At 40.3% G+C, this 144,179-nt stretch overlaps 6 protein-coding genes across 11 annotated transcripts; 3 read left to right on the forward strand and 3 right to left on the reverse strand.

The window, feature by feature from the left end:
• Positions 1-14,056: 14,056 nt before the first annotated feature.
• lonrf4 (LON peptidase N-terminal domain and ring finger 4) lies at positions 14,057-25,183 on the reverse strand. The gene is made up of 12 exons (XM_068325528.1): positions 24,880-25,183; positions 23,713-23,831; positions 23,012-23,134; positions 20,437-20,610; positions 20,100-20,226; positions 19,921-19,996; positions 19,686-19,800; positions 19,160-19,281; positions 18,877-19,035; positions 18,146-18,308; positions 17,873-18,022; positions 14,057-17,525 (listed from the first exon to the last, which is right to left on the reverse strand). The coding sequence occupies exons 1-12, from the start codon at positions 25,175-25,177 to the stop codon at positions 17,376-17,378; spliced, it is 1,776 nt and encodes a 591-aa protein (XP_068181629.1). The 5' UTR covers positions 25,178-25,183; the 3' UTR covers positions 14,057-17,375.
• A 1,792-nt stretch (positions 25,184-26,975) lies between these two features.
• Positions 26,976-28,735, reverse strand: med7 (mediator complex subunit 7). 2 transcript variants are annotated; one of them, XM_068325529.1, is made up of 2 exons: positions 28,608-28,735; positions 26,976-27,751 (listed from the first exon to the last, which is right to left on the reverse strand). In XM_068325529.1, the coding sequence occupies exon 2, from the start codon at positions 27,740-27,742 to the stop codon at positions 26,984-26,986; it is 759 nt and encodes a 252-aa protein (XP_068181630.1). In that variant the 5' UTR covers positions 27,743-27,751; positions 28,608-28,735; the 3' UTR covers positions 26,976-26,983. The 2 variants fall into 2 exon arrangements, with proteins under 2 accessions (XP_068181630.1, XP_068181631.1); XM_068325530.1 differs by having other exon boundaries at positions 26,976-27,746; positions 28,608-28,729.
• A 3,146-nt stretch (positions 28,736-31,881) lies between these two features.
• itk (IL2 inducible T cell kinase) lies at positions 31,882-37,818 on the forward strand. 3 transcript variants are annotated; one of them, XM_068325458.1, is made up of 17 exons: positions 31,882-32,078; positions 32,223-32,327; positions 32,470-32,551; positions 32,697-32,822; positions 33,023-33,060; positions 33,634-33,785; positions 33,912-33,977; positions 34,061-34,115; positions 34,491-34,570; positions 34,727-34,869; positions 34,974-35,048; positions 35,268-35,436; positions 35,516-35,732; positions 35,820-35,884; positions 35,988-36,106; positions 36,725-36,882; positions 36,991-37,818. In XM_068325458.1, exons 1-17 carry the CDS (start codon positions 31,941-31,943, stop codon positions 37,069-37,071), a joined length of 1,869 nt encoding a protein of 622 aa, XP_068181559.1. In that variant the 5' UTR covers positions 31,882-31,940; the 3' UTR covers positions 37,072-37,818. The 3 variants fall into 3 exon arrangements, 2 of the variants coding, with proteins under 2 accessions (XP_068181559.1, XP_068181560.1); XM_068325459.1 differs by having other exon boundaries at positions 31,937-32,078; positions 32,510-32,551; XR_011037181.1 differs by lacking the exon at positions 36,991-37,818 and having other exon boundaries at positions 35,820-35,874; positions 36,725-36,861.
• A 4,447-nt stretch (positions 37,819-42,265) lies between these two features.
• cyfip2 (cytoplasmic FMR1 interacting protein 2) lies at positions 42,266-66,201 on the forward strand. Its single transcript, XM_068326103.1, has 30 exons — positions 42,266-42,421; positions 50,521-50,670; positions 50,771-50,860; positions 51,487-51,564; positions 52,156-52,257; positions 52,429-52,610; positions 52,693-52,789; positions 53,109-53,237; positions 53,353-53,457; positions 53,543-53,631; positions 53,714-53,951; positions 54,102-54,254; positions 54,679-54,818; positions 54,935-55,082; positions 55,896-56,049; positions 56,163-56,319; positions 56,396-56,492; positions 56,580-56,656; positions 56,734-56,842; positions 56,987-57,106; positions 57,194-57,393; positions 57,480-57,567; positions 57,674-57,817; positions 57,944-58,034; positions 59,678-59,808; positions 62,955-63,027; positions 63,140-63,234; positions 63,389-63,627; positions 63,734-63,881; positions 63,973-66,201. Exons 2-30 carry the CDS (start codon positions 50,554-50,556, stop codon positions 64,138-64,140), a joined length of 3,759 nt encoding a protein of 1,252 aa, XP_068182204.1. The 5' UTR covers positions 42,266-42,421; positions 50,521-50,553; the 3' UTR covers positions 64,141-66,201.
• An 817-nt stretch (positions 66,202-67,018) lies between these two features.
• On the forward strand, positions 67,019-74,512 carry hmmr (hyaluronan-mediated motility receptor (RHAMM)). Its single transcript, XM_068325548.1, has 20 exons — positions 67,019-67,142; positions 67,411-67,509; positions 67,601-67,686; positions 68,596-68,673; positions 68,815-69,003; positions 69,108-69,194; positions 69,310-69,421; positions 69,516-69,581; positions 69,925-69,998; positions 70,190-70,260; positions 70,356-70,723; positions 70,823-70,971; positions 71,053-71,267; positions 71,742-71,858; positions 71,975-72,169; positions 72,257-72,982; positions 73,074-73,146; positions 73,641-73,817; positions 73,900-74,062; positions 74,178-74,512. Exons 1-20 carry the CDS (start codon positions 67,097-67,099, stop codon positions 74,192-74,194), a joined length of 3,108 nt encoding a protein of 1,035 aa, XP_068181649.1. The 5' UTR covers positions 67,019-67,096; the 3' UTR covers positions 74,195-74,512.
• A 252-nt stretch (positions 74,513-74,764) lies between these two features.
• On the reverse strand, positions 74,765-101,197 carry insb (preproinsulin b). Of its 3 annotated transcripts, none has more exons than XM_068326070.1 (3): positions 101,099-101,197; positions 75,596-75,799; positions 74,765-74,981 (listed from the first exon to the last, which is right to left on the reverse strand). In XM_068326070.1, exons 2-3 carry the CDS (start codon positions 75,783-75,785, stop codon positions 74,836-74,838), a joined length of 336 nt encoding a protein of 111 aa, XP_068182171.1. In that variant the 5' UTR covers positions 75,786-75,799; positions 101,099-101,197; the 3' UTR covers positions 74,765-74,835. The 3 variants fall into 3 exon arrangements, with proteins under 3 accessions (XP_068182171.1, XP_068182169.1, XP_068182168.1); XM_068326068.1 differs by lacking the exon at positions 101,099-101,197 and adding an exon at positions 85,420-85,526; XM_068326067.1 differs by lacking the exon at positions 101,099-101,197 and adding an exon at positions 76,896-77,022.
• Positions 101,198-144,179: the final 42,982 nt, after the last annotated feature.

Here is a 144,179-nt window from a genome sequence, read left to right on the forward strand (position 1 = left end):
GAGAGAGTGTGGGGGTGAAATGTATGGTAGCAAACATCACTTCAGACAGAATGACAGATGAGGGGCTGAGGGAGCAGAAATACTTTCCACAATGATCAAAGTTAGAGAGCCTCCCTGCACAGCCTTGGTACACTCCCACCCGTTCGCCCTCGTGGAGAGGGTGAGAAAACAAGGAGCAGCAAACATGATTTATTTTAATGTCACTCAATAGATCCACATTCAATGTTTATTTCAAATTTATGAAGAGCAGCTATTTTTTTGACAACATGAGACAGTTTTGTTTCACCAGACACAGCTGTGACCGATTACATTTCAGAGTTCATAGCATATTTAATAGATCAATACTAAACAATTATAAATTAAATTTTGAATGACTTCAAATGCATAATTGTTGTAATGGTGCATTTACAGTACAATGTTTGTCAGAATTTTCATCTGACTCAAACTAATGTATACTCCTTCCAGATGTGTGAGCGTCTCTATGCACATATGAGTGCATGTGCAGGTTTATTTGCACCAGTGTTTGAAGCGTGCAGGTGTGCTTTCGGTAAGCACACAGTGTAAAGTAAACCCTGAGTAATGGATTCAGCCCCAGTAAGCGTAATCAGTGAACCCTGAGCTCAGCCTATTGAAGTTTAATAACATTCTGAATGTCAGAACACATGACAGCACAGAAATATAATCCCCTCTCCCTATAGAGAGAGGTTACAAACTAACTCTCCCTTCCTCGTTCGCTCACTTGTGAAGTGTATACACACACATCTACGCTGGTGAAACCTTTCAGATTAACTGCTGTGATTTAAACAGCAGTCAAAGAGCAGTAAATAAGGGAAAGTTCCAGTTGAAAAGACCTTACGTCCTCATCGTTTGCAGCATTTTGTCCCCTTATCAGGTTCTCTCTGCTCAATGATTGAAATAAAAGCCCCCAGGGGAATCTTTATGATTTGTTTTGTGTGAATGTTGCAATGCACCTGGCTTGTTTCAACTTTGTTTTGTGAAGTCAAAACCTGTTATGTATGTATTATCTAACATGAGACAGCTATATAATGTCTGTACATTAAGTGTGATCAGGGATGGAGGACGTGACTGTACACTGTAGCAGAAGCTCTCCGACACCTCTTGAACTTCCACTCCCTCACAAAGTAATTACAGAATATTATTCACATCATTTTTTCCCACACAAGCACTTCAGATGAAGTGGTTAGATGGGATTTGGTTTTTAAGGATTTCCACTCTCACTTTGGGATTTTTGGCATCAGCCATCGGGGAACCGAGGGAGTATAACTTCATTTTACATTCAGTCTCCAGCCCAGGTCGTATTTTAGGTGTTAAGCAGGTTTGTTCAGTGAAACGAAAAGGCAAAGTTTACTTTTGAACAAAGTGCCACAAATGATCAAATAGAACAGAACACCATAGGATGCACTATGAACACTCGGCTCACTTTCATCAACTGGCCAGAGAGACAATTCCAAATCAAGGCCTAGGATGGTCTGTATCTGCGGCATGTGAATTTTTAAAAAATATGTTTGTCTATCCACACTACACTCCAAAAAACTTTATGGAGGTCTTTTTGCCTTGAGCTCTGGTAAGCTATTTTCTCCCCTGTTGGATACATTTTTAATCCTCGAGGTTAACGTCTGCAGCCAATTATACAACGACATTGTTCTCAGTCTTTTTTCTATGCATATGCATTAAGAGAAGTAAATATATAATTAACCTTAATGTCACATTAGCATGTAACATTTATGGGTAACCTCAATAAGAAACACTGATCTTTGTTCACTCTGCTGATTTACATAATGTAGTCAAAGTCAGCGGATGATTGGCGACACTAAAAGGCAAGACAGGAACACTGAAATCATGATGACTAATGATGCTACTTGTGTCTGAATGCCTCACTATTATGAGTTTGCATTAAATTAGTACTTCCATGCTTTTTTAACCTCTCTCTTTGTCTCTGTAACCCCCACACAATCACTCCAACATCTTTGTCATTTTCTCATCAACTTCTTTGTCCTCTCCCTCTGTAATCTGTAAATCCACACATTGATCATAGGAAATGTCACATTCCGCTACAAGGAGCAAACCATCACACTGCACTGTCGATTGGCTGAATGGTGTCAGAGTGGCGGGATGAAGAGATGGAGTGATGGAGGGATAAGTGAGCAGAGGAGTGGGGAATGACAGGAGAGGCACTGTTCCATTGTGTGTTTTTAAAGACATGGCTTTTTTGATGATTATTCTAATCCCACCAAGGACCTCTCAGCCTGAACTGGGTGTCTTATCTCCCCTTTGCAGTCATTCTCTCATTAAACCACAATCACAGGCCACCAACTCTAATAAACCTTCAACTTCCACTTTGAAAGAAGGTTGGGGGAAGGTGGAAATTCAGATTACAGTAGGTCTGTCTGCCAGTGCTTCCGTGCGTGACATAGGGAACAGGAATGCTGTTTCTAATCATTTCCAGTGCAAAAAAGCCATTTAAAATTCATTGGATTTGGTGTTTTTTTAATTTAAATCTGTGTTAAAAAGGTCATACTTTATTATTAAAGGCAACGGGGATTACACATCGCCTGATGGGACCTACGCGGTCTGTTCCTTGATTGTTTTTGGTTGCCTTGGAGAAATGACTCTTCTGAAGTTACTGTTGTTGAAGCAAGTTGTCCAGAGTTTACATGAAGCCAAACACCAGCAGGCATTGACGATGCAGACTGCAATCCTTTCTGACTGCCGTATTCCACCCCCTTCTCTGTGATGCTCACACACAAACACACACTGCAGACAGGGTTTTAAAACCTCTTTAATCATGAGCTCAAGTGAATATATCAACCCCTGCAGCTTGACTTGAATTCTACCGTCGCGCAATAAAGTGGCCCAGATAGTTGCTCATCTAACAACTTCTACATTTTGGTTCACATTATATGTGAATGTACTAGGACTTGGTAATAAATTCTGCTTATATATTTGACATTGTGAATCTCGAAAAGATCTTCATTGACTGTCAATGCACTTTCCAATAAATATTTAGTTTGCTACCCTTGTAAATAAATAGAGTGCAGCTTAGCTAATTGCGTCTCCCTGGGCATCCAACAAATTAACCCAGAGCCCAAAAAAGTTTAACTTTTCAAACAAAATTCGAGTGAATAAACCTTGATTTAAACAGGTTGTGGATCAGTAGAACAACATTAAACCGTTATGGGTTAGGAAATACTGTTCTCGCAGTGATAAATTACAATAAAACATGAACTTATTGTCAGGTATCTTTTAAGTACAGATGCATTTAAGTACAAGGATGTGTCGCTCCTCAGTGCAGGTGGATGCCGTGCAAAACTGACATGACACACACCTCAAATAAACCCCTCGTCAGTACTCAAAGGCAATCACACCGCCCCCATATAGTGGTAGCAGTAAAAATAGTGTTATGGACTCTAGAGCAGCTTTGCTGTTTAAATGTGGCATTTATAATGCAGGGACGCAAAAATGGCTCTCTCTGACCAAGTAGTGCTCTGTAACTATTGCGTCATCTTTTTACTACTTGCACAGTCTACTTGAAATTACAATGGAGTTCCTCATTATGCAAATAATGTCACATTTGTCTCATTGACGGTGAACATGCCAATGATGTGTGCCTTGTTTGTGATTAATGCCAGAACACTGCCATACACCAATCACCTTTAAAACATGTTTCCTGCAGCTCTCACACTCCTTCCCTTCATCCTCTCCTCCTGCCCTTTTCCTCCTCGTCTTTGTGAAATCAACAAGTCCACTAATCACCATCCCCCAATTATATCTGACAGAAAACTGCAAATCAATAAATAGTGTCTGCTACCCTTTCAGAATGCTGATGATATGAGTATGAATCATTTTGAAATGCACCATTTATTATCTCCAGTAACTTTGTCCAGATATTTATCTCCTGTCCAGCTCCTCCAAACCTATAATTTAGCTACAGACCTAAGCCAAAGTCTGAGGTATGTCTAGGTGTAAACGCTCCAAATGGAACACTGAAATCTTGCAGTGCTATATTGCTTCTGCTGTTTTCTCCAAGTCATTTTACTTGTCCCTCAGGCCATAGCTCCAGCTTGCATGTCAGAGATCCAGCAATTTGTGCCTGGACACACCTTAGAGATGTAAGGAGAAGAATTTATGGAAATAATATGCATTAAAATATGAGAAAGGAGCCAAAGTCAGTGTAGGCAGCTGTCATTGGTAGTGATTCAGAGGTCTATGAGGCCTCTCACTTTGTTCCTAAATTATTCATGCAATCTGTCAATGCTGCTGTCTAGGCAGCCTCCTCTTTTAATGTGTTCAGTCACAACAGAAATCCTGTGTGCGATGTGCAGTGCTATAATCTGCAAATCCCTCATAAGAGACACATACCAAACTCACAAAACTCCACCACCTCCTCCTGTGTGTGAGTGCGTAACCCTTCTGTCACAGCTACATACACATACATACATGATGGAATACGCTCTCACTGATTGTAAAATCATTATGCCTCTTAGTTGTGTCATTTAAAGTCTTTTTGAGCATTTTCACATGTGGTTATATATGCAAAATAGAAATAAAAGTGCACAACTGCAGACACCACATAGATGGGCTCACAGGGAAAAAAAAAACAGACTACCCGCCTCCTCTTTCGCTCTCATCCCAGTGTGGGGTACCTTCGCTGCAGTTCTACATCTTTTTGTGGGGGACTATAAAAGACAGATACATTCCTTAGATGTTGAAAAATATACATTATTGAAGATCTCCCTGAAAGAGTTCCACACATCATGATAAAAATCTTAATATTAAAAAAAATGAAAGATAAACTTTCTTCACTGCAGACACCTGTGGGGACATCTAATGAAGTACATCCAGGCCTCTAACTTTGTGTCTTTCATTGATGGGTCTGTACACCTTAAAGACATATAAGACAATCAGTCAGAGTGATCCAAACCATTATCATCTGTCACACATTAAGGATGACCACAATTTTTTTTTTTAAATATACAGTAAGAGGCTTGAAAACTTTCCTGAAACTTTTGAATTTAATGGGATAGTTTTGGTGTCCCATTGGGGTATTTTTAGCATTTTAATCAAGTCCAATCAAGCCTCATTGCAAACCATAAGTGCCTATTTAAAGTTTCTCTCCTGGAATTGATTAAAACCTTCAAAACTCATTCATCAAAATCTCTGTTCATTAAAAATCCCATATTTTTCCTTGCCTTAAATGTAAGTGCACACCTTTACTGTTTAAGATCCATATGAACACGTTAAACTTGACTTTGATGAGGGGGCTCAACCAATAGCAATCAAACTAAAACTTTCTTTCGTTCTTTCTTTCTTTCTTTCTTGAGAAGAGGAAGGAGTGTGTGACGTCTTTGCATATCTATTCACTATAATTTTGGCTTTTTTATATATTTGTACACACTTTTGTATACCATAATTTAACTACTGTTATATGTTGGGAGTTTGCGAGAGGAATGGACTAGAGTGTGGCGCCTTTGCATGTTTGTTCATTCTGGGGGGGTTTTCTTTTTTGTATGTGTATTCACATTTATTGACAGTTACATCGCAGTTACGTTCGGGAGTTTGTGGTGCTTTTGTGGAGATTCAGAGAATATATGGCAGCCCCGAGATGGGCAGCTGTAGAGGAAAAAGCGGTGCTGGAACAGCTAACACGCCTACACGGTATCAGGCTGGTACCGGTTAAAGGTGATCATATCGAAAGCACCGCCGTACCTCAGCGATGAGGCTCTGGGGAGACATGGTCGGCTCCTGAGTCCTTTAAATACGTTCCCGGTCAGCAGTACCACTCAGGCATGTTAGGCCTTCCAGAGGCAAGATATGATGATCCCTAATAAGATCAATAATGAGCTGAACATCACGCTCATGTTTAAAATTGAATACTGTGATTACAAGGTTTATGCCACCAGTCAGAGCATGAAATTTTTACGCCACTGTCCAGAGGGAGAGGGTTAGCGCCGGCCGTCAGCTGCCGTGGGGCAGGCGGCTGCGACTGCGGGGCAGGCCGAGGCTGCTATGCAGCCGGCTGCTGAGGTTGTCGCGGTGCCGGTGGTTGCAGCTTCTTATGTGACTGTGGCAGCCTTCTGTGCTGCGGCCCAGGCTCCAAGGCTGCGGCCTTGTGGGTTTCCCACTCCATTCCCCGCTGGGTCGCCGACTGCTGACCCCGAGCCGCGGAATAACACACAGGATACAGGTGATAGCACAAAGGTTAAACAGCCGGTAGCCGCAGTCTCTGTGGTGGCTTCCAATGCTACTGTGCTCATTTCACAATCACAGCCTTGTGAGATTCCAACTCAATCCCCCGCTGAATCACCAGCCATCAATCACAATATGAATTGTAAAAATAAAACAATTCCTGCAAGACACCAAAAGTTCGAGGGCCAAAGTAGAAAATTTCTTTCCTGACCTCAACATGTTTCTTGATAGCATTATTTTAAAAATCCAGAAGGAATTGATCAACCACTTTTTACAGGCAAAGAGGTTTTTAGGTTGAAGAAACTAATGGCAAAAGTAAAGAGAGAGATTGTGGAGGACAATTACCGTATTGGCCCGAATATAAGACGGTGTTTTTTTGCATTGAAATAAGACTGAAAAAGTGGGGGTCGTCTTACATTCGGGGTCTAGACATTATAGCCATTCACAACGTTAGATGGCGCCAGATATCTTTAAAGCAAATGCTGAACTTAATTCCCCAGGCCAAAGGGAACCCCTGTCACGAAGAAGAAAAATAAAAATAGCGGTAGCACGAAGAAGAAAAATAAAAATAGCGGTAAGAAAGAAAAGAGAAGAAAATAAGAGAAGAGATAACAGAAAATGGAGAAACGTAGTGACAATCTGGAGAAAAGTGGGTCGGAGATCGGCCAGGTTAACCGGCAGCTGAGGAGAAGCTATGATGCAAACTTCAAGATGATGGTGATAAATGAGGCAGTCTTCAAATAATTGCAAAGCGGCTGTGAAATGTGGTGTCACAAAGTGTAATGTACGGACATGTACTGTAATTATTTTCTGTGTAAAAATTAAATTTGGTGTTCAAAAAGACCCTTTCAAACTTGAGTCTTGAAAAAGAGGGGGTCGTCTTATAATCAGGGTTGTCTTATATTGGGGCCAATACGGTAGTTGGTTGTTTTTTGGGGGGGTTTTGTCTGCTTTTTTTTAAGTACTTTGAATGTGAATAGAGCAGGGGACTTGGAGGCAAGAGCCTCTGTTTTTAGTTTTATAAATGCTAAAAAGTTAGATGTTTTCTTTGTTCAGGAAATACACAGTACTGTTGAAAATCCTAAAATTGTTTGTTTTGAATCTCTTTTGGATTTTGTGTCAACATGATTATCTTGTAATTTGGCTTTTATGAATAAATGTGATTTTTAAAATCAAATCTTTCTTTTGTTCTCTTAATTTCTTTCCCTCTTTCTGTCTTTCTGTCTTTCTTTCTTCTGTCTTTATGTTAAATCAAACTCTCCTTCCTAGCTGAACTATAAATGTGTTCACCTCCACAGCTTGGGCTTCTGCTGTTGCTACTCAGGCTTCACCTTATCTTCCAGGAACACGTTTGCTTTGCAACAAACTTAAATCCTAAACTCACCAGAGGTGAGTCCAGCTCTCCCATGAGGACACTATGATGACTTGCCGCTGGGAAAATGATGGCCACTAGGTGATGAGATGAAATAAAGAGATATCATGGCATTTGTTGGAATATTTGACAAGTATATGAACTGGTCCCTGAGTCTCTCTATCCTTTGTTGTTGTTGTTGTTGTTGCAGAACTCTTTCCAGCACTGACTTCTTCTGAGTCATCTCACATTCCTTCAGTTACCCATTTCTTTCATCATCTTTTTTTGGATCATTACCCTCAGCATTGTATTGGAACGAATAGACATCATCTTTCACACAGTCTTTCATTATTCAGATGGTAGCTCAATAGTTATTTCTCCCATATGTCTCCTAGCTTCCTGTCATCTGTTCATGTAAGCCAAATGCCTCTTGGCTTCTCAATAGAGAGCTTGGTCTGACTTGTTCTCTGCTATTTTGCACCACATGAATCAAAAGCTTTTGCCACTGCAGTTTCCAACTTTTGAAGACAGCAGCAGTAAATATATTTGACGGTGATTGGTTTATTTTAATTTAATATCTTCAGGTAGCAATCTTTATTTTATCATATTTTGGCTACTTGACGGCAGAGCATTAGAGCAAGCTGCCAACCAACGCACAGTTGATATGACTAATGTCAGTGGAACATCACCTTCATACACACCCAGCAGACACACAGTGGCATACAGCATTCATATGGGGGGTTGTTTTTCTCACCGGTAAAATTTTTAATTAATAAAAAATAAAATCTCCATATTCTTAAAATCAATCTATGTTTCACAGTACAGATGTTTACAGATATGTACAGTAAGGCCTCTCGTATTTGCGCTTCAAGATGCCCGGCTTCATTTAGTAGGTGGTCACGTGATAATGTGACCACCATCCATGTGTGCATTGCGTTCTGACACTCACGGAACACAGTGCGCCACAGTCTATCAGAGTGAGGGAAAAGGTAATATAGATAGAAGGTGGTTTAATATCAGTATGGGGAGGGTCCATAAATGTGTGACTTACCATAAATGATAGTTTGTCGCTATATCATGGAATTTGGTTTTTTGCAGGTGGTCCTAGAAAGCATTAACCGCGAAAAAAGATGGAATTACTGAATATCTTCTGATTTCATTAAATGTGTATCTAGGTGCATTTTCACAAATCTTATAGATACAGACAAGACATACTTGTAACTTTCTAACCATAGCCTCCCCCCACTGGCGTGATATTGGTTGTTGACTCATCACTGCCCTCTTACAGACGTATAAATATATAATGTGGGTATTACAATAATCATAACACCATTTGAACTGGAGAAATCTATTTTTGAATGTAATTAGAAAAGAAGCAGACAAGCTGCTTGGCTGCTGCTACAATGAGCAAATCACTAATTGTGTGTGTGTCAGATGTCGTCAAGCAGATTATACACAGTTACATTAGGACACGGTTATCTAACTCAATGAGAATGAACCAAATCAATTGCAATGGAAACATGCTGGTTCTGCAATGCTGAAAAATTAACCTCTTTCTCTGGCGGTGTCAGATGTTCTGTTTCAGTTTGTTCAAACTATTCACATATTCAAAGTTTTGAAAAGTTGTCTTCTTATTGAAAGACTGGTTTCACTTCCTGGCTCCTCAAAGATGTTCAAGAAACTGAAACCCACATTGGTTCCAGTGGGTGTTCCACAGATGTGTAATTGATTGTGTGAATGCTTACTGCTCCTCATGGGCAAGTATCAATTCCATGCTGCTGACAGCACTATGTGAATGTGTGTATCCTGCCTGTTTTGCAAAAATGAGTGGCTTTGAGTGGCTGGTGTCAGGGTTGAGACCAGAACTCTGTGGTCCTCAGATACCTGAACAGCATGTTTGTTTATTCAAAAAAACAGGACTAGAAGGTTTCTTGAACAGACCAAATGAAATGAATCATAAACTGCAGAGAGTTCATTCAATGGCATGATAACTTACTAAGAGAAAGTCCAATCATTGAAGATCAAAGAGTCTATAATGTATATAAAATGATTACTTGATGATGATATCTAAATACTGGTCAGACTAGAAGACTGGTCAGACTGCTTCATACCTATTAACATTTGTCTGTCACGTTGAACCAGCATGTCATTATTCTATCCCATATAAAGAATCCAAAAAGCGAATGTACACAGTGGTGGACTCCTGTCTGTTCAGTGGTCAAGACTGGCCCGTGTATCATAAAGACTAGTACCGTATTGGCTTGAATATAAGACGACCCTGATTATAAGACAACCCACAGTGCTGAACCTCTTTTTCAAGACTCAAGTTAGAAAAACAGACTTTTTGAACACCAAATGTAATTTTTATACAGAAAATAATTACAGTACATCTGAAACAAATGATTACAACAATATATTCAATATATTCGATCACATTGCAATTATTTGAAGACTGCCTCATTTATCACCATCATCTTGAAGTTTGCATCATAACTTCTCCTCAGCCGCCGGTTAACCTGGCTGATCTCCGACCCACTTTTCTCCAGATTGTCACTAAGTTTCTCCATTTTCTGTTATCTCTTCTCTTATTTTCTTCTCTTTTCTTTCTTACCGCTATTTTTATTTTTCTTCTTCATCACAGGGGTTCCCTTTGGCCTGGGGAATTAAGTTCAGCATTTGCTTTAATGATATCTGGCGCCATCTAGCATTGTGAATGGGTATAATGTCTAGACCCCGAATGTAAGACGACCCCCACTTTTCCAGTCTTATGGAAATAAAGGCTGCTGACTGTATGATGTTGGAACTAGATAAGTAAAATATAAAAAATGAAATCAAAGAACAAAACATAAAACTCACTTCTGTGAGTTGGAGTGAATGCTGCAGAGCCTGGGATTGCAATGACTAACCCACTCATGGCTCAGTGTGATTGCAGGGATAATGACATGGTGGGTAGACTGTAGACTTTGAGAGGATGACACTGTTGTCAGGTTGTGGGTTGATGAACAAACTAATGCTTCATTTCATCAGAGCTTATGCTTACCGCTGTGGGCGAGGCTAAATGTGGAGCTCATTTTGGAACTGATAACTTCTGTCTTTATGTAGACATTGAATCTAATTTAATCTGACCATGAACTTACTTTCGAACATCAATTGTTTGAACGTGTAGATAAAGAGTCACAAATTCACACATCAAACTTTATTATCCATTTTTGATGTGGTTGAAATCATCTGTGCAACTGTGAGGACAAGCCCACAGCCAGGTGTCTGTTTCAGCAGGTGGTAACTCTACGAGTCAGTAACGTGGCATCACGTCTCCTGCAGTGCCCCCCTCCTTACTTCCCGTTCTCCTGTCCTTCATCTCCCAGCAGGCAATTCTGCTTCATTTGTTTTTTAGATTTTTTTCCCTACAAAACATTAGTAGCACATTATAGGACACAGTGAAGCAGCTCCAGAGGTGCAGCAGTTCAGGGATTTCCTTGTGGATGTGCAAAGGGATAGGTAATCCATCTTTTTGACATGTCAAGCTGTCAGTCACTCAATGTGAAGGTCAACTTCTTTGGTGAGCCTCACAAATCCTAATTTTAAGGCTCGACTGATCATCTTTGAAAAGTGAAGTTTTCAGGCAAAAAAAAAGTTTTTGTAGTCTAAACCTGTGATGTTTTCCTTCCTTCCTTCTAGGACTTGATTTCTTGTTACTTTTTCTTACCTTAATCTTCCCTTTTTAAGCCTGTGTTTTGTTACATTAGTGAGTAGGGGGGTGGGGAGCATGAAACGAGATAATGGGAGTTTACATCTGATCACTTAACTCCTTTCATCAAAAAGGATTTTGAACAGGCACAGCGTGGCCAGCATAACAGAGCTGCTGGGGTCTGACATTGGTCCAACTGCTAGGTGACTAACGTATACTGCTATATGAAGTGGGAAATCTCGTAAGTCTGAGATGACTGGATGGAAGCGTATATAATTATTCTTCTTGAAACAAGTTTTCAGAGACTGGTACTCTTTTTGTTTTCACTCAGAATCTCATTCTGGTCAGATGAACTTATTGACTTGCAAGTAAATGTGGCACTGAGAGACCAATGTGGGGGGTTTTCCCACTGAAATTGGGAGAGACAATGATTTTGAATCAGCCTTATGAATGTGAGCTCTGGATTTTATTTAGATATAAAAACTGTTCTTCCATCATTAAGTTGTTGTTACACTCAGAAACACATTTTGTCATGTATAGCGACCTTTTCATGTGACATTACTAATCTTTTTTTATTTATCTTTATCGAAGAAACCGCTAGGACAGATCAAGCTGACAAAAAATAGATATATGATGTTAAAGATTTTAGAAGCATGTAACTGAAAAACTAACATTTTGAACTTTGTTCAACAAAAATGTGAAAAAAGTGGTTCTTTCAGTCGAAAAGCATGAGCACATATTTGTCGGTATCTATAATTTTCTAGAAAACCTCTGACTGGAGTATTTATGATTCGTTTTTAACAGACGGCAGTGGCCAATATGTTTACCTTGACTCAAAGAGGCACTGTCACACAAGTGTACTCATGGAGTTATCAACATATTCACACTTGAGAGGATTATACAAAGACGGAAACAATCAATATTTATCAGCTTCAGTCCCGTGGGAGAACGCACAGACACAAGCCCGCACACACACACACACACACACACACACACACACACACGTAACTCTCTCGCTCACATGTCAACTTGAGCCGTTTCCTGCTATCTTCTTCACCTGTTTGCACTGCTTTAACTGGAATCCTTGAATTAAGTCCCTGTGCCTTGTCTTTCATGCTGCACAGTAAAGAAAATGCTTTTTACCGCAGAATTATTTTTTTTCTGATTGATGATCCTGCATTTGAAGGCTGGGTTTGTTCCTCCTTTATGACAACAGTCCTGTATCTACCCTCTACTATATGTGTCTCTGCAGCCTTCATGCTCTTGTGTATTTCAGAGGGCAGGAAATTGTATTTTAGTTCAGTTTAACTTTCCATAATTATAGAGGATTTCAGGTTTGAAGCACAATAGAGGGTATTTATACAACAACAGTTCTTACCTAAATCAGTAACATTATGTTGCTGTTTAGCTTTATTACAGTTATCAGGACATTTTGGAGACCTAAAAACACAATGCTTTAGGTTAGATTAGGTTCTAGAGTGTAATTTGTTTTAAAATGCCACTAGAACACGTGGTGCTTTTCTATGGTTGATTTTGAAAAGTCACACTGCCAGTTACTGGCTTGGTATACACATTACACCATTTAAAGCTGTTTTTGCATCCTCGTGTGTAAGGATTGCTGACTTAGCCTCATCCTGTTAACAAGGAATGTTTTTTTATGTGCAAACCATTATGTAAACAGGGTTTTAGCACTTCTTACCTTGACTTCTGTAACTTTTTCAACTTTAATCCTAACTTAAAATTTAAAACTGGCTAAAATATCCTCTCTGTTGAAGATGTTCTTCATCTTCCTGTCCCTGTAAGGAAAACATGGTCCTCTTAACAGCAGAAATACAAGAAAACCACACTTACAAACATGCACAGACGCACACATACACACACACACAGCCACTTTGCGATAACTCCTACAAAACGCCTGTCATCCTTACTCAGTCATACACAAGCAGCGAGTCAGCACAAGCCGATGGATCAATTTAGTACAGAAAAGCTGTGGCATTCTTCAAATGTAATGGGCTTTGATGTCGACGCTGAGCTGCATTACAGAACCCAGTTGAAGCCAGTGAAACCTCTTTTCATCTCCCTGCTTTCTATGCAGAGGACGTTGGCAGGAAGCGTGGCGCTCTTCTGCTGCACTGTTTTTTCATCTTATGTAAAGAGGAATTGGCTCGTGGCTTGAATAACTACAGCCACACATCCTCTTTTACTTTTGTTAATATGGGTTCTATATATAATTATGACTTGCACCCAGCTTGGTTCTTCCTGCCAGCCAAAATCTCACTTTTGACCCACTTGGATTGTTCACATGCTCATTTCTAGCCTTTATAAAATTTAGAGTCACTCTTATGAGATGTCTTTTGTTAATACATCATGGTCCATCTGTGTAACTGTTTAATTTCTACAGCTCCAGACTGCACCCTGGTGGACATTTTGTTCATTGCCTGCGAATGAAGAACACTTTTTTCCTGATTGGAAAGGTTCCTTCATATTACAGTATATTAATACTAGCGGGAACCCGTAGAAATTCAACGATAAAACAACAATGTCTGGCAGTTTTGTTTTTTTTCTTTGCTGTCACCAGAAAAAAACAAAACAAAACCCAGTGTACTTTTACTTATTTTAATTTTGAAAGACAAATTATCTTTCATTCAGCTGTGATAGCGTGTGCCCCCCCCCCCCCCCCCAAAAAAGAAGATACTCTGTCTTACTTTAATTCGCAACAGATACCACCACTTTCTTTTTTATTTTTAATGTTACCTTATTCACCAAAAAGATGGTGCATTAAATTCAAATCACACAGACGCATCAGAAGATATCACGGAAATTTGTTTTGAAACACTTTATTCATAATAATAAATCGTTCTGGGGCAAGCAAATAACAAATAGTCAGATCAAGATGATTGGATGAATGAATACAAATTAGTCAACCATGAATTGCTTTAGTTTTTTGGGTGAATTTGTTTGTATTATTAACATAGTTATGAAGGCAGAGATTCCAGAGAATGCATGCAAGTTGTAATACGGCCAACTGAGCACAGACTGCCGAATCGGCCGACATTTCCAAAGAGATAGAACACATAGCAAGAACACACTACAGTGCAGCCTGTCACACACTTTGTTCAAGTGTAAGACTCATTCTTAGGGGAGATATCTGCCAAGAACAGGGTCATTTATTATGCTCCGAGTTCTCTGTGAGAGACAATATGTATTCAGTGCAAATTATTCACTCACATTCTGCAACTATGGCTATTAGACATTGGCAAAGTTATGAAGGAGTTCTCATTCCAATTGGATGAAAGCTCATTGCATTAGCAGCTCCGGTGCTGAACCTATTATAGATGATAGGTAACTTCACTTACAGGTGGATGTAAACTTGGGGTGTGCTACTATTTGTTTTACCATGTACATTGAAGGTTTGTCTGTTTACTGTGTTCGTACATTGTGTTTTTCAGAGTAACACTGCATGTTTAAGAAGTGAAAATATTGAGAAAGAAAAACACAGATACCGCAGTTGCCCACAATATATTTTGTGATGCAGAAACTTTATATTTTCTTACACATGTCAGACAGACAGTGAATTTCACCTCAGCAGCCATAAACCCTTTGTTTACCACTAAGTCTTATGAGGCAGTTTGGTCAAAAAAATAATGTATGAGAATCTCTGTATGAGAGTCCCTTTTTCTGCTAAATGGTAATGTCTGTTAGCAAGAAACTGACCTTTTGTATTGCATTCTATCTTTCAATGAAATCAGTGCAACCACTTTAGAAAGAGTGCTGTCATTACCCAAACGCAATCCCAGGTTGCTTCTAAGCAAAATTCACAACAGAAGTAGATTAAACCATTTTAAAATGGTAACAGCGGTGATTGCTCTAAATCTAAAGTAAAGGGTTAGTTCCTGTGTCAGAATTCAGTGCTTGTGTATCAGATGGTATTTAACCAGTTTTTTAGTGGGATGCACATGTGTACATATCTCATGAGCACCGACCTTGATCTTGAAGGAAAATATAATCAAATTTATTCTCAGGTTTTGTATTTACTTTGTATTTCACCTAATAATGATATAGCTAAATACATTGTGTAATGGGCGTCCACCGTTTAGCGGCGGACGACGGCTGTGTAATTTGTTTGGCTCTTTGTTGTAGGTGGAGACAGTGGAGACTGGTACGGGAGACTGATACTGGTGACTGGCACTGGAGAACCATATAAGGGAAAAACAACCAGCCAGAGAACGACACGATGTATATGTGTTAATGTATAGCGGCTCATCCTTTAGGTGGAGCCTGGAGACGGGCATAATAAATATCTGAGGTTCTCTGGAATGTGTTGTTCCTGCCCCTTGTCACGGTTCAGACAACACCAGATTTTATGTTAGGGACAGAGAACCCAGATCTGTTTAGAAATATTATATTAGGATAAAAATACATATTTGATAAATGAGACGGTTTGTTTCTTGTTCTTCCTTCCGGTTTTGAACACGCACAACTGCTATGGGTGGACTTCGGGATAAAAGTCCGTTTACCTAACAATCTGTATCTACAACTGTCAAACCAGAAAGGCTAAGGCTTAGTATTGTGCTAACTGTTTCTAGAGTGTCTGTCTCACTAATTCACACTATTTAACGTGATGTCGGTCATGAAGGGATGGTATCTCTCCACCTAACAAAAGCATGAGGGTTGAAGACTAATAAAGAGAAATACAGTGACTATTTAGCTTAATGTTTCAAACACAGAACATAGAAATATCTATGGCACATTCATCAATGTAGAAAAACTAAACATAAGATCTTTATCTTATGTTTCACACAATTATCTTTTCTGTAAAACTGCCGCTTCAACATTCCATGGAATGTAGCGCTAAATAAAAGAAAATCAATGTCAAAAATCTCACGACCCATCCTCTGTGCGGCGCAGGGCCATTAAGATTTCTCCTGGTGAGCTGACCTGGGCACACAAAGGCACCAAGGCAGGTGGTAGAAGGGCCAGACAGACGTAAACACGCAGTAGGAGCCAGTTGTATGTGGCTCTTAACATTCCCGAGCAACTCTACTTAACAGGTGATCTCTGCAAGAGATGTTAGACAATGACACCTGGGACTGATACTCCTAAGAGTGGACTTGCAAAATCAGCAAGTCCTTCCCCTTTGAGTAGCACTGTGAACACAGACTCACACTTGTCTGTATGTGCACCAGCTAACAGAGCTTGCTACTGATGAGACTGACTCTTAAATTACGGCTGCAACATGTGCATCTCCACATGAAATCACGCAATGTCACAGCATTATAATGCAAAGCAGGCACAAAGCTGTCTCCCTTTAACAACTCCTAGATGTCACCATTTCACAGAAGACTGTTTATAATGGATGATAACAAACTGTATTCAAAACCAGAAGCTTTTTTTGTTGTGTACAAATGGATCTTCCAGTGAAGCTATAAACAATTATTGCAATAATACCTCATATCAAAGAGGGATATTTCAAGATTGTTCACTAGTATAAAATGCACCAGTCAAAGGCGGCTAAGGCCAATAGATGTCACTGATAACCAAGCTTTACAGGTGGTGCTATTTACCTATATCCAATTTCTCATTTACTTGCAACGTAAGTCCTCTTATGTGCATAGTCCTACAAAAATCTCAACACTGCATGTGCCATTAGTTATACTCCAAATTCTGACAAATTAATGGACAATGTCTAATATGAAAAAAAAATTAAGATCATTGTACTGTGTCTGACCAAGAATGATGCCGTTACATTTCCCTCCTCTTAGCAATTGAAGAAACAATAGTGACACCTAGTGTCTGATTTCAGCACTGTTATTTAAAAATAATTACAAAATAAGAAGTAGTTTAATTTGGCTAATAATTTACCATTATAGATGAACCTACATAAGAAACATCTTTGGTAAACCATCATCTGAATCCTTGAAGTCCCAGAGAAAAAAAATATTTAAAAAAAAAAGGACAATAAGAAAGACGCAAACCATAACCCTAACTCTGGATGACTGTGTAGTGTCTAGTTATATCCACACCATCAACCTTCAGCTGTGATGTCTGACAGTCCTTCCATTATTCAACCTCTGTGGTGTGAAGCCCTTTTCACTCTCTCAGGTGTTTGCAGCCACAGTACTTGTATGTTTATCTCTGAGAGAAGTACTCCAGAACGAGACGGAGGTGTCCCAGGCGGTCTTTGAGCGAGGACAGGGACAGAACAGTTGTTTGATAGGCAGGATCCAGTTGGAGGACAGAAAGCAACCACCAGCACCAGGCTGGACCGTTGGACGAGGCCTAAAAGGCAAAAGAGGAGGAGTTTGTCTTGTATCCGAGGCATTACTGCTGCACAGTTTCTTAACACACTATGTATTTAATTTCTGCATTTTATTTATATAAGCCTCCATCCAGCTAGTGTTTACATTCCACTGTGTTAAATTGTGAATTAATGCTCTATTTGAATATTAAGTGTATTCATGATTTGGAGCAAGCATGTTAAAATCTATTAAGCTACAAAACGTGTGCGATGACTGTGAAAATGCACATATAAAAGCAAAACTAACTGAAAGAAGACAAAAGCAAACACCGCTGTTTTATAACTGCTATGGAGAGAATTACTAAACATGTCTTGCTTAGGCCCAGACCTGAATGTTTTCCTCTTTTTCTGGCATGGTGCCGTACTGTCTGTTGATTTGCTCACGGATGCGGCTGCCAAGGCGCTGGTACCAGTCCTGAGTCTGTTGATACACGCTGTCATGGAGATCCTGCAAAAGCTCCAACTCATTCCCCTCAACCTGAGGGAGAGGATGTGTTGATAAGAAACAAGAAAGATTGTCATTGTAATTATTACTGTGACCGTGACATTTTCTGTCTCTTTCGTTAGCATTTCTATAGTTTGGGATCTCCGTGAATCTGACCTTGAGGTCCTCCAGATACTCTATGTCAGCAGTGTGGTAGCCGTCTCTTTGACCTCTTTTAACCACCCTGAATCTGCTGCCGCCGACAGTGTCCACGTAGGACCGTCCATCAGGCAGCAGCTCCAGAGCCAGGATCTCCAAAATGCAGCCATAGTCGGCAAATCTGAGGCACACAAACAGAAATATGAGTCTGTCTTAATATAAAAGGTTTCATATTCACAAAGGAAGGTTGATGAAACACTTAGAAACAAGGGTACAACTTATATATGCTTAATATAACAATATTAACTATTATTTGTGCACACCAATGCAAATTTCAAAGCTATTTTTTGATAATGAGCTGTTCAACAATAATCATGTAGAAAAATTCAATGACATAACAAATATATAGAGGATTTGAGGACAAGCATCTGGTGTAGGATGAAAAAGCACAGCTTTTGTGGCAGATTGGTGACTATGATGCTAGGTCTCACCCACTCAGGGTCACATATGACTCATTTTAACTTTGTCCACTGTGCTGCATAATCATCATCAATCTCATCAGACTCCATGAAAGCTGCTGTGAGATTCACAGCCAGACAAATGTCAACCACGGTCTCTCCATAACCAGGCAGGTTATAACCAACTGTGTGAATGACCTGCACTGGCAATACCTTTATACCATTAGAACTTTAACATAAATTAAATGTCATTTTAAAATAGATGTGGAGTAAAACTGTCATTTTTTGTACCCTTTCCCATGCTCATAGCTGCACATTCCAAACTTCTTGGTGCCAGTCTCCATGCAGCGACGCATCATCAAACGATATCGAGGCTCAAAGATGTGCAGAGGGCAGGGCACGCCCGGATACGCGACCGTGCAAACAAATATAGGAATGTCCTGAGTAAGACTGTAAAGAAAAACAGAGAAGTTGGGGGAAAGAATGATTTAAATAAATTAGGGAGAGAAAGGTAAAAATAAGGTGTAAGTAGTTTACTACAATGACTCATGGCTCATGTTTGGTAAGCGCCTACTTGGACAGTTCGGCCATCTCGGCTTCATGGACCTGGCTCCTTTCGGCCAGCTGTGAGGGGAAGAGACGAGCCATAATGTGCTGAAGCACAACGGTGGGGTTGTACTTCCTGTTTTTAAAGTACTGTTGAGAAAAGAGTGAAAATTTAGGACGCTCCCAAACAAAAACACATCAATGACATTTAAAAAGGCATTAAATCCTCCATATTTTAAAAGAACGAAAGAAAAATAAACGTTCAAATTTTCACATCGGTGTAATAAAATGAACAACTAAATACATTTTAGTACTGTATTAGTATTTAACAACACAATCAGCCGACCAGACAGAGTTATTTATCTTAGAAACATTTCTCACAAAGGAAACATTGGCGTGAGGAAGCAGGAAGTTATCCTTTGGTAGCCGGTGATAAATCCTGATTAACAGGAAAACAAGCTGTCACACAATACAGCTGAGGATGGATGAAAATTGGGATCCAGTAACTACTCCTTTAGAATCAGACACATAAAAGGTTCTTGAGGTGGGTTTACCTCTTGCAGTGGTTGTTTGCAGAGTGGACAGCGGAGGTTGTGGTCCAGACTCCTCTCCATGCAGTTTTTACAGAAAGTGTGACCACATGGAGTCGTGACTGGCTCAAAAAACAACCTTCAAGGACAGCGAGACATAAAGAAAGCTTCAGTTAAAAAAAGACAAACTTTGAATGAAGGGGAGAACAGAATCCACCAACCATGCTGTATTGATTACAACGAGTACTCCAAGTCTGACCTGATGCAGAGAGGGCATTCAAAGTCCGACACAGTGAGGACATCAAGCGTTTTCTCCAGGCCATAGCTACTTTCACCTGAAAGAAAGAAAAAAGAGAAGGTCACCTTTTGAAGCATACGTTGAAATTATTACAGTTTCAAACCACCTTGTGGGTGTCATGGTAATGTGTGCTTACGTACCTCTGCCATGCCTATCTTCCTTCCTCATCATCATTTCCTCATCCTCTTCAGCAACAGGGAGGAAGGAAACAGCTTGGCAGAGACTGAGGCAGCACTCGGTGCCCGAGTCATGCTTCATCTTTGAGCCCTGCACACAGTTCTGTCAGTTAGGCTTCACAGTCTATCTGCATTTCAGGAACCCAAAAAAATATAGCATTCTAGAGAAAAGTAAACATTCTGTTCACACTGCTGATATACCTTACACTAAAGTGGATGGACTGGATGAGCAATATTCAAATTAGTCACAGAAAGACGACAATGTGACATTATAAATTAAAGACACAGTAACAATGTTTACCTGGTGTGTCTCTCTCCTCTCCTTCCCTTCTCCCTCCACTTCATGTGGATGTTGAGCGAGTCCCTGGGAGCCGCTGAGGCTGGTGATGGGGCAGGGCTGCTTCAGATACTCAGAAGCCACTTGTAAGATGCAGGAAACCTCATCCGGAACAACGATACCCTCTGACTCCAGGATCTATCGATCAAATGCAGGTCATGACACAAATGAAACTCGTGAAGACCTCAGAATAAAAGTTGGTTTACAACACTGTTATGGACTAAAATCTTGTAAGACAACAAAAACAACAAGTTTGACCCGAATAAAGGACATCTTAACTTTAAATAAAAAAATTAAGATTATTGCATATTACAATCACACACTTTCTGTTAGCACATGGAGTCAATGCTATTTATGGTTTTGGTTTTGGAATTCTAGGACATTACAAAATTGTAGTGCATGACTAATCAATAAAATACACCAAGAAGAGAAAATTTTAAATCCACAGTTTTATTGGTAAAGTGTGCTTTATAAATGAAATTCAAAAGAAAAAGGTCAAGAACATCAGCAAACCAATTAAGCCAGGTGCATTTCTCAAAAATGCAATACAAATACAGTTAAATAAAATAAATAAAATTCAGAAATAAAATAAGGCTGAGTCTCAAATAGGCACATAAGCAGACTCTCAATCAAAATGAATACTAAAGCTGACTCAATACAGCAATTCAAAATGAATAGTATAACATGTCTATAAATAAGGCAACATGAATAGCAAGATGCCAACAGGCATTTCCTTTAAAAGGATAAGCTAACGTTACAGGAACTGACAACAGACAACTCTATGTGTCGTTCCATTATATGAAAATTCTCTATTACAAAAGGTAGAAATCACTGCATTTTTTATTGATAGTCCCGTCTTTGTTCTTTTTATAAATAAACTTTCCGCCCTAAAGTCCGAGTGGGCTTGCCTCGCTCTCCTGTGTCGCGTCCATCTCTGTTGTCACTCACTCTGCTTTTGACTAGTGGCGCAGGTAGGAAGTGACGTCACTGCAGCCTACGGGTCCCTCAATGGGCCAAATTTAAAATGCTTGCGGATTTACTTGCCACTCATGATTAACTGCGTTCATTTTTACAGCGCGTTAATTTGCAGCGTAATTAATTAATCTAACTAACGTGTTAAACTGACAGCCCTATAGTTTATATATTATAGCACTCCAGTGAGAAGCAGAGCAGCAAAAAAGACAATCAACAAGAGAAAATCTGCACAAACAAATCACCAGATATCAAACACTCTACCAGAACACTCAGAGCAAAGCACGTCAGATCAAACCGAATGACAGTAGGAAGGGAAACGTCGACCCGTCAAACTGTAAAGCGAGAGCTAGCGGTAGCTACTGCCATGTTAAGAATGTGTGCTAACTGCCCATGGGCAGCAACAGTGACTGTCTTGTTGCAAAGTGACTTAGACTAACTTGTCTTGTAACATTTTCAGATGGCTGACTGTTTACTCTGGTTGGTCCAGCAGCTTTTATTGTCATACCACAGAAGTTCAACTTAGTGATTCTTTATTTTGGGCCTTCTGTGAAAACATTGTACCCAGATGTCAGAATGAAAAACGTGCCATCAGCTGCAGGTGGGCTCACTGTGGTGTTGTTACTGCAGCTTATGGACGTCATGAAGCGTCAGATGTGTCAAAACAATACAGGAGGGAGAGTCATTCACCTTGTGCTGCTCAAGGCCAAGTAGGTATTGTTGTCAGTGTGTGTGTGTGTGTGTGTGTGTGTGTGTGTGTGTGTGTGTGTGTGTGTGTGTGTGTGTGTGTGTGTGTGTGTGTGTGCGTGCGTGCGTGTGTGCATGCGTGTGTGATTCAGGTACAACTAGAGTGCAAGTTGATAACTTACTGATCTTTAAGTCAACATATACAAAGTAATTTAGGGAGGGAGTCAGCAGCTTAATATGATGCATTTTTACAGAAAGAAAAAAAACACATTCAGTTGTATGACCTGACATAAATTCTAATCCCCTCATTTTATAACTTATAAATGTGATCTGACTAGTAGTTAGTGACACTATACATGTACAAATACAGATCAGATACACTCTTGGCTGATGGATTATGCATCACATTGACAAGATAAATGTAAAATGACATGAACATGGAGGCAGTTCTACAGATTGACTGCAGGGGAAGCCAACTGAGTTCAGTGGACTGAGTATGTAAGTATGAAAAAAAAAATGTGTGTGTGTGTGTTTCATAATAATAAATAAATGATAAATAATATATTAATAATCAATTTCATTACTTTAATGCTTTTAATGATTATTATTAAATAATATTAAATCATTTCAAATGTGCAAATGAACAGTATTAATTAAATAAATTCTCTGCTTTCTATTTTGTAGCTGAATGACTCAGTTTATAACTCAACTGAGACAAAACACCTCATACTTCATGAATCCTTAATTTAAAACTACTTATACCTAAAGAAATGTTCTTGCTATATTGTTCATAAATAAGGAATTGAGAACTCCCCTGTTTGTTTGTATTTAAGCATTGTAATTATGTTTAATGCGTTTGTCTGGAAGTGATAAAACAAACCTTCTTGATCTGGTTCTTAGCAGGAACAAAGTCAGCCTGCAGATTTAGGCAATGGTGGAACTGGATGAGGGCTTCTGTCTGCTGACCCATTTCGAGGAGAACATTCCCTTTTCGAAAAAAGCCCTGGAACAGAAGGGAGGGATCAGTACATTACTGCCCCTGCATGTCTAACAAGTGTCACACAGAGAAAATTATAACACTGTATATCTTCTATATTTTAGATCACATTGTTTCTTCATAGCAAATTTACAAGATGTAAAAATGACACATCTAAAACTACAACGAATCAACATACAGTATCTGCTTATATAGAATGAACCGTTCTGCTGTTGCAGCGAGCTAGCACAAAGCGATTAAGTAACACTATGACATAAGTATCTATTTGCATAACTTGATGAGTCACATAACTTCAATAAAAGCATATCAGAACACCATGCAGTGAGTTACAGGGGTAAAATATAATATGGGAACTCTAAAAGCAGTTTTTATGTTGAGTAAATGTGTCATGACATGTAACAAAGATCAACATGGAATACACATTGTGCTAACTTCAGTGCAGAAGTTTAAAAGAAAAATGTCAAATTGAAGCTCGTAATTTTGACCTGTAGAGAGGATCTCAACAGCTTTGTTTTTACAGAAGGAGACACAAGAAAGTTTCCACGCAATATTGACAACCCCAATCAACAACGTACGCATCTCACCTCAAGCCAGTTTGGACGAAGGCAGCAGAGGTAGTTGAGGTCTGTCAGAGCCTCCGAGAAACACATAATTCCCCAGTTAGCTTCCACTTTGAGCAGCTTCAGGCTCAGATCATCTGGGACTAATGTTTCAACACAAAAAGAGAAGTGGGGTCATAAAAGTGGATCCATTTTCACACATTTCTGCATGCAAATATACCTGCTTACTTCCACGCTTCAACCCACTGATTTAGACTTGGATAAGCAAAATTATTCAAATTAATATATATAAACTACTACTTGACTGTGCCTCTGTGTTACGTAAAATACATGCTTTAATTTGGCAACTATTATTATGAGCATGTACAACAAGAATATTATTATCTAAAGTGGATGTTTCAGGCATTTTATTAACAGTGTACAAGCCTTTATTACAAAGTGCATGACAATGCCTGCATTAGGAAATAACAAATGAACCTCTAATAAAAACATGACAAAATGAAAGCGAGCATGCAAAACTCTGCCAGGAGATAAGACAAGCAGCAGAAGGGAAGCTGTGAGTGTGCAGCTTCAGTTAACTGTAGTGACAGAGGTGATAAACGTAGAAAATGTAATCATATGCTGATTTCCTTCAGTGCAAATATGACCATGAAACCTGAAAAACCTCCGTTTTACCTCTAAGTGCACAGTAATTTTGCAAGAAAATTATCTTATGTTTGTCATATAAAGTGTAACAAATTTCCACCAGGGTCTTTAAATTTTGCCTATCAGCAAAAAAAAACAGAAAAGGCCTCAGCACGTGGTTAGCGCGCTCCTTCAGACAGCTGTTGCTGTCCGGACATCTCTTTGGCTCGGTAGATCAGAATGCACGGACTTTTACCACTGCCTGGACGGGTGAAGACTGTCACACACACACACACACACACACACACACACACACAAATATGGTGCAGATATGGTGATCTGTGCTTCACACATCACGTCACTGTGGTGCGGAGAGTCAAAAGGACCATTACGCTCCAGCCTGAAGCGGAGCGGCGCGACCCCAAACGGGATCTCGTTGCGTAAGTGTAATCGCAGGTATCGGGGGGGGGGGGTTTGTTGTTTTTTTGTGTGCTGTCACCAAAAAACAAACAAACAAAACCTAATCCTTATCTATATCTGCAGCAGTGAAGCGACTTCGCCCCTTACCTAATTCTAGCCCCTCGTTCACGATGCGTAAAGCTTCTGTGAACTCCTTGGCTTTGAGCTTCTCCAGGACATGGCACTTCATCTGCGTCTCCTCGGGACAGCACTTTTCAGCCACACTAATGATCAAGACGTTGTTCTTCATGGCTTTCACCTCTCTTTGTTTTAGTCTCTCCTTGCATGACGGACATTTGGACGGGAGGTAGCCCCCGACGCATCTCCGGCAGAACGTGTGTCCGCAAGACATCGTCACCGGCTCGCACATCAGGAAGAGGCAGATCGGGCAGTCCAGCAGATCCATAGCGGTTCGGTTATGTCACCAGGAAAAAAAAAAAAAAAGGGTCTTACGGGAAGGACTGTGGATTTTCTCAACACAGTTTTCTCAATGCGGACGGAGAGGCTTTTCGGTGTAATAGTATCGCATTGACCATGTAAATGTCACACTGACAGCTTCCACTAGACTCCCACCTGCTCGAACGCGACCCGGTTCCGTCGTGCTGGTCTGCAATAATAATTTAGTTCTTACTAGTTTCTCTGTTGCATAAATTATACCCGGTGGCATTACCCATTTGTAAACCTAACTTAGTCTTTTGTTTGGCACACATACCGCCTCCCCTGTTGGTTACTAGAACCCCCCCCCCGCTCAAAGATTCCACGTCAATGTGACGCGATCGCCGCCGGTTCCGACAACAAAACCCTCCAACATAAACACGACAATCTTTTAACACATCTCTCTTCTCCTCCGAAGTGTCCGTGTCCGCTTCCGACTTGTTTCACGACGTCTTTTCAGTCACAGAGCCAGGTTACTGTGTAACACCATTACGTTACATAAATAAAGATCACGTGACAGCGCAGAACGAAATTCGATTGGATAAAACGGTGGCTTTTGACCCTGTTGTGAAACCAAGTTATTGAGTTTCATAACGTTGTTCTTGCGACGAGTTAATCTTTCCTTTCCATAAATTTGGGGGGGATTAGAAGATAAAATTGATAATATAATAAAGTAAGGAAAGAGTCGGGAATTTGCACTATGTTACGGGAAACTGAACGGAATCCAAGCTCCGGATTATGATGGAAGGATGGAGGATGAGAGGAGGAGCGTTGACACAGTTCATCCTCATTCTTGATCTACATATCCGAAAAACTCACGTTTTGTTATGTTGAGTCACCTGAGGTGGGGCAAACTGCATAATGCTTTTTTTCCCCCTGTTATGTATGCAAGAAAATGTGTTACACGGGTCAGTGCACATCTGAGGGTTGCTTCAAGACTTTATTCTGAGTAATAAATGACTGAACCCCACAGTTGGACTTAAAGTCATATTAATAAATAAAGGCAATTAAAGCTTTGCGTCCTACAAAGCATGTTCATAATAATTAAGTGTGACTGACATGTCTTCTCAAGTGAATATTACTTTGCAGTCATTGAGGCAGGTTTTCTTAATGAAACCTAACACTGAAACATTATTTACATTATCTTTAAACCACTGACATCCATGTGAAACAACCTGCTGTCATGTGTCAGTACTGTATTGACAAACTAAATATTTAGCTTTGTCTTGTAATAATGAAATTAGACAGGCTACTCGTAAGGACGTCCGTGATTGATAGTTAATATAATCAATGATATTGGAATCAGCAGTCAGATGAAATAAACGCAAGTTAGATTGTGTAGTATTCTCACCAAAGTTTGAGCCAGACGAGCTTCACAGTTAAAGACTGGAACTCTGTATGCATGACCCTTTTGTTAAGCCCTACGTGAGTATATGCAAGTCATAGCAACAGAATACTGTGAATATGAGAATGTATACAGATTCAAACACGTGCTTTTGTGTGATTTAATACTTGATAAGGTTGTATACACAATGTACAATGTGCTATTTAGAAAGAGACGTACTCCTAATGTAAAATGTTCTTTATTGTATTTTTTACAAAAACTGACCTGTGTGATATTTACATTCTTAACATTTTTACAGAACTGTGAACATCTAACTTTATAAATAAAACAACACCACACAGAATTTCAAGGACAACATCTTCATACTTTCTATAACACAAATAAACAAGTTCAGTTTAAATATACAAGAAACACAACTATTCAATACAAAACTTAGGCAATGTCATCAATAATACTGCACATGGCAGCATCTTTGTCCAATATTTTATCCCTCTTTAAAATGGAGGCATTCCTGTCCTGCTGACCTGCTGCCATGCAGCTGACGCTTGCTTCCTCTAGATCCATTGGTTCAGTTTTCAGCCTGGGGACTTGCCCAGAGGAACAACCACCACTAGCTACAGCTGACAAACTCCTCATCCCGTCACCATCCTGACCCTCCATCTGTGGCAAGTCGTCAGGTAAGGAAGCAAGGCACCCCTGGATCATCTCCACCACCCTCTCAAGATGTTTCTGGAACCTTTCAGCAGTCTCTAGCCTTTGTCTCTTCTGCACTTCCATCATCACCCTTAGTGTCTCCCTGGCTTGATGTGGTCTGTACTCATTTATTAGATGATGCAAATGGACAAAAAGAAGCTTTAAATCCTCCAGCTTCTCTTCACGTTTCAAACTGCCAGGGCTCTTGATAAGGATATCTAGCAGGTCCAGAAAATTCACAAGAATTGACATATTAAGCTTCTTGAGCTCCCGTTTGTGATCAAACTGCATTGGGTGGAGCCTCTCGATGCCTTGGCTCTCCAGAGGACGGATGATGAGGTCATCACACTGGAATTGGTTGCCAAACATCATGTAGCTATCTCTGATGGGTGGAGGGGGCTTAGGAGCCAGACCCTTGCGAACATTTTCATCCGTGTACTCCTTGATGTACTGCATCGGAGGAGGAGGCAGGGCACTGACCTGTTGTGGTTCACCCATGACCCTGACCTTGTGGAGACAAAATCTTCATCAGTTTTTTTTTTTAAATGGAATCTTACAAACACTGCATTTTTTTGTGGTTTTACTTAGTTGTGTTACTAAAGTGCTGAACCACAACATTTCAAAAAGATATAATCATACAGATAAAAGAGAAGGCAATGAGCGTCAATTACATACAAGTACGTAATTACATTTTACTGTTCATGTTGTGCTACACATTTGTATAACACAACATGAACAGTAAAATGTAATAATAACGAAAATTTATATAAGAAATAAAAGGACCACAGTGTGTAACAAGAAAATGTATGAATCTGATCGTACGTGTTAGCTTGGCTGTTGTTGCCGTCTCCTGTGCTCTCCAGCGTAAACGAAACGGTAGCTGATATTTGCTGTGGACTTAAGTTTTAAAGTCAGAATGCGTACCGCAATTTATGTACCGTCAACGCAGTGAAAGCGAGCAAAAGTTTGGCTTTTCGTCAAGACAAGTGCTAGAAAATCGATAAGCGTCCCTTGAGCATTTAGCTAACTTGTACCGACTGCGTATCGAATAATCCATCCCGAGATTTTTTCATGGGCTATCTAAATGTTTATTCGTGAATACATAACTATCCAAACGTGGCATGGTTATGATTAAAGTCGCCTTGTGTACAAGAAAATGGATGGATAACTCTTCCATCAACAACTTCCCCGTAAACGCCACGGAGCTAACCGTAGCTAGCTACGTGACTAATTCACTTTGCTATGGCTAGTTTTGGTTTAGCAAGTGTTCTTGCTAGCCCTTGCTAGCCAGTCAGTTTCATGCAGTCCTGAACCGAGTAACACAATACGGGATTAACAGACAAAATAATGATGAAACACAGACCTATGAAATGAGTCCTTGTCTGCTATAGGTAGACTTCAGTCTTACAATGTTTAAGAGGTAAATTACCCTGGCTTAATCAAACAATGGACAACACTTCAAGACCAACTCTGCTCTTCCCGGTCCACTAGCCTAACACTCTAATTCTATTGGCTGGAGGAGAGTCCTCGTGACATGTGATGATCATGCAGATTGGTTTATCTCGTCAACAGGAAATAAACGCTCATTTGTCTTCAAATTTGGAGTCGTGATGAAAGCAAGTCAGGCGCGTTCACTTGCTACAAAAAAATTAAGATTTTTTTTTCAGAGACGGAAATTGTCTTAACATACTGTTAAAACAAGGAGGCAGTCGTACATAACATATAAGGCCACAACAACAATTATAATACTGTTATTATTGTTAATACTACTACTACTACTACTACTACTACTACTACTACTACTACTACTAATAATAATAATAATAATAATAATAATAATTCATTCATTGTATCCGCCGTAGCAGGTCATGGGGAGCAGGAGCCTATCCCAGTGGGGGACACTCCGGGCACGACGCCAGTGCACCGTGGAGCCACATACAAATCCAATCCAATCCAATCTTTATTTGTTGAGCACCTTACCACAACCGCAGGCGACCAAAGTGCTGTACAGACGAATAAATAAAAAGAACAAACATTATAGATAAAAGACAAAGTGGCTCAAATATTACAAGTAAAATTAATTAATTGAAAACATCAATATGGATAAAAGCAAAAGCCGTATAATCAGAGCAATAGAAATAAGATAAAATAAAATAAATAAAATTTTAAAAAATCCAGTGTCTATCTAGATATTAAAATCCAAGGAGAAGAGGTAGGTTTTCACACGAGATTTAAAAACAGACAGAGAAGAGGCCTGTCTGATCTGCTGAGGCAGATGATTCCACAATTTAGGTGCCACAACAGCACAGGCACGGTCCCCTCTGAGCTTCCGTTTGGTTTTGGGCACATTCAGGAGCAGCTGATCAGCTGACCTGAGAGAGTGAGCAGGTACAGGGGTGTAGAAGGTCAGAGGGGTAAGGCGGGCCAAGAACATTCAGGGATTTAAAAGTAAATAAGAAGAATTTTAAAATGGATTCTAAAATGTACGGGCAGCCAGGGGAGTGAGGCTAAAATGGGGGTAATGTGCTCATGCTTACGGGTGCTGGTCAACAGACGTGCAGCAGCGTTTTGGACCATCTGGAGGCGGGAGAATGAGGAAGCACTGACCCACATAAAGGGAATTACAAAAGTTCAGCCTAGTGGTGACAAAGGCGTGGATGACTGTTTCAAAGTGTTGCCTGGAAAGAATCGGTTTTATGTTGGCCAGCTGCCTCAAATGATAAATCACTACTGCCCTGATCTGGCTGTCAAGCTTGAGACCTGAGTCCATTTTTACCCCAAGATTAGTGATGGCTGGCCTGACATGCTGGACTAAAGAACCCAGATCTGGAAGGGGTCTTCCAACGGTGCCACCAAAAAACATCACTTCGGTTTTCTTTTCATTAAAACTCAAAAAGTTCAGAGTCATCCAGGCCTTACTGTCATCAAGATACTTAACTAATGCAGCGATAGAGTATGCATTATTCTTTTTGAGCGGAACATAAATTTGGCTGTCATCCGCATAACAGTGGTAGTGAATCCCATGCTTCCTAAGTATGGAGCCAAGCGGGAGCAGATAGAGAGAGAAGAGAAGAGGGCCTAGAATTGAGCCCTGTGGGACCCCACACAAGAGAGGAGCACAGGAGGACACCGAGTCACCAAGGCTGACACAGAACGTTCAATTTACCAAGTACGACCTGAACCACTCCAGTGCAGTGCCCCTGATGCCCACCCACTGTTCCAAGTGAGAGATCAGGATTTCATGGTCCACTGTATCAAATGCAGCAAGTCTAAAAGCACTAAAATAACACAGTCACCAGTCAGTAGCTAAAAATATATCATTAAAAACCCTGAAAAGAGCTGATTCTGTGCTGTGCAGGGTTTTAAAACCGGATTGGAAAACCTCAAGAATATTGTAGTCTTTCAGAAAGTCTATTAATTTACTGTAGACTATCTTCTCAAGGATTTTTGAGAGACACCCCTGAATTCAAAATTTTACCCTGACCTACTTGGATAGGTCAAAGATCATAGCTAGTGCCTTGACCTACTGTCATTAATCAAAGCACTAGCTTTGATCTATGGTCTTACTCACACTGGCCTTCTCGTCTTTCTATCTATCCCGAGTTTACAAAAGTTGAAATTTGACCTTGACCTACTTTTCTCAAGGTTAAGCACATTATCTCATTTTCATTCCCTTGCCGCCCAAGTAATGTGCTTTTTGTTTTATCTGTCTATATCCAACGGTTACAAAGATATTTGGTGGACTCAAATTGGATCTACATCTGTCGGAGCTATAAACATCAGCAAACATTTAGAAACACAAACTATTTCTCTTTTATTTATCCATATTTTGGTATATTGTCTTCATTTATCTCATGACAAACTATTTCTTTGTTGTGAGTAAAGCAAATTGAAATGTAGACCTTCATCCAAAATTATTGAAGCAATTTTCCTGATGGTGGTGCTACAGCATCTGCCATTTATGTTTCCCTCTTAACCTCTCTAGCACCTTAAAAGTCTTATCATTTAAATCTAAGTCAATAGATTTTATGGTTAATCGGACGTTGTTTGAAACTTGTATCTTTGATCTGATCAAATGATCCCAGCAAAAAAGGAATGTCTCTCATGCAAGAATGGGACTGAACAAAAGACAGCTCAAACTATCTCAAGGCATGGTCATGTCGGTCTCATCTTTTAATCACGTTTATTAAGGAGAACTGCTGAAGTGGCAGGGCAACTTAATTTAATAGAAAAGCAAAGCACAAGATTAAACAAAAATGTTTTAATGTTGTGGCTGGAAGAAATGAGGAAATTCCTGAACCTTCAGTTTGGTTTCTGTTCTCAGATATTTAATTCTCATTATCTCTTTATTTATTGCTATTATCATTAGACTGCTCTTAGCTTGCCACTTTACAAAGTCTTTTCATTTAAGAAGCAAATTTATAAATCAAATAAAAAGAAAGAGCGGAACTGTTGCATACCATGGCAAGCAAGCGGATTAATGGGAGTGAGTGAGAGAGAGAGAGAGAGAGAGAGAGAGAGAGAGAGAGACAAAGACAAAGAGAGAGTGGGTGTGTTCTAACACACACAACTTTTTCCTTATCATACGGATGTGGTTGAACTAATTTAATCTACGGCTTTTTTGTGTTGCTGTCAGTTGCTCGGTCCTTTAGTGAGCGCAGCACTAGTGTGTCTTGTGCGGTTTTTATCTCCTACCATGGTTCCCAGGGTGATTTTGAAGGAAAACTTGATAAAAAAATCTCAACAAAAAAAAATAACTTCATCACCTAACTACAAGGAGAGATTTTTTGTATTGGACACTCACGAGCTGAAGTATTCAAAAATCCATCCACGGGTAAGTTGGCTTTTGGTAAAATAATACAATGGCTTTAAATGTTAAAACGAGAGGAAAAAATGAACGGTTGGTCTGTAAATTTAGCTTCCTGATAGTATTGTGGATCCTATCTGTGTAAATAAACGCAAAATGATGTCTTTTCAGAAACGCCCCATGGTGAAAGGCTGCATTCAGCTGGTCAGAATCAAATGTGTGGAGAATGTGTGTAGTGATGTTCCCATACCATGCAGCTATCAGTACCCTTTTCAGGTGAGCCTCACAAGCTATCAAAGAACAAACTCTTAAAAATATACAATGAGGAAATGTAATGTCACTATTTATGCAGCATAATGAAAGCAGTTTGACATAGATGAGGGAAAAAAATGGCATTATTTTCCAAATGTCTCTGCAGGTTTTTTATGACAACTATTACCTCTACATTTTTGCTCCAGACAATGATTGCCGTCAGAGATGGGTCAGGGCTCTGAAAGAGGGTGAGCAACTATAAGAACATCAGTTTTCAGACATTGGGAGCAGTGCAACAAATGATTGTTATTCCTTTTACTGAATATTAATGTAACTGAAATGCTTGAGCTTGATTTTATAAACTTAAAAACAAATTCATCATATGTCATATAGAGACAAAGAACAATGATTTGGTTGCAAAATACCACCCAAACTTCTGGATGGATGGGAAATGGAAGTGTTGCAAAAAAACAGAAAAACTGGCTGCAGGTTGTCATGTTTATGATCCAGCAGCCTTTGGTTTGTATTGTTTCCTCTCTTTATTTCATCATACAAATATTATAGTACTAAGACTTTAGTAACACCATGTTGGGACTAATCTTGTTCTTATTTTATAGGTGTTATATAACTTACAAATAACAGTATGAAACTGCTATTTTGTTTTTTGTTTTGTTTTTTGCCCTAAAAAAACAAACATTTTCTTCTTAATTGCTCTACAGATTCCAAAGAGCCCCTTTCCAAACTCCCACATCTCAAGGTAACACTTTCTAAGGGATACACGTCATGAAATATTACTGCTGTGTTAGAACTGTGTTAATCTGTTTAATTAGCTGTATGTTACCATTCAATACCTGTGTAATGTTTCCACACATGTCTTAATATGTATTTGTGTCTCTGCTTTTGACACGGAGGGTCCTTTGTAGCTTTGACATCGTCACTGCATAAAGCATATAAAATTGCTGGACATCCATGCTGATAATTTGATGCTTGATTTGAAAACATTTTTCAAAAGCATGTTTGCATTTCTTTCGTTTGCTCTGTTTGTGTGTGTGTGTGTGTGTGTGTGTGTGTGCGTGTGCGTGTGCGTGTGCGTGTGCGTGTGTGTGTTTCAAAAGAAATTTAAATGTGCTAAAAGGTCACTGCTTGTTTGATATCAGCATATCATTCTAAGTACATAGTAATTATATAGTTATTTATAATTTAGCATAAAATTTGTCGATGTGACACATACCGGTAGATCCACAAACTTTAACAGTATTTCTAAAATTTTTTTTTTTTTACAAAAAAAATATCAGAAAATGTTTTTATTATATTTTAATATATTTCTCAGACAACAGAACATGGTGATGGAGAGGTGACCCTCATCGCTCTGCAAAACTACAGTCCACTTGGAGACAATGACTTGCCTATTGAGAAAGACAAGGAATATATCCTGATAAACTGCTCCAATTGTAATTGGTGGATAGTGAAAAACAGCAGTGGGTAGGTCACACAAAATGTTTATCTCAGTCTAAATAACATTTTTTGAAAAAAACCCCAACATATTTTCCTACGGTAAGATGGATTATGATCTATTACAAATTATTATGTTTCCTTTCACTTCATCAGGGAAACAGGATTTGTACCCTGTACTTATGTGGCAAAAAAATTTGGCGATGACTTAAAGAGATTTGAGTGAGTTGTTTCACAGTCTGTTCTTCTTATTTCTTAATGCAGATATCTGAAAATGTATTTAAACTAATGTGTCCTTCTCATAGATGGTACAATGAAAACATAACCAGAGCAGAAGCAGAGGATATGTTAAAGGATGAGGTAAGGCTTTAAAGATGAAGCAATTCAAATTAAAGTTTCATTTTTTGTGTATCTAACTGGATTTGATTTTAAAAAAAAGAACCAAGCAATTTTTATGATGATGATTGTCAGGATGTTGCTCCTGCTATGCAGTGTACTTTGCAGAATTACTGTTAATGCACCTGCACACCGACAATTTAAAATAAAATAGGAGGTGAAATATCATAACCACAGTGTTTCCCCTAAGTTCAATTTCCTGCTGTGAAGTATTTGTGAAGTTTTTTGTGAAAAACAGTTATCTTTTTTAAATGACTATGATACTAGTAAATAAAATTATCAAGTATTACAAATTCATAGCTTATTTTTGAAGATTTCTTGTTGTTTCTGCTCATATAGGGAAGAGAAGGGGCTTTCATGGTGCGTGACTCAAGTCAAGCAGGAATTTATACAGTGTCGATCTTCACAAAGGCACTTGGGTAATGTTCTATTTTCCTTTCACATTTTCAAATATATTATTAACTTTATGTGTATTGAAATCATCTGATGGCGATGGAATGCTAAAAAAAATAACGCCCGATGTGTAAATGTGTAAATACAACAACACTGATTGGAATTGCCTCCTCTCTCTTTAGGCTTAATGGTGAGCAGGATCCCAAAGTGAAACATTATCACATCAAACAGACTGAAATGGGAGAGGCCACATTTTACCTGGCAGAGAAATACCTGTTCTGCACCATTCCACAGCTCATCCACTATCACCAACACAATGCTGCTGGTAAAAGCGTTGTTTTTCCGCATGCAACAGTGGTGACAAGAAAGCTATTTGACATCGAAGACTATTTTCGTAGACACTGAAACATGCAGATTTTTGTGTGGCAGGCCTGATAACACGTTTGAGGTGGCCCGTGTCTCAAGATGGAGCATGCTACCTGCACATCGATGATCGCCTTATAGGTTAGTAAAGTGAACTGTTGCAAAAATTAGTCACACTGTTGCACTTGAGTTACAAACAGTCACAATAAACTTGTTTTTGCTGACTCAACACTTCTCATATAAGAATTCTCATGCAGGTTTTTAGTAATCACGTAGAACTTACACACATGAAAGCTTTTCTGGTATGACCTTTGAGGTTGTTTCATCTACCTTTATCACCACATATTCACCACTTCACAGATCAGTGGGAAATCGACCCCAAGGAGATGACAGTGGGTCAGGAATTAGGCATCGGCCAGTTTGGTCGTGTATATGAAGGGATATGGAGGGACAAGAAAGTGGCAGTGAAGACAATAAGGGAAGAGAAAATGTCAGACGATGACTTTAAACAGGAGGCAAGAGTCATGATGTGAGTAGAATTTATATTGTATCTCGTATTTACCCCAAGACATCTGAGCTCATCCATTTGTCTGTGTTTTCTCTGACAGGAAAGTGTCTCACAGTAAGGTGGTCAAGCTCTACGGCGTTTGCACCCAATGCTATCCCATGTGTCTGGTATTTGAGTTCATGGATAACGGCAATCTGTCTGCCTACCTGCAAGCCAGAAAAGGACAGACATCACCGGACGTGATGCTGAGGATGTGTATGGATGCCAGCGAGGGGATGGCTTACCTGGAGAGCTCCAACTACCTCCACAGAGATCTGGTAAACATACGGATGTTACAGTTTATGTGACATTTTCATTTCCTGTACCGAGTAAGATTACTGAATCTGCACCTCTGTGCTCTGCAGGCTGCCAGGAACTGTCTCGTTTCTCACAAAAGTGAGGTGAAGATATCTGACTTTGGTATGACCAGGTAATGCTTTTCAGTCTGGGCATTCTGTAGTCTTTGTGTGGGACACATTTTAATACTGGTTAAACTGCTGTGTCTTTGTATGTGTCTACTCTACTCACTGCAGATTTGTGCTTGATGATCAGTACACAAGCTCCATAGGCTCCAAGTTCCCTGTCAAGTGGTCGGCTCCAGAGGTCATCAAATACAACCAGTTCAGCAGCAAGTCTGACGTCTGGTCATTTGGTGTGTTTTTGTGCCTGTGTTGTTTGCTGTTGTTTGCATGAGTGATGTAACATCCATTGCCTGACTTAGAGCTTGAATTTCACTTTGTGATTACATGAACAGTATTCTCAGGAAAGCCGTCTTGTTGAGGCTCAATGGGGGAAGAGCCCTAACTTTATAACTCTGTGTTCTGCGCTAGATAAAGCCGTATTCTGTGTTAAAAAAGACAAGTCATTTGGAAAAGATCACTGGATAAAAGAGTGAAAAAGGATAGATTAAAATAAATTAAGAACAGTTTATGAATTCATAACCATAACTGTTGGTATCTATTTTCTTGGTGTGACAGAAATTACTGGAATTACAGAAATTTTTATTGTCTAAAACCAAAACTGCAGAAAAATAGTGACTTGTCTTTTTTGTATTTGATAGAACTTAAAGGTAAATGGATCCATAAAATATGTCACAAAACAGACAAACCATTTAATATCTGAGGGATGAGATTTCATTATAATTTCTTGATGTAAATTCAAGTCCATGTGTAATTAAAATGGCTGGGTAGAGAAACATATTATTTTAAGAAACCAGAGACAAAGCGAACTTAATTTATCATCTCTCTCACATCTGTTCATTCTGGCTCAGGTGTTCTTATGTGGGAAGTGTACAACGAGGGCCGTCTTCCCTATGAGAAAAAATCTAATCTTGAAGTAATTGAAGCCTTGAATGCAGGCATGAGACTCCTGAAGCCACACTTGGCCCCGGATGAGGTCTACCTGCTCATGGAGTGGTGCTGGAAGGAGGTGGGTGTGGAAGATTAACATAAAAAGCTGAAACATAGACAAAAACACTTCAACAGAAAAAGAAAACCCTTGGTGATATTCTTTTTCTCTTTTAATCCTTGTACTTAGAAACCAAGTGAGCGTCCATCCTTTGCTGTCCTGCTGCATGAGCTGGCTGCTCTCTCACATCCGAGACGAGAGATGGCGTAGATAACATAAAGACAGCTATATAGAGCTACGTAATCAAACCCTGGTCTTTATGCAATTTATCTGTTTGCCTCTAGTCAGGCCCAAGTCCATTTAAGCAGCCTCTGCTGCAGGGTTATGATAGAGATCAACATATTCTTAACAGTCTATACGTTAATGCTGATGTGTTGTACATTGTACATGTCTCGGCTCATGGCCTTCACATGCTGGATATCAAGTATCATGGCTCTGATTCATTACAAACTGTGGATATCTCTCATTAGAGTTTAACACTCCCATGTGAATTTTACTGCTATATGTGCATGTTGCCTCAGTCTCCAATATATTTTTTATCTATAAGGCAACTATTACCAAATTGCCATTTTGAGTATTTTCCCCTTTCAACCCATAAATTTGGATCAACTCCTTTTTCAGGACTTTTAACCATTTCAGTGTTCCCAAAGGAATTTTGTTGTTTTGCACTTGCTCCTTAGAACAATTTGCAGATCTGATCTTGGACTTCAATGTTTGGTGGCCCTAACTGAGTCTTCAGTCCAGTCCATTGAATCCAGACAGTCAGTATGGATATGATTTCTGTGATTTTGTTACTGTACTTTGATTTGTGAGATATGTGAAACTGCTTGTGGCTGCTATTATTGGTCAGGTGTCCCTTGTAAAAGAGGTCTGTGATCTCACTGTGACATAAATAATCAATAAATAAAACATTTAACAAGTGAGACACATATGTTACTTATCCTATTGTAAATAAATAGCTACATGTGAAAACTATTTTCTGGCATTTTCTCTGTGTATTTGCAACATCACAATAATAATATATTTTATTGTTAGATAAAAACAAAAATATGATTTAAAAAATTTAAAAAGTTTGGATAAAAGTCATAGAAAGTGTTGAGGACACAATACTATGGTCACTAAGTCCAACACTGAAATTTGACAAAAATATTTTTATATTATATATTTTATATACTGTATATTTATACTTTGAGGCTCAGATTCAAGTCACCTGCTTCACCACTAACATAATGTTTCATAGCAAACACATAAAGACACTTTTCAAAGCACTGAAGCGACATTATCCAAACTGTATGCTCGCTGTTCCCCTCAGATTATACTCCTGATGATCACAGTTTTGTCAGAAAAGAGTAAATACAACACTTCTTGAAATTTGCTACAAAATGTGGAGTTTGAATAAATGTATATTAGCTATTTATGAAGGTTTATCACACATAGCAGGAACTGTGAACGTTGCAGAACAATGTTGTGACTGAATGTGTCAAATGTAGTGGGTGTGAGGATTCTCAACATGTCACTGAGCTGTACTCAGCTGAATACACACCTCTGCCAGTGACAAATGATCTGACTTGTCTGTTCAGTTTGCCCTGTCCTTCCACAACCTCCTCTGAAAAACATTTCAGTGTGCCTGACCTTGTATAATGATAAAAAAGCACAACCTGGATACCTGATCTGGATATGGACCAAAATCAATAGGGATGTTTCCTGATCTGTTCCTCATTCCTCCATGTACTTGAAAATTACAAATTATTTTTTGTTTTGTTAAAATCCATGTTAACAACACAATCAATATATTCACCCCTTTATCTAAATATGCACCAACATTTGAACCCCAAAGCTGATGGAACCCCTTCCATTAGTTTTACTGAAATGCGCTCACAGTCATTTGGAGAGGCAAAACTAATCTCATCAGCAGACGTAATGATCATTTTCTGCAGCTAACCTAGCTACCAGTAGTTCTGCACTTCACTGGTCAAAGATGGAACTTCAAGTCACACAACACACTCTGGCAAGCCTGCCTTACTGCCAGCCTGGATGTGTTGAACATAAATTGCACACTTGTACCAACACTGGATGTTACCATGTTAGCCTTAGGGCTGCAAGTCAGTCAGTATTCATTCATTCATTCATTCATTCATTCATTTATTCATTTATTCATTCATTCATTCATTCATTCATTCATTCATTCATTCATTCATTCATTCAGTCAGTCAGTCAGTCAGTCAGTCAGTCAGTCAGTCAGTCAGTCAGTCAGTCAGTCAGTCAGTCAGTTCCTTAAAGGGACAGTAAAGTTAAAATGAACAGGGTCTGTATTTGAAGTACATAAGTTAAAAAAAAGGCTTGGTAGCATTTTTATTTTTTTTATTTGCAACAGGGACTTAGAAAAATGAAATTTATCATAAGTTATGGCAGCGGAAGTGACGCAACCGTAGACAACGGGGTGAATCCATATCAATGCAGATAAATCAAGAGACAAGGTAAAGAGCTGGTATTTTCGTAATTATTTATCCGAATGTCACCAAAAATAATGTCGTCATCGGAAACTGAAGACGGGTTCCCAGCGAACTCACTTGGGGGTGTAATTATCCCGGATAATTATCACCCGGTGTACAAGGAGGATGAGAGTTTGGACATCTAGGGACTCATCCCAGGTGTCTTCATCTGAATCAGATTCTGACAGAGATATCCAACTAGTTATAATGTCCCATTTTGGTTTACAGTGTGTATGAAAAAGTTAATGGCGCTACAGATGCTAACGTGGTAGCTCATCAAAGGGGTTTTTTATATAATTTTAGCATTGATTCAAAGGACAGGACTAGATGGAGGCAATTGATTCGCTGTGGCGACCCCTGAAGGGAAAAGCCGAAAGGAAAAGAAGAAGAAGAGAATTGAGCTAACCGCCATTGATGGAACCCCTTCCATCAGTTTTACTGTTGGACTGTGTGGAGTTAATAACAACTCTAGTTTATATTAATATGTCTTGTATATATGAATGTATATGGATCAGGGCCTGACATGCTGTTTTTGTATGTTTTATTTCAGTGTCACAGATCTTCTCAGTAAATTGACCTGTCTATCACTTCTGATAATGTTTACTTTTCGCGAGTGCCATAATCGCGAAATCAACACCGTGTAACCGCGATCTGGAGCTAACAGCTGTTAGCATCAGACCCTACTACCTGGCGCGTGAATTTTCACACGTTATTGTCCTTGCCATCTACATCCCTCCTCGGGCGGACCCAGAGACGGCACGAGAGACCATCTGTGGGACCACCTCTTCCCTTACCCAGCACCCGGAGGTGCTCGTCATTATCACCGGTGACTTTAATCACGTCACCCTGGACTCATCTCTCCCCACAATGGTCCAGTGTGTAGACTGTCCCACACGGAAGAACAGAACCATCGATCTGTTCTGCACTAATGCTAAGGAGGCATACACCGCCACCCCCCTCCCTCCACTAGGTAAATCAGACCATAACCTAGTGTACCTACAGCCCACCTACATCCCGCTGGTGAAACGGCTGCCAGTAACAACACGACAGGTCAGGAGGTGGTCCTCGGAAGCAGAAGAAACGCTGAGGGACTGCTTCCAGACTGCTTCCAGACCACCAACTGGGATGTCATTGTGGGCTCACATGGGGAGGACATTGAGGGGGCTGCTCAGTGTTTTACAGATTACATAAACTTCTGTGTGGATACCGTGGCCCCTGTCAGGACAGTCAGGTGTTACCCCAACAACAAACCCTGGGTAACAAAGGAAGTCAAGGCTGTCCTGAACAGAAAAAAGCGGGCGTTCAGGAGCAAGAATGAAGAGGAGACGAAGAAGGCCCAGAAGGAAGTGAGACTCTGCCTGAGGGAGGCCAAGGAGGCGTACAGGAGGAAGCTGGAGAAGCAGCTGGGGCGCAACCAGGTGCGGGAGGTCTGGAATGGGATGAGAACCATCACCGGACACGGGAAAGTGCGCAGCACTGTGGAAGGGAACAGTGAACGAGCAAATGAACTAAACAGCTTTTTCAATTGGTTCAGCTCCCCCACCACTCCCGACTCCTCGTCCCAGGCCTCTCCCGGCCCTGCAGACTGCTCCACTGATGCTCCCTCCTCCTGTGCTTCCCCTCCTTCCACCCCTGCCACTTCTCCTTCTACCCCTGCCCCTGCCACTTCTCCCGAGCCCACTCCAAGAGCTGCGAAGCTCAACGGCCCCACCTCAACCATTGGACTTCCAACCTCGCCACGACTTCCTGCTCCTACCACGACTGAGACCGTCATCACTGTAGACCTGGTGACAACAATGGTGCGGAGGCTCCGTCCCTATAAGGCGGCTGGACCGGATAAGGTCTCCCCAAGACTCCTCCGAGCCTGTGCTTTGGAACTAGGGGACCCCCTGCAGCGATTGTTCAACCTCAGTCTGCTGCTGGGGAGGGTCCCGTCACTGTGGAAGACCTCCTGCATCGTCCCGGTACCCAAGAAAAGACACCCTACTGAGCTCAACGACCACCGACCGGTCGCTCTTACCTCCCACATAATGAAGACCCTAGAGCGACTTGTCCTGGAGCTCATGCGTCCACAGGGCCAGGGTGCAATGGACCCTCTCCAGTTCCCGTTCACCTTGCAGGTAACCATGATATTTATAGAGTTAATCGTGTCATGGATCACATTTTCTTACAGTGCCTTGCGAAAGTATTGGCCCCCCCCGAAAACTTGTTGATATTTTGCCGCATTTCAGGCTTCAAACTTAAAGATAACAAACTGAAAATATTTTTCAAGAATCAACAACATGTGAGACACAATCGTGAAGTGGAACCAAATTTATTCAACATTTTATAATGTGTTTACAAATAAAAAACTGAAAAGTAGGATGTGCAAATGTGAGACCAAATGACACGTTGGTGAAGTCTGTTTGTCATTGTTGTCATTTAGGTCAACATTGGATCATTCAGACATCATCAGTGAACTTCTGGAGTCGTTTAGCTGAGCTGAGAGAACAGGGGGGCCAATATTTTTGCACATCCTACTTTTCAGTTTTTTATTTGTCATGTCAAGATGAGATGGGGTCACCGTGAAATCTTACCACCAGGAGTTTGTGCTTCACTTTGTCCTGTACCATTAATACATCCTAGTTTTTGCTTCAATACATAAATAAAAATTAATATAAAAATAATTAAAACATAATAAATTGTCTGTGTGAGCGCCACTGATTAATCTTAATTATAAAGAATAATAATAAATATTATTTGAATGTATGACAATCAGGATGCTGTGACATAAACACGCCAGGAGCAGGTCAGAAGTGTCTGATCTTCATCACGTCGGGGTCTCCTCGTCATCATCACCAGCAGCAGCTCGGGGTGACTGTCCCTTTAAGAGAATGCACTTGCAGCCATTTTCTGCTCTTTGTGTGGGGTGGATTAGCACTGGGCTGATTCTGGGCGAAACTAGAGCATCAATCGGCACAGAAGACGGACGACCAAACGCATCGATCAGCAAACGCTGGACCGCCGTCGCAGACCGTGACACCGTCCGCCCGCCTCCGGTTGTCGCCGGATAGACATGCAATTGACAGGTAAGCGGAAGCATCGGCGGGATGGAGCCGCAGCGCTTCGGCTGGACGGGGATGGAGATGAGCGCTGGTGGGGGGGGGGAGAGAGAGATGGTGGCGGGGCGTTCCGCCGCTGCGCTCCGTGCGTCTGAACCGTAAAAACTGCGCTTTCTGTTGTTGATAGACGGGCGGATGGTTGTGCCACACGGACGGGATCCCCGTTAGCTTCCATTGGAATTGCTGCTCCCTCAGAGATGGGTGGGGTGAGATCAGTGATGGAGGGGGGTAGGACTGTGTAGCGGTACACATTGATGCAAGATGGATCGCGTAAAAGCCGCACGGTTTGTTTTTTTCCTTCCTGCACCGGATCTGCGTTTTCTTTTGCGCGTTGAAAGGAGAGGTCCACTGCGATGGGATGAAGGAACTTGGAGCTTCAGATGGCTCCATCTCACCTCCCTTTTCTGCCATATTTTGCCCCGTTCCCCACCCTCCCCCCGCAGCGTGGAGATGGAGCCACGGCTGTGCCAGTGGCCTGTCACTGATGAGACAGCTTCACCCACTTCCACTTCAAACGAATGTCCAAACCTTTGTTTGATTGAACCCAAACGCCCCATCAGACATAGGACCGTGTATTTATAACCATCAGCTGTTGTGGGTTTTTGCACACTCACGGAGTTTTGATGCTTCGCCAACCAGTTGTGATGTAATGACGAGACTAGGAGAGGTTGCTGTGAAAAAACAGTAAATCCAAAACCAAGAACTACCATAGGCAGCATCACCTGACTGCTTTGACATCCTAGATTTGGGTGGGCACTGATCAATATCCACCCTTAAAATCCTACAAAATGAGAGGAATCCTCATGACTTCAGGACTAGAGTCGTGTTAGATGGAATAACAAAATTGAGATTTTATTGGCTGCTTTCACTCTGATATCTCTACACTGTCTTACGCTTAAACATCTGTCCAGTGTACGGTCATTTGAAAATAAATGGCACTGTTTTGAAAATCAATAGGCGGTTAATGTTAAACCTACCTGAGATCCACTACTGTATTTCCAGCTTTCCAGATAGGAGCTTTAAGTCTGTCCTCCATTCTAAAAGAATGAATTGATAGTTGGACACCAGAGGCAGCCCCTTTCTTTTTAGTTTGACCCTCAAATTAACTCACCGATGGCAAAAACCTTAATCTGGAGATTATAATCACACTGGTATCATTATTAGTTTGATATGAATTCAAGAAGAACAATTTTTCATTAACAGGAGCTTTCTTCACATTATCCATCAATGAATTATAATATTCATTGAATTTGATACCAAACTGAGTCCAATGTGTTTCACGTCTGAGCTGGACTCACGCTTTTATTTTTATTTGTTATCTGGCAGCGGTGAATTTTCCAGATCAGCCAGAATATCAGCTCAATCGTGGATCTTATTGATTTTACAGGGATGTGGTCACATATTTCTTGTGGTCATTATCCATGAATTGACAAACAGAAATCTTGTACAAGTATTTGTCCGGATCCAGCCACTGGACAGAATCAGTTAAGAATCATTGAATAATCATTACCTCTCCTGAAAGTCCAAGTCAATATCTATAAATAATGTTATCCAGCTATCACATGAACAAATGAACAAACACTGCTCAGTAAAATAACGTATCTCTAGTAGGAAAGAGAAGACGCATAAATGACAGGAGGTATGAGTCGTCCGCTATTCAGGTGCTGTGATGATGGTTGTTTTGTCACATTTATGTAGTTTTGTTGCAGTTATAAACAATACCACACTAAGAATATGAACCTTGTTATCACCTGGACTACCTGTTATTTCTCTTCCTGCTTCTTCAGGGTAGTAAATTTAGAGACAGAAAGAGACCAAACAAATGTCTATAGATATAAATAACCAACTACAAAAGACACAGAAAAAAGGGAAGTAACTCCAAAGTAGTTTTGGAAAACTGTGGTGGACAAAACAACCCATCATAGTGGACAGTTTTGTCCACTGCAGCTGTATGAAGATGTTTGATTTCAAACACGTTGAAAAATGTTGGTGATTAGGTTTTTGTTTACCCCTCATGTGAGCCGGGTCTAAAAGGAGATGACATCATAGGGATCATGAGATGACAGCAGTTTGGCGCTGCCTGCCTCTGAAATGACAATCAGCTTCACGTACCGCGACGAACAGCCGTCACTCACATGATCAGGACTGAAGCTGCTGGAAGCATGTGACTGTCATCTGTGTGTGTGTTTGTCTGTTTGGTAGTGATTGTGTGGTAAACAATCATGTGTTGACACATGCCCCAATGAAGACCTTTTTCCACACTGCTGATTGGCTCTGATCTCATTGTAAAGATATATTACGGAGCTAGCCCCCGGCGGAGTGTTTCATACATGATGTGGCGCTGGAGTTGACACACTTTCTTTCACTCTCAGGCAAGACGTCTTTCTAGAAATGCTCAACAGCCCATGCTGGACATTAACGTCTCCTACAAGTGAATCAACTTATACGTTAATGCTGTTTTTTAAATGAACAGCTGACCTCCAAATGAAGCTCAGTCATCATTTATTCCCTTAATGCTGATGGGAAGTTGGGTTAAGTCCTCAAGCATTTCTGGTGCGTGATGTGAAACTATCATTGCAGCGTTCTCCCAAAGAGCTGAGAAAGCTCTTGTTTTGCAAAGTAACCCCAAAGACAACATCATAAAGAGATCTCAAAGTGATGTGAAAATTTTGATTACATTTGCTGATCTGCTTACACTCTTTCTATCTTTGTTTAGCCATTTTTTTAATTGTTCAAAAACAAGTCCTCATCTTCTTGAATTGCTCCTGAACCTTGAATTTTTTAATAAGTTTCTGTCCGAGTTTAAATTTCATTCCTTGTTTTTCTCATAACATTTCATGCACATCCCCAAAACTCTTCATTCCTCTTGGTTTGGTGTCTCTTCAGAGCTCTCGATGGATAGACGTTGCATCAGGGCAGCCTGTGGCTTGTTTATGGTGCATGATAGTCAACGTTTGTGTTTAATTTTCCAAAGTCCAATCACTTTATGAGCTTTGTAAAAAGAGTTGTCACATGTGGCCTCCAGCTAAGGTTACTGTTCCAAAGGGAATGAAGGGTCTCTTTGCTCAGTAAAGATTCATGCAGACACAACACACCAACTGTTGAGTGGAGTACAGGCTGGGAAAGCTTATTCAGCTAACCCACGCCTCAGTCCGTGTCTTTATTCCCCAGCACAGATGGGACTTTAGTAGCACTGAGCATGTTTATATGCCTGACCGAATCTCTTGACAAAAGTTACATGCTCTTTTTCTTGTTTAACGCTGAGGTTAAAGAATAACCCCCCCCACACCCAACAGAGAGCTGGGGTATCCAGGTTGTGAAGATGGCACCAGTTGCAAGTACAGAGGAAATGGTAACCTGTTTTAACATTAGCGTAGCAGCGCCGTAGTGGCATAGTGCCCTAGATTGTTGAAGAAACATGTTCCTGCAAAGGACTACAACCTCCAGCGTGTGAGGTGTGATATCTGGTAGACTGTAAGATAACAACGCCCATCGTCAGTCGTGATGAGATAGATCTGACATACAAACCCTCACTTGAGAGTAATCTTCCTCATTACCACCTGTGTTTATTGGAATGGGCTTTTCTGTGTCAGGACACTGCAGTGTCATTCACTTAAGTGTCATTCGGGAGGCGGATGACTCAGTTGTTGGCATTGAGTCTCACACCGTGCACTGTTCAAATTCAATCTGCACATGTTGACTATGACTGTTGACAGGTGACAGGAAACCCAAACCACTTGTGTTCTCACTCTGTTTGTTACTATTCCACGGTTAAAGTCCTACTCTAACTGGTTTATGTGCTGACTGGTAGCAGTGTGTAGGCTTATTACTGTGTTTGGAAGTAGGATGGGTTGACTTTTCTCGTCACTTTATGGTTGAATTCAAGGACAAAACAAAAACCTTGTCAGTCAAAAGTTGTTCAGTATTTTATTTTTACCAACCTTTACTAACATATTATTCCTTCTCTGAAGTGATGCGTCCTGTTGTTCAAAAGTTCCGCACTTTCAAAAGTATTCAGCGTTTCTCAGGCAAATAATCCCAATCCTAACACCTGGAAAAATATTCCAAAAACTTCTCATTTTCAGTTTTACAGCCAGAAACTCTGTCAAGATTTTAAAATGTTCACAAAGCGTTATTACTTCTCTGAATAATTTCACATATTCCACAGCTTTCATCATTTCAAACAATCAAATGTTATATTTCTAGAATTAGTTCTTTTTATTTTTCATTTTGTAGTTTGGCAGACATCAATGTAAGAGTGACGATGAGCTGGAAAAATATTCTAAAAGTTTTGTCGACGAATCGGTTTCAGTTCCATCTATTACATGGTACATAGGAACCTAGAATGATTTGTGCTTGCTCTACTCCTACTAGTCTGGGTCCAAACAGACTCAGCTTCAGAAGACCTGAAGCACTAGGAGTGCCAACAAAAATGTCCCATAAGGTGGCATTATCAGGGGAGAAAAGATGACCAGTGATAACTTTAAACTCTTTTGTGAAAACATTGCAAAATATCATGTTCAGTTTGCAATTTACAGTATTTACATCCATTCTTTCACAAATCTTTACTATTATTATTTTGATATGACTGGTTTTACTGAGGTCTCATTAATATCATTTGCCATAAGCCCTTTTTTAGCAGTAAAAAAGTTTCCTTTTGGTTCAGGATCTTTTCTCTCTCTCTGTTTGACCTCGGTTCCACTTGGCTCTTTCTTTGCTCTCCCTGGCTGAGAATATTAAGCTGATTAATCCCTCTCAGCCATGTCTGCAAGATCAGAGAGCATATTTCCTCGAGGCACATTATGTCTTGGTGGACACATGCATGCTCATTTGTCTGGATTGGTGAGGAAGAAGGCTTACTTACTTGGTTACTTCATTTTAATTGATTCATTTTAATTGATTCACATATAAGATGCATACTCGCTTGAAGCTTCTGTGAAAACCACAATGGCTTGTGGCTGCACTGCATATGCAAGATAGCACATTTTGTGCTTGTCGGATGGGATTCACTGCCAGATTGTTCTCCCCTCTCAGATTAATGACATTTCCAGGTCTAGACATTTCAAGAATTATATGCTTCAAGTGTGACTGCAGCCAAAAGAAAAGGTGGAACGGAAACATGCGGCGGCCTCTGCCCTTTACTTCCTCTGAGCTCTCGTCTGGTATTAGTGTGAAGAAACACCCAAAACTATAGATACACTCCAAATGGGGTTCCAAAGAGGAAATGGACTTGTCTAGTCATGCAAACAACAATATGGGCATATTTGACAAAAAAAAAAAATATTGTGACATTACATATTCGTTACTCGTGATAAACCCTCAGACTTACAGTTTTTGCTGTTTGCTATAGCTAAAAATTTTAACTATTGCCTTTAATTTATTATTTTACATATTAAGCGACCGTTTCTGAAATTGAATGGAAATTCAATAATTTTCCTTCAGTCAAAGATGTTCACAAGTTTTTTTTCAGTCTACCTTCCATTCGATCCATTTTGGACAGAATTCCGAACATCCTTCTTTAATTTTTACCATGTGTATGAATGTTCTGTGATGTGCTGGTGATCTGTTCGGGGTGTACCCTGCCTCTCGCTCGTAGCCAGCTGGGATAGGCTCCAGGAGAAGCGGCTGTAGACAAAACGATTATGGCCGTCTCATCTTCAAGATGGATGTACGAATGGATGGATGTTAGTTGATATTATCCTCTTTTCCAAGGGTAGGAGATCCCAGACCTCATTTTGATTTCTGATTTCTTTTGCATTCATACAGGATGATGGGTGGAACTGAGGTGCCCGTATTAAAATGGGTCATGGAAATGTTTGCGTTGATGAGTAGAGCTACAGGTAAATCCAGTGTAGAGGTCGCACATAAAGGAGACAAGAATTACTTATCTTTTGCTGGTAACCCGTCTGGAATCTCAGAATTGTTACAGCAGAAATGGTTCTAGGCTAGTGTTATCAGACAGCTCAAAACCAGTTCAGCCCAGAATTACTTCTAAAAATGAAACAGTGGTCCAGTAAGTTCCTCCACCCTCCTCCCCTGCTGAGCTTCAAACAGTTACAAATCTAGGATTACGAACATATGCATTTTGCAGGATTAAGGAAATCCTAGTTGACATTTAATAAGTCTTCCCTTCTAAATTCCTTTCTGTACATAAAAACAAACATTGTCAAAGGAGAACTAATTCAAGCCTTTTGGGGGTGAAATTAGTTTACCAATCAAGTAACTTGACAACTTGTAGATCTATTCAGCCTCTGATAACATTTCTTTTGATAGCTCGTTTACTGTATGTCTTTCCTTCTGGTGTATATTGGTCTGATACCATTGACGTCCTCACAGACATCTTTACTTCCTGTGTGGCAAAGTCTGAAGGCATGAAAAGCTGGACATTATCACGAATAGCAGTGATTTCATCGACTGACAGAAATACGAGGAACACTGTGAACACCAGCTTCAGCTGTGACTGTACATCCTGTTATTATACTTTAACTCTTTTGTGTCTGTTGTGACTGGAATATTTGTTCATTTTTTTCTTTTGGTTTGTCTTTGTTTTCCATTTAGACAGTGCCCATGTTCATTTTTTACCCATTCTCCACCTGTAAAGGGATTTTTATATTCCTGAAAGGCATTGTATCCTCAGGCCATGTCCACACATAGCCGGATCTTTTTGAAAACGCATCTTTTTGTCCCCGCATAGAAAAAAAATTCACGTCCACACGACAACGTGTTTGAAAAAATCTCTGTCTACACGTGGCCACATAGGTACGTTGATCAACACGTTTATAAGCAGAACAACTCCGAGAAAGCCAGCAAAGAGGACTGGGATTTGGAAATTCACTCCGTTCCTCCCGTAGGAGGACCTCCATCACAGAGTTCTCCCATCAGCAGACAGCGCGACCCGGTCTGACCCAGAATTGGCGTTGGCGTCTTTGGCGAGGAACGTGAATGAATGAATTATTTAATATATAATCATTATCACTCATAAAGAAAGAAACAGACAAACAAATAACGTGGAGCTGTTATACGTCAGAAAATAGCCAGTTTTAACTGTCCATTCTGTTTGTACATGCAGACACGGGTCACACACACTAACTTCACAGCAGTTTTCGTCACAGGGAGATGCACCCCGGATAGAAAAAGCTCCGGCTACAGCGTTCACACGACAACACATACCTGGCTTTTTAAAAAAACGTCACTTTGGCTGGCGTTGGAAAAAGTTCAGTTTTCGTCCCGGATATCTGCGTTGTCATGTGGACGGAATGTGTAACCGTAAGAAAAATGTTTTTCAAAAAGGTGTGGCTACGTGTGGACGGGGCCTCAGAGTGTACTCTTATACCAGTTGATCTGTAGAGGAATGTGACTGGATATGTGTTGATTGCTCATATTGAGCTTTTAGTTCCTTTTATTTCCCTTGTCGTTACCTGGGACATCAGAGCTATTTTTGAGGAAGAACAAATATCCATTTCTCCATCCAAACTCAATTTCAGTTTTCTCATGTTTTCATATCTCCATTCTTTAACTATGTTGTGTCCTTTGCGTTAGATTGCGAGTTTGACCCCGGCCTAACGTTGACAGCAGGAATATGTTTGTACACAGAAATTGATTGAAATTGAAACTACTGTAGTTGTATTTATACATTAGATAATTCTACACCTTAATTCTTTAATTCCACTGGTGTGTGTGTGTGTGTCTGCACATATATATAAGATTTTTATTGTTTTTTTTGTTTAACACATCCTTTTACAATGATTTATTTTTTGAATCAACCTGTAGTATAAGGTGGACAAAGACGAACCAGTTCAGTGTCAGCAACCAACATAAATAATTAACAAGGTGTTTTTGTTTCATATCATGAGTTGTCGCTGTGGGACATGATAATTAACTTACAATCCACAACCACAAAAAGCTTGAAGTCGAAGTAGTGTCGGTGAATTCTGAATTCTTATTGACTGCAGGCGATTCATTGTCTTTTTATAATATTGAACGTGCCACTAAACAGTTAGATGATAAGTTGGAGTTAAAAGAAAACATCTGCATCCTCATCTCATATCCCTCTTTGCTTTTGTCAGACTGGGGTGTTGTGTGAGTGACGCCTTGTTGCCATGACGACCCACGTGACCCTGGAGGATGCCCTGTCCAACGTGGACCTGCTGGAGGAGCTACCCCTCCCAGACCAGCAGCCATGCATCGAACCCCCACCCTCCTCCATCATGTACCAGGTACGAGCTCCCACCCACTGTCACCACCATCCTCCATCACCCACGGTTGCTGTCATTCCTTCAATGGACGCCTTTCTCTCCCTTCTCCCTCCTCCTGCAGGCCAACTTTGACACCAACTTTGAGGACAGGAATGCATTTGTGACCGGAATCGCCCGTTATATAGAGCAGGCGACGGTCCACTCCAGCATGGTGAGATCTGTGTTATACTTTTTAGTAACATGTGCCATCATGTTGACTGTTGCATCTGACTGGTTGAGTTGATTCTTTGTGTGTTTTTATAGATGTAGACCTGATCAGAATCATAAAGCTGACTGTGGGAAGCAGTCTTGTCTGATTGAAGACAAGAACTGTTAATCATTTGGCTCCTTTAGGATTTGGCTAAGTTTAGTTAGGATTTCTAAACACACACACACACACGCACACACACACACACACACACACACACACACACACACACACACACACACACACACATATACACTGGTGAATCAGGCAGGCAGTGCACCCCCGCTGGTGAATGAATGAAGCGTGTGATTCGACTGACAATGAGGGGAACTAGTGCTTAATTTAACCTTATTTAATCAGGAAGTCCCAATGAGGTTGAGACTGGTCTATTTGAGGACTGTACTGGCTAAGAAATCAGTCTCACTTACCTATGAATGGAAGAATTGTTTCCCCCTCCGGAGTATTAAACAAACACCATTCATGCTGGAATATATATAAGATTTCTATCAGTAATGTACACATGTAAAATCCAGCAGGTTAAGGGATCCACTCAGGGTTTCTGTTTTGAATGTCTTCATCCATCTGTGCAGAATGAGATGCTGGAGGAAGGACATGAGTATGCTGTAATGCTTTACACTTGGAGAAGCTGCTCCAGAGCCATTCCCCAGGTAAACACATCAACATAAGCACAAACACACACGCATACAGTACGATCATTTCGCTCTTCTTTATGGTACTGTAGTTTTCCTTTCCTTCACAATCGGCCCTTGATCATAAGAAATCTATTATTAATCCCATCTGAACTCCTGCTTGTCTGTTTGATGTGTAGATTCCCTCACAGAAAACATGTTTATGTCTCATTGCAAACATGATTCATTAGATTCTTCTTTTACCTAACCTAGCGTTAAACAGTGGATAATAAGCTGCCAGTGTTTTGACTCTTCTCCATACATTTACATTTCAGTAGCTATGATTGACATTTTTACATTTAATGTATTATAACGGTGACCCCCATTACTCCTTTGTAACGTATAGCGAGTCGTAATAACTGTTTAACAATCCTGCCTCAAACTGACTGTGTAAAAGGTAATGATGTGGAAAATATCGCCTCAACATGACTACAGTATTACCACAACTATCAGCTGTCAGGACTTCCTTATATACATGCATGATTTTAGGAAACCTCCACAGTGTGGTAAAATATGAACTACTGTAACAGTGGACCATGTTGTATGATGGCGCCATCCTGTGTTAATCAGGTGAAGTGCAATGAGCAACCAAACAGAGTAGAGATCTATGAGAAAACCGTGGAGGTCTTGGAGCCCGAAGTGACCAAGCTCATGAAATTCATGTACTTCCAGGTGAGAATACTAGTTTCTTTTCTCTGCAATGATCAAGGCAAAAGTATGAAGTATGCTAAGAAAGCCCTAAATTTGGGTTTCTGTAATGGCGCCGGGTTTCATGTCAGACTTGAGAAAAATACATATTTGATGATAAGCAATTCCTCAAAACCTCTTTCTTTGTCTTTACAGCGGAAAGCTATAGAACGTTTCTGTAGTGAGGTGAAGCGTTTGTGTCACGCCGAGAGGAGGAAGGATTTTGTGTCTGAGGCCTACCTGCTCACTCTGGGGAAATTCATCAACATGTTTGCGGTGCTGGATGAGCTGAAGAACATGAAGTGTAGTGTTAAGAACGATCACTCTGCCTACAAAAGGTAGCGAAGGACAAGTAAAGGGAAAGCAGTAGAATATTGTTTTTGGATATTTATTAAAATTCCTCCCCTCCTCTGCATCCAGGGCGGCTCAGTTCTTGAGGAAGATGGCAGACCCTCAGTCCATTCAGGAGTCCCAGAACCTCTCCATGTTTTTAGCCAACCACAACAGGATCACTCAGGTTGGTGCACAGACATTTATGGTATTATCGTATTACATTTATACACTTATGCACTTATTCATCTAAAGGTGATGACAGAGTAACAGAAAGAAATTAAATGATTTTGACCAAATTGAAAGCTTTATGGCCCAGAATCAGGTCCAAAACAAAATACCTTTTAATCTCTCCTTACAATAACTTTTCTGGATGTATAAAAGATGATGTTCCTGAGTTCCAGTTTTTTCATACATTAATTGTTGATATTTGTCAGTAGACAGCAGACATTACATGTGTTCATGAAGGGTAAAGGTGGCCTCTTGTCCCTTCTGTTTCTGTGTAGTGTCTCCACCAACAGCTGGAGGTGATTCCCGGCTATGAAGAACTTTTGGCCGACATTGTCAACATCTGTGTGGACTATTATGAGAACAAGATGTATCTGACACCCAGTGAGAAACACATGCTGCTGAAGGTACACATTTTGTCACATCATAATCTGCTGGTAAACTGTAACAGTCAGCAGCCTGGTTTTTAGCTGTCAAACTGTCTTTTGCCGATGTAAAACAAATGACTTCTCTGTGCATCAGGTGATGGGCTTCGGTCTGTACTTGATGGATGGGAACGTGAGTAACATTTACAAGCTAGATGCCAAAAAGAGGATCAACCTGAGCAAGATCGATAAATTCTTTAAAGTAAGGCTTTAAAGTAGTGGCTTTTCAGCTTCTCTTTCAACCAGTCATTTTGTCATGGCATGTGACGCATTCTTTGCTATTTCAGCTTCAAGTGGTGCCCCTGTTTGGAGACATGCAGATAGAGCTGTCGCGCTACATCGAAACAAGTGCTCACTATGAGGAAAACAAATCCAAGTAAGTGAACGGATCTTATGCTCTTTACAACCATCTGTTTCCGCTCATCCTCACCCTTCCACTTTCTCCTTTATGCGTTCAGGTGGACGTGCACCCAGAGCAGCATCTCACCGCAATACAACCTGTGTGAGCAGATGGTGCAGATCAGGGAGGACCACATCCGTTTCATATCGGAGCTGGCGCGCTACAGCAACAGTGAAGTGGTGACGGGCTCTGGCCTGGACAGCCAAAAGTCTGACGAAGAGTATAGAGAGCTGTTCGACCTCGCTCTGAGGGGTCTACAGCTGCTGTCCAAGTGGAGCACTCACGTCATGGAAGTTGTGAGTCAATGACGAGACTGGCTGTGATTGATAGGGCTTCAGACTGTGCTTCAGTCACTATGAGTTGTTTTATGTATGAAGAAGATTGTTGTTTTTTCCAGGGAGAATTTGTGCTTGTGATTTATTTCTAGCTCTCTTTGTTTCTATCAGTATTCGTGGAAGCTGGTCCATCCCACGGATAAGTTCTGTAATAAGGACTGTCCAGGCACAGCAGAGGAGTATGAACGGGCAACACGATACAATTACACCAGTGAGGAGAAGTTTGCCCTGGTGGAGGTGATCGCCATGATTAAAGGGCTACAGGTAAAACAGCGTTGACTCTCACAGGTTTTGAGTATCCGTTCTCTCAAGTGACAATAAAAAGATAGTTCAAAAGTGAAAACCGTATAAATGTGAGAAACTGTAAAGTGGGCAGTTTTGATTGTCTTCCAAATACTGGCAGAAACAGTATTATGTGATATATTATATTATTATTTTGAGTGTTTTAATGTTTTTAAGATCGTATTTCATGCAAAATACATTTTCTCATGGTTTCCCAACAAAAATGGCATTTTTCGCAGCTTAGGGAATTCAGAAAATTGTTAATGAGAGAATAATATAGGACATGAAAAATGTCTCATTGGCATCTGGAATGTTTTCTCATCTTAGTTACTGGAAGAATGTAAATAAAGAAGTGTATGAAGGTATTCAAAATGATGATCATGGTCCCGTATAATGATCTTTGTAGGTTCTGATGGGTCGAATGGAATCAGTGTTTAACCAAGCTATCAGGAATACCATATATGCAGCACTGCAGGACTTTGCCCAGATGACCCTTAGGGAGCCTCTGCGCCAGGCTGTACGGAAGAAGAAGAATGTCCTCATTAGGTACACACCCACAATGATGATCTGATCGAAAATTCTTTTAACTCATTCTTATGTCTCCTCTGCGTGGGAATCCAATATTCGTACAAGCTCTCCTATCCTGTTTTCTTCGTCTGTAGTGTTCTCCAGGCCATTCGAAAGACCGTATGTGACTGGGAGGGGGCGAGGGAACCTCCAAATGACCCCTGCCTGAGGGGGGAGAAGGACCCAAAAGGCGGCTTTGACATCAAAGTGCCCCGCAGAGCTGTGGGACCCTCCAGCACACAGGTAAGACGTGAAACTGAACAGGGCTGTTGTAAATGATGACTTGATTTGCTCACAGGGCAAATATGTAAGAGTGTATTGATGAAGTGGCCTGAAGTGCAAACACACAAATGACTTTTAAAGAAAATGAAAATGAAAAAGGAATTGTTTTTGGTCTATCTTCAATTGGTGATCCTTAACAAATGGTCAAGGCATTTCAAGAGACTGACAATGGAGAGCAAAGAACTCCGGTTTAATGTTGTTACCTCTTTTCACTTTGTTTGACTGATTCCATGGAGTACGGTGCTTGTAACTCCTTTGCAAAGGTAAGCAGGTCGAGGTTAATGAGGAAAGTTGGGGATTGTGATCGTGAATTTAGTGAAGATAATGCAGATCTGAGAGCCCTGGGAGAATACTTAGCCTTACAATGTGTGCAATGACAGAGGTTATGGTCTATCAGCACTAATGACATTCTTCTGGTAGCAGGAGCATCTGTGTCCTTGGATACATAGATCCATTTTTTTTAATGAGGGGTCTAATGATGGTCAGGAAAAACAGAAGGACCAGATTATAAGACAATAAGATGAACAAAACTGTAACACATTACACAGTTTGATGGCTGATGGATTGTTTCTCTGAATTCTCTGCACTTTAGCAAAGTACATTTTTATTTGGTAGAGATCTTTGAGTGACAATTACAAATCCATTTACTGTTCGTATTCTTCCCAAAACTCCTCCTGTGGTGGAAATTATAAATAAATGTGGATTCCATTTGCCTAAGGCTTGCTGTGAATAATTTCTCCTTGACATCTCTTTACCGTTGCCATCTCTCTGCAGCTGTACATGGTGCGCACCATGCTGGAGTCACTGATAGCAGACAAGAGCGGGTCTAAGAAGACTCTTCGCAGCAGTCTTGATGGACCTATAGTTGTGGCCATAGAAGATTTCCACAAACAATCCTTCTTCTTCACACACCTTCTCAACTTCAGTGGTGAATATATACTCTCAGGGCTACTTGGAACTAAACCAAAACTATTGTTTTATATTAAATTAATATAATTTTATATAATAATCATCCTCTGCTTTCTGCCTGTGTCCATGCAGAAGCCCTGCAGCAGTGCTGTGACCTTTCCCAGCTGTGGTTCAGAGAGTTCTTCCTGGAGCTGACCATGGGTCGCCGAATCCAGTTCCCCATTGAGATGTCCATGCCGTGGATCCTCACTGACCACATCCTGGAGACCAAGGAGCCCTCTATGATGGAGTAAGACAAACACTCAAATAGTGAACTTTCTTTGGTTATTGAGATTTTATTATAATTACCGTTGTGCTTCCTCCAGGTATGTGTTGTATCCTCTCGACCTGTATAATGACAGTGGTTATTACGCTCTCACCAAGTTCAAGAAACAGTTCCTTTATGACGAGATTGAAGCTGAGGTAAGATTTTTCTTTAAATCAGTCTAATTTAAAAATACAAAGTGTGCTACTACAGAAACAGCTCCTTGATGTTCTTCCTGTTTTTAGGTTAACCTCTGCTTCGACCAGTTTGTTTATAAGTTAGCAGACCAGATATTTGCCTACTATAAGGCAATGGCTGGGAGGTAGGAGCGACTTTATAAGCGTTATTTTCAGATATCACAAAATCTGTATACTAAATGACAATCCATGTGTTTCACAGTGTCCTTCTAGACAAGCGCTTCAGAGCAGAGTGTAAAAACTACGGTGTGATCATCCCCTACCCGCCGTCAAACCGTTACGAAACACTGCTGAAACAGAGACATGTACAGGTACTGGAAACATGACAACAGTCAGTGGAGTCATTATCTGTTCTATCTCTGATATTAGAGGACACAGATGTGTCCACCTTTTTGAATTAATGAAATGCCTGTTTGCATTTTTTTGCACTGTATTCTTGACTGTTGCTGATGCAGCTGCTGGGACGCTCCATTGATCTGAACCGCCTGATCACCCAGAGGATCTCTGCAGCGATGTACAAGTCTCTGGACCACGCCATCAGCCGTTTCGAGAGCGAAGACCTCACTTCCATAGTGGTAAGATTACACACCAGCGTCACACTCTCCAAATCTCAGCAGGACCTTCAATATCCTCGATAAACATTATCTTTATATCTGCGGCAGGAACTGGAATGGCTGCTGGAGATCAACAGACTAACACACCGGCTCCTGTCCAAGCACATGACTCTGGACAGCTTTGACGCCATGTTCCGCGAGGCCAATCACAATGTCTCCGCTCCCTATGGGCGAATCACCCTCCACGTCTTCTGGGAGCTCAACTTTGACTTCCTCCCCAACTACTGCTACAATGGATCCACCAACCGGTCTGTTTGTTGGTGAATCTTCATTAAAAATGGGCTTTCTATCATCAAATCTACTTGTGGTTTTAAACAAAAAAAAATCTCTTCAGCTTTGTGCGTACAGCAATCCCCTTCACACAGGAGCCTCAAAGAGACAAACCAGCAAATGTGCAGCCTTACTACCTTTATGGGTCCAAGGTACAGGAAAGATATCCCTCAAATCTTGTTGTAGCAGTGAGTGAAAGGGAAGTTTATCTTTGTCTTCAGATTAATACTGATTGATATTTTCTGTTTCTCTTCACAGCCTCTGAACATTGCCTACTCCCACATATACAGCTCCTATAGAAACTTTGTTGGCCCACCCCACTTCAAGACTATCTGTCGTCTCCTTGGTTACCAAGGCATTGCTGTCGTGATGGAGGAGCTGCTTAAAATTGTCAAAAGCTTGGTATTCTCTTCCTTTCCCAATGCATCCATTGCAACTTTCCTTTTCTTTCCATCGATGTGTTGCATCTCATGGTGTTATTTTGTTCCCTCTTTACTGCGTCCAACTGTTTGCCTTCCCTTTTTACAGCTACAGGGCACCATACTACAGTATGTAAAGACACTCATAGAAGTCATGCCCAAGATTTGCCGCCTACCACGTCATGAGTATGGCTCCCCAGGTGAGTGTATACTCCACGATGTTCCAAAGACTTCAATGGATGTAGGATTATATACAACTATTTTAGCTTTATTATGTACACTCAGGAACCGGATAAGCTAGAAAGACGAGAGAGGAGGCCGGTATAAGGCCATAAATCAAAGCTAGCGCTTTGATCAACCTATGTACTGGCTTTGATCTATGCACATAGCTTTGACCTACCCTAAAAGGTCAAAGCTATGCACTTGTCAGGTACTACTTTCAGGGTACCCTGAACTACCCTGGAAGTAGGTCAGGGTAAGTCGTGAGATGTTGCAGTCTCTGACTGCCTTGTTCCTACTTGTCTTTTAATTACATTTTTTAAATTTATTATTTTTTTATTTAATTTTAGTACCAGTGTAGATTGTCTTGCAGTTTTGATAGAAATCTTTTTTTACGAACAGATTGCCATGTGCATGTGTCCCTCAGGATGAATTTTAATCACTGGACACTCTTCTAGCTGGTCATTTAGCTCCTCCATTAAGGCACAGTTTTCTATATTAACATTTTGTATATGTTCAACAGTAAAAGCATGCCTGCCATCCACTGCCTTTTGTTTTGTGTAGCAAACATTAGTGTGCCAACATGAAATGCTCAGCGGTGCAAAAATGTGATAAAAGCATGCTATCTACTTATTATCAGCACTTACTGTGAGCATTCTTCTAATGTTAATGATAATTGACCTTTGAATCTTCCTTTATTTGACAACATACAGTACATCTCCATGCATCCCATGCACCTCTGTGTCCTAGTATTACCTCCTCCTTTTAAAGCGCAGTGATGTACATACTGTACTGCCTTTTTTTTAGAGCAGACATTGCTTGGAAACACTACTAGTGTAATATAACCTATTTGGCAGAGGCAAAATTATTGTTTAGAACAGCCATAAAACACATGCAGCTCTCAGCCTTAATGGGAAAGTATTTACAAGACACAGACCAGTACAGTAAAGAAAATCAAGAAGCCGGAGAGTTTGGGAGGGAGTGACTAAGTTAATTTTTGACACTTGTGAAAAAAAGATACAGTCAGGCAGGTCTATGAGAGGTGATAAAGAATAGATAGAATAGAATAATATAGTTATTTCATAAATTTTAAGACAGTTTTCCTCTGAAAATGAACAGAAATACTTAACTTAATCAGGCATCTTAACGTGTCTTTCTAAAGCAAGAGAGATGGTTTAAGAGTTTCTTCCTACTTACTTTGCATTTCTCCTGAATGGCCTCTGTGGCTTTTCACTTGAACTGTGTGAAGATTAGAGGCCTGTCAGATGGGATGTTCCTCTGAGAAGGGTTTAGTAAGCTGTAGATTACTGACGTTCTGTACCCGGAGTTCTGCAGATGGCTTACCTCCTTTGATCTTACTGTCAGCAGTCAAGGATCCTCATATGCACTTCTGTGTGGGCCTGATGGTGACCCTAATGTAGGTTAGGGCGGTTGGGCAAACCTGCTGACATCACCTTGGTTGCAGTTCATCAAAAATGTAGCTTCTTATCCAGCTGCTAGTTTGGTAGCAGCAATGAAAAGCTGGTCCATTAAACCATACAGTAGATTCTGCATGGTTTAATGGACCGCACAGGATCTAGCAATGTTTTCATGGCTCAATGTTTTTTTGCTTGTGCCGTCCCAGGTATTCTGGAATTCTTCCATCATCAGCTCAAGGATATCATAGAGTATGCTGAGCTGAAGACAGACGTCTTTCAGAGCTTAAGGGAGGTGGGAAATGCCATCCTCTTCTGCCTCCTCATCGAGCAAGCTCTGGTAAAATATTTCTTTTGCAAACATTCATTTCCAATTGATGCTGTTATTTTACTCTTCTAGCCTTTTCTCAGCTCTCTTTCTCTGGTTTTACACCTTATGTTTATCTTTTTGTCCTCTCTTATTCGACTGGTTCCCCAACCTTTCTACTGGCAACTCCCTCTGGGGTCTCTGAACACACTCAGTGCTTGGGGGGGCATTTTTTTTACATCCCGCTTCAAAGCGGTGATGTATTATAATTGTCAGTGTTCGTGTGTTCGTCCGTTCGTTCGACCTTGAGAAAACTAGGTCATGGTCAAATTTTAACTTTTGTACACTCAGGAACCAGATAAGATAGAAAGACGAGGGAGAATGCCAGTGTGAGTACGACCATAGATCAAAACTAGTGCTTTGATCCACCTATGAACTAGCTTTGATCTGTGGGCAAAGCTAGTGCATAGCTTTGATCTACCCTGAAAGGTCAAAGCTATGCACTTGTCAGGTACTACTTTCAGGGTACCCTGACCTACCCTTCGCAGGATGTTGCAGTCACTGACTGCCTTGGTTCTTGTTTGTTTTTGTAACTAATAACCTTGTTGCCTGACGGTTTCTCCCCAGCTTATGATGTTGATTATATCCTAAATCAAATATCACAGTCAGACGTTTTCAAGCCCCCGTTTTACCTGCCCTCAAGTATGTGTGATCTTTGATGTTTTATTTTCTGAAATCCAACTCTACTGTTTTTTCATTTCATGCTGGCAACTACCACAGGTGGTAAGGATTTAGGACTTTCATTGGTATCAAAATAACATAGGCCAAATGCTTTTTATTTGCTTGTCTCTCTTGTTAGTTTGCGCTGCTGTGTTTTTGTTTCTTCTTTTCGGCATGCACAGTTTCACCTCCAATTGGTCACAAAGGCAAAAAAAACAACAATTCTAGTGGTTTATTTTTGTCTCAATTTTATATTTGCATGAACAAGTTAACCAACAAAAAACCCCTTATGCCCTTTTCTTCCGTGGAAAAGGTTATAGTACCTTTCTGTTTGGGTGTTTCTATGATCTAGTAATTAACACTGCAACTCTTCATCTCTTTTCAATTTCTGGTTGTCTATGAAACCTGTCTATATAACACTCTTCAGCCATGACTCTATTGCACTTTGTGTTTGTAGGATGTGTGTGTGTGTATGCATGATTTTATTTGGACTGTCTTTATTATTTATGTAAGTCTGCATTACAGCAGATGTGACTTGCTTCTTATATCAGTGCATGACTCTTCTCATCCATTACTGTTCAATTACAAGATCATTTCAAGATGTTGCTGCTGTTTGTACATTTTTAAACAAGGCCTGTTATCTTTGTTGACAAACCATGTGTGCTGTCATTACATAGCTAAAATGCAAGCACAAGATAACAAACAAACAGATTATAATATGCTTTCAACCTTGACTTCTAACTGCTGAACCAGAATATATAGGAGTATTTATTTTATAAAAGAGGTAGATGAATCATAATTCTTTCAGAGATCATGAGGTCATGGCTCAATACAGAACTGTAATTATGACATAATAAAAATGGACCTATGCATTCATTTATTCAGTTCTTAATTTCTTTTTCTGCAAAAATTGAACATAATTTGACGGATTGAACAGCATATAGAGTCAAGGTCAGAGTTAACTATAACTTATGGTGCACTATATAAGATATGTATACCATTTTTAGTATTAATATTAATAAATTAGCTGAAATTGTCAAGGAAATACTGAGAAACAATTATGTTGATGCTATGGACTCCAGGCTAGCCCCAGCCTGTGCCATCTTTTTAGCATAATACACAAACACATAATAAACAAACTATATGTGACTGTCTCATTCTCTAATCGTAAGACTCTTCATTCAAAATGAACAAAAACTTACTGAAGCCCTCTTGGCCTCTCTCTTCTGTTAAGCTGCATTCACACCAGATCTTTTTTTTTTCCTTCTTTTTTTTGTCTTTTGTTTCTGCTGAGCAGTTGTTTTATTGTTCTTTGTAACAACACCTACAACAGCAGCAATTTCCAGTGTCATGACAACCAAACAAAATTGAGGGGCAACTGACTGGAGCTGGCTGAATGTCGCTCGAGTAGAGATTTTTTTCCTTTCAGGCCATGAACAAATCGACAGACTATTTGTAGCCTGAGAGATTTTTCACTCGATGACTCATCTGCAATGACTTTACATATAATCTAGTCACTACCAAAAAAACCCCCAAACATTTTACCACTGAGATCTAAAAAGATTCCCTTCCACACAAACTACTCCCTGCTTGAGCCTCAATGACTCATTCATATTTTCCAATAAAATGATCATCTCTGAAGATGTAGACCAGAGGAACTAATCAAATAATACAAACTTCCTTATTTAGTTAGTAAATGATTAATTATGTAGTAAAAGAATATGATTTTTTTTTATTTTAAACCAAAATAACATTAATTCATTCATTAATTAATTCATTCAACCGTCCTTGCACTAAAATACCTGTAGAGCATGTAGGACACTTGTCAACCTATCATTCTGGTTGGGGGACTTATTTTTTAACCTTTTTTTTTAGCAGGTGAAACGTTTAAGAACCAGTTCTCATTTATCAACATACCCTGAACAAGAAGCTCCTGTAGGAAATCCTACATGGCCTTCGATAGTCTTTAATGTGAATGTTCACCAGTCCTGATGGGATTCACAGAGACTCTCTATTCCCTTTTGTCTAACTGGCCAGTGTTGGCCTTGAGGGACCTGTGCTCAGTCTTGGTCCATTCCTGCTCTGGTTGTGTTGCCTGCAGTGTTCAACAACACCATTCTTGTCACAGTAGACTTGAGGCAGGTATCGATCCACTAACTGAGCTAACAGCAGAGGACAGAACAATCAAACATAAGTAAGAAAAGCAGAAAGAATAATAAGCAGCAGTATCCATGTCCTGGCCAGTTCTTACATATTGCACCTTGAAAAATACAGACGCTTTAGAAGAGTCTTTAGCTCTGTGTCAACCTAAATGAGCATGAGGGTAGGTGAAGATAAAACATTGTGTACCTAAATGTGGTATAAAGTCAATTTCACCTCATGGCCACCTGTATACTCTGTCAGTAGGTGGTGACTTTTTGCTTGAAGTGACCTTCTCTTTTGTTATGTTTGAATCTCAGTCCCAGGAGGAAGTGTGTGACCTACTTCATGCCGCGCCCTTCCAGAACATTCTGCCCAGAGTTTACATCAAAGGTATTCACAAATGGTTACAAACAGCAAATTACAGGCAGATGGGTAAAACAGAATCTAAATGTTTGCATCTACAGCTCCCTCTTTGAGCTCGTGTGTGTTTGTGTGTGTGCAGAGGGAGAGCGTCTGGAGGTCAGGATGAAGCGGCTAGAAGCCAAGTACGCCCCTCTGCATCTTGTGCCTCTAATCGAGAGGTTGGGAACCCCACAGGTGAGTTCAAAACTGTTTAGTCTTTAGGACAAGCACACAGACAACAACAAACAGCCTTTCTTTCGCCTGTATTTTCTATAAGGACAGATGAAAAACATATTTGTTAACATTTTAATATTATTAATGAGTAACTTCTTTCCTGTTCTCTTTCCAGCAAATTGCAATTGCTCGTGAGGGGGACCTGCTGACCAAAGAGCGTCTGTGCTGTGGCCTTTCCATGTTTGAGGTCATCTTGACACGCATCCGCAGTTTTCTGCACGATGGGGTGTGGCGTGGACCTCCGCCCACCAATGGTGTGATGCATGTTGATGAGTGTATGGAGTTCCACCGCCTGTGGAGTGCCATGCAGTTTGTTTACTGCATCCCTGTGGGCACACATGAGTTCACCGCAGAGTGAGTGGTGCCTGGCTGCTGTATTTCACTATTTCTACGTTTGTTTCCCCAAAATTATGCTTCAGTTTGATGGAAACAAATGTGTTAAATGTACCTTATCTTCCAGGCAGTGCTTTGGGGATGGGCTGAATTGGGCTGGCTGTGCCATCATCGTGCTGTTGGGACAGCAGCGGCGCTTTGACCTCTTTGATTTCTGCTACCACCTGCTCAAAGTCCAAAGGCAGGATGGCAAAGACGAAATCATTAAAAATGTGGTGGGTCTCCTTTATTAGTGTTTTACATGCATGCTTTTACACATTTTTTGACATAGTCTGATTTATTACTTTTACGTGTCTTTCTTGACAGCCATTGAAGAAGATGGCAGACCGTATTAGGAAGTACCAGATCCTCAACAATGAGATCTTTGCCATCCTCAACAAGTACATGAAGGCGGTGGAGACAGACAGTTCCACTGTGGAGCATGTTCGCTGTTTCCAGCCTCCTATACACCAATCCCTGGCCACCACCTGTTGAAATAGACCCACACACACGTAGTGCACACAGGCACTGAAACACACACATAGCTGTGATACTCATTTCTGCCTCTTCCTGGTCTCTTACAGATGTAGTTTACCAGGATGGCCCCTCACTGACTTCAAGAATTCAAAAACAAAACCTCTCAAACTATTATAAAATACATCTGTCTTTGAATTCTTGATGCTTTAACCCTGATAGAAGTGGACCAGGCTAGAGGTGGAAATGTATATTCACATTCTTTTTCATTTTAGTCTCTGTGTGGCTCTGACTCATGCATGCCGTCTTTTGTTTCCTCTGCTTCACATGTGTTTTTTGACCATTGACACAAATGCCACCGTTGCAGGTCCAAACTAGAACCAAGGCAGTCACGGATTGCAACATCCTGCGACACCCCTGAATTCAAAAATTTACGCTGATCTACTTTCATATGTCAGTGTAAATCAAAGTTATGGTCTTACAATGGCCTTCTCCCTGGTCTTTCTATCTTATCCGGTACCTGATTCTACAAAAATTGAAATTTGATCTTGACCTAGTTTTCTCAAAGTCAAGGTCATCATCTCATTTTCATCCCCTTTGCTGCCCGAGTAATGTGCTTTTTGTTTCATCTTTCTATCTGCAACGGTTGCGAAGATATTTGGTAAACTAACGGACGAACACACGGACGAATGGACGGACGAACACACACAAACACTGACAATTACAATAAATCCCCTTCGCGGGATGTAATAAGCCTTTAACAAGAGAGCCGAGATAAGACTAAATTCAAGAAGGTCGGGATAATATACTAAACATGAAAGCAAAAAATTAATTTTCTAAGTTACAAATAGATATTTTAACGGAAACATGGTGCTGCTACATGCTACAACTAGTACCAGTACTCACACAGGCCCCAGTACACCTGTGGTACGCCTATGCCTGTCTTCTGTTATGACTTTTCTTTTTGTGTGTGTAATATTTCAAACTCTTTACTCATTTGTGTAATAACATAGTTTGCCATCTTCATGATACAGTGTCTTTCATGATGCTTTTTAAGAATTACTTTTTCAATACCTGCTTGCTTTCAAGGGAATAAAGGTACACCACAATTTGGACTGTATTTTATTTATTAGTTCTGGTTTTCTTGCTTCATCCTAGCAGATTTTTATTTGGTACCAATTCCACTGTAAATTTCACTGTTGAACAAAGTGAAGTGTTGGGTGTTGTAGTTGTTATTGTTTCTAATTCTGAATATTTTAATTTACACATCCTTGATATATACTCGCCTCTCAGCTGGAAACCTCATTACTGTTTGTTTTTTCTCTGTCTGTTGGAAAGACTTTTATATTCTGTACATGAATACAGTGATATTTACATTTTGGGAAAAGAAGCATCTTCATCTGGGTAAATGTTTTTCTTTTTTAAGAGTAAAAAAAATAACAAAAGAAATCAGTAGAAAATACCTCTAGGTTCTGAAACGACAGTGCTGTACTACATTAACCTGTTTTGAGTGTGAATTGATGATGTTGGCCGGACATGAAATAGTCAGCACATAAAGGAAAAAAACAGAACTAATGTCATTTATAATTTATGAATAGTTTCTGAAATATAGTCAGTATTTACTACTGTTTGACTTTTGATTTATATTTAGCAGTGTTATCAAAATATGCAACATTTTCCCTATTTTTTTCATACGAAGGAACGCAAATCAATTACAAGTGATGCTTCCTTAAACAGCCCCATGATCCCTTTCTGCTCTGTTTTGAATGAAAAAATTCTTTTGTACTCCACTGTCTTTTTTATCATATTTATTCAACTCCAACTTAATGTTCATTTAAAGATTAATCTAGTAAAAATGAAGGTACCAATGTGTCATCTCAAAACCTTAGCATGGCAAGTGTAATTTATTGTCATCAATGGCTCCATTTGTGACATGAGGCTTCGTTTATGATATGGTTGTACAAGTGAAAATGTTTTGAAGTACAAAATAATTTAGAAAAGAATATAAAATGTACAACAATGGTCCTGCAAAGGATTTGAAATGATGTTGTATTTCCATGAAATAAAAAATGTTTAACTGAAGTTACATCATTCTGGTCTCTTACACCTTGGTAACAAAAGATTGAGTATCTTGTCCTTGTTTTTCTGTCCATAACTGTGACAACCGTGGAGTGTTATTTGTCCAACGCACTGGCCTGTGAAATATGCCAACATTATCCTGGTCATACTGCAAGCTGTGGCTTACTTGGTGATGCTATTGTCTCCCCCATCTTTATGCCATTTAAAGTTTTGGTTGATTTAACAAGAGAAACAGCTGGATTAAGTCACCATGGTTATTAAGAAAATGGCATCATCTGACTCCAGACTATTCACGTCTTTCGTGTGGCTCTGCTCTCGGAGTGTCCCCTGGCACTCGCCCGTAAATGATCTGGAACAGGCTCCAGTGATCCCTGTGACCCACAAAAGCAGAATAACTGGTCAAGAAGCCCACCCCCTGAGAACTAATACCAGGTTGGAGCTGCCCGACCCCTCAACCTCCCATTGTGTATGTCGCATGCCTACAGGCCCCCTCATGTGTGTTTGTGTTTGTTTCAGGGGCCTGTACACACATACATACATGCATGTCAAAAATAGATAAAGTACACTTCTTCTTCTTCATTTTTCAAATATAAAAATTCTGAGGCTGTAATTTTCTGTCAGTACTAATACTATATATATACCGGTAATTATAAGTACCAAAAGTTATGCACGTGTTTCAAAGATTAGCTAACTTGTGTCAAGAACGTGAATCTTTCAAGGTCTGCCGTAGAGGTGGGTGAGATGACGTCATCAAATGCCGTACGCCTATTGGCCACATGGCCGGAAACGTATGTCCGGGGTTATTTTCAAAATTCAGCGGGGAAGTGGTTGTTGTTGTGGGTGTCAGCTGCACTGCAGCCTTATCGATCACTTGCATATTCGGAATTGTGGATCAAAAATGTCTTTTTCAAGAGCTCCTTTGAAAAGGTTCAACGACACCATAGGTAAGAAACGTTTAAGAGCTAGCGGTAGTTGCTAATGGCACAGCACAATGCAAGATATTCGATCGTAAGTAACGTTAGCTAGTATGCTAGCTGACATAACTCAGTACAGGCAGTTTGCTAAGTCAATATTAACTTGAACCAGTCCGGTAGGCTGTTAGTAGAATAGCAGTCCTGTTACAGCCTGAGAATGTGGTTTCATTTCAATCGTATTTAAACTTTTGAGTGAGTAGCATAAGAAACGGGGTTAACGGTGTGCTATCCGCCGAAGGTTGTGCCCCTCCACCCGGAACCTACGACATTAAACCTGAGGACCTGAGGGGATCAGTTTCTTTTGACAAGTCTGACCGCTTCAAACATGTTAAAGCAGGTGAGTAAATAAGCACATGTTTAAAAAACAACAACAACTGAGTAATCTTAATCAATTTTGTGCCAATGGTATATTTCATCTCTGCATCCAGCTGCTCTACCACCACCACCACCACCATCGCCCTCCAGAAATGCCTTCGTGTCACCCGTCCGCAGGACTGTGTCTGTTGATGGTCTTGTAAGTTCTCCTTTCAGCATGCAGTATCTGGCTTCATCTGCTAGACCAGTGGTCATTAACCTGGGTTCGATCGAACCTTAGGGGTTCGGCGGAGACGGCGATCGAGACAAAACAGCTGACACGTCGTGTCGGGTGTTTTTGCCGAACATACACGAATCACTGTACGTTTGACACATCGTGTCAATTCGTGATGACACGCCCCCCTTAGCCATCACTGGCTGCAGGTGATCACGTGACGCTACATCGATTAGCCTACCTGTGCTAGATGGGATTTTGCGCATTTAGTAGTCGTTCTATGCCTGCCATGATTGTGCGTCATCTGATTGCTTTCTTAATATTTTGATTCATAGTAACTATGTTGAGCAAAAAAAGAAAGTGGTCGGACGGATATGTGTAACCTGAATTTATATGTACTGTATAACGGGAACGTGATGGGAGTCGGCGTTCTGCATGATTTGCAATGTCAAGTTGAGCAAATCTAGTCTCACACTGGCAAAAATAAAGGAACACTTCCTTAAGCTGCATGGGAAACAACAGAAACAGACTTTGCTGTGAAAATGACATCAGAGTAGCACTTGTCAAGGTGAAGCCACGCATATCTGAACTGGTCTCAATAACAGCAGAAGTCACACTGATTTGCAGGTAGGTCATTTCATGTAAGTTCATGCACTGTCTTGGTTTTGTTCTTTGAAAAAGGTGACATTAATTCAAAATTCATTGAATACACCAGTAAAACATATACTTATGTCTTGAATTTGAATTTTTTTTTTTTTTACTAAAGAAGGGTTTGGTGAGTGAGCATATGAAAGTGGCAGGGTTCAGTACCTCCAACAAGGTTCACAACCACTGTGCTAGACCTATGACTGCTCCTGATGTAAAATAATCTGTTTCTCTCATATGAAACCCCAGGTCGAAGGATCAAGTGTAAAGAAAGAGAAGGATGCCACTTCTATGTCAAGGAAGCAGCAAAAGCTCTTGGAGAAAGAGGTACACTTTTAACTGACACATTATTGATTTCATTGCTTTATCACAGAATGTTTTACTTGTCAGCATATCTGCAGACATTCATACTACCACTGTTCCTATCACTGCACATGTCAAATCCTTAATTAGTTTGTTTCCTTTCAGATAAGGTCCTTGGTTCAAGAACGAGGAGAGCAGGACCGCCGTTTGCTCGCTCTAGAAGAGGAGCTGAAGAAAGTGGAGAACAAGCTGCTGTCTGCTGTCAGGGAGAAGACTGGTCTTGCTGCCAGTGTTACAACTCTTGAAAGACAGAGGGCTGAGCTAAAAAAAGTCAATGAATTCCTGAAAAATAAGGTTTGCTTGTTTTGTTGATCATTCATAATAGGTAGTGATATATTTTGAAGTCATATCTTGATTACTAATTTTGAAAAGGGTGACTGAGTGTATGCTTGGTTTAGGTTTCTGCTGACACAACAAAAAAGAGAATAAATTCTCTCACAATGGAGTTGATGGAAGCCAGGAACACTTTGGATGCGAAAAAGAAGGTACTAATTGCAACCATATATTCAGAGCTTCTTCCTTGGTTTGATGATGGCCAAACATTTCATCAGAGTTTATGCGTGTGTGTGTGTGTGTATGTTTATTTTTGTGTACGTCCAGGAGTTGAGTGTCATGCAGGTTAATACTGATGGTCAACTGAAGGTTCTAGAAACTGACCTCCAAGCTGCCAGGTCTACTGTCACTGCTATGAAAAACAAGAACAAAGACTTGGGTGAGATTTAACTACAGCAGATAAACGTGTGTTCATGTAGATGAACAGAAACAAGAGGTGACTGGATGTGTTCTGGGATTTTAAAATTTTACAGAGGATTTTCATCAAGTCAGCAAAAGTCAGAATGAAGCCTTGGAGAATGAAAATGCCAGATTATATGGTAAGATCTGAGGATATTCTATTTTTTCCTTGATAAACAATTAGTATTTTTTTCCCCTGCAAGAATATGTCTCCCCTTTTCATGACAGTTTTCTCAGCCTGATAACAGAAGGTGAGGTGAGTGACTCTGGAAGAAGATACAGTAGTGGTATTGATAATCAATTTTTGGCCAGTAACTGTAACTGATCCAAAAATTAATCGATCAATCTTTGTTCAGAGTCACTCATTCCACATTTGAGATGCAAGTACATTGGCCTCAACATGCAAATGAATAAGCTAGATGACATCAAACAGGATTTGTACTCCTGCTTCCTTTTGTTATTGTCGATAAATGTGTGTTGCAGCTGTGATACAAGAGCTGAAAGAGGAGACCAGAGTTGTACAACATTACCTGGATACAGCCAATGACCAGATCCAGGTATTAATTAAATCCATAAAAGCAACTTTTACAAGAACAATTTTTCCTGTGAAAGAGAAGCTTAATCTGTTTGGGGTTCTGCAAAAATATGGAATTTGATATTGGTAATTTTCAGGACAGAATAAATATAGACAAATGACTTTTAGAATCATGGCAGTCTTAGTAGGAAGCATGTGTTCATGTTCTGGTAGGATCTTTGCCTGAAGCTCCAAGAAAAGACTAAGGAGAACGCTGTTGCTGGGTCACAGGCGGAGAAAGTAAAGTAAGAATATTAAAAAACCTAACTTTTTTGTTGAGCAAGTTTGATCTGAACTGCAAGTGGAAGCAGCAAGACATTCATTTGTCACTTTCCTACAGGCAACTCGAGGCCGAACTTGCACAGTGCACAGCTGATTTGGAAAGCACTCGGAATGTGCTCAGACAAAAAGATGAAGAGACTCAAACACTGCAGCAAGAGTTACAGGTGTCAAAGGATGCTTTAGTGAAGGTAGAAAGGAGGTTGGAAGACCAAGAACAGGAGCTTACATCTTCACAAAATTCCACAAGTTGCTTGGAGGAAAAAATTAATTTGGCCAACCAAGAAATTAAGGACTATCAGGTGACAGTTCGTCAGCAGGATGCAGAGCTGGCAAGACTAAGGGAAGTGCTCAGAAGGACGGAGAAGGAGCTTGATGAGAGAGTGGCACATCTTGAACAGCGATATCTGTTCTCAGAGGAAGAGAGAAGTATGGTAGTCATATTCCTGTAATTAAAATTTTAGATGGAAAAACTTTAGTTATGTGTAATATATTTATTATGTATACTGTATATTATTTTGGTTATAGGTAAGACTCAGGAGGAGGGGCTGAGGAGAGTGGAGGAACTGAAAACAGAGCTCGTCTCACTAAAAGAGACTAAAAGAGATGAGAGAAAGAGACAGATTCAGCTCGAGCAGGAAGTCAGTGCTCTAACTGAAGAACTTACAAAAGAAAAGGTGACACATTTTTTTTCTGTTGTGGCACATTTTTAGAGCGAGTGCATAGCGCAATAACCGGCTGTTTCCATTTCTCTACAGGCACTTGTGGACTCCTTGTCTGTTCTGGTGGAGCAGGAGAGGCAGGATTCAGAGGAGCGGTTTGGACAGCTAAAGGAGGAGATGGAAGAGGTGCTAGGAGAGCTCGCTCTCCTGGAGAATCAGGAGCAGAAAAGTCAGGAGGCCATCCGGAAGCTGCGGGGAGAGAATAATGAGCTGGAGGGACAGCTGAATGATACTAGGGCTCTGTTGCAGAGGTGAGCAAAGCACACCCATTCTAACAAGGAAGTGTAAGAATAAAGATCACAAAACTTGCAAAACAGCTATTTTTTTTGTCAGTCCTTGTTTGCTGCTAATTAGTCACAGGGGGACATAATGCAGAGAAAAATTATCACAGCTTGCATCTCTGTGACATGTCTGACATGTAAGTTTGCAAGTAACTTCATAACTCCTTTATAGTCTTAGGGGAAGATCTTTAAAAATGGAAGCAGGAAGAGTTGGGAGAGCCAAAGCGGCTGCATAACAAAATAATCTAGATTTGTTTTGTCATGAAATTTGAATAAATGAAGTAAAATGGCCATCACAATATCTGAATCCTGGATGGCTTTGTCAAATGTCTTTTTTTTAGTGCAACTTGCAGCCAAGAACTCAGACATGCAGTTCATGGTGATGCATGACACATTAAGCAGCAAACAGATGCAGTATTATAACGGTGTTATTGTGATTTGTAGCAAGAGCTGTGATGTGGCAGCTCTAAAAGAGGACCATTTCACAGCCTTGACAGAACTACAAGAGGCACAGATGCACTCAGTGAGCAAGATGGCAGATATTGTCACAGAGCTGGAAAGGTGAGTGAATAAAACTGATTGTTTATGGATATTATTTATGAAATGTTTTTTTGATTAATATAGATTTTCAAATTAGTTCAGAGAATAAGGTTCATGGAGAGCTTGTCTCATTTTAGTACTAAAGAGGCTCTAAAGCTAGCAGAGGAAGGACAAAAATCATTGGGACTGGAGGTAGAGAAAGTGACACAGAAAACGAAAGAAGAGAGGGACAAAATCCTCCAACAGAAAGAGGAGGAACTCAAGAGACTGAAGGAGGTTCTAGAGGAGCACCAGAAGGCACAGCTCACTGAGGCTAGGGAGGAGAATTCAAGGTATGCCTCAAATTGAATTTCAGTGTGCATGAAAGTAATTGTAACTTTTCAACACTTTTGATATTCTCATTTTCACTGGCTTGATAGACTGTTGCTGGAGGTGCAGACTCGCCTTACACAAAAAGAAAAGGAGATCGAAGGCATGGAGGTGAGCCATGCTGCCCTGATTAGTCAACTCCACCGTGAGGTACAGCTGCAGACAAAGGAGAAAGAAGATGCACTGAAACAACTAGAGGAGCAGAGAGGTCAAAGTGTAACTCTGCTACAAAATGAGAAGGAAGAAGCACAGGAACTGCTTAGACAGGTCAGCCAGGAAAAAGTGGAAATAATGGAACAGCTCAAACAAGAGCAAGAAGAGAAGGTTAAAATTCAGACAGCACTTCAAGAGGAAAGGGAAGCACTGGAGGTTGAAAGGAAGGACCACCAGCAAGCAAGGTCAAAGGTGCACACACTACAGATTGATCTTGACAGGGCAGACAAAGAATGCATGACTCTTCTGTCCGAAGTGAAACTCAAAGAGGAGTCCATAGTTGCCCTTGAAAATCAGCTTAACACGGCAGAGCAGGACAGAAATCAGCTTCGGTCTCGCCTGGATGAGGCTGAAAAAAGGAGTTTGAACTTCCAGACCCAATTAGGCCTTATTAAAGAGAACACCAAAGCCATGCAGCATGAGCTGGAGGAAAAACGGCAAGACAGAGGGGCTCTACAGGAGCAGGTAGAAATACTGACTCAAGAAAAGGTTACACTGCAGTGGGATATGGAGGAGCAGCGGCAGAAACTGGAAAGAGAAATAAAAGAAGCACAGGAGAAAATGTAAGAAATGATGGATTTTACCTGTTTGTGCAATAGAGAATTTTATTATTCAATTAATACATTTATCTCTTTATTTTTTTGTTCTCCTAAGTGCCCCAAGTGCAGAGATAGAACACTGGAGGAAACAGTATGAAGAGCTGTTTGCAAAAGTAAAGCCTTTCCAGGTCAGTCTTGGTTTATTTTATATCTTCCTCCGAACAAACCTTGTGTTCCTAGGACGAATGTAAATATGGTTGTGCTCTAGGTTAAAAGGCTAATATCTGGAAGTGGATAAGAGTATGAATGTCAAATTCAATGTATTAACTGGTTGAAAACTTTTAATGTCTGAGTTTGTTGACAACATATCGTAATGAGAGAGATGTTTGTGGATTCTGGGAGACGGGAATTTCAGAAGCCTGTTGGCTTCTACTCGTCAGCCCTTTTTTTCGGATGTTGTTGAAGTTGTGAAGGTGTGCAGTCTGTCATATTAACATGTCCGGAAAAATAAATAAATTAATAAATATCTTTACCGAATCCTCTTTCGCTAATGCTAACCTCACATAATGCTGCCTGTCATTGCTCTATTAACAGGTCTGGCTATATTAATCAAAAGAATTCATCAAAGTTTTTCTAAATAGTAATTCTGTTAAAACCGAACTAATATTCATGTTGTCCACAGGAACAACTCAATGCATTTGCAGCAGAGCGAAATGCACTACTTAATGAAAACGGAGCAAACCAAGAGGAGTTAAACAGGTTGTCTGATGCTTACGCCAGGCTACTGGGCCACCAGAACCAGAAGCAGAAGATCAAACATGTGATGAAGCTGAAGGATGAGAACATCTCCCTGAAACAGGTGATGGATGATTTATATCCAAACCCTACACCTACATTGTCACAAGCTCAAGTGCTGCACTTCTTATTTCGTCTCTGTGCAGGAGATTTCCAAGCTTCGGTCCCAGGTAAATAGGCAGAAGAGTGATTTGGAGCAGCTGAAGTCAAAACTCCCTGGTGCTTCTTGCCGCAGGTTTGATCCCAGCAAAGCTTTCCAACACAACAAGGAGAACAGACAAAAGGAAAAAACTGAACCTTTTAAAGATGGTGAGTGCTAACCTGACCTGTCAAAGCAACATTAAGAAACTGCATTCACAGTTTTATGGATTTCATGCTATTGTGGAAATATTTGAACGGATGCCTTCTTTCTATGTTTTGTCAGGAAATCATTACGTCTAATGGAGCTCTTCAACCAGACAAGCAGTGCCCACTAATTGGCTGCCAGGTTTCATTTCTCTGGATTAGTCCTTCTATCACATCTTTATTTTTTCAGATTTTTACATAGAAAGTGAGGAGTTACATAATGTGTTTTTGTTAGGGATCGTATTCTACATCTGTGTGTATGTATGTATGGGTTTGTGTAATGATAATTAGTGAAAAGATGCATGCAATCTAGGAGCAAAAGCATCAAAATATGAGATTGTTATTGTTTATTGTTTGCAATTCTTTTTATCTGTGTAACCAGCAACTATTTCTCTTACTCCTTTTGTAAATAAATAAATCGTCTGAATAAACTAAAATTTTACGTCTCTGTCACAGTCACTTTAGCTCGAAGCATCCCAGCCATGTCCATCGTCAGCCAGAAGAGAGCACTGTAGGACTGTAGGCATATGTTGAAGCGCCACAAAAACCTTTACCCCTTATGTTTGATCCACACCATATATCAGTGACAAAAAACACAAATTCATATCTTTGCAGAAAGGAGGAACTCTGGGTTATGGGTCATGAAGCTTTATTTCCTTTGTTTGGTAAGACATTGCAAGTATTGGGCCAGAAATGGACTTTTTACAAGCTATGAGTGGTGCTAGTTGTGGAGCGATTCAGTCGCAGTAGCCCTCCAGGTGGTAAATGCTGCACGGCTTATGGCAGCACTGCTCCACGATGCCTCTCTTGACCTTGGGCTTGTTGTGGCCGGATAGAGTCTTCCACAGCCTCTCCTCTTGTCTGGCTCTTTTAGACAGAAAACCTTTGGAGTGGACAAAGTTTCCACAGCCCTGTATTAAATACTGCTGCTGTGCAAAACTCCAGTTCGTCAAACTTCCATTTAGTCTGCTGACACTTTAATGGAGACTTAATGGCTAGGTAATCTGATCTCCACAATCCTTTAGTCTTGTTAGCCTCTGCTTCAACAGCAGATATGATGGAACTCCAGAGGCATGTCATTTCCGAAATGTCAAAATGTAGTTTTGTAACCAATAGATTGAGATGAATGGTCTGCATAATGCATTCTGAGAGAACAAAAAAATTATTTAAGAATTCGGGGATCTGTTTAAAACATCAGAAAACAGCATGGCCACACCACTGAAATGAGGTTGGAAACAGTCTTTGCACACTGACGATGGTTAGGACAAAGTTTCCCACATGTTGTCTCTCATCATTTTTTCCACAAGCCAGAAACATAAATTGGCATTCTCATTAGACTGAATCTGGACTTTAAACAGACGTAAAGCCAGCTTAACATCTTTGGGCCAAGTCATGCTGTTTCTCTGAACTCCCACCATCAATGACCAAATTAGAACTTATTTTACAGAACTCAAACAGATACAGTCAAGGCTCCTCCCAAAGTTAACGTGGCCTTACCGAGCACATGTTCCAGATCCCGTTTGTGAAGTCGGTTTGGGTTGTGGAAAAAACCCCGTTCTCCACATACAAAGTAGAGCATGTCCACCAGGTGGGAGCCACATAGGTGCTGAGAGGGGGTTGAGCAAACCCCTGGAGTGTAGAGGATCAGCAGCAACAGCGTGGACTCCACCCATGGTATCTTGGCCATCGGAGGGAGAAGGGCTGGATGGAACACAAAAAGAGTTATGGAGCTTTTCTAACTTTTATTTTGCTTGTTTTATAAAAGCAGAACCGAATCCACCCATCAATACTGCATAGTGGTTTTTATATTCGATCAGAGATTTGTTGATAGCAGCTGAACATTAAAATATTTGTTTGTTTAGATTAATTTTGATATAAAAGTTGCTTGAAAGTTGAGACTTGAAAAGATAGAGACAAGAATATCAGTACATAGCAATATCCCAAATATAATTAAGAGCTTTGACATGATAAGAAAATGGCACAGGTAATAATTACGCTTCGTTGAAAATCAAAGGCTGGGATGAGAAGCACTAGTGAAATAATGGCTTAAAATATGATTAGAAGATTCTGAGATTTTACCCCAATTCTGAATCAAAACTCCTGCTTTAATTAATGAAAAAACAAAAACAAAATTATTTGCACATTAAAAAAACTCACAACAGTTACATCACATCTACTGATAAGTTTGCTATTTCTAGACAGTTCCCACTGAAGAAAGTTGAAGGTATTTAGATTTACATTTTTATTCTATAATCTATTGTTATATTATCAAACTGCTGTGTGTTACAAGCTAGAATGACAGCTAGTGCCATAGTCATTGTACATAATGTCACCTCACCCCAGAGGCCTGTCCCCACCATTCTGTCCACTTTTAGCAGCTATAGCGCTTAGAGGGAATGTCTAAGATTACTGAAATGTTTTTAGTCAAATCCCATTTGTGATGGATATTCTCCTGGGTTGAAAGATCAGCTCAATTTTCAAGGTGAAAAGCATATTTAGCAGTCATTTAGAAACTATATAGACCTTTTGTGGACATCTTATAGTGTACTGCAGATTATTGGATTGAAAATGAATCATTTTAACAGTGTCTGTAACAATGCACCTGTGCCAGGCATTACAGCATTGACAGAGCTCTCTATCTGGCCCGCTGCTCGTCTATCCCTCTTGGCTGGATGCCAGGCTCCTTGGCAGAGTCGATAGGTTGAATTAAAGCTCCTGAACATGCTGCTTTCATCGCTGGTTATTATACACAGACATTTTAAAAGCTGAAAACCTGAGGGAATGCAGAGAAACATACCTGTGTTTGAGGCCTCAGTACCACAGAGCAGTTGGAAGTTACAGATGTAAAGGGCCTGGGCATTTAAGGCTAAACAGGTTCAGAGAACATCTCCACTTAGCAACCTTTACCTTTTGTAACTCCAAACCTCCACCCAGCCTCAGCAGGCTCAGTGGACAATGGTAAAGTCTTGAAATTAGCACCCTGACCTGTCGTTAGTACCCTGACCTGTAAGCATGTTGATCTGTACTTGTGGACACTAAGTCTTTAACTGAGGTGTGGACCAACAGTGGAGTTCAGGTGAAGTTCAGAAGGGCAGTCACCCGGAGAGACACTGAACTCAACCCTGATGTCCTGAATGGCTCAGTTCACTGGCCGACAGAAAAACACCATATGTCAAGTTGCGGTCACTGATCGTGGATTAAAGGACTTCCAGAGTCATTGGTGACCACTAGTGGTGAGTTAACGGTGGAGACGTGTGCACAAACGGCTGATGAAAGTACAGTAGCTTCCTTGCTTTAAAAAATCAGTTTTTAGAAATCAGAAAGCAATTCAATGAAATAAATTGATAAAATGCAGTCTAAAATCATTATTGCAATATAGTGTGTCTGCAAACCACATAACAACATGTTTTGACTTCTGATAAGATATTTTTTCTGGATGCCTTAATTCACTTGGTTAAATGTCTATTAGAAAATGTTGTCTTTGTTGGAAGTCATAATTATGTAGTTTTTCTAGTGAACAGACTTTACCCCTTAATGATTATTAAAACGGGTAAGTAATGGTGATGTAATCATGAGCAATTAATGAGGGATTACTTAATTTTATGATGCATCAGTTTTCTTGAGGGTGCAAAAAAGACAAAGTAAAAACTGAAAGTAAATGGGGTGTTACTTTTTGATTAATTTTTAATGATTATTATGTAGCATATTAAAAGTAAATACAATATGAATGTCTAAGCAATACCAGACAGGACCTTCCCAAAGCATTTTAAATGTTACGGATGAAAATATTCATTTCAACGGACCCTATGTTGGACTTCCGATCCGAAAGTTGCACAGTTTGCTCTGTTTTTTCTTTTCCTTTGATTCTTCATCCAAAGATTTTTTCAACTTTTTTTCCTTGAAGGATGGCAGGGGAAGCCAAACATGAAGATTATGATGGTTATTATAACAACCTTAATGATGCTATGAATGGTAAGTTGTTGTCTGATGTAAGTTGGTGATGCAACACATTGGCTAGGATGCAACAATTTGATTTACAAATATCTACATGCATTTGTGTTGTGATGCATTGAGGATTGACAGTTCAGATTATATGTATGTTTACATGCATATAATGAATGCCTCTTTTTCCTGCACAACGTACTTTGATGCATCAAAAGGTACTTTTGGTATATAACAAAGTTATAAAGCAGATATTAGAAGCTGACATGATTAAATATACTTTTAATAAGACAAAGAATATTACATATGGGTCGATGACATCAGTGGCTTGTGGGTGAACTAAAATGAACAGAAACAGATGCTCATTTCCTTTTTAGACAGATTTTAGTCAAATGAGCGTAAAGGGAGGGCAGGTCCTTCAAAACCTGCCCAATGAAAGGAGGTCTTTGGAGGAATGATAAAAGAGATAGCTGGAAAGAAAGCTATCTACCACCTTGGCACTGCAATTTGAGAAAGTGTTAAATGTAAAACCTAGAAAGGTCCAACTATGTCATGCTTTGAAATTCTTTCCTCTAGAGACTGGAGCAAAGCGGCTGGAGCTGCAAACAACAGCCACATCCTTCTCTCTCCGGTTGCACAGCAGCTTCAAACACACACATCAAATAGCGGAGGACTAGCAGACGGCCTAGACAAGCAGAGACAGACAGAAGTTGGGTGGAAAGTCGGCTGGGTCCCTGAAGTGGGAGTTGCGTAACTCGTTTCTCTTCTACAGTGTTTGACGAGATGAAAAGAAGGGGGGAGTTCAGCCTACTGAGATGTTGTTAATCTGCCCTGATCGTGAGCTTTTTTACCCGGATAATTATCCCCAACTTTCTCGAGAATAGAAACCAAAGAGACTAAGAACATCAAAATAAATAAATAAATAAAAGCTTGTTGACTCACATAGTAAACAGAAACAGCTTGTATCACGATGCTTTTATGTGGGAATTTGAAATCTAAGAAGACAGAAGTACTGAAGCAGATTTCCACAAGTCAACCTTCGGAGCTGGATATTGATACAAAAGGCTCTGTGAAGATTTATCTGTGCTTAGACTGAGCAAATCTTTGAATGTTGAATGATTCACATTCAAAATCACTGACACCTCAAAAGAAAGCACCAAATGAGTCAAAAGTTGAGAAATATTACTCTTTTTTTTTTTTTTTTAAAGATATTTGGCAAGGGCAAAGAGTTTGAATTTGGCAGGTCAAGCAGTCTTGTCATATGCAAACACTGTCTCATGCATGTGTGCGTATATACACAAAAGACAGACTGGACACGTCCGCCTGTTCCAGACGCTGCCCCCAGTGTGTGTCATGGCCTGCTGGCTCAGATCCATGACAGAACTCTGTGGAGGTCCAGAAAGTGTTGCTGTTTGTGTGTGTGTGTGTGTGTGTGTGTGTGTGTGTGTGTGTGTGTGTGTGTGTGTGTGTGTGTGTGTGTGTGAGAGAGAGAGAAAGAGACAGAGAGTTTGTGAGTCAGGGAGGTCTGCCCTGGTATCTGCACCCTCCTGTCTTGCCACTGACAGTTGCTAATACGCTACTAACCTCTGTCACGACCCACTTTGCTATGCTACTTCTGTCCAGACTCTCACAGATTGCACACACACATTAATAATGAATAACAGGAATCTTTTTTTTGATTCCAAATGACATGAAAAACTATACTCAGCACACACACAGAGACACACATATGTATTTTAGCAGATTAGAATTAAGAGCTAGCAGGTTGAGTTGAGGAATGGAACTTGGTAAGAGTATGGTTTGACAGCTGAGAAAATGACTACATGTTATGAATTTGACATGTCCCCAGGAGTGAGGTGAAACAGGACAGAATGATGGCCAGTTTGATTTTCAGGCCAGAAAATAGATTTCCATTTAAACCCTCATGCGACCAGCCTTTTCAAGCCAAGCTCAGCGTGAAACAAGAAAATGCAATTTAGAATGGGCATTTTTTTTGCAGTTTGTGTGAGGTCTCCTTTAGTTTGATGGATTGATTCAAAAACACCTTTGCTTCCTCTCTGAAGGTATTTTTTCACACCACATCTGAAGCAAGAGGGATATTGTGTCTCTTAGCGCTGTGACCCTTCCACCCCAGTAATATAACCCATCAGAGAGGTAGCATCACCTTAAAATGTGCTTGGTCCCATACACGTCTCATTTGATCGGGACTCAGGTGACATATTCTTTGCCTCTTTGATGTTGACAGCATTTAAAACCAGTTTTATGCTTGCTTCCATCCATCTTTTTTAAAGATAAAAAAACTGCAGTCACGCTAGCGGCACAGTGAATCTCTTCCTGGGCAAAGCTGAATTTTAACTAAATTCTCATATTAGAACGTTAGCATGCTTAAAATGATCCTTCTAGACTGTGGATACTTAGTAACAATAATGACTACCTGGTGAATCATTACGTGCGAACATTTGCTTATTAGCACCAACTGTGAAGTACAAATGCATGCTATTTTTCAAAAATTACCATGGCAACAAACTTGTATAGCATTCATGGCACAGGGTAGCCATGAATGAAGGCATATCTTATTATATTTGGTAAAATGTTACTGTTACTTCTTATTTTAATTGTTATTTTAAAATCTATTACAAACTACAAATTAAATCTTGACCATTTTGACACATTATAACAAAACCATCCATGCATCCTTTTTCAATACCCGCGTTTTCAGCCGTCGCTGGTCACTGAAGCCTATCCCAGATGACTGGAGGCGTGAGGCAGGGTACACTCTGGCTGCGATGCCAGCGCACCACGGAGACACTTGTAGATAGATAACCACTGACACGCACACTCAGACCTACTGGCAGTTTGAAACCGGCAAATTTGCCAGGTGCATGTTTTGGAGGTGGGAGGAAGCTGGAGAACCCGGAGATAACCCACGCAGACACGGGGAGAACAAACTGCACAGAGTGGGACTCGAACCGGGAAACATTGTGCTGTGTAGCGACAGCGCTACCTACTTCGCCAACGTGCTGCCCACAACAAATCCAATAGCAGAAAATGTGTATGTGTGTGCTTGTGTGTGTGTGTGTGTCAATGTTCTTCTGTCTACATGTTTTCACAAATCAATACTTCTGGTATCACACCCCACTTCCAACTCCACAAGTATCTCCCCATGTTCTTCAAGATAGCGTGGAGAAAGTAAACCTACAGCTAGACATAAGAATGGGATTAGCAACAGGAGCTTATTGGATGGAGAAAAGACGCAATATGGCGGTCTTAACACTTTTTATGGCGAATGTGTGTGGCAGGAACTGTCAAGAAAAAGGTCAGGATCAATCAATCCAATGTTCTCTGCTAACCTCCCTCAAATTACATATTGACTCGGCGCAACAGCTTCCAAACCAGTGGATGTCATGCTGACAACTTTAATGCAACCGTGGAGCTTTGCTCGACATGTATCTGTATACCACCACTGCATGTATCAAAGAGCCTGAGTTGTTATATCAAGGCTGAGCTGTTCATGTCATTCCCTTCTATGCTATCTTTTCCTCGAAAACCTCCTCTCATGCATTGTGCAGGTGTACATATAAGCGAGAGGTGCAGGTGGTTTGGGAACAGAATGCCAAAGATGCCTATGTTTGTCTACCTGACACCCTGGAGTTATCGGGAGCTGTAACTGTCAGCTATCTGCAGCAGCTGTCAGTGAAATAAATATAAGTAGTGTGCAGCGGCTAGGAAGGACTGTATGCATCTCTGTTGGCTCCCACTGGGTTCACATATGGCCTGTTTAATAGGAGGTGCTATAGCTTTGGTATGTTGATGAGACGCTTTTATGATGTGTGTGGATCCGTGAGGAATCGTGTGTCTTTGTTTGCTTGCCGATGTGTGTGTTTTAGCCTTTTGCTCAAGAAGAGGGGGGTGCTGCGTCAGATGTGTTGTCCTTTCATTCCAGAGTTCTCCTTTGAGGTACGAGAAACCCATGGAAACTTAACATTTCATTGTGGCTTGCTGCAGATAAAGATTGAATTATCTGTTTTCTCCTTAAATCCTCTTCAATTTTTTTTTAACAAGGATGAAAGATTGCGTCTGTGGCGCCTGAGGAGCTATGCACCCCACTGTTTGGTAATATCTGAAATTAATTCCTCCACCCTTCGCTGTTGCGCCTAAACAATTCAAGGGCATTGTTAGATCCTCAAATTGAGAATTTACTGAAAGGTCTTTGTACCACAGCCAGTGATAGATTTTGTTAAGCATAATTCCATTTATCATTACTGTGTCGTACTACAAACTGGTTTGTATTTCCCAAGCAGCCTAACACATTGGAGACTCAATCACAAAGGTTGTTCGCAAAGGTTGTTATCCATTTATGGAAGTTAATGTTTTTCCAAGTGTTAGAATGAGAGAAAGAAGGTGGATATTTGAAGGAAGAGGACCTCCTATATGGTCAAAGAGCCAGCCAGCAAAAGGCAGACTGGGAACATAATAAGGGAAAAATAGAACAGTTCATTATTTTGATTCCACACAATAATATCTGAATCTGACACTCAGCTTTTCATTTACACGTGTCACTTAAGATGTTCCAAAATCTATTTTACTCACTAACATATTCCTGAATTTACACATTCAAATCCCACAGATTAAAATAGATTTTGTTGTTTTTAACAGCTGCACAACATGAAATTTATATTGTTGTGGACAGGCCCATAAAGACACAAGTTTCTTCAACAGATCAGTGCATATATTTCTGTACTTGCCAATGATGAATCCAAGATGTTAGGCATTACAGGAAGCATCTCCCTTATATCTGTATCAGATCAGCCTTACTAAATTGACTAAATGTCCACATTCAACATACCAGCTAGTGGCAGTTATAACTGACCCTGACACTTCCCTTATCACTGCTTTTCTTTTGAGTTAAGTAAAAGCTATTGATTAAACCATGATGGAGTTCAAACAACTGAATCCCAAATTGCTTCAGAGAGATGCTGGTCAGTGCCTGATCTGGACCACAAATCGTTTCTACACATATTGACTAGTTGGGGATTACTTCGTTAAATTTCCAATCAGTCAGAATTTTGAACCAGATCAAATTTGTTGAATAAATTATTCAGTCAACTCAGAACTGGAGCTGGTAGAGGGTCTCGGTCCACTTCCACATGAGCTGCATTGTCATCTTTTATAGCATGAAAGCAAACAGACCAACTAAAGGATTGTTAAGAAAGAGTTGAAGATTTTTTAGCGATATTTCAATTTAGAGAGAAATCCGTCTGCCAGTCTGGAACTATTCAGGAGGTATTTCTTGTAATTGTATTTACATAGTCCTGACTAGATGTCCGTGGAGACTCTTAGTCATCTCATCCACGTCATTAAAGAATTCTTTGTTGAATAAAGTCAAGTGGACTTGAAAAAGAATGAAGCCTTTTCGCCTCTCACGCAAAGTGCTTGTTAAAGACAATAATGTCATAATAGTCGATGACAGAACAGAAGATAATTTACTAAATTTGCCCATTTTTTAAATGTAATAGGCCAATAATGTAATAACAGTTCAATAATGAAAAAAAGTCCTGAACCGATAACGTAATATTTTTTGGCTAGCAACGTAATAATTTATGTTTTTGGTTGGTTATTATGTTATTGGCCTGGTCAAAAAAACCCAAAAAAAACAACCCTAACCCTAACCCTTAGCCTAAGCCATCGTCTTGAAGACAGGATCGCCCAGCCATTGGGCGTTCAAATCCTGCTCCCGCCAGAACATCCCGGAGCGTGAGCTGTCGGTAGGAGGTGTCGGCTCACCTCCCAGCCACTGCCGAGGCGCCCTTGAGCAAGGCGCCATCCCCCCTACAAGATGCTCATTGGGGCGCGACCCTCGTGCGCGACCTGTAATTCCACCTCCGTTGTTCCACCTCCACTGTATGTCCTCTCTACTTACTAATTGCATGCCCACAGGCCCCTAGTGTGTGCTGTGTTCAGGGGCCTGTAACCTGTAACACATGTGTGTAATTAACACATATATATGTACATATGTGAGTGTGAGCATAAAAACAATTTCCCCAAGAGGGATAAATAAAGTATATATTATTATTATTAATAATAATAACCCTAAGCCTAACCCTATGCCTAAACCTAACCCCAATCATTAGCCAAACACTATTACTTTATCGGTTAAGGACTTATTACGTTGTTGTTTTGGGGTGTTAGGGTTATTATGTTATCAGCTGTCTTAACATAGTGGCTTCATCCAGGCTTCTTCTGGACCTCTACATTATTCAACATTCAGAACTCAAGAAGCCTCTTAGATGAGAGATGAAATAACTTCAAGCTTTTTCTACAAGTCCAGCTGACTTTATTTGACAGAGATAGTCTTTACTCTGACTGCACACCAGCAAGTGTATTCACTTTAAGAAAAACTGTTACAATGCTCATTTCCTATGAAGTGAGCATGTCAATTGATTAAAGAGAGGTTGACAGCAAACTCACAGTAATTTGCTGAATCGTTATTGCACTAGATGTCTCCTTGTAGTTCTTTGGTCTTTAGTTTTTCTCCATTTAGTCATTATTCATAATATGTGGTCAATTTGCAGTCTAATAATACCCATAATGCTCATAATTAGTTATTTCTTCATGAGGCTGTTGTGACACCAGAGAATATAAATATACACATCAAGAAGCATTTAAGTGCAGCATAAACGTCTGGGTAACATTTATCTGCTACAAAATGGAACCTAATGCTACAGTATGTTTAGCTACAAAGAAATGAATCATAATTAGCTAAATACACTACAGTTTATTAATTTAATCTTGGGGGCCATGTTGGGGCAGCACAACAAGCTAACACTGACATATAACTACTTAAAATAATTGGAATAGTGGTAGTAAGCAGCGGATTGCTTGGGAAGACATGAGCAACATTCACTGGATGTTGTGTTTGCGTACAGCTAATGAAGAAAAGAAAAAAAAAACTATGTTTTGTCTCTAAATGTGTCCGTCTGCAGGTTGATTAGTGCACAGTTGTTTTTCTTCTACTGACAACATCCCTGAGAAGAGCAATGACAGTGAAAAGAAGAGGAGTATCAAAGGATGTTAAAAAGCTTTGTGTCTCTGAAAGGAGTCGCAGAAATCAGGGATAATTATTTCTACATTTGTCACTACCAGTAACAATATGCACATATCATATAACTCACACATGATAATTAGAGCCATTGTTAATCCAAGAATAATCATTGCAGCAGCTCTTTATTTAAAGTACGCTACATTTATCATGATGGTGTTTGCTAAACTTTGAGACTGGTGGATTTAGCTTGTTTGGATTTGGTGCCGGAGATTCCTGTGGGTGGTGACCTTTATGGCTGACTACACTAATGAAGTGTGTTCAAACCAGAGAAAATTACCTGCTGCAGGAAGTGAGTTCCATTGCTCCACACGTAGAGAATAATGTCATGAGCAACTGGAGAATAATGCTTCCTGGAGGCTTTGTAGCCGTTGCAGGAGTCGACACATTCTGTTGCATGAGAAAAGGATAGAAGTGAGCGATACAGAGCGTAAATATTAGATCAGAAACCGTCACACTAACAATTGGCTGAAGGACAAAAAAGGGATTGAAATATGACTCAAACCATGTGGAGAGTTAAAGATTATAGCTCCAAGCATTAAAATGGGCGAAAAAGAGATTTAATAAAGCAAACAGTGTGGATGATTTAGTGCGGCCAACCTGACTTGTCACAGAGGCAATCCTTCTAATAGATCCGTTCTGATTTATCGCAAAGACTCTCCACAATAGAGACTCTAATGGGCTTTATTCATACTTTTATTTTATGAAACACGATGAAAGGGGTCATGATGGCCATTAAGTGGATTAATGGTATGTGTTGGGTAAAGAAGATGCTATAAAGTCTTAAAAGTTAATGCTGTCATCTGTGAACTCCTGTCCTGATGGAGTGGGAGGGGCCACGCGCAGCTAATAGACATAATTCAGTCAGGTAATTTGGGATCACTGAGACAAGATGGATATCACTTGGCAATGTTATGGGGTGTGTCGTGGTGTAGCGGCACATTAACACCGGTTATTTATGCTCCATAATGAAGACTATAATGAAAATTGGACACAACTATAAATATGAGCAAGGTAATGTGGAGGGATAATCATTGATGCAATTAAGGTGTCGTACACATGCAGTGTGGGCCAGGCCTCCCCTGACTCTCTCCTCTTCCCCTCACCAAGGCCATATTTCTTCCTGAAACATCACATTCAATCAGCCGGGGTAATGTCAGTATAAATCTCTTGCTCCTGCACAACGAGGATGGCATTTTAAATATGCTAATGTCAAAGCAATAAAGTTGTTGCTTAATCTATCTTTGAGCGTATTGACAACTGCTGTTGCATTGCTAGTAGTATTTCCCCATCTTAATTGGTGTGTGGGCATGTCTCAGTGGACGAGCTTCTCGCTGTGGGTTTATGTGGGAGAAATGAGAGAACAGAATGAGCGGTTCTGACTACACATATCGCCACTCTGTCAGAACTGTCACTTGGTGAGTGAGAGAGGGAGAAATGAGGGAGGGAGGCAGGGAAGGAGGCAGAGAAAGCCGGTAAGGAGATCCTGGACGGACAGAGATGGAGACAGATGAGAGTGGGAGTCCATGAACTGGAGTGACCCTGCGGACCAGATGCTGATAAACTGCCATCACTGAGTGCTCTGTCAGCTCGGTCTGTATCTGTCACTGTCACTCTACTGCATTCCTACATTTTCTCCTCCTCTAATTATTTATCTTCCTTCACCTCCTCTGCATCATCTTTATCCCACCTGTATGCATCCTCTCCCCTTTAATGGCACATGTACAGAATGATTCGTCAGTATCATTGGCCGCTTCACACATATCTTCTCCTGTAAAACAAATCTTCACGTCTCTTTTCCTCTGCTCAACCTCAAAGAGAGGATATTTGGTTGTTCCATACAGGACGACCACAGCCAGAGATGTCAGTTGCTTTGTGCTCACATAAATAAATCATTGTGGGGTGTTAACACCTGCTCTTTCTTTCAGTTGTAACATTTATTTCAGGCAGGGACAGAACTTCATAAATGTTCATTAATAGACTACATGTACAATCTTCATATTTAGAGTCTTAGTGCACTGCTTGTCATATAAATATGCTAAAAGCAGCATTCGCATTAGGTAGAGTTAACATCCAGATAGGGTTGTCCATCAAGTCCTTTATCCTAAACCATGGATATGCACCAGGGGATATTTTTTTTCTTCATTAATGGTGGATCTACACACAAGTTTCCAAATCATTTAAAAGATATTACATTTAAGATATTACAGTGCCCCAAAAAATGCAGTACAACCCTCCACAAACTCAAAGCTTACACTCTGTTTTTGCTTTTGAACTCCACAAAAGTGGAACTAATTTGCAGAAACCTGCAAAAGCAGGATGACTTGTAAAACAGGAAGCCAATGCCTCCAAACAGGCTATTAAGCACAAGCACTAGAGCCATGCTTTCACCTTGATCTCATCATCAGTCTGTACAGTTTGCTCTGTTCCACCTTCGATTGCACAGTATTTAAGTAAACCAGAGTTATTACCTTCTCTCTCCTTGTGCCACACGTCCTCCCCTCTCTCACCAGCCCTCAGGCTCTTAAATTTTCAGACAGACTCTGTCATCCTCTCCACACCTCCACTTGCCACTACTCTGTTTTTACCAGTTCCTCCCTTTCTTAATAAATTCACCTTTAAGCCTCAAACCCCAATGGGAAGCTTTTGACTTGCAGTGTTTCCTGTACTGTTAGTGATTTTGCAGTTTATATGAAATATGTAGGCATATTCATAATAGTTACATTCATTTAAAAAAAAAATTAAAATTCCCAAGACGCTTCATTTGTTTGCGCAGGAGCAGCTTGTCTTAAGGCGTGAGGCGGGGAATGCATTATTATGTTTTCATGCACGCTGTATTTAAACCAGGATGATGTTGATTAAATGGACCTTACTTATTTAAATACATTTTAATATTAAAAATGAATGATGGTGACGATGATGATGATGATGATGATGATGATGATGATGATGAGTAGAGTACATAAAACACTATTCTATTATTTTACTGTCTGAAGGTCACAACATAAATATTGTTTTTGAATTTGAATTCATCCATAAAAATCTGGGTTGCTGTAATTGTAAATCAAGGATCCTCAACAAGGCCAAGTACTTATTACTTCACAATACGTTGAATTAAATATCAGATGAACAAAGGAACTTTCATATTTCTTTGGGGAAAAGAACAGAATGGTAAACAACATGGTGTTGATTGTCTTATCTTATAGATTTTATTTGATCTATTCTTGAACACTCCTCAGGCTTACAACACACATCTCTCTAAGTTTTTATTATTTACCCATAGCAACATTGTTCACTCAAATACATGGATGAATGAATGAATGAATGAATGAATGAATGAATGAATGAATGAATGAATGAATGAATAAATAAACAAATAAATAAAGTGCTCCAAGCAGATTACAATCGTATCAAGGCTTTATTTCTTACTTAATTGGATCTGTAATGCAATATGCATCAAAGCCTTTTGTAACACCCATGGCCAAGGAAAAGTCTTTCTGCTTATAACATTACTTTTTAAAGTTATTCTGTTGCTTGTCGATGCTTTCCGTGATTTAGTGTGGAATACTAGTTTACAAATCATTTTGGAAAAAATGACACAGGGAATTTGAAAGCTAAGGGAGGTGTAGCTGTGAGGAGCCAGCTGATGTTCCCTGGCTGTGATCGTTTCTGCTCACCTGGTGAGACAAAACAGACCTGTCAGTCACACAAATTCACATTCACACTGATTTTCCCATACACGTATGGTTGGATCTTATCAAACACACACTAACTTTGGATGATCTTAATTCAGCCAGGTGGCGTTCTGAGCAGCGCACCCCTATGTATACACGGATGTATGCCAGACACTGAAAGACTCACCACAAAGCTTATATCAATTACTTATACAGTTTATGCATTCATACGCCCAAATTAAATTAATGTTTGGATTTTCACATGGGTTAGCTGCAGAATTCATTAGATCTCAGTCTTTATATGGTGCTGCTAAGTTTTATTCTGAAATATAAAATAACAGTCTGATATAACCTGCTGTACATTGATTTCAAAGAGTAAGATATCTGGTTCATGTTTAAATGTAAGGATTTAGCTCATATGTGATTGTTTACAATTTTTTTATAATAAAACTATTATGACTTGTTGAAACAAAACATGTTATTTGTTACATCCCGCGAAGGGGTGATGTATTGTATTTGTCAAGTAAAAAATGTGATGACCAACCAAAATAATTAAATCTATACCAGATCAAATATTTCTTGTTTTTACATTGGCATAGCAAAACCCTTTTGATTAATGGAAGTCAAACCATGCTGACATATTAGAGTTCCACTGCAAACCTGAAATCCCTTCGGTTGATCTGTCAAATAGCAACTGTCCTAGCTGTCACAGCCAGGCTGTAGCCACTTGCAGGCTCAGGGGAATTTGTTTTGTGACTGTCTGAGGAAGCTAAACTGATTGGAACTGTGAATTTGTGTCTCTCTCACAAATACAGCCACACAGATACTGAATTTTGTTTGGTGGAAAAGATAAAATGTTCCCCTTTTGCCTGTTCCCAATATTCTACTTTAGATTGTGTGACTGTGTGTTCTTTCTGTCTGTTAATGAAGCTTATGTGTCTATGTGTATGTACACAACATGACACCCGGATATCCGGACCAAACCTTTCCATTTTGGATCTGTCATATTCTGTTAAATTCATCTCACAATGTTTCCTTAATTTCCATCATTCCCAAGATGCCTCCAATGCCAATCTAAACAGTAATAACCAGCATCTCTGAAAATGACATTCGATTCATTACAGTCGACTGCATGGAGAACATATAGAATGAAATCACCTCAGGCCACATACACAAAAAGTATAGTTGATAGAACCAAAGCTAAAGCTTAATGTCTGACAAGCCTCCTGTCTTATTAATTTATTTTTCATCCTGCCTGCAAGGCCTACGACAAACGGTAGGTGTTGGGCACTTAGAGTTTCAGTGGATGATAGTGTCAGGTGCTGGGTTAACTGCACAATCCAACTCTTTACCCACTTCTGCTTTACAGTGTCCCAAGAGGCTAGCTTCTATCCCAGCTTAAACTGGGTGAGAGGCAAGGTCAGTTTTATATATATTGCTCCAAATCACATATCAAACATTTGCCTTTGAGGGATTTTAAATCTGTACAACATATGAGACCCTCTATCTTTAGACATGGCCCATTCTTTGAAGTAGGTCATGAGAATTAAGTACTATATACTTGGTGTGCAGAAGGTCTAGGGAATAGACAGTAGGTAACTATGAAAGATGTCTGATAAAGCTGCCTCACTCTTTGGGAATTCTACAAATAAAAGATGGTGTTCTGGTACTTGACCACCTTCTACTGATGAGCAGATACACACTATTCTAATGCAGGGGTCATAAAGTTGGTGTGACTAAGTATACTATATTACAAATACTTACAATTCCAGAATGGTGGGCAAGCACAAAATATATATTTTAGCCTACATTCATTTTCCTGCAGTCAGAAGACATAGGCTCAGTTCTACAATCTTGTGCTGAGTTGCACTCAACAGCACAACAAGAAAAAGAAGATAGTCTGCATGAATGATTCCCTCATCAACTTTTATCAGTGCACTCAGCCACCACAACTAAAATCCCACTATATGGTATGAAAGGGAGACCAAAAAGACATTCTTGTTACTTGGTTGCAGGTAATTATCTTTCAGGTGTCAACAAATCCCTCCAATGAAAAGGCTTGAAAAACACTACTTGGTCCATGTAAAGACATGCATACTGACAAACACACACACACACACACACACACACACACACACACACACACACACACACACACACACACACACACACACACACACACACACACACACACACACACACACACACACACACACACACACACACACACACACACAGAGCACTGAACATAGCACAACATGTAACAACAGTAACAAATCATAAACAATGATTTATCTTCTCCCTTACACGGTGGTTGACCAAATCCTCTCCATCCATCCATCCATCGATCCATCGATCCATCCTTCCATCCTTCCATCCATCCATCCATCCATCCATCCATCCATCCATCCATCCATCCATCCATCCATCCATCCATTTTCCTGTAGATAACTAGATTAACCATTCAGTTACAATTTCGATCATCTCGTCTACAGCTGCTTATCTACTGTACAGGTCACGGGTCTGCTAGAACCTATCACAGCTGGCTATGGGGAAAAAATGGGGTAGACCCCGGAGGCCAGGCCAGCTTGTTGAGGGGCCAGACTAAAGACATTTAAGGAGAGGTATTTGTGTTTGACACATAGAAGAATGTATCAACTTCATGATCAAATGGTGCAACTAGTGGTAGTTGCCCACAGGAATTGTGTAATTATATTTATTAAGAGTTTTGTTTGTGTTTTTACTGGATGGGAGTCTGATATTTACTCTTATTTTAGATTTGCTCTCAACTATTGGCTGTTTAGAAGTGCACAATGGCCATTTAGTCTGCCATTAAGTGGTGTGTAGGCAGCAAACAGTGGGCCAGTTGTTGAAAACAGATGTTGTCCATGGGTGGAAACAAGCTTGATCAGAGTAATGGCAGCAAATAAAAGCAAACTAGGGGTCATAAAGTCAAAACAATGAGCTGAAAGAGGGTAAAATGCGTTTTAAAAGGAGGCCATAATTCCTTTAGTACCAGCATTATGAATAGATTTGATTCATTTTTGAATGTAAATAAATATATTGCTATTTGGAATCATTAAAAACGACAGAAGAGTAGGATGATATTGTGAGTTTGTTTCTAAGACATAAACTAATAAAGCATAACCATGTGCTAATAAACATCCTTGATTAATTATCACTGCAACAGATGCTGCACATTTACTAATGATAGTGAGAGATGAACCTTTGCCAGGTCTGAAGATAATCCAAAAATATTTTTGCAATCTATTTTTGTGGTCTTATGATGACACACTGCTGCAAACATCAACAAACACTTTGAGGATTTGGAGGTAATAATATCATTATTATTGATAAAGACGCATGACATTTGCTGAAGTCGCCTCTAGCCTCATGAGCCATGCAAAGTACACATAGAGTTTCTGCTGATCTTTAATCAATTTATTCTGCAATAAGCTTCAAAAATAGGTGGTGGATGGTGCTGCATTAAAATTCTGTTTCATTTCACTTCACAAGAGGCTTTAATGTCTGATGTGTTTACCTTTGAAAGAGGACCTCTTTGAATCTATTTATTGGAAATTCCTGCTTGCTATCCCCAGAAATATCTGGGGGAATAGGAAGTGGAGTGATTCCACTGTTCTTTTTTTTGAACTACAGGCATTTTTGACATTTTTATCAACCTTTTAATCATTGTACAATTAGCTTGGTGGTTTTTAAATTTACCTAATTTAAAGAAAATTAATGCTTACAAATATATGATTTTGTCAGATGGCATGTCTCTTTAGGGTTTTCCAGCTGGAAACTATATTAATTACAATCACATTCTTATAGATATATTTGATTGGTGTGTTTTTGCTCTATTTGGTGCTAACTGTTCACAACACTACCCCCTGAACCACCACCCTCCCTTCCCAAAATCCCTCATACTATATTTGAATTGATACTTTTGGAGCTTCACACCAGTTAATAGAGGTCTAATAAGGAGTGGCTGCTTGTAAATTACTATGAACATAATTGGCTATAACAAACTATGCATATCTATTTCTGTGAATTACTTTTTTGAAAAGCAAAAGGAATAAATATTTGTACATATTATTCAAGAAATATTACCTCATTTGGTGTAATAACAATTCCCATGCTTTATGACTGTAATCAAACATGCAAACTCAACTTGTAGCAAAGGGAAGAATTGCTCCACAAATAATGAATCTAACTCTAGTTTGTTTCAGTTTGTTCTTACATTTAGAAAAAGCATACATTATAGACAAAAATGGATGATTTTGCTATTTTTTTCCTCATACAGCATAGCATGACACAATTAATATTAAAAAATATCATAAAATAAGATAATAAGTGTTGATGCAATCATGCAATGGTATGTGCTAACACGTACAGTAGGAACTTGCTTTGTAGTGCATCTAGAAGCAGACTAATGAGGACTCAGCAGATGCTCAGAATCTTTTTTGTGTATTTTTAATAGGAAAGAGCCTCGTTGTTAATTCCATGAGCAGATTGCAGTAAAGGTTGCTGGAGACTGACTTCAGCACTATCAACAACTGGATGTAATCCATGTATGTTGCATAGATCATACGCAAACCTTGAATGATATGCGAGCCAAATGTTCCATCTTTATTAAATATGTGAATTATAATTAACATTGCTGGCAAGTCCAGTATTAGTAACTCTGGCCATATGCTCATCTCCCTCAGCTTTACAACAGCTGAGTTGGTTACTGTGTCTTTTAACCAGAAAACACATTATGACAGCATTTGGCAAGCCCTGCTTTCTCATCTTAATGCTGTTGTTGGTGCCAAAACCTCTTACTTTTTGATGAATGGGAACAGACTGACAGTAGGTGGCAGTGTTGTTCTTCTGGATTTCTTGCATCAGCCTATGCCCAAAATTGATTAATTAGTTTATAGAATATTATATAGACTTAAGTGTATTGGTTCTTGTCTGCTTTGATTCTCCATCTGATCACAGATAAAGGGGTTACCAATGGGTAATTCAGTATGCAGTGGAATCAATATCTACTGTGCATAAAACAAAACACGCTAGTAGTAGCTCCTAATTTTAAACACACAGCTTCAGACTGTTGCATTTTAACACATTTAGGAATTTAATGGAAAAAACAACATCACTTGATCTATCTTTATCTTAATATAAAAAATGTCTCTTTTGCAACCAAGGCCATTCTACAGACATACTGTATAAAGGCTTCCTCACTGTGTATTGAGCCAGTGAATACTTTCATATGAAAAAACTTATTGTGCCTTCAGATTATTCACACATGAGGTGATGGAAAGCCTTTCAAGCTCTGCTAAATTGCCATTTGGTGTTAAGCATATTGTTAATTTCAATGAAAATTAATTTTCTTTCATTTCAATTTTGTAAGGTCAACTAACTTTGAATAGAATAATGAGAGTCCACCATTATCATTAAATGTGTCCTGATTGGGATTGGCCTTGAGTGAACAGTTTATAGGCTTGAAATAGAACAGGAAATTGTGGGTGCAAACCTTCAGGGAAAATGATAAGGAGAATTCCAGCGTTTTAATGATTCAATTGTATTTCCAGTAAAAGAAATTAATTACACACCTATACGTCGCTTGGAAATGGAAAAAGGAAGCTAAAGACTTAGCAATCAGTTAAGATACAAAGGCTCTTAATTTGTCATATTACCAGAATACTGAATGAAACATTAATTTGGAAGAACAATAAGAGTATGTGTTTGAAGGATACAGTTGAAGGTGAAGGCATATGCTCTTGATCAAAGCTCTTAAGATGATTTAAACAAAATACAAATTGAACACTTGAATATGTTTCTCCAAGAATAATGCATCAAAAAAACTATATTCTCAAACGCAGCTCTGCATGTGTCAGGAAGAATTTACTGCACACGTGTTCTGGAGGCATTCATAGATGGTTGATCAGATGTAAAAACAAAAGCGATGTTTAAATATATTTTAAAGGGTTTATGGTTTCTTTATCTTTGCATTGCATACTCTCTACCCTGATGTATCTTTGTTGTATAAATGTGAATCCTTCCCACGCTGTCATACCTACATAATATGAAGATGTCTGGATTCTGTTGGTATCATGGTCTGCTCAAATATTGCTGCAGCACTGTTTGTACTAGCAGGACGAGGCAACCTTATAAACCTAGCCTCTGACTTCCAGACGGCCTCTTTGAGCAAGTCACACCATGAAGTTCATCACTAATTTAACACTGTCCAAGTACCAAAAAATATCCCAAGAAAGAAAAGAAAGCCTCTGTTCAACATATTTAATACGCACCCTGTGTGGATCTTATCACACCCATTCTCTTTGAAAACTAAGAAAATGATAATTAATTTTTCATAGTGTGAATTAGAATCCTAATTTAAAAATGTGAGATCAAAAGAAACAATTTTAATAGCTGGCTAGTGGAAGTAATCCTTGGTGGCCAAGGACAAGAGGCTGTGTTGTTCAAGATATCCCCAGTGGCAGCTTCATAGCAGAATGTAAAGAGGGATTTACTGTTTGGCTGAATCACATTAATAAACCATGTCCTTATTTAAACCATAACAACATAGGAATGAGTCATGGTTACTTTTTCATTTTAATTTATTATTAGAACCAACTTCGTTTTTTTCCATAATAATTGAACACCCCCTTTACAAAAATACACAATGTAGCATTTCTAGACCGGTCCTTGCACACACAGCACAATCCCATAAGCTGTATATTACATGCTTAGTAAGTAGCTAAATAATCATGGCACCGATTCAGGATGATGAAACAGAAGCAACTGCATTTGTTGGAGATCACTTCTACAGGGTGTAGAAAGGTCAAAGAGGTTGTGAACCACCGAGGAATCCTAATCAAGTCTTGTTTTAAGTCTAATTAATTACAGCCCAGAAGGCAAGAGATCATACAGAGACCTACACGCTAGCACACACACACACGCACACTCACACAAACACACACACACACACACACACACACACACACACACACACACACACACACACACACACACACACGAAAGGACGTCTGTATCCTTGGGTTTTCTTACTTTGCTGTACACATATCAATCTTTGATGAATCCTCTCCAATGCGTTCCCTCGCATTCTATAACTTTTCACCCAGCCTAACACCCCAGTTAGAAATGTCCTCTTTCTAAAGTATCTTTAGGCGATCACCAGAGCGCACGCGTGCACACTCACTGCATCCAGCTGTTTTACAGGGAACAGAAACACAGCAGAAGTGTACACTGGAGAAAATCATAACTGCTTTATAGAACGTGAGCAATTCAGAAATCAATGTCAGCGTTTTTTAGTTTGATTTTAATTGGGCAAAATAGTCCAGAGAGAAAAATAAAATTTTATAAATTGTGAAGAACTGACAATAATTCTTTACTTCGCTTTTTCTTGTATTGGGTTAACTATGAAGAAAAATCAACTCCATCAAACGATGCAAACAATATAAAAAGAGTGAGCAACTCTAGCAGAAGCTTATTAAACGATAGCTTTATATTTTGGGAATTTCTTTTGTCTGCTCTCTTGCTGAGAGTTAGATGGAGCGATCAATACCGCATTCAGGCTAGACAGAGCAGCCAGTTATCTTAACTCAGCACTGGAGATGGGAAACATCAGGCTTGGCTCCATCCCAAGAAGTAGCTCACCAACACGTCTCTCAATTTTAAATTTGTGAATCATAAATTATGCCATTGCTATCTCTTTGTTGAGAGAATAATGATTTCATAATGTCTTCTCTAGCTGGCTTTATTTACACTGATGAAAAAAAAGAAGAAGTGTTGATTAGTAAATGTTGGCGGTACTAGTAGGTGGACTTTTCAGACAGAACTAGTCTAGCTGATTCCACGTGTAGTGTTTATGTGGTGGAATTTGTGCTGAATGCACATTCTTACTGGTATCAATCTTCTCAGCAAAATCAAATAATCATGCTTCAGTAAATATTGCTTCACTGCTCGGGGATTATTTGTCCATTGTTTACATTGTGTGTGTGTGTGTATGTGTCTATATATATATATATATATATATATATATATATATATATATATATATATATATATATATATATATATATATATACTGTATATATACTGTATATATACTGTATATATACTGTATATATATATATATCGCTGCAGACACGCGTGTTTATAAATAGTACATTTTCTAAATTTACTTTCAAATTTTCATCTCTTTATATTGTTTTCAAATCTCATAATTGTTGGATGAATAAATTCTATGCTATCTCATCTTCTAATATCATTCTCTCATTACTGGCTCATCTCCTTTCATCTCATTTCATCTTATCTTATAACACATCCTGTCTTATTTTGCACACCTAAGAAACACCCCTTATGTGATGCAACACCTTTTACAACTATGAATTAAATACTTCACAGCAGTATAAAATGATTAAACATACTGTACATTTTAACTGGATTTTCTTGTGTCTATTGTAATAGTGGGTCCAGGATTTTTGTGGCAGCAGCACCACGAAAGCCAGCATGTGGGAGCACTGATTAGCATAGGACAGACCAGCCACAGGCTTAGAGGGCAGCTCTGTCTCCAAACAGAGAACAGCAAGGGCAAACCAAAGCAGAAGATCATAAGGATGTATGTCTGTGAGTTTATGTGCATGTGAACTAGTTTGCATGCATGCATTATGATATTTAATGTAGAGCAATGTTGAGTAACTTTGTGGACGCAAATGCACATCCAGATCTTAATTTATTGTAAAATCAGGATCTGTGTCAGGCCTGAGCTTCAAATAAAACAAAAAAAAAAATTCAAGTGATTAATCATCGACTAACAAAAAAGGATGGCCATCATGAATATGTTAACCTTGAGGGTTTTTTATTTTATTTTGCTAATGTGCTGAGTAGGTGAAAAATACTGACTTAACTTCAATAATGCCAACTTCTCAGACTCATACTGATGCAGAGTACATATTTTCCTAATCGATTTGGGAGCAAATCCTCCTGTGAAGGCAAACAGGACTTTAGTATTCATGGGGGGGTGTGGGCCTCTTACTATGTTAATAACTCTGTCTTCAGATGGGCTCAGGCTGTAATGAGGATGTGCAAATTCAAATCACATTCTGCTACATATGTCAATGCTGTCAATATACAGCTCTAGTGTTACAGTTTTGTATCTATTTCTACCACAGACCGACTGCTTGACCCTTCCCACCCTGACAAGAAAGCAGTAAGGAAGTTATCTGTGCTCCTATCAGATTGTGACAAGATGATGACTGCCCTATGGCCTTGGCTTCATGGTTTACTGGAAAGCTGTTGGCAAGCAAATAGCATTAAAGAAAAAAAAATAGAGAAGAAAATGATGAGGTCTAAACACTGCTGCTATTTAATTCTAGTCAATATTTTGCAATGCAAGCAGAGGTCTGTTAAAATTACACTTTTCAAAAATCGATGCACAGTCTTTATTCTTTATGTCTGTGAGAGTTTTCTGTGTAGGGTCTTGAACTGTGTTTTTGTACCGATACTGGGGGGCTCTCTGCTTTAACTGTGTTTAATAAATGCTTAATAGGATGGTTACATGAGTCAATCTAATTTAGTGTTTCTCCTGCTCTCTGTGTTTTCATCCATAAGTGTTTATGTAAATCAGTGCAGGCTAGCAGGTCTCCCTTCAGTCTGATCCCCGTGGATTTAATCACATGAAATAAAGGAGTTTAAGAGGGGATTGTTTGCCGAAATTGGATTTTTGAAGTTCGTGTTGTTAGGTGAGCACCTGCATTTCCTTATATCTGGTGTTATACTAAGCTACAGTGTTTATTAGTGGAAATTTCCCAAGGTCTCTCTTTAAGCTTCCTAACCCCTCTTCTCGAAGTTCACTCTCAAATAGTTACTTTGAAGAATGAACTTGAGATCATTACAGCCAAAGTCCTTGATTAATTAAGCAGTTCAAAGAGAAAACACAGAGCAATAGTTTGCTTCTTTCTGGTCAACACTTGTTTGCTACTGTTTATTAAAAAGGTTCCTTTGGGTGAGGAGACCTTTTAAATGGGGTTAGGGCTTGTTGAAAGAAGCATTTTGTGGTGAATAATTGTATCGAGGCTTTGAGCAAATGTGTGTTTAACCGTTGGCGTGAAATAGAGCCTTGGGTGTGTTTACCTGCCAAGGTTCTCTCCTCCTCCTACCCTCCTCTCCTCCCTTTACCCATCCTCTGCTCTTCTCCTACTCTCTAATCAGTCTGATAAAGGATATCCACGGCAGTCCCCCAGCCATAGCTCTGCAGCAGCGGATTAAGCAGTCTGCTCGTACCCAGCTTGAAATGGCAGAGACAGACAGCATTACAGGTGGACATGGATACAAGCACCGGGCTGAGGATGTAAAGTACACACAGACATTCAGATGGGTGAATTCATTTCTTCTCATATACGATAAAATATGCACAACAGGAAAGCGTGCCGGACACGAGTGGTAACAAACTCCCAGACTCAGCTAACAAGCAGAAGTGAGTGGCTCTGACAAATTGGTATGTGCTGATGAATTGGTGTGTGTGGGTATGTGTGTGTGTGTGTGTGTGTGTGTGTGTGTGTGTGTGTGTGTGTGTGTGTGTATGTGTGTGTGTGTGCATGTGTGTGTGTGTGTGCACTTCAGTTAACAACAGTTGGAGTAATGAGCAGGTTGCCCCTAATGCAACCTCTGCAAGCTGAGTTACAGAGATGGATGCTGTCTCAGACAGCTACGAGAGGTGTGTGCGGTATGAATGTGTGTGCATGTGGGCATGTGTGTGTGTGTGTGCACACGATCAAATCTGTAAGTTTGCAAGACAGCCAGTAGCATGAAAAACTTTTCAAAATATTTGAATACATGACCAGAATCCTCGTGAGGTCATGATGAATGTCCTCTGACTTTTACTTAATCGCTGCAGCACCAGACTATTTGTGTGCCTATAAACACAGAGGAGAGGAGGCAGAAGAGCCGCTCGATGGCTTTTACTATCCAGGAGATGCTGTATAGAGACCTTTTGCTCATCTGCAAACGGCGCGTGAGATGCCAAGTCGGAAACATTAGTAGATGGTGTTGCTAATTTCAGACACACTTTTATTTACTCTGAGCGTGAAATTGCACCACTCAAGTTGTTTGCAGCACTAGAACACCGTTGATTTTGTAAACTCCTGGTAGCACTTGTAAGTCCTAAAATACACATGCCAACACTGTTGCCTTTGTGTCGAGCCTGTCTTGTTTTTACTTGCAATGGCTTTTACACGTTTTATGGAACAGGGCAGAGGAGAAAGCAGCACACTGCAAATTGTTTTGTATGCGCCAAGATGTTTCATCTCACATCCGGAAAAGTCAGATGGATCACATTTTGAAAAAAGTTGACTATAATTCACTTTTTAAAAAAAATCTGTCACAGTATTTCTCACGTGGACAATTTTCAACAACTTTCACAAGTTATTTTCTCCCAAACTTCAGTGTTTATTTCTTGTGTTTCAGTTACTGTTCATGCAGAATTTCTGCAGATGCATGTTCATTAAATTCCCTCTTTTGCAGGCCATGTGATTCTCCATCAAAAAAAAAAAAAAGAATACAGGTAAATTCTTTGTGTTATGTGTGATATGCTGTCTTTATTCTAATCAAAATGTAGTTTTTTTAGTTGAACAAATGCCACTACAAAGTCACCTTTCAGTTGAAGGTCTGCTTTTAAACTCACAGTTGATAGAGTTATTAAAACACAAGTCAGCAGTGCTTTTAATGCATATAGCTGTTTGTGTGGTGTGAAGCCGCTATTGCATCATGACACGAAAGGCTAAACACACTGACAGTGTTGGCACGTTAATGGTCGCATCACTCCTCCACTGCTGGGTTATTCCTGCTATAAAAAGATGCCATAGCTGTTAAAAGTCAGAGGTTGTCATATTTAGAAAGCTACCTTGAAACAAAGAACAAGATGATTATTTGGGATGAGGGAAACAAGCTGAGAGGGAAAGTTTCTGCTGTTGATTTTGGCAAAATTGGAAATGTATGATTACAGAGTCATGTGGAGAGGGCCTGAAGCTTTACACATCACACTGGGATCATGAGGCAATCCTTTTTCTCTGACTTCAACTACGTTTATACGCGCATATGATTTCCCTTTAATTAAGGTCCTGAACCTCATCAAGACACACGACATGGTGCCATTATCAGCACCTAGAGAGCCACATAGCACCCCAGTGGCTGATGGGATTAAGGAGCAAAGAGAATCACGGGATTTACAGGACACGATAGACGCGCCGGAGCATGCGAGGCAACCATTTTGTTTACCTTTGTCTTTTTCTTTTATTCCATTTCGTAGCTGTTGTGTTGCGACTCCCTGTTGGGGGTAGGCAGAGAGTGATATCTTGTTTGGCTCCTGACAGCACCACTCGGAGAGGAAAATGAAAAGAGATGGTGATAACACAGAGACTCACGCATTCACACACACCTCCTGCCGACCTGTCCACACCACGCTGTTCATAGGGCAATTTAGGCCTGGCAATTTAGGACCAAGTTAAAATAGAGGGAAAAGGCTAAAATAGTGAGACAAGGTGAAAGGGGGTGAGTGAAAGGGGTACCTAGGGAGTGATTGGTGGAATAGTGAGGGACAGGTGTAATTTTCAGACAAAGGCAGGGTAGTAATGTAATTTTCTTGATGTGTGTGAGTTGTGTGTGTGCATGCATGCAAATATCTGAGTGGTTCTTATTAGAGGACAATGCAGATGCTGCAGTAATACATAGATGGAGGATTCATCAACTGGGAGAAGCAAAACATAATTTTTACTCAGATATCTCTGGGAGATGGGAGTTTTTTGTTTTGCTTTTGATTTAATGGGTACTTTTGAAACAAAAGTAGAGTTTTCTTCTTGTGAGAAAGTCTTACTTTGACCACAAACACATTTGTCTTGAGATTATATTATGTGAGCTTTCACTTTAAAAACTGATGATTGAGTCACTAATATATTCTTTTTTTCTTCTTGCTTCTCATTTTAACAACCAGTGATAAAACAACATGTGCAGCAACTGTAATCTCTAGCAAATGAGCTTTAAAATTTGGAAGGACACAATTTATATTGCTATCAATGCAAATTGTGACTATTACTTTGCCTTCTCTGTTGGATTTGCCAAACTAATATTGTGCCGGGACGACATTGTTTGATGCATTATGCTCCTGGCTGTCTTGGTAGACAATTAGTGTGACAGATGAATAAAAGAATATGAGACCATTTTCTGCAGGAGATGGATCCCTCCTGCAGCATATATCCATTAATGGGGTGGGTGGGGGGGCTATTTTTATATCAAGGAAAAGACAAACATTAAAACTTTGGTAATTGAATGGATTAAGGGAAACTCTCAAAGTGAATCAAGGACATCGTGATCTTTTCAATTTTAACTTTAAATGCATTGACACCAGACTGAACTATATAGTCCATTTAGAAAGCATTTTTCTCCTGTCAGCAGAGACTGTCCAACATAAATGTTCATTTTAGTCACATTGAGCCAAGTTTAAACCCAGTATTTAATCTTCATTCTGAAGCAATAAATAGCATTTACTAAAAACTACAAAGCTAGCGACTTTATAAAATGCTGCATGGTTTCAGTACTTTTGATGGTTTAATTTGAAAGTATAATGTAAGTATATATTTCTCTCTGAATAGTTATTTATATTTCCCAGAAATGTATTCATTTGCAAGACAATAATGTGCATCTGCTAAGATATTCTTATTTTCATCACAAATCACATCCCTCTTCCTCTATAAACATGACTGCTGATGCTTAATGAATCTAAATAAAGTTGGTGAACATGACATTGTCAGTGCTCTATTGGTTTCCATGGAGATGGAAACTCAATCTGGAGGTTTGGGTAAGATGGTATTGTATTAGCATTGTAACCATAAATTGTCGCAGCACTCAGTCACACTGTTCACACTCTGACGTCATCTCTCTTTCATCGTACAGATGGGAGGCTGTCTGGTGTTGGAAAAAAGACAGATCTTGCTTATCATACCAACAGTGCCTCTGTTTGAAAACTTTTACTTGACTGTGACTGCATCATCATGTGAGTGAGTAGTTAATTCAGTAAACCCTGTAACTACAGGTTATGGCAACAGGCAGAATAATAATGAAAACCCTCATTACCTACCTCGAGAATTGGGTAGATTAAAATAAGATTCTGCAACCAATCAGGAACATGAACCACTTTTTAAAGGCGTAGTCATGACCACATGAAATTATCTGCGCAGTAGAGCAGATTTTATTTGAGCATTTACCTGAAGACAACATTTACTGGCTCCTCTTCTGACCTCGATGTCCTTGTGAATCTCAGCGGGACTGTTAGTATCTTGATGGAAGTCTACCTCCTAGTATAAAACACTCATCCTCTGCAACAACAACTTTATACCTACGGGAGTGGGATTTTATGACCTCATCAGCTGCATGATTTTACATTTTCCAGTTGGCAAAGTGACATATGCTGCAGGAAACAAACACTCGTCTTCAGGACACCCAAACCTCGTGAGCTGCATGCAGATGGTAATGGCCTAGAGTCAATCATGCTGTAATGTCCGTTCTAAACAATGTGACCTTTATTGTCCTGCTGAGACAAAAGAACTTTAAAAACACGATTTATTTTTTCTTGTGACAATGAGGACGTGAAGACAGAGAATAATCGAAGGTAGAATTTATTTTTGAGGGGATTTGTTTTGAGGATCACCTTGTTCTTAGGCTTAGGGAGATTTTTATGAATTAAAGGTAACTGCAATACGTACAGAGAAAAATAATCAATCAATCAATCAATCAATGAATCAGTCAATTTAGTGCTTATCATACAAACATGGTGTGACACAAAGTGGTTTATGTTATGAAACAACAAAATAAAGGTAGTCCAGAAACAATACAATTAAATAACAGTAAAATAAAAATAAAAGCACACTGGGTGATAAAAACAGACTGGAATGTGTAAATACATGGACTAACAAATGTATTAAATAATACCAGTAAATAATACAAACGATTTAATGCCATTCAAATCTGGACTAAAAGCTTGGTCTTGAGTTTGGTTGTAAAACATTCAGGCTCAGTCCCTCTCAGGTCCTCAGGAAAGCTCCTTGAACCGGCACCATAAAAATGAAAGCAGACCTCAACAATAATCTTTGTTTCTATTTCAGTAGGCCAGCAGAAGACCAGAGGGCTTTTAGGTCCACAGAATAATAATAAATATGTAATACATAGGATGCATAGGATCAGGCCATTCAGAGTCTTATAAACCAACAAAAGAATATTAAAATCAATTCTGAAGCAAACAGGTACTTGATGCAGAGGCTTTAAAACTGATGTAGTGTTTGTGCCCTATCTGGTGTCAGTGCATGAGCTACTGAATGTTATTCTTCATTGCCTTGATTTACATTAGCACTATACAGAATTTGACACACCTTTAATACAAATGAAAGCCAGAGGTAGATGGGAAAACCCAGCCTTACATGACTATGTTTGAAAAAACACTTTGCATCAAAATGATCCGGGACCATGGGGACATGCCCATGTAGAATATTCAGTGCTTCTGCATTAATCACATATGCATCATTAGATTTTGTCATCACCAAAGTCAAAATGATGACTCAACAACAGTTGTCTAAAGTGTTCATACTCATTTAGCTCTGTTTTTAATAGCTTCCAATAACTATGTCCATTTGCATGCATTTTGCACATCCGAGCTGGCAGAGGCTGACTAACAAGAGCTGCAGTTATACTGTATGTCTTCTTGCTGCAGAGCACCTCGATTCTTTTGGGGGCAGTTGAAATTCTGCAGAAGCCAAGTTTTCATTTTCATAGCTGCATTTACATGCTGTCCTGTCTGCCCCTTTGAGTTATATCAGGGGGCTTTATCACCCGAAATAAAGCAGAGATAAATGTTGCTGAGGAAAGTGTAAAACACAGGCCCCTCAGAATATGTGTTTTGTGTGTGTGTATGTGTGTGTGTGTATTATTTAATGCTCTATATCTTGAGGCCCTATGTGTGTGTAAACTATGAGCATTCTGCAGACTCTGCTTCTCACGTCGTTCTTGTAGATCTGCTGAGGATGCACTTTCAGCTGAGGGCTACAGGAGGTCACTGCCTGACTCACACACGCGCACACACACACACACACGCACGCACGCACGCACACACACACACACACACACACACACACACACACACACACAGGCGCGGCCATGCGTGCAAACACATGGACAGGCATCCAGTTTTGCAATGTTCCTGACATTTGACACGTTTGGGATACACGTATGGAATCAGCTGCCTTTCAAAGATGTTCATTTCATTGGTGACATTTACTTGGGATTGCTGGGAATCATTAGTTAAGGTCAGTTTTATAGCTTCCCTGTGAAGAGACCCTTCTACAGGGCTGTACAGTAAGACTGGATTTGTCGTGTAGGAGAGAAGACTGAGCAAATATTTCACCTTGGTTCTGTATGTGAAAAATTTCTAACTGAACCATGCTTTTGCTTAAATATAAAAGTAGTTTGTTGCTCTATTCCCTTCATTAAATCCCCAGATTCAACTCACTTACACCTCCATTGTCTTATTTAACAGCTTTTCCAGACTCCCGCTCCTTTATTGGGGAGCTTTTGATGAAACCTTGAGGTCTGTTTAGAAACTGACTCCCTCTGAAAACTCAACTCAAGAGTATCAGAGAGATATCAAGGTGCTGTGCTTCATATGGTAAATATTACACACAGTTGTGTATGTGTTGGGTGTGTGTCTATGTGTTTACATCTGAGAGGTAATGAGTATCAGTGGAGGGATTTGAAGAGACCAATGCATTTTTTCTCCAGACTTAGCTGGTTATATTTCTCATAGATGAAAAAAACCCAAAACATCAACAAAAACAACAAAAAAATCTTGATATTCCCAACTTCCCTTTCTTATGTTATACCAGCTTGATTTCTTGCATTTTTAACCTGGAACACCCACTGATTTGGGATTCAGATTACTATGGTCAATAGTAATATGGAATTCCATGGGCTTTAAAGCACACAAATGCAGAAAGATTCATTAGAAGGCAATCCATGCAACCTATTCATTAGAAGGTAACTTAAAATCAGTTGACAGAACAACACGGTAAAATTCTGATTGTGTACTCCTGATCAAAGTGATTTCTTTCTCTTCCTGTCTTTTTTCAGAGATCCACTTCTTCACTGACCCAAACTCTGAAGTGTTAAGCCGAGTACTGCTGAGGATCTCCCATTTTTTAATGACACGCTATGAAGCAACACTGAGGCATAATGCAATATCACAGCGTAATCCAATTTAATCATACCTGGGGGGTAATTGATGGGGTAGGCAGTGAAACAGTAACACAAGTCAGTGTGTTAGTAAACTGACATAAATAAAGAGGCCTGTAATGTTTTATAATGTAGCCTATTGGCTGAGATCTTTGGGAAGCAGCTTGCAGTCTGTGCAGAGGAGGGACATCGGCTGCCAGTTCTTAATGTTCTGCATGTCTCCTTTGCGTTCCTTCAGCTCAGGGGCAGCCGACTTTCCGTCAGAGTTTCCTTGACCAATCACTGCCCAGAATTTTTTTATAGCACACAATGCATTACTTTCAGCCAAGTTGTCTTTTTCTTCTTCTCCTTTCCGCTTTTTCCTTCAGGGGTCGCCACAGCGAATCAGTTGCCTCCTTCTAACCCTGTCTTCTGCATCCTCTCCTCTCAAACGAATTACCTTCATGTCCTCTTTCACTACATCCATAAACCTCCTCTTTGGTCTTCCTCTAGGCCTCCTGCCTGGCAGTTCAAAGCTCAGCATCCTTCTACCAATAAATTCACTATCCCTCCTCTGGACATGTCCAAACCATCTCAGTCTGGCCTCTCTGACTTTATCTCCAAAACCTCTAACATGTGCTGTCCCTCTGATGTACTCATTCCTGATCCTATCCATCCTGGCCACTCCTGAAGAGTACCTCAGCATCTTCATCTCTGCTACCTCCAGCTCTGTTTCCTGTCTTTTCCTCAGTGACACTGTCTCTAGACCAGGGATTCCCAAAGTGTGGTGCGCGCACCCCTTGTGGTGCGCGAGCTGCCGTAAGGGGGTGAGCGAGTGTAATGGCAGCTGAGCACCTTGAAATACATAAATAATAAATAAATAATTTAAACACTTTTTAATGGAGGATTAACAGTTTAAATATTTAAATTCATTCACATTTGTAATTTTCAATTAAAAAAAGTTTTGGGAAAATTTTAAATAAAAAAAAAAATCCCAAAATGCACTTGGCTTTCTCCTTGCTACGTGCTAGCTTGTTGTGATAGCAACAACAATAATATGCCGAAATGCATAACTGGTTGAAAACAGGCAGTCTGTCCGGTATTAAATCTGGGAGAAATGAAAGAGGACAGGATACATTGGCCACAACTGAGAGCTGTGCAGTCTACCAGGCTGAAGAAATCCAGCAGGAAAAAGAGAGTGATGATGACGAGACAGGGGAAACTTAAAATGAGGAGCACAGAACACAGAAAACTCACCCGGACACTTCATCGGGAGAAGGGGGTAAAGAACACAATAAGACTCGTACTCGAAAGAGAAAATATGATGTTGAACTTGGGCGTATGTTATTTTGATTCTTTGTGGCGGAGAAGCATATTTGTTTCCATCTAATAACTGTTAAAGTTTGTTAAATAGGCCTATTTGTTACATAGTAATAACTGCTGTTCATCACTCATCTGTAGTCGGCCCGCTCAACGACCATTTTGACTTAAAATATTATTATTGTCATTTTTATATTGTTACTATTATTCTCCCCACCGTTTCTGAAGTGAGAGATCATTAGGGCCATTATTACACAATCTACTCTGTGTTAACAGGATCCTTTATTATTAAACTTGATACCTATATGGCTATAAAGACTATGCCTTTTCTTTTTTTTTTCATGTTTTGGGCATTGGGGTGCGTCAGCTAAGTCGGGAGGTAGAAGTGGGTGCGTGAACTGAAAAGTTTGGGAACTGCTGCTCTAGACCAAACAACATCGCTGGTCTCACCACATTTTTGTACACCTTTCCTTTCATTCTAGCTGAAACTCTTCTACCACACATCACACCTGACACTTTTTTCCACCTGTTCCATCCTGGCTGTACACACTTCTTCACCTCTTTTCCACACTCTCCATTGCTATGAACTGTTGACCCTAAGTACTTAAAATCCTCCACCTTCTTGATCTCTTCTCCCTGTGACCTCACTCTTCCACTTGGGTCCCTCTCATTCACACACATGTACTCTGTCTTACTGCGGTTAACATTAATTCCTCTCCTTTCCAGGACAAACCTCCACCTCTCTAGCTTCTCCTCTGCTTGTTCCCTGCTCTCACTACAGATCACAATGTCATCTGCAAACATCATAGTCCATAGAGATTCCTTTCTAAACTCATCTGTCAGCCTGTCCATCACCATAGCGAACAGAGAAGGGGCTCAGAGCTGATCCCTGATGCAGTCCCACCTCCACCTTGAACTCCTCTGTCACACCTACAGCACACCTCACCACTGTCTTACAGTCCTCATACATGTCCTGCACCGCTCTCACATACTTTTCTGTCACTCCAGACTTCCTCATACAATACCACAGTTCCTCTCTGGGCACCCTGTCATAAGCTTTCTCCGGATATACAAAAACACAAAGCAGCTCCTTCTGGCCTTCTCTGTACATCTCTATCAACATCCTCAAAGCAAATACTGCAACTGTAGTACTCTTTTTTGGCATGAAATCATACTGCTGCTCACAAAGGCTCACTTCTGCCCTTAGTCCAGCTTCAACTACTGTACTCTTTCCCATAACTTCATTGTGTGGCTCATCAGCTTTGTTCCTCTGTAGTTGCCACAACTCTGCACATCTCCCTTGTTCTTAAAAATGGGCACCAGCACACTTCTCCTCCATTCCTCAGGCATCTTGTCACTATCTGAGATCCTGTTGAACAACCCAGTCAGAAACTCTACTGCTATCTCTCCTAGACACTTCCAAACCTCTACAGGTATATCATCAGGACCGACTGCCTTTCCACTCTTCATCCTCTTCAATGCCCTCCTCACTTCAACCTGACTAATCTTTGCTATTTCACAACAGTCACCTCTTCTAGTCTTTGTTCTCTTTCATTTGCCTCGTTCATCAACTCTTCAAAGTACTCTTTCCATCTTCCCATCACACTACTGGCACCTGTCAATAGACTTCCATCCATATCCTTAATCACCCTAACCTGCTGCACGTCCTTCCCATCTCGGTCTCTCTGTCTTGCCAGCCTGTATAGATCAGTCTCTTTCTCCTTACTGTCCAACCTAGCATACAAGTCATCATAAGCCCCTTGTTTGGCCTTTGCTACCTCTACTTTCACCTTACGCTGAATCTCCCTGTACTTCTGTCTACTCTCCTCAGTCATCTCAGTGTCCCACTACACTCCTGTACCTCCTCATTCCACTCAAGCCTCTTTATCTACTTTCCTTCCAGATGACACACCAAGTACTCTCCTACCTGTCTCCCTGATCACATTAGCTGTAGTTTTCCAGTCATCTGGAAGCACCTCCTGACCTCCCAGAGTCTGTCTTAACTCCTTCCTAAAAGTCATGCAAAACTCTTCCTCTGCTCTGCCTTGGCCCTCTTCATCTTCCCCACCAACAAAGTCATCCTACACACCACCATCCTACGCTGTTTGGCTACACTCTCGTCTACCACTACTTTGCATCACTGATCTTCAGATTACACGGGTAGACTACACCAGGTATAGTCTACCTGTGTGCTCCTACCTCCACTCTTATAGGTCACCCTATGTTCCTGCCTCTTCTGGAAGAAAGCATTCACTATAGCCATTTCCATCCTTTTTGCAAAGTCAACTACCATCTGTCCTTCTGCGTTCCTCTCCTGGTTACCAAACTTGCCCATCACCTCCTCATCACCTCAGTTTCCTGCACCAACATGTCCATTGAAGTCTGCACCAATGACAACTCTCTTACTTCTAGGTGTGCTCTGCATCACTTCATCAAAGTCCAACCAGAATTTCTCCTTCTCTTCCAGCTCACATCCTACTTGTGGAGCATACCCACTAATAACATTGAACATCACACCTTCTATTTCTAGCTTCAGACTCATCACTCTATGACACTCTTTTTACCTCCAGGACATTCCTAACAAACTCCTCCTTCAAGATAACTCCTACTCCATTTCTCTTCCCATCTACACCATGATAGAACAACTTGGACCCTGCTACTAAACTAACCTTGCTACCTTTCTACCTGGTCTCCTGGACACACAGTACGTCTACTTTCCTCCTCTGCATCATGTCAACCAACTCTCTACCTTTTCCTGTCATAGTTCCAACATTCAACGTCCCTACTCTCACTCCTATAATCTTGGCATTTCTCTTCTTCGTCTTCTTATGAACACACTTTCCTTCTCTCTTTCTTCGACCAACAGTAGTCCAATTTCCACCGGCACCCTGTAGGTGAATAGCATTAATGGGGGTTGTTGTTAACCTGGGCCTCGACCGATCTGGTATGGAAGTCATAGATTTGATTCGCATGTTTGATTTGGCAAAGTTTTACATCGGAAGCCCTTCCTGACACAACCGTCTGTATTTATCCGGGCTTGGGACCAGCACAATTCCCACGAATACGGTATGTATACAGATGACTGCCTTGATAATCAGCTGTTAGCTGGGAAGAACACAGAATTTTTCTACTGAATTAGAATCCTCAACTGTATCACGATTACCACTCACTTCATGGAAAAATATTGCCCTTGCTCAGTACTTTTGAGTCAGATTGAGGATGGCGCTCATTTGCTAGGCTGTGTAGGACCAAGGAGAATGTTTGCCAAGACACACCAGACATGACTGGAGTAGACCAGATGCCCTTGTTGTGTCGCTACTACATGTGCTTTGTTTAGGGAAGGAGGAACAGATGGCTATGCATTCTTGAAAACCTTTAGACACCAGGGGCATGATGAATAAATGACAGAGAAATGCATGTTTTTCATACCAGCAGTAATGCAAATTTGTTACAGTATTCTTCAATATGTGACAGATACTTTGAATGAAATACAGTAATAAAGCCATATGTTTGTCACGGTTAAAGCAGGACAAGGACAGGCAAAAAAACACACCAATAGCCAGGGGTGGTAGGATCTGACCCATGGCAGAGAGTAAGGTCATATTCTCTGGTTTCATATCAGCACATCCGGAGAAGCTGACACATGATGTGCTTTTTTTTTTTTCATAAGATTTGTTGTCAATTCATTTATTTTGTTCAAGCTGAAATAAACAACCTGCATCTACAAATTAGCTCCCTGTTGATTAGAAGATCCATGGTGACTTCAATATTTCATAGTGTGAAGTTGAAAAAATGGATTTTAAATAATCAGTCTTATTAGCATTCATTTCACATCATGACCAGTTGTTTTTACATCTTACAGTCACCAATTGCATGTTCGGTATCAGTACTATGTTCGCTTTATGGCCAGGGACCGAAGAGTCAAAATAGATTGCAGCTAAATCTGGTTCAAAACAATGTATCTATTTATCCTTCTTCTTCTGTACTGAGTGTTTGGTGTTGTTTCCTGTTTACTTCAGTGTGTTATTTGTTTGTGTTGTGTGGTTTTTGCCAGCCAGGCTTGGGCTGGTTTGTGGACCACTCAGACACCATCATGGCTTCTGGTGGCCTCACCTTACTATTGAGGACGCATGGCATTAAGGTGGATGTTGGATCTCTTTGCAGAAGAGGAGGCACTAGCAGTGGGGTAGATCATTGTGTAAAGCACTGTGTGGTCTGGTGTTTGGATGGAAAGGGCCATAGTGTTATCTGTAGTGAAGGTGGATCAGGTGAAATTGTTGGTGGAAAGGGCGATATCTGTAAATGGACTGTTCGAACAAGTCTTGCCTTTGTCGCAGCTGGCATCAAAGATAAGTCTGTTAAATGTGCCCCCCTTTCATTCCTTATTCCTGATAAAACAGCTGAAAAAGTTTATGTCACTGATTTAAAAAAGGTCCCCGCTGCTGAAGGAGCATTTTGTTAAAGCCTGTCTTAACCATGATGGCACAGATATGTGAGGCTAGACTAGTGAGACGGTGGTTACCAGCATGAAAGATATGGAGTAACAATATGATGCTAACATGGCACATTATAGTGCTATGAAGCAGGAAGACGCTGGGAAAATCCTGGCGAGGAATCCGAGCGTCAGGCGGAAGCGAGACAGAGGTGAGAAGTGAGAGGGAAAGTGAGACAGGTTACAATGGTGACAAGGTAGCTGAGGTTGTGTGCGGCACTTGCAGCTACTGATGCTGTAGCTGTTCTGTACTGCACTAGATGGTCAGCAGCCTGACATTAAAAAGTGCTAAAAAAATATGGGTGTACGACTTGGAAAAGAATTAATCATCTTCTCTCCTGAAGCTGATGTTTATGCCCAAGCATTGATCTTCTTTTATCAATTAAACCTCTTTAAAATTGATTTTTTTAATGAGCGCAATATCTGGTGAGGCTCAGCTGTTCACTGACACACTTCGTGTCTCACCCATGTATTTGCGGGAAATATGTAAATTCGTCAATTTTTACTAGGAAATCATCTACATTACTGTATTTGATTTAAAACATATAAAGCACTAACCAAAGAATTAAAATTGAAAAAGATTGTATTTAATTATTTTTCTAGTTTTTGCTCTTCATGATGCCTCCCCTGATCGCAGATCCCTGGTCAGATGTAAAGCTGGACGGAGAGCGGCAGATGACGGTGACAGTAAAGATTTTGTTTCTAGTTACAGTGAACTGTCTCACACTCGCATGTGACTCTGGGAAAATGTTTTTTTGCAGTACTACAATAAAGTGTAATTGCACATCCACTACAGTAGTTAGCAGTGGCGCTCTCATTGTCAGGTGTGCACAGAGAGTGCTGTATTAGCACTATGGTGTAGGGTTAGGCGATATGAAATGCAGTAAACAAACCCTCAAAAGACAACATGAAAATTTTTATCAGGGATGAAAAGAAAGGCGGAGCAAGACGAATATAATGAGACAAGAGCAAGTCACCCGAAAGCTAAGACGAGGAACTATGAAGAAACGTCTGTAGCGCTGGGCTTCACTGTGACTATAGTGTTAAGGTTTGTTTGAGTCTGGACCCCAAGGAGCAGAGACTGATAAAAGTCGAAAAATCAACAGTTTATTGCTCAGGCTGAAAACACAAGTGGGCAAAGGGAACAAAAAGAAACAGAGCAAAAACCATGACAAAAATCCACAAACTACAAAGACAGACAACCAGCAGAGAGACAACTGGGAGCACTAACATCACTGAAATAGGACGGAATTATCTGGCACCTTCTTAGGGAAAGGCCAGGCCTTTTGAGCAGAGGCTGATCAGCAGAGTGAGAACTGGTGTGCCTTGTGAGCTGCTAGGAGCCAGCCACACCCCCTGCCACAGCCTGACCTGTCTGGAGACAACAAGTTAAACACAAAAAAAGACCTGCTGAGCATAGAAGAACAGAACCTAGACATACAGTGGGAGACGAGGAGGGATGGAGCCAAATAAATTAAGGCGTCACTTAAAGATATTTCACCCAATCACACTGATAACCCGCTGGAGTTTTGTCAGCTAAAAACTTCCTTTTGCTTCACCAATGAAAGCTTTGAACATCAACCATTCAGATTCGATGTCCCCAGCCTCCTCAGGGATGCACGACAAGCTCTTTCGCAGGTGTCCAAAACACACGGTTGAAGGTCAGATGATACGATTACAAGATCAATAATTTAACTCCGACCCAGGGTGCTCTGGTACCAGGTACACTTATGAGCATCCTCGTGTTCAAACATGGTGTTAGTTATGAACAATCCGTGACTAGCACAGAAGTCCAACAACATAACGTCAGGGTTTATAATATAGCATCTCGGGTTTACATCAGGGATGCCATTCCTCCCAAACACGCCCTTCCCAGTGCCTCCATCATTGCTGACATTTGCAATGAAGTCCCCCAGAACAACAATGGAGTCCCCTACAGGACCCCATTTAGGGACACCAAGAAGGCCGAGTACTCCAAGTTGCTATTTGGTGCATAAGCACAAATAAAAGTCTTAGTTTTCCCTCCCACAGACTTAAGACATACAGAGGCGACCCTCTCATTCGCCGGAGTAAACTCCAACACAGCAGCGCTCAGCGGGGGGCTTGTGAGTATCCCCACCCCTCCCTGTGCCTCACTCCTGATGCTACTCCAGAATAAAAGTCCAACCCCTATCCAGGAGTGTGGATCCAGAACCGAGGCTTTAGGTGGAGGTAAGCCCCACCAGATCCAACTGGTAATGCTCCACCTCCAACACAAGCTCCGGCTCCTAATGTTAGTAAAATTATTCTTTGTTATAAATTGAGCTATATATCTTTTTTTTTCTTCTTTTTTGTCCAAGGTTTTAGCTAACATGCTAAGGGAAGCTATGGAGAAGGCTAATCACCATAGTCCACGGTAAACAATGTCTACCTCATTTGAATACATAATTTGAAATGTTTTGTGTAACGATTATTGGGTATAAATACTGTTCTCATTTTGCTAGATCAAGAAAAGGTTTTTGACTGTGTTGAGCATGGAGAGGTTTTGGTTCAGCACCAGTTTCATTGCTTCAGTAATAAGTACAGGCCGATATCACATTATTAATTTCTGGAAAGATCATCGAAAGAGTTGTGCTTCAGCAGATATATAAGCAGATAAATATTTCTGCAACAATACTTTTGTGGTTCAAACAATCTCCTAAACAAATTTCTTGTGTGGTTTTCGACAACACCACAGCACCACAGCCAGTTTTAGATTACATCCACCTGAAAATTAACACCTTTAAATCCAACGCTTTTGTATTGCTGAAATCTCAGTGCTGCATTTGACACAGTTAATCACATCATACTGCTTGACCTAACTGGAAAAGTGGGTAAGGCTTACTAACATTGTATCCAATTGGTTTAAATCTTACTTACAAGATAGGGACTATTTTCTCTCATTTGGTAACTACAGACCAGAGCAAACAAAGATTGCATTCCTGAGAGGTTCATTCTCAATCTATTTCATTCTTAAATATTGGCTCTTACTCAGACAATGATTAATCGCAACATCTGTTACCACACTTAAGTTGACGACATCCAACTTTGCAGATCAATGTCATCACAGGACTACAGTGCCTTACCTGCTCTCAGTAAGTGCATACATCAAATCCATGAGCGGATGTGTCAGTTTTCACCAGCTCAACGCAGACAAGATTAAGTGATTTTATTTTGCACCAAAAACGAAAAGTCAACGATCAACTTAACTCCATATCACTAAAAGTTACAAATCAAGCCCAAAATTTCAGTGAAAGAGGTTACTTATTCTGCCTATTACTACCTGAAGAACAGGTAGAAGACACAGAGAAATTTGCTTTTGTTTTCAGTGGGTTAGATTATTGTAATGTGTCTTTACAGGTTTAAACAAGAAATCAATCAAACAGTTGCAGCTGAGCCAGAACAATGCACCCAGAGTCCCAACTAACACCAGGAAACTGGATCATATTACTCCAGTCCTCAAATGACGACATTGGCTTCCTGTCAGACAAAGTTCAAAACCTTACCCTTGGTCTAGAAAGCACTGAATGGTCTCAGATCAAAATACAGTGCGCCCTCGTTACTCGCGGTTAATGCGTTCCAGGAACCACACGCCAGTAACGAATTCAGTGATATAGCGATGAACTATATAATATTATTTAGGGTAATTTAAATGTTTATGAACCCTCTCCATACTGATATTAAACAACCTTCTATCTGTATTACTTTTTACCACACTCTTATCGACTGTTTAAAGCAAGTTTGTGTCTCATGGAAGTGCGTTGCATTCCGAGACTCACGAAACGTAGTGCACTTCAAAGTGCCGTCAGCCAATAGAATGCACGTACGGTATCACGTGACTACCTGCCAAAAATATGAGGTAAAGTCACGAGTGTTGATGCGCGAATGCAGGAGGGCACACTGTGCATCCTGGACTTATTGGCCCTGTAAAAAACATTCAGAACCATGAGGTCATCAGTGACAGATTTATTGTGTGTCCCCAGAACCAGAACCAAAAATAGTGTCATTCAGCTGCAGTGGCAGGTTGTGCATTTTAACCGTAGGCCTTCAGTGACGTCATATTTATTCCTACCTAAAATACACATCGTAATATCAGTATAACATCAGTATAACACCAGGGTTTGAGAATCCACACATATACATTACATCACCCTTAATAAAGGCTATCAAGCAACACCTAATTTCTGGAGCATTTAAAATCAATTATTTTTTAGTATTTTTGACATTGAACTTTGTTACCAATGACTTTACTACTAAATATGACAAAAGAATACAATACAAATAAAATTTTTACACTCACCAAATCCATCCTTCTTACTTTCTTCAAAGAAACTTTCATGGCTCTGTCGAACAATCGTTGCGTTTCAGATCCATCAGCAAGTCTTTCTCTCTGGACATGGAGGCTAATGCTGAAAGCCACGTCTGTCCGGTCGTATTTCTGGCATACATTTTTAGACGCTTCAGTGCCGTGAATGAACGTTCAGCAGAAGCAATGGACACAGGGATGGTTACAGCCAAAGAGGCCAATGCGTTAATTGCCCCATACTCTCAATTAGATTTTTGATCGTAAGAAAATCAGGGAGATCAGTGGGACTCTTCCCTTCAGACAGTTCTGTTTTAAGTCGGGGAAAATCAAACAGCGGCGGCATGGTGGCGCAGTGGTTAGCGCTGTTGCCTCACAACACGTCGGGTCCGGGTTCGAATCCGCTCTGTGCGGAGTTTGCATGCTCTCCCTGTGTCTGCGTGGGTTCTCTCCGGGTTCTACGGCTTCCTCCCACCTCCATAAGCATGCGCTTCAGGTTAATTGGCCGGTCCCAAATTGCCCGTAGGAGTGAGTGTGTGTGTGTGTGCACGGTTGTCCATCTTTGTGTGTGGCTCCACGGTGCACTGGCGTCGTGCCCGGAGTGTCCCCCGCCTCACGCCCTATTCAAGCTGAGTTAGGCTCCAGCTCCCCTTGACCCGCTGCGGTGGATGAAGCAGCAGAAGAACAGTATTCACAGTATTCCTTGCCTCTACATTAAACTGGACTATGCTGCTTTTTTCCCTGTGAGTGTGAAAGTGCTGGGGGTCGAAGAGAGAGAGAAACATCAACATGTTATGGTCCTGAAATCGATTCCGTATCTGGGAATGAATGCTGTCGTGGAGTTTTTGGTAGTGTGCGCTCAGATCTTCTTGCGCTGCGCCCCAGTCACTGCACACAGCTGAAACACCTGAGATGTGCACCGTTTCCTCATACTGTATGTCATTGAATTTTCTCTTTGCTTGCTCAACAAAACTTGTTCACTCTTGTCAAGCAGAATTGTACATCCAATGTTTTTGGCTGTAGTATTGTAAAAAGCGCAATCTGCATGTTCAAAAATCCCATTGAATGTGTTGAGCAAAAAAACCAGCTCAAAATCCTCCAGACATGCTTTAAATCCCTCTGCAGAAAGTATAGTGTCCTCATACTCGTCATGACGTTCTAAAATATGACCAGATCTACCTCTTTTCCTCCTTCAGCCATCGTGGGTAGCGGCGAATGTCCTGGTTCAGGTTTGATGTGTTGCAGAATAACAAATGAAACCTAACCTAGCTGTTAGGTTTGAGGTAGCAAGTTAGGTTTACTCCACAAACCATTGGAGTTGTGTGTCCGAGCAGCAACGCTGTCCGCCACTGCCCTCCAATGACTCATTTGCACCAGCAGGTGTCAGCGTCATAGAAAGCTTCTAAAAGGGACCCGCATGAAGGGCCTGAGGTCTGCGAGCTGATTGGTCCAAGCGCTGTACACTGAACAGGCTGTGTCCATTCATTACATCAGGCAGAACCATCACTTTGGATTCTGAAGGTCTGGCAGATTTAATGCAACCTGACAACGTTAGGTAGCTGAGATATGATTGGATAAATAGTTTTATCCAACTTATTAAATGGAAAAACCTTTTTTATAAAAATAAATATTATCACAATTTTATTGAAAAATATTTATGAATAATTGTTTAACTGAGTATGTTTTAGGCCAGCAGAGTAGGCTTTGCTGGCCCTGACGGCCCGCCACTGTTCAGCTGTTATGCTCCTCACCTGTGGAAATTAACTTTTGCAGGTGAGATCTGTTGAGATTGTCATCTCCTTTCATCAGGCACGAAAACCATTTGTTTACTGTAAGCTTATGTAAGTTTAGGGCAGATGCTCAATCTACTACCTTGACTTTTAATGCACTTTCATTTTTAATCTGTGTATTATTTCTATGATTAATAGAGTTATAATAATTAATATTATTAATGTCTGATTTAAATGTCTACCATTAATTCTTCTTCATCTTCTTTTCCTTTCGGCTTTTCCCTTCAGGGGTTGCCACAGCGAATCAGTTGCCTCCATCTAAGCCTGTCTTCTGCATCCTCTTCTCTCACACCAACTACCTTCATGTCCTCTTTCACTACATCCACACACCCACTCTTTGGTCTTCCTCTAGGCCTCCTGCCTGGCAGTTCAAAACTCAGCATCCTTCTACCAATACATTTACTATCTCTCTTCTGGACCTGTACAAACCATCTCAGTCTGGCCTCTCTGACTTTATCTCCAAAACCTCTAACATGTGCCTCTGATGTACTCATTCCTGACCCTATCGTTCCTGGTCACTCCCAGAGAGAACCTCAGCATCTTCATCTCTGCTACCTCCAGCTCTGTCTCCTGTCTTTTCCTCAGTGACACTGTCTCTAGACCAAACAACATCGCTGGTCTCACCACAGTTTTGTACACCTTCCCTTTCATTTTAGCTGAAACTCTTCTATCACACATCACACCTGACACTTCTCTCCACCCGTTCCATCCTGCCACGCTTCTTCACCTCTTTTCCATATTCTCCATTGCTCTGGACTGTTGACCCTAAGTACTTAAAATCCTCCTACTTCTTGATCTCTTCTCCCTGTAACCGCACTCTTCCACTTGGGTCCCTCTCATTCACACACATGTACTCTGTCTTACTGCGGCTAACCTTCATTCCTCTCCTTTCCAGGACAAACCTCCACCTCTCTAGCTTCTCCTCCATCTGTTCCCTGCTCTCACTGCAGATCACAATGTCATCTGCAAACATCATAGTCCATGGAGATTCCTGTGCTTACCTCGTCTGTCAGCCTGTCCATCACCATAGCGAACAAGAAGGGGCTCAGAGCTGATCCCTGATGCAGTCCCACCTCCACCTTGAACTCCTCTGTCACACCTTCAGCACACCTCACCACTGTCTTACAGTCCTCATACATGTCCTGCACTGCTCTAACATACTTCTCTGCCACTCCAGACGTCCCCATACAATACCACAGTTCCTCTCTGGGTACCCTTTCTCCAGATCTACAAAAACACAATGCAGCTCCTTCTGGCCTTCTCTGTACTTCTCTATCAACATACTCAAAACAAATACTGCATCTGTAGTACTCTTTTTTGGCATGAAATCATACTGCTGCTCACAAATGCTCACTTCTGCCCTTAGTCCAGGTTCAACTACTCTTTCCCATAACTTCATCGTATGGCTCATCAGCTTTATTCCTCTGTAGTTGCCACAACTCTGCACATCTCCCTTGTTCTTAAAAATGGGCACCAGCACACTTCTCCTCCATTCCTCAGGCAATTTCTCGATATCTAAGATCCTGTTGAACAACCCAGTCAGAAACTCTACTGCCACCTCTCCTAGACACTTCCAAACCTCTACAGGTATATCATCAGGACCGACCGTCTTTCCACTCTTCATCCTCTTCAGTGCCCTCCTCACTTCATCCTGACTAATCTTTACTACTTCCTGGTCCACAACAGTCACCTCTTCTAGTCTTGGTTCTCTCTCATCTTCCTCGTTCATCAACTCTTCAAAGCACTCTTTCCATCTTCCCATCACACTACTACAAATAAACTTACTGGTGTCCTAAGTGTAACAGTTTTTTTGTGTTTTTTGAGTATAAGAGACTTGCCTTGTTCTTCACTGTTTTAATGAATGTTTAAATTTGTTCAGTGATACTTTTAATTTAAAAAAAAAAGTATTTGGAGCAGATTACAAGAAAACACTTAAGAAAAAACGGCAGTTTTTAAACTTTATGTGTGATCAAGTTAAGCTAGCTAGTTATGTAATCATAAATAATAAACTGGGAAAAAAACAGATCATTTTGATTTTATTTGTGATTATGATTTCCTGTTGAGATAGGAGAAATTACATTTGTGAATGTGATTTGTGTTTGTGAAAATATACTTTATGACATCTTCTCTATTCAGCCGTAAGAGCTCATGTAAACTGACTTTGTTTAGTCCGACAGGAAAGATCTCTTCCTGCTATCGGCATAGATTTCTGTGCATGTTGGATTGGGTATGAAATTGTCTTTAATTGCACACACACAGAGATGCATCGTATTATCTATTGGGGCACCACATAGTGTATATCAGTGTTTACCTTATTATAAATTTAAACACAAAATGAGTCTATTGAGATGTGTGGAAAGCTGCCTCTTGGGCGGAGATGAAATATTAGTAGGGGCTCAGGGGGTGATGGAGAGGATGATTAAGAAATTTAAAGGATTTCTCAGCATGCACCTGTCTGAGTCCTTCCTGTGGTGAGCTGAATTTAACAATATTCAAAATAGTATATTTAAATGATTTGATAATTATATGGTTAGACACCTAATTAAGGTAACAAATCTTGAATACTAATGTCAGAAGCCCTACAGCTTATTTCACTTTATATTTAGTCATAACTAAACAGTATTACCTGAAAGATTTTAAATGAGAACCACTAATTTACTTTTATCCATCAAATTTATGACAGTAAGTAGTTCTGTTATATTGCTGAAACTTAGCAAGCATATGGATACACAAAACCATCTAATAAATGTGTGAAGTATACACACACTCGCTCACATTTTACTTAGAATTGCACTGGTTTGTTTGATATAACCAATATACTGTAATTCAGTCAGTCATCTTCAGATTACCACCGCTGTATCCGCCGCAGCGGGTCACGGGGAGTCGGAGCCTATCTCGGCAGCATAGGGCGTGAGGCGGGGGACACTCCGGGCACGATGCCAGTGCACCGCGGAGCCACACACAAAGAAATAAAACCATGCACACACACACTCATTCCTACGGGCAATTTGGAACGGCCAATCAACCTGTAGCGCATGCTTTTGGAGGTGGGAGGAAGCCGGAGAACCTGGAGAGACACGGCGGCAGTGTTAACCACTGTGCCACCGTGCCGTCCAATATAATTCATTATTCTAAAAATAGACTGACACCAATATGGAAGCACAGGTTTGAAAATAAGAAGACTTGAAGACAAACTGATGGGACTTATTAGGTCTTGTTTATTAGGTTAGGTTAGGTTAGGTTAGTTTGAGTTATTGAGTTATTATTTTGCATTCCTTAGTTTGTTTTTATATACTATTTATGCATATTTTCATTTCAGGCACAGATTAGGAATAAAAAAAACCCCAAACTCAAAACATTTTCTACACTCTTATTCTCTGCAGGGTTAGGCTCATCAGTTTACTATGTGACTGGCATTTAAATAGACAACCATTCAAATTCATGGCTATAAGGAATGTAGTCACTAATTCACCAACAGTACAGGCAGGTAATCCTCAACATACAAACACAATTGGTTTTTGATGATCCCACTCTTCGATACTGTAGCATGTAACTTACCTTTCGAGTGAAGGAGGAGGAGGAGGGGGAGTTACCATCAGAGATGGCTACCACTATTGTCACTAGCCTTTGCTTTATCAATCAATCGAACGATCGATCGATCAATCAATCAAGTTGTATTTATATAGTGCTTAATCATGGCAACAGACATGTCAAAGTGCTTTAACAGACAGTAAAACCCAAATGAAGCATTAGTAAGCATTAGCGACAGTGGTGGGAAAAACTCCCTTAGAACCCAGACTCCTTTGAGTGGCCGTTTGTAAGTTGAATGTTCATGTGTTGAGGACTACATGTTTATTGCATATTTATGGATTATGGAGGGAGGTCAGAAAACCTGCATGGAACCACAAGCACATGGGAAACATGTTACTTGATCAGGAGGCAACAATGCCCAAGTCCTGTTCAAATAGCTTCTTGTTGTCTTTTTTTGGTCCATATGTTATGTTGTGTTTGCACAATTTATGTACTTCAGTTAGACAGAAAATACAATCTATTATAGCACAGACAGTGAAATACACTATCTGCATCACAAACACATGGATATACCATGGACAGAAACCACAGATGTTACCTTTGGAAAGAGTGGACACTTTCTCAGAATGATCCGAATGATATGAAACAAATGAAAGGTTAATGTGAGGACACTGATAAACAAAAAAGATTTATTGTTCTTAGCGGTTTATAACCCTTTATTATGGAAATATCCCTAATTGTGGTTTGTTCAGGGTAATTCTCATATTTTATTCACAATTATGCAATATTGTATTTGACAGGAAGGCCAAAAAAGATATCCAGAGAATTGAAGTGTCTGCATAGAATTTTCAAGTTTGTTAAACTTGTCACAGTGTAAAATGTAGGTTTCCTCGCTGAGCATCAGTGCTGCCCTGATTAATTGTCTGCATTCCTCATGTACAGACAGACAGAGAGAAAGAGAGAGAGGGGGGGGGGAGAGAGAGAGAGAGAGAGAGAGAGAGAGAGAGAGAGAGAGAGAGAGGGTGGTAGATAAAGTGAACGGGACAGGAATTAATTCTTAAACATTGATTTCACACTGGGAAACTTAAGATCAAGATCAGTTGTTTGCAGAACTTTGATTAGCAATCACTGTACTAATAGGAGTATTGCTATCATGGTCCTTCACTTCTCTCTTTTTTCCCTCTCTCCCCTTTCCCACCTTTCCCCAGTCTCTAGTCCTATTCACATAGCATTTTTAACCCTGGCCCGATCCATTACTTCTAGCTAGTTGTTCTCTGTGAACTCAAGGAAAGTGTCTTTAACTCCGTTTTATGTACCGGTAGCATTGGCCGTTAGTTACATCATGGCCAGTGGCCACTGACTGGTCAATGCTCATGGAATATTCTGCACAAATCAAAAGCCATGTCCCCGATGTGACTTTTTTATAATTGCTGTACTGTGGATGTGTAGGCCTTCCTGATGAGACAACTGTAGAAGACTTCACCACCTCAGTTTCATGTGGTGTCTGTTTATCCTGAGGAGGTACTATCCCACAATGAAAAGTAACTGGCAGAAAAGTACCTGATGCCATGCTGAGTTCATCTATGTAAATCCAGTAGGACACAGTGGAAACAAGTAATTTGTTCCACTTCTGTGACAGATACAGAGGCAGTTACTGCTGAAACGTGGTGGGGGAAGGTTGGGGCAGTAACATTTTTGACATTATTTTGTGTGTGTCTGAACTGAACTACCCATACACAAGCCAATAGCAACTGGCAGCTAACTACCAAGAAGAAAAATTGTAAATGTCATGTGACATTTGGGGGTTCTTTATTATCCAGGAAGGACAGCAGAACAGGACCCACCCAACAACCACCTTCTTGACATTGCTGGTTATGAATAAACTGAGTTTTAAACTCTTAATTCTTAATATCTTTTTTTGCTGCCGTGTAATTTTATTCTGTCTTTTTGCTTCTCAGAATTTTAATCTGATTCATTAAGTATTTCTCAACTTCCCAGGTTATATTATCTCTTTGCCCTTTAGCTTGCTGACCCCAGCTGCACTCTTACTGCTCCCCACTCTCTCCCTTTCTCTAGCTCTCTATATATACAGTATACTGTGTATACTGTACGTGTGTGTGTGTTTCATTTAAGGGCCAAAAGCTCATGTTTTACAACAAACAACCATGAAAAAATTGGTGGAACTGCAACGATGGCCTTTTCCCCTCTCAGTCCCTGCCCTCCCCACCACTTCCTCCATCCCACACCCCCTGGGGAATTTGTGAAGATAAGGATTGAACATCTCCGGATGCCACTTTGCATAAATGTTTAATAGCAGGGAAAACATTAGCAGTCATTAAAGCAGTAATTTAGGCCTAGACGGCATCAACAGGCAAGCTACTTCCACACTGGAATAACACCATTGAAACACAGTAATTAGCTTTGCTTTGATTGGACGGGATACTGGGCGTAGAGAATGTGTTTGCATGTCTGTGTGTGTTCATTTGCATGTGTATAAACACACATGCAAACGTGCGTGCACATAGTAAAGGAGGATGCACTTTTTTGTGTTTGCCTTCCTTGTAAATAGCTCACGCCTGCACGCTAGTCACAATTGATCGTCTATTCCCAGCGTGGGTGCTCTCGAGATTGATTGCATTTGAACGTGTGGACACACAACCAGTATGTGCATAAGTTGTTGAATGACATTTATCATTGTTTAGGAAAGTGTTTAACATTGGCCTGAGGAGGTCAAACATTGCCTCGGACTTCCCCAAGGAAGCTGATGTTGTCCTATGCCATCATCCATGTCCTGTGAGCCTCTCCCTCCCTTTAATTCCCCCTAAATGCAAGACTCTAACCTTTCTATCTTCCTGGGACCTCTGGGACAGTAGCCTGCATTCTTTTTCATTAAAGTGCTATGATAGCAATATGGCTGTGAGGGGGGATGATATGTTTTGCTTTTTCCACTGGCATCAAAAATCGTTAGGAGAGCAAAGAGGTCAGTCAGGCTCGTAGCCGGCTTTTAATGGGTCCTTAAAGCTAAACCCCAGGGATGGGTAGACACATACACACAAACACACAAAATACGGGGAGTATGGAACCAAGCTAAGCATTGTTCTCATTCCTACTCACTTTATTTCATACTTTTATTGTCATTCTCTCTCTTTCTCTATCCAAATAGCTGCAGTCTTTGATGTATTGCAAAGGACTCCTGCTGGAGCATCATCCCTATTCTACGAATCTAACTGATCTTTGGCTCTAGGTGAACCATGTTGGTGTCTTTCTTTATTCCACCCAGTCTTTTTCTTGTCATTCTTCAGAATGTCTCGGTCCCATTCAAAGACTATTTTAATCATGTTTCTGCCAGAATTTATTATTTATGTGTCAACATGGTAAACTCACAACCTTTGACCTTTCCAGAGGGAGCACTTTTTATTTGTAGCGGCACCCTGCTGCATCTTTTCAATATGCTGATAGAAATTCTATGCAGTTTAATTAAGCGTATTGAGTTTGCATCAGCAGTGGGGTGTTATATGACCAGCTGGATGTGCACACACACTCACATAAACATGCGCACAAGCTCACAAACACACTCCCGTGCGTGCACACTCCTATCCATCCCAGCTGACAGCTTGTTAATTGCCAGGGGGTTAACTGGAAGTGGTGGTGTAATTGCATCAGAGTTTTAATTTACCCTGGCCTCTTATTTATTTACCTAGCCGTAGATTTTAAAGCAGCATTAATCGTCTCAGTGTCAAGACGAAGCAGGGATAGACAGGTTTGATGTCAGTCCAGACTCAGTCCAGCCAAACCTGTAAATTGTTCAGTTTGAATTTGGAGAAAGAAATTGCATATACCATGCCAAACCATAATACACTGCTGCATATTTTCAAAGTAGAATATTTAAACTCACTGAAAGAGAAGATAATAATTGAGTCAGTGCAATGTTCTTTAAGGCTCCAGGGTATTTTCCTCTTGAACTGCTGCAGGCTTTATAATCTATGGAAGTATTAAATGAGCCTCTGCAATGCTGTGTTATTATCAATGTTTTGTGCAGCTGGATTATTCTAAAAAATGGTGTATATCTTTTATTATGAAGCCTTGACGCTTAAATGTGTGGCATTTTATGACTACATTGACTATTTTCCTCAACAAAGGGTATTTTTTAACTTCTGACCTTAGGGAAACAGAAAAGCAGGGAGGCCTTGATAAATGCATTTGACAGACAAGGTGCTGAATAGCATTGCTGCAGACGAGGCTTCGGTTAAAAACTTTGAAACAGGGAGAGCAGCTATGAAACAATATTTTGTAGTCTTGTTGATCAGAAAAAATGCCACATTAATTACAAATTTACTAAATAGTTTTTGTGCTTGGATTTCTTTTGTCACACTACAAAAAATATGAAGACATTTTTAGCTCCTATATTGCATGAGATGAAGTAAAAGATACAATCCTTCCACTCCTAATGTTTATTCCCCTAAAAACATATTCACACATTTGTGTAAATATGGTTTTGTGAGCATTTGCCCTTGACTGAGTTCATCTGTTGACCTGACAAATGAAGCTTAACAAGATATCGATTTAACGCTCACATTTGTGTTTGGATTTTCAATATAAAGGGTCACTTTAAAATGCAGTTTTATTGCACAACACAATCCCACAAAAGTACAGTATTATTAACACTTTCCAGCAGAGATTCCCATGAATGGAATATTTGTTTCTGTAACATAAACTAGCTTTATTGTTATTTCCATGAATTTTGGCAAAATCAAATCCTCTTCACAACCACAAGCTACGTATTTTATTCCCATCCCAGGTTTCCATTATAAGCCTCTCTGCTTGTGAGATCATTTGGGATCAGTCACGGAGACAGCTGAGGCAACAGCTGGAAAAACCCCCCAAAAAATCAGCTCAAACTATCGGGAAACATCTCAAGGAAGCTCCCCATCCATACCCGGTTTGTTGAGGGCATTTTGAACACACAGAGGTACCAAGAAAAGAACTGTCGGCTCATTGTTGCTCCGTGTGTCCACTGGTATCACCTCATGTTGCAGCATGATAATACATAGTCCCATGTTGCAAGGATTCCAGAATTCTTGGAAGCTGGAAACAGCTCAGTTCATACAAAGCTCCTTCCATTAGGAGCAGTGCCAGGCACACCTGTGGAATTACAAAGCTGTTTAATCAGCTCTGTTATGAGGGTGTCACTGTGTTGAAGAGTGGTGGGAATGCAACCTCCTTTACAATTTACAACATCTATGTCATTGTGTTGTGTGGTGAAACTGCCCATTTTAGAGTGATGTTGTGACAATCCCAACACACACCTGTGTGATGACCATGTTCTTCAGTCAGCATCTTGACATGCTGTACCTATCAGGTGTACAGATTTTGAAGCGAATGCAATTTTTGAATGAATAGACCAAGCAAAAAAAAAAAGGCATTACCTCTATGTTTTTGCTGAGAATATGTTAAAAGGTTCCTTTATATTTGTCTGAGTTGTGCAGAGCTTCTGGTGTTGGATGTGCATCAGAATCACATAGAAGAGGAATGCTAGGAAATAGGATAAATTCCCAGAAACAGTCCAAATCTGCAACTTGAAGCCTTAAGCCTTTTTCTATCCTAGCTACTACCATAAACCTAAACTCTCTCTCTCTCTCTCTCTCTCTCTCTCTCTCTCTCTCTCTCTCTCTCTCTCTCTCTCTCTCTCTCTCTCTCTCTCTCTCTCTCTCTCTCTCTCTCTCTCTCTCTCTCTCTCTCTCTCTCTCTCTCTCTCTCTCTCTCTCTCTCTCTCTCTCTCTCTCTCTCTCTCTCTCGCTCTCTCTGAGCCCATCTATCCATCTCCCTGACATGATTGTTCCTATCCTGTTACTTTATGTTCTAATCCATCAGCTATGAGTAAAACAGCAATTACACCCAGCCATTGATGCAGCCAGCAGACAGAGCTAGAGTTATGGCATAGTGCATTACTACAAATTGCTATTAAAGTTCCCTTTTTTCCTTGAGAGCATGGGGAGCAAGTGGAGAGTAATGGACACTTATAATAAGGCACATCATTAAGATACATTTAGTCATCTCATGGTTTTAATTGCATCCTGCAAATTTTCAATGCATGCAAGAGTATCCTGCCGAGTTTGAGGTTTCCTTTTCCTCCCCCTGCCCACTTTGCCTCAGAGCCCTCATGTTGTCTTACCGACTGCTGCTACTGCCTGCTTTTCTCACCGCCTTGTATTTTTTCTTATCAAACCCCATAATTTCTGTTAAAGTTATTTTCAGTCGACCAAAAGCAGCTTGGATGCATCACTGCCAATTTACAAGCAGCCGTTTTTGATTTCATCAGGGCTAATGCACACTAAAAGGTGGAGCTGCAACGTGAAATATGGCTTTGCCTCTTGATTTATCAGAGTGATACATGAAACTCTGTAAGAACAGTCCCGAATTCAATTACTTAATGAGCAACAGAGTAACCTAGCAGCATCATACTTGGACGGGAAAAGACAGCATACGGTAAAAATAAGAGGAGAGTGATAGCCTAGATGGTGAGAGAGGTGAAGTGATGAGCAGTGTCCTGTAAACCAGTGCTCCAGGAGATGGATGGTGTGTGTGCGTGGGTGGAGATGTCCTCGATGTAGTGCTCATTGTGTATGAGGTGGTACTCAGCAGGACAAACTGCGTTACTGGGCAGATGAGTGAACGTGAACAATGATGTTCACCAGTGCAGTAATTACCGGCTGCTTAGCCTGAACGGCACGGATTTGGATGCTTTCACCCATGTATTTCTGTATGATTACATGACTGTTCACAAACTTGCATTATGACATGCATCAAGTGCACACAGGAAAGTTACTGAAGCATGCTGATGATTCTGTTCCAAACCTTACTGATACATTGGTGCATTCCCTTATGCACTGTGTTTGATCTTTCTTGCTATTCTATATATTGTTCTACTTCTTAATATGTATCAGTTCTTTGTGAATTCCTTGAAGAACTGTTAATTTGATGCTGTTGTGTACACACACACACACACACACACACACACACACACACACACACACACACACACACACACACACACACACACACACACACACACACACAGACACATTTCCTATCATTCCATTAACTCTGCCTCTTTTCACAAGGCATTCTGGGATTTCTTACCTCTATCCTCTACCTCTCTCTTTTGAGTCAGCATATGAAAACACCTCCTTTGGAGAGCTGCCTGAAGTGCTAGATGACCACGACCCCACAATCCTCTAAAGAATTGGAACACACTACCCTACACAGGAATGTGCAAAACAGAGGGTTAGTTACAAGTGCTATGGCTCAGTGGGAGAACTAGGATTGGGACTTAATGAATTGAAAGTCACACTCCTTACACCCCTAGGGCCCACATAATATTATCAACGTAGAAAGAAAACTGCACAGTACTCTGACATTAAGAGTTTGGCTCTTGAAGGTTGTGTGTAATGTGCTGAGTTCAGTTTCAGGAGTGTTGATGCCATTTCCAATTTAAATTCTAATTTAATTTAATTTGCAAGCGGTGTTGATCAGAACTTAGCACCCCATTGTGTGTAAGGGTAGTGAGAGTGGTGCTCTGAATTTTCACAGCAATGAGACCGCATTAATGAGTAAATTATTATTTCCCGCAGAGCATATTGTTCCGATGAAGACATGCAAGAAATTTGTATTTATTTGATGAGCTGTGTTTTATCCTGGCCTCGCATAATTTTGTTATTAAATCTTGGAATTGAAGTACAAATGCAGAAACTCATTTAGCAGGGGGTTGCTTGATATGGGTGGGCATTTCTATAAATATTTGACACCCCGTTTCAAGGAGTTACGCATCACTTCTATGTCAACTATGTGTGAAAAGCCTGAAAATAATCAAGAGTTCTGCGGCAATATGTCAAGTGAAGAATTGTTGTTTGTTTCGCGAGCTTCCAGTTGCCTGCGCTGCAACTGAAATTGAATGTTAGTCAATAGATATATTAAACCGGTACTCTTAAAAACCATGCAGAGTTTGTGGCAGATTGGAAAACGTGCTACCAAGTTGAAAATGAAAAATGTACATTTTGTGCAGTTAACACTCAAAAGCTCACTTAAATTTAAAGTAAGATCTTGTTTGCGTGCCAATTGAAATAAAATGGAAGGAATTACTTCATATTGTCAAACACACAGATTAAAATCACTCTACTTTGCCTTCCTTATTAATACAATGACCTTTTCAACTTCTAGTAAGTTACTGTTTTGTTTTATGGCCCATAACTTTACTATTGTAATTTCCTCACACTACTCTCATCAGTTTCACCAACAGCTGTTTTTGAAGAAAAGGCGGTAATAAATCCAGTGAGCTCGCTCTGCGCAGCAGAACACAGACAACATTAGTGACTAGCTGGTGAAAATTGTGGAGCATTTAGTAGCTACAGAGATGGGGCAGGGCACATGACGTCAAAAGTCTGCCATTGCAGTGGTTCCTCCTGCTTTGCAGTCAATGCGTTCCAGGAACCACATTGAGGAACCGATTGAGGAATCTGTGATCGCGATCTATTTATCGTATTATTTAAGGCAATTTAAACGTTTATCTTCCCTCCCCATTCTGATATTAAACCACCTTCTATACTGTCTGGCCAAAAAAATGTCGCCGTCAAAAAAGTCACACCCTCTCATATTTTGTTGGAGTGCATTTAGCTTTGATTACAGCATGCATTAACTGGGATATTGTTTTGATGAGTTATTTCTATCCAGAGATGCAATATTTTTTTCATATTTCTCATCAAGATCTTGCATTTATTATGATGGGGTCTGACCACTATGTAAAGCCATCTCCAGCACTCATTGAGATTCGTCTTTCAAAGAATTTCAACAAGTTTAAGGTCTGGACTCTGTGGTGGCCAATCCATGTATGAAAATGATGTCTCATGCTCCCTGAACCCCTCCCTCACAATTTTAGCCCAATGAATCCTGACATTGTCATCTTGGAATATGCCTGTGCCTTTGGAGAAGAAATAATCTATTGATGGAATAACCTGTTCATTCAGTATATTCAGGTAATCAGCTGATCTCATTCTTTGAACACACACTGTTGTTGAACCTAGTCCTGACCTGAACGGGCATATTCCAAGATGAAAATGTCAGGATTCATTGGGTTAATGTAAGAGACTAACGGAACAGAGCGTACTTCCGGATGCCGTCAGCCGATAGAATGCACGTATGGTATCATGTGACTGCCTACTAAAAATCCGCGATGAGGTGGAGTCACAGTTATCTATGCACGAATGCGCGAGGAGACACTGTATTTTGAAAAAGTCATGTCAGTGTCTCACACACACACGCACACACACACACACACACACACACACACACACACACACACACACACACACACACACACACACACACACACACACACACACAGTAAATTTTTAAAAAAGTACTACTGGTAGTGCTGATGTAACACTGGTATTTAAGTCGGCTCATCTGCTCTTCAGCATTTCCACACCAGCATTTTTGTGTGTGGTTAGGATGAGACGACAAAAGCAATTAGGTTATTTTTCAATTTTTGAATGACTAAATACTGTATAACATGTATGATTCTCTTGATACTTTAAGGGCCACCAAACTGTAACAGTCCAACTCATGCAGAACAACATCATCATGAGATCCTGACAAACTGCAAAATCCACCTTTTCATCAACAACATTCCATCCATAAAGTGTAGAACTATAGTGAAATTGTAAAACAAGTTTTCATTTCTATTGTTTACCCTGCAGTGATGGTTACTTTATATTTCTGTTCTTTTCATTTTCTCTCTGGAATCTCATCTTCCTGTCAGCACATTTGCATAGTGTTGGAGTTATTGGTGCAGATTGGAACGCCAGGGGTTTGTGACTGGTTTATTCCTTTGGCATGTAAACAGTATTTATAAAGTATTTCTTAGCTGTGCTGTAAATTGAAAATAGCAACAGCACATAATGAAAAGGGGTCATTAAAGGTTCGGCTTGAGCTTTGAGGCTGGTGAACAATGAAATGCACACCAATAAATCTGCTGTCTTTTATGAATGATAATTTTTTTTAGGTAGTTACCACAGCACTAACTATTCTCTAGTGATTATTTGGATTTTAAAATGCATACAGAGTTTATGCTTGAACTACTACTTCCAGTTGGTAATTAGTAACCTTTCATTAGTGCACCAGTTCAGGTCAGGTTGGTGTGGCTTGACTGGGTTCAATAATGTGAAATATCATGTTTATATCAACTTTAAAACCCAAGTTAAGTGATTTAAAAGCTATTTTTACAAATAGGTTGACATTCTGGCAGAGTCTGAGGATAAATGCAGGTTTTTGGAAGAAAACCCAAGTATCCAAGTAACAACCCAAGTAACTATAGATACATATTGGGCCATGACTCTGGACAAAGAGGTTTTTTAAAAATATTATACTGTTTATGTATTGTTTTTCTTACTACATAAAAGAATAACCAATATCAACCAGCACTATGTAGTGTAGTGAAGAAGTAAGCATTGCACCTACACTAGAAATGTGAGGCTGTGAATGTTTTGCAGGTCACCAGTTTGCTTTACTACACACACTGCACCTGTTGTCCTTCAGTCCAGACAGCAGCCACTTCATGAAGATCAGCAACACAAATTACCCACAGGAACCTACTGCAGCGCTTGAAATAGCAATCCATTTCCCTGCTATTTAAGCTGATGTAAACACTGCCATGCAAAGTTTATGCTAATGACTGAGATGGGGAGGAGGGAGAGGCAGAGATGGTCCTTAAATAATGTCTTTTTATTACCACTGGTTAAGTGATAAGTGTTGATGCTGCCCAATAAATTTGTCCTTGCTTCGAAAATTTCATTCTGTTGCATAACAAAAGACCTCAGGGACCTTTTGTCTGGAACATCTAACAGACAGTAAGGATCACTTGATTCATGTGGGATCATCTGTTGATGATGATGTCCAATGTGCATCCAAGAAGAGGATTCTTTTTGTTTTTATCTCTCATCATTGACAAGAAATGCTGCTGCAATGTCACATTAATAACAAGGTCGCATTCATGGCTCGATCTTTGAAAGTGTGTTTGGTGCAGCAATTCAAATAAAACTTTTAATCTATGCTACTTCTGGCTCTGGTGAAAGAAGGGAAAACACAATTGAATTCAGGCCTTGTTTCTCTCCTAGGACTTTTTTGGAAATGAGAAAATTAAATCGGCTGTCAGGATGTTTGTGATTAGGCTTAAATGGGGATGAAACAATGTGCAACTCTGAGCCTGCAAAAGGAATGACCTGTATACAAGCTAGGCTGCAGAGCACAACCACAGCTTCCTTTGATCCTCCCCCGCCTCCTTCCTTGTATCTTCTCATTCTCAGGGGGGGTATGTATCCTCTTCTCAAAGGCCACTGCGTTACTCATTTGACATGTGCTATTTTCAGGAGGAAGAAAAGTTCCAAGTATATTCCTCCTTCTGATTCCTGTTTCTTTTCATCTCCACTCTCTCATCCCCTGTGGGCTATGCAGTGTTGGTGGACTTGTTGCAGATATCCCATACTCTCTTGTCAACACAACAGACCTGACTTATATCTTCCAGGAGCATCACAGAAAACTCACTGGAAAATACCTCAAGGCAGTGTGCCTCTGTAGACGCTGAGCTGTTGAGAGCTGCTTGGGCAAAGTGGTGTGTTGGATAAAAGTGACTGTACCACCTGCGTTTAAGGCAAACGCAGCAGTGTGCAACCATTCACTCCTGGCGGTATTCTTATTACCTTCGCCAACAAGACCTGTAGGAGGTTATGAATGTGTTGGTCTGTTTTTCTACAAGACACTCTTTGTAGAGTGTCTTGTATGCAAGATTTTTTCTAGAAAAATAACAATAGGTCAATCACAATTGTGATATGGAGGCCTAGACGTATAAGACAGAGAGGTAATGACATGGCGCTACCACCAAAATGCAGATGTGACAATGTGGATTAGTATCATATGATAAGATAAGATGAGCCTTTATTGTCCCACAGTGGGGAAATTTGTGTGATCATGGCAGCGGGGGGGGGGTGTCATACACAGATACTTAAATAATATACATACATATTAACATAATCAACATATGAGATATAAAATATGCATATTCACATGTATTAAACATATTAACATATATCATATTATCAGAAAATTTACAGATTATATTTACACTGCAAAAAACTATCCATTACAAACTACAGAACTGCGGGTTACATTGGTCATCCAGATTTTGAGTGTTGTGTTCTCTGACTGGTCCGCTGGGAGGACTTGGAGGACATAATTTGATATAAACTGTCATGTATATATGAAAAATCCAAATTTGACATTGATGATAAAATCTAAACTTCTGATGATAAACTCGTGGTTCCACATGCCAGGAGTAGATTTGCAGAGTGTATTAATGTGGGCAAGTTATGTAATTTGGCGTGAAGCAGTTATGAGTAAAGAGATATTATTGAGGTAACATAATGTTTGCTATGCTATGGTTGAACCGACAGAACTACAAACTGGACATAAATATTCATCAAACACTGTGTTGTTGTTTTTTTGTCAAACTTTCCAAATTTAGGTTGGTTCTTCTGGTTTCACTGGCTTTCCTGTGTTTTTTATTTAATTTGTCAGAAATCTATCCAAGGCCCTATTGCCTTGAAACAAACACACAAGACTAGGGATATACTTTACTTACCAAAAGGTGGGTCATGAATGAGAAAACATTGAATGGAGGGACGGTGCATATGCGAGGCAGAGGTTTGCGTATCTGAGCCTTATAGCAGAGTGACTTGTAACCCAGTTTGCTGCTCTGATCTTGAAAAGGTCATCGATGACATCAGGGCTTGGCTGCTTTGGGCTTTATGTGTATTGTTACTGATTGAAGCACAACTGGTAAAAACTCAATCTCCCCTCTATTTCCTTCAAGCAAATGTGTGTGCACACACACATACATACACACACGCGCACACACACACACACACACACACACACACACGCTCGCACGCACGCACACACACACACACACACACACACACACACACACACACACACACACACACACACACACACACACTCACGCAGCACACAGATAGAGATGCAGATGTCTGCACAGGTAAGCCTTCCATATTTAGTGTATCTGTAAAGGTCAGTCCCATATTCACTCTCTTTACTGCTCATTGGTGGGAATGTGAAATAAAACATTTCATGGGATATGTGTTTGTGATTGTGTGTGTGTGTGTGTGTGTGTGTGTGTGTGTGTGTGTGTGTGTGTGTGTGTGTGTGTGTGTGTGTGTGTGTGTGTGTGTGTGTGTGTGTAAATTTGTGTGTGTTTTACGTTACATCTGTGTTTCTGTCCTTGCCATTCGAAATGGTGGAAGCTAAAAAAGGAAGAGTGTTGCATGACTTTTAGGAAGGAGTTAAGACAGGCTCTGGGTGGTCAGGAGGTGCTTCCAGATGACTGGACAACTACAGCTAATGTGATCAGCGAGACAGGTAAGAGAGTACTTGGTGTGTCATCTGGAAGGAAAGTAGATAAGGAGACTCGGTGTTGGAATGAGGAGGTACAGGAGTGTATACAGAGAAAGAGGTTAGCTAAGAGGAAGTGGGACACTGAGATGACTGAGGAAAGTAAACAGGAGTACAGGGAGATTCTGCATAAGGTGAAAGTAGAGGTAGCAAAGGCCAAACAAGGGGCTTATGTTGACTTGTATGCTAGGTTGGACAGTAAGGAGGGAATGACTGATCTATACAGGTTGGTAAGACAGAGAGACAGAGATGGGAAGGATGTGCAGCAGATTAGGGTGATTAAGGATAGGGATGGAAGTCTATTGACAGGTGCCAGTAGTGTGATGGGAAGATGGAAAGAGTACTTTGAAGAGTTGATGAACGTGGAAAATGAGAGAGAACAAAGACTAGAACAGGTGAGTGTTATGGACCAGGATGTAGCAAAGATTAGTCAGGATGAAGTGAGGAGGGCACTGAAGAGGATGAAGAGTGGAAAGGCACTCGGTCCTGATGATATACCTGTAGAGGTTTGGAAGTGTCTAGGAGAGATGACAGTAGAGTTCCTGACTGGGTTGTTCAACAGGATCTTAGATAGTGAGAAGATGCCTGAGGAATGGAGGAGAAGTGTGCTGGTGCCCATTTTTAAGAACAAGGGAGATGTGCAGAGTTGTGGCAACTACAGAGGAATAAAGCTGATGAGCCACACAATGAAGTTATGGGAAAGAGTAGTGGAAGATAGACTAAGGGCAGAAGTGAACATTTGTGAGCAGCAGTATGGTTTCATGCCAAAAAAAGAGTACTACAGATGCAGTATTTGCTTTGAGGATGTTGATAGAGAAGTACAGAGAAGGCCAGAGGGAACTGCATTGTGTTTTTGTAGATCTGGAGAAAGCTTATGACAGGGTGCCCAGAGAGGAACTGTGGTATTGTATGAGGAAGTCTGGAGTGGCAGAGAAGTATGTTAGAGCAGTGCAGGACATATATGAGGACTGTAAGACAGTGGTGAGGTGTGCTGTAGGAGTGACAGAGGAGTTCAAGGTGGAGGTGGGACTGCATCAGGGATCAGCTCTGAGCCCCTTCTCTGTTCGCTATGGTGATGGACAGGCTGACAGATGAGGTTAGACAGGAATCTCCATGGACTATGATGTTTGCAGATGATATTGTGATCTGTAGTGAGAGCAGGGAACAGGTGGAGGAGAAGCTGGAGAGGTGGAGGTTTGTCCTGGAAAGGAGAGGAATGAAGGTTAGCCGCAGTAAGACAGAGTACATGTGTGTGAATGAGAGGGACCCAAGTGGAAGAGTGAGGTCACAGGGAGAAGAGATCAAGAAGGTGGAGGATTTTTAATTACTTAGGGTCAACAGTCCAGAGCAATGGAGAGTCTGGAAAAGAGGTGAAGAAGCATGTACAGGCAGGATGGAACGGGTGGAGGAAAGTGTCAGGTGTGATGTGTGATAGAAGAGTTTCAGCTAAAATGAAAGGGAAGGTGTACAAAACTGTGGTGAGACCAGCGATGTTGTTTGGTCTAGAGACAGTGTCACTGAGGAAAAGATAGGAGACAGAGCTGGAGGTAGCAGAGATGAAGATGCTGAGGTTCTCTCTGGGAGTGACCAGGAAGGATAGGGTCAGGAATGAGTACATCAGAGGGACAGCACATGTTAGAGGTTTTGGAGATAAAGTCAGAGAGGCCAGACTGAGATGGTTTGGACATGTCCAGAGGAGAGATAGTGAATATATTGGTAGAAGGATGCTGGGTTTTGAACTGCCAGGCAGGAGGCCTAGAAGAAGACCAAAGAGGAGGTTTATGGATGTAGTGAAAGAGGAGATGAAGGTAGTTGGTGTGAGAGAAGAGGAAGCAGAAGACAGGGTTAGATGGAGGCAATTGATTTGCTGTGGCGGCCCCTGAAGGGAAAAGCCGAAAGGAAAAGAAGAACCCGATCTTATTCAAAAAAGCTTAATATGATAGTTCGATTTTTGTTCCATAAAGTTTCCCTTTTCAGAACTACGTGCAATCCAAAATTAGTGTTGTGGGAATCTTGCATTCCCAAAACACAATTTTTGTGGGTAGAGTCATGTGACACTCATACTCCACCTTTTTTTTGCATGTTCATTAATGTTTCAATTTAAATATAGTTTATTCAGTCTCACAAGGTAGTTTTTTGGTGGGTTTTAGGGAGGAGGGCGAAATCCGGACACCCAGATGGGCAACATGTCCAGAAGCTCCCCGTTTGAGCGGCTGACACAACAGCATGTCATCAGGTTAGCACTGGCCGTCAGCTGCTTGGTGGAATGGTAGAGTTTCATGGTGGGAGAGAAGGTGGGGCATAGCAGAATAAATTTGGCCGCTTGAATAAACAGTATGTTGGTTATTTTTTTGGATGGCTGAAAGTACTGCATTGTGTTCTCCAAAGAATTCTGGGCAGTGATTGACGAGGACCTGCTTTCCATGCTCAAGGAAAGTCTGATGAAAAGTCGGCTGCCCCTGAGCTGAAGGAAGGCAAATGAGACATGCAGGACATCAAGAACTGGCAGCCGATGTTCCTGCTCTGCACAGACTGCAAGCCGCTTCTCAAAAATCTCAGCCAATAGGTGTCACGGTTCGGCCCGGCAGTGCTGGTGTGTGGCAGCGAGAGGGGCCAGGATTGTGGGTGGAGCCACGGATCCACACCTGTGGGTCCGCCACACACCCGATACTCATTCACACCTGAACTTCATTGGTGTAAACATCATCAGGCTTTTTAAGCCAGGTGGAATGAGAGCTAGTTGCTGGTTCGTTTTCTCTAGTTTGGTTCCTGGTAGTCAGTTCTGTTTCTTGCCTGTCTGGAGAATTTTTTGAGTTTTGAATAAATCATGGAAGAAAGATTTGCCTTTGGTGTCCTGCATTTGGGTCCATATCCCGCCGCCCGTGACAATAGGCTACATTATAAAACAGTACAGGCCCTTTTATTTATGTCAGTTTATATTTTCAATTTAACTCAATGAGCTCTGATAAGTTTTACATTTTGAACAAAGATATCCTAGTTTTTGTAATTTAAACTTACACTCATTCGACTACAGTACTTGAAATTTCTGTCACAATGACTGAACTTATTTAATGAAGTTATCAGTTGAAAAAAGAAAGAAAAAACTTCGGGAGCAAAGGACTGGGAGCTGCAAAGAAAAATATACTGGTGTCTGCATTTGAGTTTGAAAAAAAAAATCCCTCAAACAAATGACAAGGCTGAAGTATAGTCATAAAAACGTGTTATTTCCTGGAGATACTCCATTTTTTAATCTTGACTACAGCATCAACACATTTCGCACTCAATGGGAGGACTACTGCTGCTGGCGGAGGGATTCTATGCACCTGCAAAGGCCAGCATATTGAGGCGGTGTAATATGTGAACTTGCAGGCTGACATACAGATGAATGTTACAGCTATCACAGACTTTCATGACTTCTGAGAGAGAGAAACAGCAGCGCAGGGGGGTGAAAATGTCTTAAGTGTATTTCATCCTCAGCCAATGACTTAGGAGTAACATGCATAGAAATGAGTGTTAACTTTGTGCATAGTATTCACTAAAACATTTTTGATAGAAAGCTAAGAATGTGTCAGTAGAAGAACAAAGGTTTTCTTTAATCTGGTGCAGTAAATTTTTTTTTTCATCAATGAGTTACTGAAGAGCTTTGTTTTAAGTTTTACACTGTGATGGTTTTATCTACACTGTGATGTAGGGGAAAACCTGAGTCAGCCTTGCTGTAATGGGGGGGGGGGGGTGTTTCTGATGGTCTGGATGAACTAATGCTTGCAACATTCTAACTGGAGAAAGGAGATCGTTTTGTCAGAGACAGGTAATCCTTTGCCAAACGAGTACAATTACATAATTTCTCCTGGTATTAATAAAGTTCTATCTTTTACTTACTAAAATTTTTGAGGAATTTTTTGGTACAGTGGTACCTCTACTTCTGAATGTCTCTACATACAGAGAAAAAAGGAAAAGAAAAGATGAAGACAAGAGTTTTTTTGTCCATACAAACAAAGCAAGAGATCATAGAAAAGCATGAAAAACGGATGCGTTTGGTTGATCTTGCCAAAGAATATGGCCGTAATGCATCTACAATCGCAACAATATTAAACAAAAGAAAGTTTAAGGAATTTAAGGCATCGCGTGGGTTGTGGGAGAAGTTAAAAAGGAGGACTGGAATTCACTCTGTTGTTTGGCATGGTGAGATAGGAGCGCATGAACCACAGAGGGCAAAAAACAATGAGGACAGCAGTTAAAGGGTCAATGACCGTCATTTGCGTTATGCACAACTTTCATTTATTGTGTAATAATCTAATTGTAACATGTATTTGTTTTGATGCATTTTTATGCTTTATGAAACATTTATGTCTGAATTTTTGTGGGCCTGGAACGGATTAGGGCATTTGCATGGAAAACACATCTGTAGTTATGAAATTTTCTACTTACAAAATTTCTTCCAGAACCCATGAATTTCATAAGTAGAGGCACCACTGTACCTGTACTTGTATGGGAATTTTTTTAACCAAATAATGCCAAATGGCATCACATCCAGAATGTACCCTGCCTCATGTCCCCAGTTGATTGGGGACATGAGGCAGGGTATAGGGGATAGGCTCCAACTACCCCACGACCTGCCACAGCGGAAGAAGCAGGTATAGTTAATGAATGAATGAATGAAAGAATGAATGAAGGAATCTATCTATATGTCTGTTTGTCTGTCTGTCTGTCTGTCTGTCTGTCTGTCTGTCTGTCTGTCTGTCTGTCTGTCTGTCTGTCTGTCTGTCTATCTACTGGTAACTATCTATCTATCTATCTTGCTTGCTTGCTTTCCTTTCTTCCATAAATAAATAAATTCCAGTCCTCACACTGTTTCTTCTGATCCATGTAAGCCGTCATTAATGCAATTCTGAGCAGATCCTTCAAACTGAAATTCTTCCAGCCTGTTTCACTGACAACAGCTGAGGATGCAGGAATTTCTGCTAAGAATACAAACTAGGTGCTGCATTGAGGTGAGTGGGTCTGTTGCTGTCAAAATTGTAATAAAACTTGAATATACAGAAATTAAGACAAAAATGAAATGAAAATGATTCTGAATACATGCTACTCATAGACTGTAAATGTGGGAAACGGCTTTAGTCTGGCTCTATCCTAAAGTAACATACATGTAATGTGTCACTTGTTGCTTCAACTTCACATTGTGTCGTCTGGTTGTACACGACCAGGTTAGTTGTTAGCTAATTTGCTGCTGTCACAGCTTCAGACAATCAGATTGGCATTTTTCAAAATGCCAAGCTTTAACTTTAACCATATGATCTGTATCTCTCAATTAATCATTATTGAAGTGTCATGTGACGAAACAGTTCATTATAGGACTCACAACACAACAAGGAAGTAAAAAGAGAAAGTGCTTCTCTGTTCATTCATTTTAGCCAGACGGCTTAAGAGAGGGACAAACAAACACGGGTAAGTGATTTGCATTGTTGGCCTGAAGTGTATTCATGCTTACTTCTCACTGGTCTGTGTAGATCATTCATCCAAATTAAGGTGGAAAACAGAGTACTGAGTGCCTTCCATTAATATTAAATATCTTATTCTCACCAGGTGGTCTCAATGCTGTGGATACCCAATTGTTTAATGCACAGACAGAATCAGCTAGTTGGATTTACCATAGCAACCGCATTGAGAAATGTCTGATGTGTTTGCTGCTCTAATGAGACTTTTTTCCCCCATAGATCTAAGGAGTTTTATGCCAAGAAAAGGTTCACATATTTTTGCTTTGCCCTCTCACACTGCAAATCATTTTATTGTAAATTCACAGTTACTGAGTGGCCCAACAACTTCACCTGTAAAGGGCTATGTTTGTATTTATTCATGTCTTTATAGTTTATTTCTCTATTTTAGAATACTAGTATACTACTAGAAATAAATACACAGTTCATTACTGTGTGCTTGTACAACACAACACAACACAACAGAACACAACACAACACAACACGACACACCATTGGTCACAGTTTGCAAGTGAAGTACTGTATAAATGTGCTAGACATTTAGATATTTATTTAATGTGCCTTTCAATCAACAGTATGGATAATGTATTTAATGAAAATTAAAGAATTTAAATGCAGTAGTACCACTAAAACAGTTTGGTGCTCTATGGTGTGACTGACCACTTAAAGCACTTTACAACAAAAATTAACATAAACATTCACACAATGATGGAACTTGTGGAGTGCAGAGGTCGAATGTGGATCCACCGATTATCCAATAACTGGATGACGACTGAACCTCTCAAGGCACAAGAGCCACTGCTAAATTAGGGAACCACTACAAAAGCTTTTGAACTGAAATGACTATCTTTTTAATGTTTCAATTTTTTACTTTCTTTTTTTGCCTATGTTTCCGTGTTAGACAGCTGACTACTCCTAAATTTACAGTAATTTCCTGAAATAAGATGCATTTTCCTGCAATCCTTGCTTATTTCTGTTAGATCACAACAGAATATGACTGTATGAAATTAATACAGTGGAATACTGTTCAGATTTCATTGAACATTTACAACAAGTTGTATGATGGGAGTGTGATGGAAAGTTTTTAATACAATAAAATAATATAGTAAAACAATATCATCTAAGTGAACCAAAGATCTGGATTGTTGTGTGTGTCATATTATTCAGCTCTTGTGAAGTTGGCCCCAGGATGTCTCGAGGTCATGAAAACGCTGCATGAAAATAATTACTGTTAGACCACATTTGGAAATGCTTGCATGACTGTGGGTATCCTTGAAGAAGTTAGACACTGACAGAAGCAGCTAGCCAGATCATTTCAGAAACTGTACCTGAAATTAGAATGTATGTTTCTGCACAGGGTCATCCAGAGAATGTCTGCAGCAGATCCTCACAGGGTTCGCATGACTAATTATATTATTAATCAAATAGTTTTGTGAAACTGTCGACTTGATATTTTTGGTAACGTCTGGAGGTCATGACGTACCAACTGAAAGCCCACAAAGAACTGGTTGAAAGCAGATGGGCCGAGGTTAATACCTCCCCCTAGTCACACCTTTAGGGTATAAAAAGATATGTGATCCATTTCCTAGTTGGTATTTGAAGTTTTCATCTACCCAGAGTACTCTGCAACAACACACCGGAGGACTTTTTCATCGTCCCAAGAGCTCTCATCATGCTTAGATAAGTATTTGTTGAACTTGTCTGTTTGTTGAACCTGTCTGTCTGTCAATATCATCGATGATGTTATTGGACTCATACTCAACCTATTGATGATATTATTGTACTGCTACTCAACCTAAACATGATTTGAATTGACAAATAAATATCTTGTATTTTACACTGTCTCCTGTCCTTAAGAAAAACGAAATCCCCACCACAGGAGCTTTGAATGGGGATGATGAAGTTTAAAGACAATTTTGCTTAACCTTCATAAACCATGATGCATGGGTTACTGCTGCCCCCATTTAAAAAAAAAAAAACACCCAACAACCTAAATACAGCCCTCGCTCCACACTCACATATGTTTTCCCTTTCCTAGCTGTTTTCTTGCCGTGATGAAGGGTTAGACACTCCATCCTTATTAGTAAGGAGAGGTCAGTGCAAGTTCACTCTTACATCACTCAGTCTGTGTCAAAGTGAAGACTCTATTCTCAGAGGAGGGAACAGATGTATAGATAGAGGGAAAGAGAGAAATACAGATGGAGATAACTGAAACTAGTTTATCGTGGCTAACATCTATGAGAGCAGACTTGTTCCCACTGTTATCCATTGTTGTTGTGAACTGCATTTTTGTCAGTGTTCACTAGCCGTTTAGGAAGATGTGAAGGAAAAAAGAAATAAGATCAGCTCAGCACAAGAGGAAGCATGGGCCTGAGAATGTCTGTGTCCAGAATACCAAATGGAAAAAAAAATTAGAAAAGAAAAGCAGCAGAAAACAGAGAATGAAGGATCTCCCATTTGCCTGTTACCCAAACTTCAGAGAGCATTGATTTCCAAGGAACTGGATATATGGGGCCATATTTTTCCGCTTTACCTTTTCAAGTGTTTGTCTGAAGAGCTGCGATTGAAATCCTTCCTCTTCTGTACTATTTTCAACATACCTGGAGGGCATCTAGCATGGCTGTTGAACACATGTAAGCTCCAAACCGTGTTCCCCATGCTACTGTTTTTCGGTTTTCCTGTTTGATCCGTCACTTCTCAATTCAACATAACCTCTATTTTGAGCTTGTATTTCACTCCTCTCTGCAGGACCCACCATTTATCTCTCTACTTGTGCCTTATTTCCAATTTAGTTACGGCTCTCCTCTTTCACACAATATAACAGAAAAGCAGCTCTGACGAAAGAACTTTATGGAGGTTTTTCTGCAATTTTTTATCTCCCCAGGTAACCACACCTTTTCTACCTTCTCCTCTCCTGTACTCCACCTCAATTTCTCTTATTTTGAAAAATACATGCCACAAAGTGAGTCATAGTGCAACACAAGGGTCCCTTGCTTGCCTGAAGAAACATGTGAGATAGAAAAAGGCCAAACTTTGTTTTATTATTGACATAATCGTAAAAGCTTGTGTTTTTGAAGACAGATCAATTTTCTGCACCTTATACCAGCATTAAAAGCTGGCCTGGGGGCGAAGGACACAAGGAGATACAGAAGAAGAGAAAACATGCAACAAGACTGATGGAGGCACACAAGTATGGCTCTGTCTCCCGCCAGCTCGAGCTGATAAAACACGTATCTGGTCTGAATTTGATTTTCCAATACTGTCATTAATAGATGAGCGAGCTGGTGCTGGGCTTGAGGCATGTGGAGCAGAGAGGCCTGCTTGGACAGGAGTGAGGATAGAGATCACGGCTGCTATGAACAACACTTCATCACTGTCATGTTTGGGCAGAATTCAATTTGCAGATGTCAAACTTGCCCCCCCTTCTGTCTCTGTGCCCTGCCTGGCTTGTGAGAACAAAACACAGACACATGCACACATGCACAAAACCCCACAAATGGTACGGTGCACTCTTGTTTCTTATGGAACAAAATCACATCAGGTGACAATAATTGTGTTGTTTGGAATTAAGAAGGAAGAGAGGAGGCACATTTGTCCCAGTCCATATGATCAGTGTGGTCTTATGTGAGCGTCACGCTACCAC

Source organism: Antennarius striatus, chromosome 10, assembly GCF_040054535.1.
Source record: "Antennarius striatus isolate MH-2024 chromosome 10, ASM4005453v1, whole genome shotgun sequence".
NCBI classification, from domain to species: Eukaryota; Metazoa; Chordata; class Actinopteri; order Lophiiformes; family Antennariidae; genus Antennarius; species Antennarius striatus.

Coding starts and splice junctions, on each gene's coding strand:
- itk (XM_068325458.1), top strand. CDS start 31,941: ATGGTTCCCAGGGTGATTTTGAAGGAAAACTTGATAAAAAAATCTCAA. Junction 34,571..34,726: donor ATCTTCACAAAGGCACTTGG/GTAATGTTCTAT, acceptor CTCTCTCTTTAG/GCTTAATGGTGAGCAGGATC. Junction 36,107..36,724: donor GTCTGACGTCTGGTCATTTG/GTGTGTTTTTGT, acceptor ATTCTGGCTCAG/GTGTTCTTATGTGGGAAGTG.
- insb (XM_068326070.1), bottom strand. CDS start 75,785: ATGGCCAAGATACCATGGGTGGAGTCCACGCTGTTGCTGCTGATCCTC. Junction 74,982..75,595: donor GGATCTGGAACATGTGCTCG/GTAAGGCCACGT, acceptor TCCACTCCAAAG/GTTTTCTGTCTAAAAGAGCC.
- cyfip2 (XM_068326103.1), top strand. CDS start 50,554: ATGACGACCCACGTGACCCTGGAGGATGCCCTGTCCAACGTGGACCTG. Junction 56,493..56,579: donor ATGACGAGATTGAAGCTGAG/GTAAGATTTTTC, acceptor TCCTGTTTTTAG/GTTAACCTCTGCTTCGACCA. Junction 57,394..57,479: donor TACAATGGATCCACCAACCG/GTCTGTTTGTTG, acceptor AAATCTCTTCAG/CTTTGTGCGTACAGCAATCC.
- med7 (XM_068325529.1), bottom strand. CDS start 27,742: ATGGGTGAACCACAACAGGTCAGTGCCCTGCCTCCTCCTCCGATGCAG.
- hmmr (XM_068325548.1), top strand. CDS start 67,097: ATGTCTTTTTCAAGAGCTCCTTTGAAAAGGTTCAACGACACCATAG. Junction 67,510..67,600: donor CTTCAAACATGTTAAAGCAG/GTGAGTAAATAA, acceptor CTCTGCATCCAG/CTGCTCTACCACCACCACCA. Junction 69,004..69,107: donor ATGAATTCCTGAAAAATAAG/GTTTGCTTGTTT, acceptor TGCTTGGTTTAG/GTTTCTGCTGACACAACAAA.
- lonrf4 (XM_068325528.1), bottom strand. CDS start 25,177: ATGGATCTGCTGGACTGCCCGATCTGCCTCTTCCTGATGTGCGAGCCG. Junction 20,611..23,011: donor CTAAGAACCAGATCAAGAAG/GTTTGTTTTATC, acceptor TTTGATCGATAG/ATCCTGGAGTCAGAGGGTAT. Junction 18,309..18,876: donor AGCTATGAGCATGGGAAAGG/GTACAAAAAATG, acceptor TGTGTGCCTCAG/ATTTGCCGACTATGGCTGCA.